Source organism: Ascaphus truei, chromosome 8 (assembly GCF_040206685.1).
Source record: "Ascaphus truei isolate aAscTru1 chromosome 8, aAscTru1.hap1, whole genome shotgun sequence".
NCBI lineage: Eukaryota > Metazoa > Chordata > Amphibia > Anura > Ascaphidae > Ascaphus > Ascaphus truei.
In genome coordinates this window covers 84,171,257-84,304,036 of record NC_134490.1, presented here as the reverse complement: position 1 = coordinate 84,304,036, position 132,780 = coordinate 84,171,257, and the positions used below count along the sequence as shown (strand labels likewise).

At 43.9% G+C, this 132,780-nt stretch overlaps 2 protein-coding genes across 3 annotated transcripts; one reads left to right on the top strand and one right to left on the bottom strand.

Moving 5' to 3' along the window:
- The first annotated feature begins 11,714 nt into the window (after positions 1-11,714).
- STAMBPL1 (STAM binding protein like 1) lies at positions 11,715-75,352 on the top strand. 2 transcript variants are annotated; one of them, XM_075612889.1, is made up of 11 exons: positions 11,715-12,156; positions 53,099-53,182; positions 55,388-55,605; positions 55,695-55,770; positions 57,814-57,909; positions 58,749-59,106; positions 61,127-61,251; positions 63,793-63,930; positions 66,664-66,776; positions 70,619-70,718; positions 75,026-75,352. In XM_075612889.1, exons 2-11 carry the CDS (start codon positions 53,153-53,155, stop codon positions 75,080-75,082), a joined length of 1,311 nt encoding a protein of 436 aa, XP_075469004.1. In that variant the 5' UTR covers positions 11,715-12,156; positions 53,099-53,152; the 3' UTR covers positions 75,083-75,352. The 2 variants fall into 2 exon arrangements, with proteins under 2 accessions (XP_075469004.1, XP_075469005.1); XM_075612890.1 differs by lacking the exon at positions 11,715-12,156 and adding an exon at positions 46,031-46,189.
- Positions 75,353-90,243: 14,891 nt separating this feature from the next.
- On the bottom strand, positions 90,244-99,674 carry ACTA2 (actin alpha 2, smooth muscle). The gene is made up of 9 exons (XM_075612888.1): positions 99,520-99,674; positions 97,202-97,367; positions 95,287-95,415; positions 93,873-93,983; positions 93,341-93,425; positions 93,074-93,235; positions 92,272-92,463; positions 91,409-91,590; positions 90,244-90,566 (listed from the first exon to the last, which is right to left on the bottom strand). Exons 2-9 carry the CDS (start codon positions 97,328-97,330, stop codon positions 90,423-90,425), a joined length of 1,134 nt encoding a protein of 377 aa, XP_075469003.1. The 5' UTR covers positions 97,331-97,367; positions 99,520-99,674; the 3' UTR covers positions 90,244-90,422.
- Between the last annotated feature and the right edge of the window lie 33,106 nt (positions 99,675-132,780).

Sequence of the window (132,780 nt, the reverse complement as noted above, 5' to 3'; positions counted from 1 at the left end):
TCACGCAATCCCCCGGCATGTCATTTAAATGCCTTCGGGAAGAGCGCGGGGCTTCTGCAACCACTGCGACCCCCCCCACCCCCCTGGAAAATCTTGCGCCCCCAGTTTGCACACCCCTGCCTTAAGGGATGCCCGGGAAAACCAAGGGCTCTGAGAAATCCCTGTTGAAAAACACTGGTTTACAAGGTGTTGTGGCAGTTCTAGAATTAGAACAGTCAGAGTTTGCACAACAGTGGCTCGAAGTCTCAGGGTCGAAATTTATCCTCAAAGTTGGACCAAAGCGTCAATCATGTTTTAAATAATCTCCTTTTCAAGACTACGTGAGCGCAGCGTTTTCTGTGCACTGTATACGCTGCCTGTCCACGCGTTGGCTTTTCTTGCTAGCTGCCACGGCTGGTGTTTACACTTTTATATTGTGAGTGCTCCTTTTCTCTGCTTCAATCTTCGCTGTATCATTTCCGGGTGTGTGCCTCAGTTTGTGACGAAATGAGGGATTTATGTAGGACGAGGAGCTCAGGGCAGAGTTACATTGGCATTATGGTACAGGGTATATGTATTCGAAAATGTGCGGTTTGTCTTTTTTTGAAGGTTTTGGTTTTCGGTCACCTTAAATGTGGCGTAAGTGGCGGTTTTCGAGCAGAATACAAGCGCAGCACGCGCCAAATACTACAATAGTAGAAATACTCGTAATAAATATCTCGCATGAGACATAGAAGGCGAATTTAACACATGTGGCAGTACACAACTGCTAAATACATACACCTCGTTGTGTTTTACCTTTGTGCTGCAAGAGAGACCAACAAAACAGGCTCTTCTGGAAGCAAAGACATTCAAGCAGTTTGCCAAGCTGAGGTTGTACTGTACAGTATACTGTTTGTTTGCTTACTGCACACACAGATAACATATTCCAGGTTAGGAATGAGGTATGACATTATTTTAGGACAGGGGTGGTTAACTCCAGTTCCCCAGAGCCACCAACAGGTCAGGTTTTAAGGATATCCCTGCTTCAGCACAGTTTGTTGACTGAGCCACTGATTGAGCCACCTGTGCTGAAGCAGGGATATCTTTAAAACCTGGCCTGTTGGTGGCTCTGGAGGACTGGAGTTGGCCTTCTCTGGTGTCATGATAATGTCACGAGGTATTATGTATTTTAATCCATCCGGTCGAAGTTTTCTTGTTACTGCACCTGGGCAACAAAGAAAAACTTGAGCAAATGGATTAAAATACCTAATACCTCGTGACATTATCATGACACCTGGTTTAGGACATACAGTGCTCCATGACAGTTTGCTTACTGCTTGCTACCTGTGACAGGTAAGCAAAAATAAATGACTAAAACACGGATTCAGAACTAAGAAAAATGAGTGTCTTCAAAAATACAAACAAAAGCATTACAAAAAAAAGGATGATTCCAGTCAATTAGTAATCTTGCATACAAATACATGTGTTTAAAATCCTGTTACATCATCACACCATTTACTAATTATTTCAGATTATTTAATTAATCATGGACATTGTATTGACATTACAGTATGTTCAGATTACATGTAAATCAATTACAGGATATAGAATTCCATGCGAAGTAGTCCATTTTAGCAGCTCATGTTTGATGTTTAATGGGCGTATTAAGCAGACAATCAATGAATCTGAAACACATTAAATTCATCAGATGTTCTTAATGAAGGATGGGAGCTTGGAAAAAATCGTTGGGAAGAAAACCAGAAATCAAGTGCATCTACTATTCATAAAACAGTGCACCGTGGTACTCAGTATGCTGCGAAACCATAATGTATTAAACAGAGGTCTCAAAGTGGTGGTGAACAACAGGAAATAGTGTACTGAAAAATAAAGGCAACAGTTGCACACAAAGCACCAATCCCGCATACTCGATTTTACTTTGTGCGGAATTGGAACCAGGGGATCCTTCAGAGCTGAACTATGCTCCGGAAACCCCCAGCTTGCGAGAAATGTACATTATTGTTCAGTGTTTTTACATAAATTATACCAGTAAATAAAAAAGGTCAATTTCTCAGGAACATGGGGTTCCTTGAGCTTAGAATAATGCTGTTCTGCTACGGAGGACCCCCAGTTTGTATTCTGTTCAACAATTTAAAAAGTTGGGTAATTGCTTCTGTAACATGGTAAGTCCCTTCTACCTGTCTCTCCTACCTGTCACGTCAGTCCTCAGCAGTGATAGGTTAATCTGTGGGCTTCGACCCCCTCTCTTACTCTTCTTATGAGTGACAGAAGTGAGGTGGTGACTCATGGCCTGTGTGCAGCCTATCTGGTATCGGTACAGGCCATGAGCCCACCCCTTCTGGTTCCTCATGAGAGGAGTGCCCAATTTAATCAGTCCTGCTCTGGAGGAGGAAGAGCAGTAGGGCTTTTAGTCTCTCCCATCAGGGATGAGCGGGCCCACCTCCAGTCCTAAGGGGCTGGGGGAACATCTGATCTAACAGAAGAGACCCTGTATTCTCTGGGGTTACACACAATCTAGATGTCTGGAGTCATGTAAGCCCTGCACCTCTGTAATGCCATCTATGCAGTGAATGCTCTAATAAAACCTGTTCGAGTTTTACACCTGCCTGGATCTGAGTCAGTAGCAGGGTGTATGAGAGATGTGCTTCAGGGGGATTGCCCCCATTCTACATGGAGACCACCAAAGCTGGAGGCGCTGAATCACAGATGAAGAACCAAGATGACACCAAAAGCCTGCCCTAATCTCCATACCTCTGCAGATCAGCTCTCCTGACCCTAACAGGTATGCGCACAACACAAAGGTAGCAGAAGCTGTGTATCTCCCACTGGGGGGGTGGAGGGGTATGGGGGAAACAGTGCTGCACTTCTATAATAAGGAGATTGTAGATGTAGCCAGGGTCCCCCTGTCTCCCGGTTCCTTTCCCCCTTACTTGTGTGTTGCTGGGTGCAAGCGCGCCGCTGGGGGCTCCCGATGGCGTCGGAGGCAAGGCGCCGCAATCTTTATTCTGTCTGCACGTGCGTGGAGGCTCGCACATGCGCAGATGCGATGCTATGGCCATTACAGGGAGTGAGAAGTGGCAGGAGCGGTGCTCCATAGTCGGGGACATCCCCCAGTTTGCACATGCGCAGTTAGCAGTGGTGGCGGCCATTACAGTTCGCGCACGCGGTCGTAATGTTAAAGAGCTCTGCAAAGGACTACAACACCCAGCAGCCTCTGGGGATTGCCCTATGATCCCTGTCACATGCAGCCAGACAGCCAATAGGGCTTGCAGCTTCGCCTGCTGGAGAAAGATACAATGTTGCACACAGACCATGCGAGTCAGTTGGTGATGGGATTAGGTAGGGGAAGGTGTGTGTAGGGAGCAGTGCTCCTACACTAGGCCAGGTTACCCCCTAGGCCCCAGCTAGATCCAACTCCCCTTCAGTTTGTGGCTGCTCTAGGGAAGGCCCTAAGGTACTGTAGGGACTTTGCCCTGTTAGCAGTCAGCTTAGTCAGGGACACAGCTGCCGTGCTGCGTGCTCTGACAAGAAGGGTCAGTGTGAAGGGTCAGTGTCCAAGGAGTCACACTCTGCAGCTGCAGAGATAAAAGACTTTCCAAAGGTGGATCACTCCATGCGGGAGCCACCCACCGCCAGGCAGAGTTTCAGGACGTCGCAGAGGAGATCGCAGAGCGGCGGATCCTTTGTGAAATTTCTGCAGCCCCAGGTGCTGGAGCACTGAGGTAGGTATCGTATTTTACATGCACCAACATACCGGTACATCAGGCGCTGATCCCGCCTATAGGTTTGGGTCTCTTAGTGTACTCGTGGTACTCTGGGTACACGGTGTTGAGGGAGAAATAAGGTGTGGGGGTTAAGGCACTGTGAGAAGGAGGATAGTAGTGCTTAGTAGTGTTACAGGGTGACACTGTTATTATTGCTGATGTATGTGGATTGTGTTATGTTCTATTCTTCATATAGTAAACTGTTATACTTATACTCCTGTGTATGTGGTTACTATATGTGGGTCCTGTGTAGGGGACATTCTACACTCCTAGAATCCTACACAGGTGGAGGCGCTGTATGTAAGATCATTCCAGAGGATTCACCCCAGGCTCTCACTGGTGGAGGCTTAGGCAGCACACACACCTGGTAACATACATATAGGTTACCCCTCACATGCACTCTATCTGCGATTGGGGTTGAGGGAATATGCGTTACATATATAACCTTTATGGTGGGATTCTGAGCTGTGCACATCCCCTATAACCGTCAGAGAGCAAACTCTGTAACTACGCCAGTGAACACAGGTGAAAATCAACATGTTTCACCTGGATTTCTGTATTAAGTTAATTTGAGATGGGCCAATTACTACCATTGGCTTAAAGAAAATAAATATGAAATGTTTGTCTCTTGCTATTTCCTGAAACTGGGGCTCTCAGTTAAGCAGTACCATGCCTATCTTTGCACCGGAGGACCCATTTTAGGAGTAGGTAAGCGCTCTATGCCTTCCTCCACCGCAACAGTGAAAGCAAACCCGTGTACTGTAGGTCAGGGGTGGCCAACTCCAGAACACAAGGGCCACCAACAGGCCAGGTTTTCAGGATATCCTTGCTTCAGCACAGGTGGCTCAATCAGTGGCTCAGTTGAAGGTCGATACCTATACCTCCAGGCTGATGCCATGCTGTCTGTCAGGATGTGCTCACCACAAACGAGACGGGACCGCGGTGCTGAGGTGGGAAAGATTATTACGCCACCCACAGCCACGAGGGCACGTCTTGATTGAAGAGTGGTCTGGGATTCCGGGATCGGGGTCGGAGAGGTATGGATAGTAGAGGGTGCGGTAGCCAAGTCCGGGGTTAGAGAGAGAGACGTTATCATTTACCGTAAGCCAGAATCGGAATGCCAGAGAGGGAGAGTCGTGATGCCGTATGCCGAGTTTGGAATGCCAGAGGTGCAGGAAGACGTAGCAGAAGCCGGTCCGGTACACAAGGAATCTGTGAAACAGAACTAGGGAGGCAGAGAGTGATGAGAACAACTGGTTCTATGCTCAGCCGACGAGTTAATGAATCTGGAGGGTATATGTAGGTACTGCTGCGGCACAGTTTATTCGAGCATTTGCCCGTTCTGTGCCGCAGCAGTAGCCTGGCGCGCGCCCGAGAGTGACGGGCGCGCGCCGAAGCAGCGGAAGAGCGCCCTCCGATCGGGGCGCTCTCCCTACCGCTGCCGGGTCCGCCGGGTCCCCCGGAACCCCCTGCCGCTGTCCCGCGATCGCGGGACACCAGGGCTCCCTCGGGGAGCCCCTGGACGCGCGTGCAGGGGGCGCACGCTCCCGAAGACGCGTGACCGCGCGTCTATGACGCGCGGCACGCCGAGGGGCGGCCACTAGCAAGCCGGGAAATCTCCCGGCTTGCGGATCTGGCCGCAGTGTAATAAACTGTGTCGCCAGTGTATGAGGAACCAATAGCCGAGTAGCAAGGTGGGGGTGTGTGAATGGGCCAGGCTGAGACAGGGATAGGTCTAGATGAGTTCCTGGAGGAGGAGCTATAAATCCTAGAAGCATTGGTGAATTGTATTGTGGCATTGAAAAAAGGTACTGCGTCTTTAAAAGGTTGGTGCGCCCCTGTGTGGCCGCGCCTCCATGTGGCAGCGTCTGTAGCTGCGTGCGCGGACCCACGCCCTGAACCGAGGGCAGAAGAGGAGACTTGACGTGCGCGCGCGTGCATAGGAGGACCGGAGCTCGGCGCCTTGGGGAAGGAGTCCATGCGAGCCGCGGGAGGCCCAGGCAGAGCCGCGGGTGAGTAAGGAGCACGCCGTGCGCGGCGTGACTCCTGCATCCTTACACTGTCAAAGACAAAGGTCATTACACTGCTCATATTACTCGACCTCTCTGCAGCATTTGACACCGTGGAACACCCTCTTCTCCTTCACATTCTCCATACTCTTGGTATTCATAACAAAGCTCTATCCTGGATCTCATCCTACCTCTCCCATCGTACTTTCAGTGTCTCTTCTGCTAATACCTCCTCCTCCTCTATTGATCTCTCTGTGGGGGTACCCCAGGGCTCTGTCCTGGGACCTCTTCTCTTTTCTCTGTACACACTCTCTCTAGATGGCCTGATCACACCTCCTTGGGTTCAAATATCATATATATGCTTATGACACACAAATTTACTTTTCAACACCTGACCTTACACCTGATGTACAGACCAAAGTTTATTTATGTCTCTCCGCTATATCATCTTGGATGACCCTCCGCCGACTTAAACTTAATGTGTCAAAAACGGAGCTCCTCCCAAATCTGGCCCTTCTACTGTACCTCCTTCCATATTGCTGTTGGAAGCACTATCACACACCCAGTAGCACAAGCACGCTGCCTAGGGGTCACACGACTCCTCTCTCACATTCTCCTCTCACATTCAAAAGTTAGCTAAATCCTGACGTTTTTTCCTTCGCAGTATTACAAAGATACGCCCTTTCCTCTGTTGCTCGACTGCTAAAACTTTGACTCAGGCCCTCATTCTCTCCCGTCTTGATTACTGTAACCTCCTGCTGTCCGGCCATCCTGCCTCTCACCTGTCTCCCCTACAATCTATCCTAAATGCTGCTTCCAGAATCACTACTCTTTCCTAAATCTGTCTTGGCGTCTCCCATGCTGAAATCCCTCTCCTGGCATTCATATCAAATCCCGCATCTCTCAGTCAATTCTCCTCCTCACTTTTAAAGCTTTACACTCATCTACTCCTCCTTACATCTCAGCCCTAATTACTCACTATTGTAATGCATATGCTCACCACAAACCAGGTCCGGACCGTGGGGCTGAGGTGGGGATGTGAAAACACAGACCTTAGACCACGAAGCCGCTTCCGTGTTGCGTAGCCCGTAGTCGTGGGTAGCCGGTCAGGGTTGGAGAAGGCAGGGTAATCCGTAGACAAGCCAGGGTCAGGGTAGGCGGCATAGGAGCGATTCTCGGGTCGTCATCAGGAAATCTGAAGCGAAGTCGCTTCAGCGTAGATAGCAAGAAACGTTGAGCGAAGCTGCTTCAGCATAAAGGGGCTTTTGCAAGGAGGGAACAGGAAGAGAGAGGGAGCAAAGGCCACGGGAAACCAGGGGTACAGACACGCCACAGGAAACACTGAGGACATCAGCGTAGCTGCTTCAGCGCGGCGGAGGCGAAGTCTGCCAGGAACAAGGTGAGTAGCACTGGGGCCACAGTGCAGGAAGGCCTTGGGAAGCAGGAGGTTTGAAGGAAGAGACTAGGCACAAGGAAGCCAAGTCAGGCCAAACAGAGGTGCTTGTGGCAAGCACAGTTACTGAGAGAGTTTCAAAGTCTATGTTCAGCAACTTCCTGGGGGGGAGGGCAGCAGTTAAATAGCACAGGCAGCCTGCAGAGTAACACCAAGAGCAGGTGATTCTTGATTGCAGGGTCAGGGAGGGTTTGTCTGGAAACTCTATAGCTCTGTAAGGATGAGTACCAGCCAAACCCAGGAGCCGATTCCTTACAGCTACACACCATCCCGACTCTTGCGTTCTGCTCAAGGATGTCTCCTATCTATCCTTTTGTATCTAAAGCCCTCTCCCGCCTTAAACTTTCTCACTGACTGCCCCACACCTCTGAATGCCCTTCCCTCAATGTCCGACTAGCACCCTCTCTATCCACCTTTTAAGACCCACCTTTAAACAAACCTCCTTAACAAAGCATGTGAGTAGCACCGTGGCTCATACTATACATTTCATACATCAACCTTAGCCCCCTGCAGACGCACTTATCAGAACACCCCCTACTGTCTCTGTATGTTTTTCCTACTTACCAATTAGATTGTAAGCTCTTCAGGGCAGGGACTCCTTTTCCTAAATGTCACTTTTATGTGTTTTTTGTATTTGTTATTAATATGATTATCACTGCTGTGAAGCGCTATGTACATGAATGGCGCTATATAAATAAAGATATACATACAGTTAGGTCCGGAAATAATTGGACACTGACACAATTTTCATAATTTTGGCTCTGTACGCCCCCACAATGGATTTGAAATGAAACAACCGAGATGCAATAGAAGTGCAGACTTTCAGCTTTAATTCAAGGGGTTGAACAAAAATATTGTATTAAACGTTTAGGAATTGCAACCATTTTCATACACAGAAGATATCCTTATATCAGGGGCTCAAATGTAATTGGACAAATTAACACAATCATAAATACATTTTTCATTTTTAATACTTTGTCGAGAATCCTTTGCAGGCAATGACTGATTGAAGTCTGGAACGCATGGACATCACCAAACGCTGGGTTTCCTCCTTTGTGATGCTTTTCCAGGCCTTTACTGCAGCTGTCTTCAGTTGTTGTTTGTTCGTGGGTCTTTCTGCCTTAAGTTTTGTCTTCCGCAAGTGAAATGCATGCTCGATCAGGTTGAGATCAGCTGATTGACTCGGCCATTGCAGAATACTTCACTTCTTTGCCTTAAACTCCTGGGTTGCTTTCGCAGTATTTTTTGGGTCATTGTCCATCTGTAAAGTGAAGCGCCGTCCAATCAACTTTGCTGAATTTGGCTGAATCTGAGCAGACAATATATCCCTATACACTTCAGAATTCATCCGGCTGCTTCTGTCTTCTGTCACATCATCAATAAACACTAATGACCCAGTGTCATTGTAAGCCATGCATGGCCATGCCATCACACTGCCTCCACCGTGTTTTACAGATGATGTGGTATGCTTCGGATCATGAGCCGTTCCAAGCCTTCTCCATACTTTTTTCTTCCCATCGTTCTGGTACAGGTTGATCTTAGTTTCATCTGTCCAAAGAATGCTGTTCCAGAACTGGGCTGGCTTTTTTAGATATTGTTTGGTAAAGTCTAATCTGGCCTTTCTATTCTTGAGGCTTATGAATGGTTTGCACCTTGGGGTGAACCCTCTGTATTTGCTCTCGTGAAGTCTTCTCTTTATGGTAGACTTGGATAATGATATGCCTACCTCCTGAGAGTGTTCTTCACTTTGCTGGATATTGTGGAGGGGTTTTTCTTTACCATCGAAAGGATCCTATGATCATCCACCACTGTTGTCTTCCGTGGACGTCCAGGTCTTTTTGTGTTGCAGAGCTCACCAGTGCGTTCTTTTTTTCTCAGAATGTACCAAACTGTTGATTTGGCCGCTCCTAATGTTCCTGCTATCTCTCTGATGGGTTGTCTTTTTTTTGCAGCCTAAGGATGCCCTGTTTCACTTGCATTGAGAGCTCCTTTGACCGCATGTTGTGGGTTCACATTAACAGCTTCCAAATGCGAATGCCACACCTGGAATCAACTCCAGACCTTTTACCTGCTTAATTGATGATGAAATAACGAAGGAATAGCCCACACCTGTCCATGAAACAGCTTTTGAGTCAATTGTCCAATTACTTTTGGTCCCTTGAAAAAGAGGGGGCTACATATTAAAGAGATGTAATTCCTAAACCCTTCCTCCAATTTGGATTTGAATCCCCTCAAATTAAAGCTGATAGACTGCACTTTAAGCCCATGTTCATTATTTAACTGTAACTTGAATTTATTTTGGTACACAGCCGAAACAACAAAACTTGTATCAGTGTCCAAGTATTTCCGGACCTAACTGTACATACAACCTATACTTCCTGACCCATACCTGCAGGCCGATACCTCCTTCTCCTTTATTAGTTCAATTATTTTTCACTTTTAGGTTTAAGGCTCAAAGGCCCACTAGTTTATACTTTACCCAGGTCATGCCAGTGCCTTAAATTATATTCCAGATATGTTTGCTAAAAAAATGTTAGAAAGATTGTGTAACAGCTTCCCCGCCCCCACAAGGGAGATTTCGTAGCTACCGGGTGTGCTCTGGTGCTGTTTAGCTCACCTGTGATCTTCCAGGAGGTCTGAGGGCTTCGCATGATGGAATTGGGACCAGCAACAGGGCAGGGCATTCACATGATGGAATACCAGCAACAGGGCAGGTTTTCCCCTGGTGCAGCACCTCCATCCTACTGCTGCGACACACTTTATTCGAGCAAATACCCAGTATGTACCTGGCAGATACCTGGAATGCGCCGCTCCTCACCTCTGACAAGCCCTGTTGCGTTTGCTTTCCCAGCCATGGTTCATGCCTGGCTGACGGGCGGCTGATCTGTTAAATGATAATGATTAGGATTTAATAGGCTGCAATGCTTTGCGTGTCTACCAGATGGCATAAATTCATGAATTGTAATGCAGTATATATATATATATACTGTGCAGTATTGCAGCCAGCGGGAATAAAATGCTTCAATCCCTGGCTGGAAAATAACGCAATGCACTCGGGCAGAAAACAGTCACAAACCTCAATACACCCGGGTATACCCGAATTCGTGGGACTAGCCGAGCTCGAATAAAGTGTGTCGCCAGTGTATGAGGGTCCTGGCAGAAACAGGATAGATCCCCACATGTACATACTTCCCCAGTAACAGGCTCACACCATCAACTGTACAACTGGGTCTTTATTGATGGTACTCTGCAATCCTTCGCCACAGTCCCTGGAGGAGACCCAAGGGGCTTAAGGCCACAAGAGCCCCTACTTAGCTCCCTTACCCCATAATGGGGTAAGGGAAATCAACTCCCACTCCACTGAGGGAGGGAAGAACCCACACAATTTGGTGGAGTGCCAGCTTTTATACCCGGGGGAGGGGCTTGTAACCCTGCCCCATAACAGGGCAGGTCCAGGTACTGACAGGCATCACACCATCTGCATGTGACCCAGTCAGTACCCTCCCCAGGTATGACGCTCTAAACTGCAGGTAGGCCTGCACCTGGAAATTATAACATTGTAGCTATCTAGGCTGCAACTGCAAGCTAGGCCCTGTGCAGGAGTTTAACCCAACACTGCCTGTTCCTATCAGGACTTAGTGTTGAGGCCAGTGGAAAGGCTATAGCCAGGGGCAGTTGGCTACAATGGCAATTAACTTCAGAAGTGGTGAACTTCATGTTGCTTTTTAGCTTGCGCTTCTCAACTTGCTGATTGTTTTTGACGCAACCATAAATCATAGTTTTGCAGGTACATTTAAGGCCTCGTTCAGGCAGAAGTTGGAGGGCGGACGTTCGCGAGGGCGGGCGGCAGTCTGCTGGGCGATGTGTGTTCATCCTCCCCAGCAGACTTTTTCAGGAGTTGAGGAGGCGGGGAGGGGGCGGGGCTACAGACCTGAGGTTAGGGATCCAAGTTGCAGTCTTGAAATCATTCTCAAGAATGATTTCATTGGCTGCCGAGGTCCCAGTGAAGCTGCTGCAGCTTCAAAAAACGAATTGGTTTGTTTATTGAAACTGTCGCCAGCGTCAACTCCGTACTTCGGAGACAGGGCAGCTGCTACCCTGACAACCAGCATTCAAATTGAATACTTTGTTTCTCACGGCAGCACGCACGGCAGCACGCCCTCCCTCCGAAGCCAGCACCCTGAACGAGGCCTAACACTTCTGCCCCCAACTTGTGCGTTTATATAGGTTAAATTGATGTTGTATATTTAGCAGAGCAGTGTATCTAATTTCCGTCCCATAACCACAGTAACACAATATGAACTGTTTACCCAGTGAAATTAGCCAGACAAAAAAATCCTAGAAGTGCATAGACCCTATGGTAATTAATAAGAAAGCTGCAACTAATAGGAAACAGTCTGAGTGAATGACTTCGCCTGCTTCTGATTATTAAAGCCATGTGAGGTCAGTACTGGGCTGCAATAGGCAGATGCAGACATCTTGCTTCCTGAAGGGGCGTGAGCTTCACTTCCCTTGCAGGCAGCAATCCACCGACCAAGGTTGTCTGATTCATTCAACTGTGAGCTCTACGTACAGGCTAGATCGAGTTTATCTGCGATCCCAATTACTCAGCAGGGTCGCGTTTCTGTGTTTGCAACTAGGCTAGCAGTCACCACCCCACTCCTGGCCGTGCAATCAATGCAGCCCCTTCTCATTTATTGGGACTTCCACATAAAAAGCATTGATCTGATCTGCTAAGGCAAATTATAAAGGAACTGGAAAAGGGAAACGACCACAGATCGGCCGGCGGGAAATCTGTGTGACACCCAGGCTGTGTCCTGCTGTCATTTGATTGTTTTCTGACAGAACGAGCCAGGAGCTGCAGCTGTTTCCAGCAAAACCCACAGAGCTCAGCTACTAATGAGCAGCAAAGGAGCACCTAGGAGAGGCTGCACCAGGGACTGCGCTGCTAGTAAGTAACTGCTCTATTATGCACAGCCTGTATGTCTACTTTTATTTATATAGTGCCAACAGTGTACTCTGCGCTTTACATTGCAATAGAAGATAAATAAATGACAAACCATGGGAATCGGGGCAACAGGTAACTGACAACATAAAGGAGACCCTGCTGCGGAGATTACAGGATTCTCTCGCATTCATTCTTTCTATTTAGGCCAATGATGGGGATTTGCATATTTGCAATGTTCAAATTATCTGAGTTAATGGCTTTGTAGAGTTCTATTGAAATGTAATTCTCGGCTATTTGGCTCTTTCACTGGTGTAATCTCACATACCTGGCCCGCCCCCCCCCATATTGCCCCCCCCCCTATTGCCCCCCCCCCTATTGCCCCCCCCCCTATTGCCCCCCCCCCTATTGCCCCCCCCCCTATTGCCCCCCCCCCTATTGCCCCCCCCCTATTGCCCCCCCCTATTGCCCCCCCCCTATTGCCCCCCCCCTATTGCCCCCCCCCCTATTGCCCCCCCCCCTATTGCTCACCCCCCCTATTGCTCACCCCCCCCCTATTGCTCACCCTCCCCTATTGCTCACCCTCCCCTATTGCTCACCCCTCCCCTATTGCTCACCCCCCCCTATTGCTCACCCCCCCCTATTGCTCACCCCCCCCTATTGCTCACCCCCCCCTATTGCTCACCCCCCCCCTATTGCTCACCCCCCCCTATTGCTCACCCCCCCCTATTGCTCACCCCCCCCTATTGCTCACCCCCCCCTATTGCTCACCCCCCCCTATTGCTCACCCCCCCCTATTGCTCACCCCCCCCTATTGCTCACCCCCCCCCTATTGCTCACCCCCCCTATTGCTCACCCCCCCTATTGCTCACCCCCCCCTATTGCTCACTCCCCCCCTATTGCTCACCCCCCCCCTATTGCTCACCCCCCCCCCCCTATTGCTCACCCCCCCCCCCCTATTGCTCACCCCCCCCCCCTATTGCTCACCCCCCCCCCCCCTATTGCTCACCCCCCCCCCTATTGCTCACCCCCCCCCCTATTGCTCACCCCCCCCCCTATTGCTCACCCCCCCTATTGCTCACCCCCCCCTATTGCTCACCCCCCCCTATTGCTCTCCCCCCCCCTATTGCTCTCCCCCCCCCTCCTATTGCTCTCCCCCCCCCCTATTGCTCACCCCCCCCCTATTGCTCACCCCCCCCCCTATTGCTCACCCCCCCCCCCCCCACCTATTGCTCACATTAGATGAGCAGTGAAGCGTTACTCCCCTTGCTTGGTAAGATTCAGGCTCCATTCATTTTAGCAAGGGGAAGTCTCACAGCAAATTGAATACAAGCCAATGAGTAAGACTCACATTGACTTTGCCGATCTGATGTGTTTTCCATAGACTGTAAGCTCTGGGGCCGGGTGTCCCTTGCTTTAGCCTTCTTTGTCATTTACCTGTTGCACTGATTGCTACTGTTTGTATTCATCTCCTATTGTAATGTTGTAAAGTGCTACGTACATGGCTGGTGCTATATAAATACAATTATACATACAGATTCTGTCTTCCCATTCAGACTGTGACTAGAAACAGACTGCTGAATTAAACACACGTGCTAAATTAATTCACTCACTTTAGCTGGGGAAATGAATGGAAACTGCATGCGTGTGTCAATCTCTTTGCTCTGGGTTAGCCGTGTGACACAACTGACCATCTGGTTATGGTCACCTGTAATTCCAGATACTTGTCTATTGTGGTGCAGTTTCTCAATGGAAGATGCATTAAAGCAGGGGTGGCCTACTCCAGTCCTCAAGGGCCACCAACAGGCCAGGTTTTCAGGATGCCATTGCGTCAGCACAGGTGGCTCAGTCAACAATTGAGCCACTGATTGAGCCAGCTGTGCTGAAGCAGGGATATCCTGAAAACCTGGCCTGTTGGTAGCCCTTGTGGAGTTGGCACCCCTGCATCAAAGCCTATATACAGTCAGGTTATCTTAGGTACAGTAAATACGTAGGACATGTTCTTCACCTTGTAAAAGACACACCATAGATGTGACCCATTGTGGGAAGGTTTTATAGGGTAGTTAGGGTTTACAACAGGACAGTGTGCAGGCTATTTGTACTACTTGTCAGTCTGTCGCTGGAGGAAAAGCCATCTATTGTTATTGGCAACAAATGCTGACTTTGTGTAATCAGCAGTGAGAAGTTATCCCATAACAAGACTCAGACATGTTGTTACATGATGAAGGGAAGACATACTAATGTGTCCAGTTACTTTCTCTATACAAGTTTACAACTTCCTTAACCCTTTGCTGACAGAAGGGCCTTTGTTGACAGTGAAGGAGCTAATGCCTCAATACACAGCGTAAGAACGTTTACTTATCTACGTGTAATTGCGTTCTGTAAATGGCTCTTTTTGAGGTAAGATGCCCTTTGGCATAAGAGAACCATTTTGTTTGTAGTCTCCATTTTATTTTTGTTTTGTTTTTGTTTTGTTTTTGTTTTTTCACAAGTGGAATGTTTTCAACCAATAACGATCCAAACCTCGTTCCCAATTGTCTAAGCAGATTTTGCTTCTAATCAGAAACCATTTTATTAAGTCCAACTTTCCAATGTTACTCCATTCTAATTTACAAATGTACAAAACACCGTGCATTGATTGCACCATATTTGCCATTTATCCACAGACATCCAGTACTTGAAATCACAAGTACACCTATCTTTCCTGGAACAAAATCACATGTATATGTTTATAAATAGTTTTTAATTGCGCTTCATGATTCTTGCGCCGTCTCTTCCTTCCTATTGCTCACTTCTCTTATGACGGATTCGGCTATAATTAATGTTGGTTTATTCTTATTCATTCTAATTTTTGTTGACAATAGCTCATCAGAAATATTCCCAGGTAAGATAAAGCACATCTGCATTAAGGGCCTAATTCCTGCTGCACAACTCAATAACCCACCTAAAAATGTGACTCGTATGTAGAGACATTTGTTTTTCATTTAAAATGCATGTAACTGTAATGTATAAATACATTTGATAAATCCAGTCATGTTTTGTTGATACTCGTATTGCAGTTTAAAATCAGCTGAACGGATTCACATTGTTTGATTCGCTTCAGTCGGTGTTTTGATGCATTGGATGATGAAACATTTGGATTTGTAAGGCATTCATTCTTGCTCGGGGGCGGGTGACTCCAGTCCTCAAGGGCCACCAACAGGTCAGGTTTTCAGGATCCCTCTGCTTCAGCACAGGTGGCCCAGTCTTTGACTTCGAAGACCGAGCCAGTGATTGAGCCACTTGTGCTGAAGCAGGGATTTCCTGGAAACCTGACCTGTTGGTGGCCCTTGAGGACTGGAGTTGCCCGCCCCTATCCATTGATAATGGTTGCTTCGTACTGGGGAGCGAGGAGACGTAATTAGGAAATGATAACGGAGGGTTAGAACCACGACTCTTATATCCGGGCTCGTTACGTGACCTTACATTAAACAGGACTGGAAGATCTGCTCCCTGAGTTAACATGGTGTCCTCAAAGCTAATTATATGTAAAATCAACGTCCGAACTACATCTCATTAATATAGGCTTAATATCACCTTATTGTAACATAACGCTGCAATATCTTCCCAGTAAGGTGATGTTACGCCCGTCTTGGTGTTACTCCCACCCAGACACTGAAATAGGGCTTTACTGAGGAGGGGGAACATGCGACGGAAATAACGCCATGTTATATAAAGCGGCAGACTGCGCTGATCGCCATTTTTATTTTCTATTTGTTTTTAATCTTTTTAAGAGATCTCTTCCTGCTCTTTCCAAACCTGCTTTTTATTTATTTGTTTGATCTGATTCTTTGTTCCTGAGATAAGAGTTTGAAATATGAAATGAAGATCCCCCCAGAGCCAATGGAAGTTTAAATGTCATTTCCATGGTAGCCTCAAAAGCTAAAAAAATGAAGACAATCATGACTAGAGAACCACTAAAAAATAAAAAGGAGCAGTGCATGGTCAGGGGGCAAAGTACAAACATTGTGCGTTAAACTCATTTAGGCCGTGATTATACCAAAAAACGCCTGCGGTATCGCGTGGCACGACTCAAAAACAAATAGCTGAAATTCAATTAAAGTAAACATAACGCACGCTACCTGGAGCTGCGGGGCGGCAGCCTGGAGAGGAGACATGAGAAGTTGTTTTTGGTAGGCGGCGGCCCCGTCACGTGAGCGGTTCAGCCAATGAGGGAGAACCGCTCACGGCCACGCCTCCCTGTCTCCTCTGCTTGTTCAGATGCTGCTGGGCGACAGCGGGAGGATGATGTCACCGGATCGCGCTGTCGCCCAGCGGCCTCTGGTATCGTAGCCATAGGCTTCTGTTGGGTGGGGGCAGCTTCTGGGGGATTGCTGCTTGATAACTCCTCATTTGCATGGCATTATCAGTAACGTTTGTTATAGTTGTAACCCCCTTTGTGATATAAGCAACACCCTCGCACTGCCCCCGTCGGGTTCCTCTCCATTGTGCCATGGACATGTGACTGATAAGATCAGCCAGTAAGAGAGGCTGTGGAAGAGGTGGGACTAAAGAGAGAGGAGCCTGTAAGAGGGGTTGGCAGGGCACGTGTGAAGGAGATCTGCACGAGCCTGGAGTCTTAATCGAGTGTGACCCAGGGGCTAGTCTGTGACCTTGACTGGAGGGAGAGCAGTACAGCGTGCAGAGAGGCCCTGTAGAACGTTCCCTGGATGTTGCATGGAGTAGCGAGCGCTGTCGGAGGGCACCCTTAATGGTTGCATCTAAAAGTGGTACCGAAGTATTTTCCGAAGTACAGGCCTGCTACACTTTGTTGCATTAAAGAGCTCCAAAGGTGTTCCGGCACCATCACATAGGCCTACATACCCATGATTAGGTGGCCGCATCCTCACTGACTGACACCCAGCCACGCAGCATTTATGGGTAATGTTATAATATGCTTGTAGTGATCCTTTGTTAAAGTTCGTAAGGATTCTATAGTATCTTTAATTGCTATATAAAACCGGTTATATCACAAATGCCACTGTAGTTTCCTGTTATGTGGCATATCAACCAGCAATAGAGGACTCGGGCCCCCACCTCACCAACCGTTATCAGTCTGGGGACTAGAGATAAGAGGGGGTTACATAGTTAACACAATTCTCTTTATGGGAGAAACTCTATTTTATTGTCCTTTTTTAAGATGTTGTTAGTCTTAACATGACGACTTGGGCACAGTATATTTAACACACCACAAGTGGTGTTGCCAAGGAAATAGCATGGTAATTAAAACCATTTATTACGTGAGAATCCAATCCATAAGACACAAGTTGATGTAGCACACATACTACCTGACTTTACTACTGCTAGTAGCTAAAGCAGACCGGCTGTATGTGATTGAGTAAATCTGACCTATATTTTTTACAAGTAAAGAATAATGGACAGGGGTCACCGAAGCGCAATCTGCGCTATATTGTGCCCGAATTGGCGATTATCTGCCATCGACTTTACCGGCAGTTATCCCAATCCGCAATAGCGTGGATTGCGCCTTGATGACTCCCAACTAATGAAGGGTATTACACAATCAAAACAATTATTTTTTTTTTTTAAGTAGTATTGCTGTAAACTGCTGTACCTTATCCAGATGTTATTTGGGCACGATATGGACTGAACTACAAAATCATCTTACACCTGAGTTCAATATTGTCCTCAATGTATTGTACCTTATGCACTACAATGCACGCTAACAGCTTTGAGATTGATGGGATTTTTTTTCATGCGTAATGGGGTTATTCCCTAACTAAGTTTCCCTGTTAGGTTACCGCTTAACCCTCTCACGTCCCCCTTTCCTCCCCCAACCACTGCCTCAATGATGGCTGTTTTTATAACCATATGCTACTAACCCACTGACCTGCGGGGCTTAAGTAGTATATTGTACAGTAGTTTGGAAGCTACATTATATAAAAGGCCCTGTCGAGTATCACTACATTTAAATAATGTAATGTATGTATATCTTTATATAGCACCATCCTTCGTACATAGCGCTTTACAGCAGTTATAAAAGTGTCCTAATAGGAACAAGCGCTTCATGCATAAAAGTAGACATTGGGAAAAAGAGTCCCTGCCCCAAAGCGCTTACCATCCAGGTGGTCTTTAATGGTCTTAAAGGGTACAATAAAGTCCCAGTCTTTAACGTTAGAATTATTGCATTAACCCTTTGGGCGCTCAGGGATGTTGCCCCATGTCGTAGTAGCTACGTCCAAAAATCCTGCTCATATTGCTATGGCAGTTCTGGATTGATGGTGGACAAAGGGGGGATAAACCCCCCACCCCCCTCAGTGGTGACGGAAGCGATCACGTGACCAAATCCTAAAAGCGGTCACGTGATCAGACTGCCGGAGGGGGCCGTGGCACTCTGACCTCTCCGGCACTCGGAGGGTTACACTGGACCTCGCCAGCGATGTAGGACATGTCTTTGAACGCGCCCCCTAGTCTTCAGCTGATGCTTTTTGTGAGATAGCAGAAGTGAGCGGGTACTTAAGGTTTTTGGAAAGACACCAGATTATTTTGCAGGGTAATAGAGATGGATAAGAGAAATGGCGTGGAGCTGTCACTATCATTTGCCTGATCAGGTGAAAGGGCCTTATTCTGTTTCTACTGAGGCAGCTGTTCAGGTCATTTTCACCTGAATGTCCCAAACTGCTGCTTCTGTGGTATAAAATGACACCCCATAAATTAGTCACTTCTATAATGCCCTAAGAAGAGCAGCTCAGAAACAGTGCAATGCCCACACACAATGAATGGATATAATACTTCTCTCATACTCAGTTCTTATCTAAAACAGAAGTTCGAATATATTTTGTAGTCATGGTTTGTTACTAAATGATTTAACATATCCTGTGTCCAAGCGTTCACTGGAGACTGCACATCGGTCATTTTGTCATTGCAGCTTCTGGAATCTGTTCACAACAATTCAGTGACTCGGGCAGGACACCGTTCTAATTTTTTTTTTTTTCAACTTTGTTTTTATTAGTTTTTTGTGCATACAGACAATAGAATACAGGATATTGTTAAATGATTCAGGTATACACCAAACTTACTAGGACAACTTACGAAGAACGGACGTACTTTGGGGGGACCACAGGACAAGACAAAGACAGACCCACAACATTTAGGGAAAAAGAGAAAGGGACGGGTTGGCGGGGGGGGGGGGGGGAGGGGGGTAGGTATGGGGGAACGGCGTAGAAGAATCGTTTTCCACATGTTTCTCAGGCGTCCTGCACTACCACTGCGGTTGCTCTGCTCCTATCCACTTCTCGTGGGGCTCTGATTCCGGCTCACATCTGTTTCTCGGCGTCCCTCGTATCGCGATAACGCTATATCCCTGGGGGAGCCCTACTGTCAGATCGTCCGTCCCAGCTCCCGGCCCTCCATCCAAGGAGAACTCACCTATATCTATTAGAGCCAAATTGTGGCATCATTCATCCCCGGGATATCCGTCTGGGCCAACCACAATGACCAGACCTTTTCGAATTTATCGGCCGAATCGTTAACCAAACTCGTTAACTTCTCCATTTTGCAAATGAACCAAATTCTGTTTCTGATTTTATCAATAGAAGGAATCGCATTCTGATTCCACAGTGCTGCGGTCTCGCATCTCATAGCGGTAGCAAAATGTGCTATCAGCTTGTTACCCGATCTAGATACCTCATTTGTGGGTTTACCTAATAAAAATAGCCATGGGTCCAGCTGAATTCTGAGCCCCAAGAAGATCCTCTGCAGCCAATCTCGGATCTGGGTCCAGACCGGCACTATTTTCGGGCAAGACCACAGCATGTGTACCAAATCCCCTTGTTCCCCGCACTGCCTGGGGCAGAGCGGGGAAGAACCCCGAATGAATTTTGCTAATCTAACTGGGGTGAGATACCAACGTAATAATACCTTATATGAGTTCTCCTTCAATGTCGTGCATATGGAGCTAGAAGCTGCGGCTTTGAACACCGCAGCCCAGTCCTCGTCCTCTAGTTGGCCCTGAAGATCCTCCTCCCATTGTACCATGAAACGGGGTTTGACTGTCCTGTCCGAGTCAGTATTTACCACCTCTCTGTATAAGGCAGAGATCAGTCCCCGCGTGTCCGCCCCGCGCACGCAGAGCTTTTCGAAATTAGTCAACGGTGGTCTCACCGGGTGGTCGTTATAAAATGCCCGAACCTGGCGGTACCTCATAAAATCAGTGTTAGGTATGTCCGTTTCCGACTGTAATAGTTCAAAGGATTTGATCTTGCCTTTAACCTCCAGGTCCTTCAATCGACTAATCCCCAATTTCCGCCACAGCGGGAAACTTTTGTCTGCCAGCCCAGGAGCAAAGTCCGGGTTGCCATATAGAGGTGCCATCAGGGTGTGTTTGGAGGTTATAGAGCGATTACCTTTAGAAGCCTCCCAGACTGAGAGTGAGTTGAGCACAGAGGTCAGCGGAATGAGTATATCCTTCACCCGTGTCCTCGGGTACCAGATCAGATCCCTGAGCTCAAGCGGGGCGCACACCTCTCTCTCCAATGCCACCCACCTCCTGAGCCCCGGGTCACTATGCCACTGCAAGATTTGGCACAATTGTGCCGCTTTGTAGTAGGATATAACGCTCGGAACCGCCAGACCACCAGCTTCCTTAGCTTTCTGCATCATTTTAACTTTTATCCGTGGTTTTTTACCATTCCAAATAAATTGAGAGATTGCTTTTTGGAGCCCTGTAATGTCTGCTCTAACCACGGCAATTGGAAGAGTTTGGAACAGATATAAAATACGGGGAAGGATATTCATTTTGACACTATAGATCCTCCCCAGCCACGAAATACCATATGCCTTCCAATCCTGTAGCTCTTTTTTAAGAGTCCTCAGCAGTTTGGGATAGTTTGCCGAATATAAGGAGCTTGTGTTTTTTGTGATATGCACTCCTAAGTATTTCATGGAGGAAGGGCACCATTTAAACTCAAAATTGAGTTCTATTAGCTTCTCCATTTCCCTTGGCATATGTAGGCTTAGGGCCTCTGATTTAGATTTATTAATTTTAAAGCCGGAGATCTGGGCAAAACGCTCTAGAAGCTCAAACAGATTGGGCAGCGAGATGAGCGGCTTGGTAAGGGTTAGAATAATATCATCCGCGTACAGGGCCACTTTGTGCTCCTGCGAGTGGATCTGCACTCCGGAGATATTAGCGCTATTCCGAATTTGTGCTGCGAGTGGTTCGATGCATAAGGCGAAAAGCAGGGGCGAAAGCGGACATCCCTGTCTCGTACCACTCTTAATTGGAAATAGTTCTGAGGGGAATCCCTGATGGACCACCCTGGCTGATGGTGCTGTGTACAGCGCCTTGACAGCCTGTTGGAATATGCTTCCAAACCCAAATGCCCCAAGCGTGGACTCCAAGTATGGCTAATCAATCCTGTCAAAGGCCTTTTCCGCATCTAAGCTTAGGGCTATACTCCGAATCTCGTTGGCTCCTACAAAGTCTATTATATCCACAATTCTTCTAGTGTTATCGGCCGCTTGTCTACTTCTAATGAAGCCAACTTGATCCGGGTGGATGAGCCCTGGCAGGATTACATTTAATCTGTTGGCCAGTAATTTAGAGTAGATTTTTACATCTGTGTTAATTAATGATATTGGCCGGTAACTTTGGCAGCTAGTGGGATCTTTATCCTCTTTATGAATTACCGAGATCGACGCCTGGAGCATCTGTCCCGGAAAGGGCTCTCCCGCTAATACTCCATTAAACAGTTGGAGCATGTGTGGAGCTAGAACTCCGATAAATTTTTTATAGTACAGGTTGGAGAACCCATCCGGGCCTGGGGCCTTTGATGCTTTTAAGTTTTTTACTACCGCCTCTAATTCTTCCCTTGTAAAGTCGCGTTGTAGGGCCTCTTGCTCCCTTCTGTTCACTTGTGGCAAGGCTGCGTCCGCCAGGAATTTCTGAAGATTACTTCTCGTCCTAGCGTTGTGAACCACCTTCTCCCCATTATATAGCTGTGCGTAAAATTTCGCAAACTCCCCTACTATGACTTTTGGGTTTGAGGAACTCTGGCCTCCTACTGTCTTAATAGACTGAATATTAAAATTTGGTTTCCGATTACGGAGTCTGGTGGCTAGCATAGTGTCCGGTTTGTTAGCTTTCTCATAGAACTTCCTCTGCGTCCAACTCATGTCTTTCTCAGCCCTGGAGGTAAGGAGGAGGTTTAGCTCAATCCTAACATCCTTCAACTCCTTCAGAGTATCATCTCTACCTGTCCGGTTATGTAGCATAGAGAGCTCATGTAACCTGTGATAAAGCTGGGATAATTTGGCCTCCTTTTTCTTTTTCTTAGTTGCAGCTATGCCGATTAATACCCCCCGAATCGTGGCTTTGTGAGCCTCCCACAACAGCGAGTGGGAATCCACACTGCCACTATTTATCCGAAAGTAATCAGAGATTTCGGATTTAACTTTTTTCTGTATATCCGGGATTTTAATTATCGATTCGTTTAGCTTCCAGTTTGCTCCTGGTCTGGCATCACCAATTTGATTGCATCTAAGCTCTATTGATGCATGATCCGACCATGTAATATCATGTATGCTTGTATCGGAAATTTGTGGAACCATTCTGCTCGACACAAAGAAGTGGTCAATCCTACTGTAGCTGTCATGGGGGTGGGAGTAAAAGGAGTAACTGCGGTCCCCCTGGTGCTGCTCTCTCCAGATATCCACTAGGCCAACTTGTTTTAGACCTTTTAATAATGAGATATTCCTCACTCTCTTCAAGGATTTCTGGGATGTGGATCTATCTACACTGGGGTTCATGACTGTGTTAAAGTCGCCACCTAGAACTATATGTCCCTCCGCCCACACCTGTAGTTTCTGGAAGAATGTATTGTAGAAGTCTGGTTGTCCTTCACTCGGCGCATATATACATGCCAACGTTATTCTGATCTGCTTAAGGAGGCCGATCAGTACTAAGTACCTCCCCTTAGGGTCCCTCTTAATCTTTTCCACCTGGAAGGGGGTGTTATTCTGAATCAATATAGCTACTCCTTTCTTTTTTTCCCCCCCTGATGCTAGGAAGAACTTTCGGAAGTGAGAGTCTAGAAATTTTGGGTTATTGCGCGAACTAAAGTGAGTCTCCTGGAGGAAGACCACGTCGGCCCTTCGCCTCTTAAACTCTGCAAAAGCTACTCGTCGCTTACGTGGACTGTTGAGCCCTTTGGCGTTTTGCGAAACAAAGATTACCTCCATGTTATGGAGCCGTGTCTGTGTGGTGCAAGTCTATGAGCAAATCTGATCTTACCCAGATCCCTGGGCATTTTCTGTACTTGATATTCGAGGTGCAGACGCCGGGAGCGCAGATTCAGTCTACCGCTGGATGGGACTAGGGAGGGAAAGGGATAAGACATGAGGGAGGGATACATATAAGTAACACATATAAACAACACAAGAACCGTATTGGTCCTAATAGACCTCGGGTTCATTGCCCGGTGGAGATCTTTTCTCCCTGGACCCCCCTCCCCCCTGGTCCATCTCCGTGGCTCCGGCAGCCGGCCACGGACCACCGGGTCTTTGCCCGGTGAGTGGGACACGTCCCACCTCCTGGGACTGACGCACATACCTGCAGGCAGGGTGGTGGTTACTCCCCCCCCCCGCCGGCAGTTATGTTTAGTCCAAAACCTAACATCTAGCTTCGCAGCTACCTATACTACTAAACCTAATTAACCAAAGCTTAAGCTTTAACTACCTTGGGCGCTTCTCATAACCTCCTACTTCTCCTCTAGCTCTAGGTCTGTAACCCCTACTCTAATTGGGCCCTTCCGCCGCTGTCTCCTTTCCTTCCCCTAGCTACTCCCCTGAGCTCTTTGGCTCGGACGGCCTCTCTCCTCTCTCTACTCTCTGGCGTCATATCTATGGGAAAACTGCAGCATGCTTTTGATATTTGTTTTATGCTCCCTGCTCCCTACGCTCGTTCACTGCTCCTGCGTGCCTCATCTCCGCTGTGTGCCCGCTGTTCTTTCTGTTCCCTCACTTACCCCCCCCCCTCACACTGTCCAGGAATGCCCCCCCCCTCGTGCGGCCAGGCATCCTCCTTCTGCACCGCTATCAGGGTTCTATCCCGCAGTGTTCAGCATACTCATATGTCGCTCCCCGGCGGCGGAATTCGCGCGCCCCCGCCCGGGACGACCGATTCACTTCCGGGTTGTCGCCATTTCTGTGACGTCATATTGCCGCCTTCCGGATCCTCAAGCAGCGTCCCTCCCGCGGTTCTCGCGAGAGCGAACCCCTCGACGTCACGTGTGTGGGCGGGTTGTGCGCAGTCAGAGGCGGATCTCCTCGGAGAGAAGGCTGGATCAGGGGAGGCTCCTCGGGCGGTCCTAAGCAGCGGAGCAGACCCTCCCGCCAAAACCCCCGCCGCCATGGGAGAACTCGCGCCTTGCAGTCCTCCTTCACCTCAGGTAGGCAGAGAGGCGCCATTTTGGGGGCACACGTGTTGGAGCAATCGCCTTAGGGCGCACCGAGGCTGAACAACCCGACGACTCAGGCACCTCAGGGGTCTTTCGGCGGGAAGGGCGCCCGGCAGAGTTGAAGGGTAAAAACGTCTTTAATCCGCGCAACAGGCGCAACAACAGTTCACGATCTGTGATTCAGCCCTTGTTTATGGGCTTTGTCCTTTCCCCCCATCTTTGTTTGGTCTCTTCTCTGCTGTAGGAGAGTGTCTCCCTGGTGGGGAATCTGCTCTCTTCCCCTGCTGGTCTCCCTCCGCCCCATTGCCCAGTTGCCCCCGCACTCCCAGCTTTTTTAAGAAGGCTGCACCTTCCGAGGGGTGCTTTAGAACATGCGGTCTGCCATTCTTGATGGCCACGAGGGCGAATGGAAATGCCCACCTGTATCTAACCTCGCTGTCCCTTAGAGCCTTAGTGATTGGTCCTACCGCTCTCCGTCGGGCCAAGGTAAGGGGTGATAGATCCTGAAAAACCATAAGGGTGATCCCCTCGAAGGTGATATGCGGGGTGGCACGGGCGATTCTGCTCACCTCCTCCTTGATGGAGAAATAGTGGAGCCGGAGTATCACATCCCTAGGGGGGTTTGATGGCAGGGGTCTGAAGCGTAGAGCTCTATGGCATCTATCCATTCTGAGGTCTGACTCAGGATTGCCCGGTAGGATCGAGGCCATCCAGCGGGACAGCAGGGCCTCTGGATCCAGGATCTCCTCCGGGATCCCCCGGACTCTTAAGTTGTTTCTCCTATCCCTATTTTCTGCATCCTCTTGTCGGGCCTCCAACTCTGTAACTCTCTGCTCTAAAGCCTGCACTCGGGAGTTTGTTTCTTTATGGGTTTTTGAGCTGACATCCATGCGCTCCTCAAGCTCGTTAGTTCTTGTCCCTATTTGCATAAGGTCTTGCCTGAGTCCCTCCACCTCTCCTCTGAAGAAGGATTTTAAGTCTGTCAGTAAGCGGGATATTTCTTTCTTGATGACTTTAGACTGCTCCGCTGCAGCCCTTGAGCCCTCCGCATCCTGGGCTGAGTCTGAGTCGGAGACCGCCGAAAGCTCTGCAGTCCCTGTCTTGCTTTGCCCTGTGAAGTAGGCCCTGACATCCGATTTGCGTTGGGTCTTCTGTCGTGTTGCAGCCATCCTTGTTTGGGGCTTTTCTGCCGATCCGGGGCGGGTTCAGACGTCTGTAGCGCAGTTTTTATTTTTAATATTGCCGGTTTTGCTATTGTTTATTTGCTATAAAGTGCCGGCGGCTGGTGGAGCTGTGTGACTATACAACCATCACCAGCCAGCCGCGCATGCGCATCATCCGACACCGTTCTAATTTATTAAGAACATGGCACACACAAAACGCTCCTTCTGGATCCTGGGCAAGTCTGCACATCAAAAGGGAATCCTAAAGTGATTCTGGCAAAACGCTCCCTCTGGATCCTGGGCAAGTCTACACACACAAAAGTAGCAAATACAAATACCTATTTACCTACAGTAATACTATTTTTTTGGGCAAACGGGCTACTGCATCAAACGTTAAAGTATGTCACTAAGGGACTTATTCTATATCTGCAGAAGTGTTGAATCTGAAACAGCAGGAATTTCAACATAAATTCCCCACTTTGGCAGATATAGCAAAAGCTATTTGTATTTGCTGTTTATAGTGTGTGGTTACTGAGAAATCAACGCAAATATTTTGAGGCCATAACCATTTTTCACGACTATGTTTACAAAGACTCGTGGGCTATTCTCATAGCTCCGCAGTTGTCTGTGCCAAACCACCCTGTTTGCCATATTCAGAAGTAGCAGAATGAAATGTGAGAAAAAAACCTATTCTCTAAGCATCTTCTAAACCACTTCTATAAAAAGTGACAACCCGCCCGGTGTAACAGCCGAAACTCCCGGACTGTACGTGCTTTAGAGGCGGAGTGACCTGAGCTGGTGCTAACTCCATCCCCTTATGGGTTTTGCTCTCTCAGCCAAAGCCATATTTCAGGCTCTGGATGTAACCCGCGATACCAATCTCGCCACCCTTGAGGTGGTGTGACAAAAAGAAATGCTAATTTTTAGATGCGGTTTGCATAATGGAGCTACGAGAACTGCAGTTTAAAAGAAAAATAAATAAATACGTGCGAGTTGGAGGCTTATTTCACAAACCGATCGGATTGCCGGAGTGAAACTGCTTCTAAAAAAGCCTGTTAGACACGTATTGGACGTGAGAAGAGCTGGCAGAATAGCAATGCATGCTAATCCGCTTCTTAAGGGCACGTTAGAAGCGGTTTGTCACACTTTGGAGCTACGAGAATAGGCCCCACAAACATTAGGAGAATAAAACCTTAAACGTTTTACATCCAAATAAGCAGTAGTACAAGTCATTGTCTAAAACGTTACAGAGGCTCCACACTCCCCCAATGTAGAACAGGACAGGTCATTTACTTAGGTTTATTTATAAACTGGTAACCGCACATTGCACATTGCACATTGCCCTGCTCAGCACCTTTTAGCTGCAGAATTAATTGGAGCTGAACCAGCAGAAACAGAAATCTCTCTTCATTTTTCAAGTATCCGTTTCCGTTCATAACAATTATTATGGGGAAAAACCTTTCCTCCCAATATAAACTGATCACAGAAAGTAGCTCCCAACACCACCATGTTACCATCTCATTGCAAAGCTAAAGACAGTATTATGGCCCATACTTATCCAGTGTCCTGCCAGGAGGCACCGCACAGCAGGGGCTCTCTGCTCCAGCGCTAAGGCTCCCTCCAACAGGTCTGGTTTTCAGGATATCCCTGCTTTCGACTGAGCCACTGATTGAGCCACCTGTGCTGAAGCAGGGATATCCTTACAGCCTGACCTGTTGGGGGGGAGGGGGTTCTTGAGGACTGGAGTTGAGCAGCCCTGCCTTACACCCATTGACCTATTCATTCAGCTATAAGGTGTCTCCCAGCACTGGAAGTTGTTTTCTGGCAAACGACTGCTTTGTAAATACTGTATGTCCCTAAGTGATATTTACGTTGTTGTTTGTGGCACCTGACATTGACCCAGGAGAAGTTACACAAGGCTGACGTCTGTCACAGCCCTTCATTTGTGTACCTCTTTCCATGTAATAACTGTTGCCAGCACTAATCCGTTTCCACTCTTCTAGAACAGGTGGAAGCTGGAAATCTGCCCACAGGTTCACAGAACAATGCTGCAAGGTCAGACTATACTCTGACAACACCACGCTAGTTTTACTGTATCCACTGACAGCACTCCTCCACAAATGCATATATCTGTATCTATTTCTTTTATCTCCCCATCTCTTGTGTGTGCTACAATTATTATGCTTTCTGTAAATTAAAATGCCTTGGTAACAGTTACATCAACAAGGATCCTAAAAACAAAACCTTCAAAGTGTTTTTAAATGGGCTTTATACTTTAACTCTTCTCACTTGTAGTTTTTATGATGCACTTTATACTATCAATCATTTCTACCTGAAATGTAAAATAATCCTTTTACTTTTCTCCTGTGCTTAGATTGTTGGTAAAAACTATTTTTGGAATGACATTTCCTGAGTAATGTTTATATTTCATATATACACTCTGTTAATGACCAGCTGACTTTTCTCTGTGTTTATCAACATTTTTGCATTGGAGGTCCTATTTTGTGGCATGTCCCAGCGCCCCCAGAGCAGAAAGCTTACATCTGTATAAAAAGGGGTTGTCCCTATTAAATTGTGCGTGAAGAACACAAGCAACATTTTGAGATCCGTTTCTGTTGCTGTAGCTGCCTTTTCTGCATTCTCACTTTTAATGGGGTAGCGGCCAAATACATACTGTTGTACATGAGCCTCTGAGATCCTATGGGCATGTTTTGAAGGTATCAAAATATTTGCTCTTAAAATAATCCAGAATTCTCCTATGTAGTACTTAATACTGCATAGTACGTATCTTACAAGTAGATTGTTGCACTGTATGGAGAAGTTGGATTGAGGGGAAACTGCTGGTGCCTTGTGCTAATTCATATTATTTACATCTTATATTATTATTGTTTATTTGTAAGGTGCCAACATATTCCACAGCGCGGTACAACGGGGGTGCTGGTTTGTGCAAAGTGCACTGTACCATTTGCTGCTCTGCACCTGTGTGTATCTGTAACGTCGTTTTCACTTTATTAACGTTAGTGCCAGAGGGTTCTGCATTATGAGTAAAATATAAATAATTCAAAGTAACAGGTGGCTTGCAGAGATGTTTGTAAGAGGCTACAGGAAATAATGAAGTTAAGAATGCTAGAATTTTCTCTTCCTCTTTTTGGTCCTATTTTTATATATGGTATTGCACCCCTGTGCGGACTTTATTTTACATGTATTTTTTTGTGGTCCAATATACGTACTACACATTTTTGTTTGTTTTATATAAATCCAGACAGCAATTGTCCATTTATTATACTTCTATCTAGAATGCCAGAGGGCTATGGGCAGGGGAGCCAGGTAGTCTGTCAATGCGAACATCATTTTGTTTTTTGTTTTTAATAGCTCATTTTTTAAATGTGACAGCCACCACCGACACTCCTCTCTGATCTACAGACCATGAAATAACAGTACGTACTTATAAATTAATGCAAAATGAATTTTGGAGCCTGACACCCACATGGATAGCGTCTGTAATTTCTGTTCATTTTAGGTGACCTGGACAGCACTATCTATCCTATATAGGGATAGTGATGAACTCTCACTATTTCCTAGATTTGTAACCTCCATCCACTGCAGGAAGAAGGTTGCCAGCCTGTCTTCTCCATGCTCCAACAAGTCTCCTAATGTTATCTTCCAATTTAACTTTTGGTCATTATCTTGTTTTTTTGATATCCCTTGGAATCTGAGAACCACCTTTTGTCCAACAATGGTATTTTCTTCCTCCGATATATCCGGCACACTGATATTGTAATTTCTTCACCTTTGTTGTGACGATGTCACTGACTTCTGAAACCATTCATTCTTTTCACTATGTCTTCGAGTAATATCCTGCATAGATCTCCTCATACTACTTTTTCTGAAGCTACTAAACTATATTCACGTTTCGTTTTTAATCCAAGTTTCACATCCATAAGTGAGCTCAGGCAGAATACACTAACCAAACACTTTCCTCTTAAGGCACCCTTGAAAGGGTCCCTTGAAAGATGTCTTTTTTTCGATCCCACTACATTCTCCTATTCATCTCATACAAAAGGTTCCCATCCGTTGATATTTGGTGGCCAGGGTAGACATCGTTTTCAACTTCTGGTTCTATTCCACTTATTTTGATCTTTGTAGGGTTTACATTTTTATTTTGACATTTATTGAACATGAAGATTTTGGTCTTGCTGAGGTTCATATGGAAGTCCACCTTACTTCAGCAATTTCTCTGATTTGTGACACAAGTAATCACAGTTAATTTTGTGTCTGTTTTCTTCCCAATTCAATGTGTTGCTATGGAAAGCTTTTGTGAAATGGTCTCTTCCCGTTTATTGATCCATCGTCTTGTTCGATTTGAGGTGATTTTGCTTCTCAATTATGTTGCTGCCTCATCTTTAAACCTTTGTTCCATTCAATAGTCTTCTTCACCATATCGGTTACATTTTCTTATCTTCAGTTATACAGTAGAGCCCCACTCATTCGCGGGTTCCAGGCCGCCGCCGGAAAGCGAAAATCGCAGAAAACGGAACATAGCATTTGCTATGTCTACTGGCGATTTTCTGTCTCTCCTACTCCTTCTGCGCATGCGCAGACTCGGCTGTCCCCCTTCTGTGCAGACTCGACCGCCCCCCCCTTTCTGGGGGGACGGCCGCATGCGCAGAAATGGCAGCCCCCCTTCTCGGTACCGCCATATTGCCACGGGGCGGGGCCCTACTGTACAGTAGTCTTGTGGATTGTCTTGCACAGTTCTGGATATCCCGAAACAATTCTTGCATTTTGAGATTACGTTATTCCTTGTAGTTTCCTCATTAACTGCTTTGTCTAATCTAATGTTCTATTATGCTGTTTGTTTGGTGATCCCTTTAGCTTTTTTTTCTGTGCTTTCAACTACAATCTTTGTACCTTTTCAGGTAGGCTAAAGAGATTTTATAGCTCTAATTGAAATTGTTATTTTTTTACATTATTTATTGTTGATTGTTTGTCTTTTCTAATGCGCTTTCTTCTCTTTGCATTAAGAGGTAATTTGCATTGAACCAAACCGTGATCACATCCTGTCAAAACTGTTAAGGGCGGTAGAATTCTCAATCGTGTTTCTTGTTCGCCAGGATATAGTCTATTTCATTCTTCCATTAGGCCCACTCCATGTCCATTTTCTCTTTGGATTCTTCTTGAAGAATTGACTAATGATGTGGAAATGTTCAGTCTACCAATCTGTCTCTGTGTTCATTCCTGTTGCCGTAACCATTCTTGTGAAATGGTGCTTTGGCTTTCTGCTGTGAACTAATCTATGTATTATCACACACTGACATATTCCGTCGCGTGGTACAATAGGATTGGAGTACGTGAAACAATAAAACAATAACCTTTAAAATAGTTACAGTGGGTAACAGTGCCCTGCCATGTGGACCTTACAATCTATAAGGAAGGGTAAGTGGAAACATGGGGTACCGGGGGATGAGCAGGTTGGTGCATTTCAAATTTCAACAGAGCAGCCAACACCCTTTGGCTGCCCTTCGACTGCTGCCTTTGGTGCGACATCTCAAACAAATCCCGAGGTAACGTGATATCAGCTGAACAGCAAACAAACGCTCCCAGCAAAGGGGGAGGGGAAGGTGACTAACTCCAGGGTTTTCAAGCTGTCTGTCCTCTCCATGACGTTAACCCTGTCCACACTGGCTTAGTGAACAGGAGCAGCAGTTTTGTTGGGGAGCAGTGTTGTAACTATATACATTTTTGGTCACCTGCAAACATTATATATTTAAATTTCTCTTTTTTTTTTTTCTTAAGATCATGTTTTTTGTCCTCAAATGTCCTTTTAATTCTTGTTTGTTTGGATATCTAACTAAAAGAAAACACAAACAGATGTCCATAAAGGGAGTGCAGTTCTACTACTGTACCTTGTTCACCATCGCATTGAGTACACAATTGTTTTCTTCAGTCTTCTTTGTTTTTGTCTTGCTGAAGGGCTGAAATAAAAATCCTTTAAAAAAATGTTATGGTAAAGAAACAAAAGAGTATTGCAAAAATGCTCTTATTTACAAATACTCCGTACCCGGAGGTACTTTTTGTTACTTCGATCATGTGAAACATTTTGAACCAAAATCATGATTTTATGCAGAACAAATGGTGAAGATCTTGTTAGAGCCCCAAAAGTTGAAAACTAGCAAGATATTGGGTACTGCATTAGAATAAAGAGAGGTTGCAGTCACTATACAGTGTGTTGTTTCCGAAGATGTAACTTTTTAAAGCGGTTGGTTGCTTTTTAAAAAAAACTATTTTTGACCAGGGATAATTTTTATTTTATTTTGTCCCCAGCTCCTGTTTCCCAAAATACTTGGTTTTAGCTACTTGTGCTCTCACCTCTCCTCTCTCCAAAATGAACACCAATAGGACCCTGCAACGGATAATATTGCGGCTTCCTATTGGATGGCCGCAGATGCCATCTGTGAAAATCCAGGAAGTGAGCAATGAAAACTGTAAGGATCTCAGGTTCAGAATCTGTGAACACAAGTGTTTGTGTACTACGGGGGGGGGGGGGGGGGGATTACATTTTGTGTATTGAGGAGAGGGCGGTTTCATGATATCATGAGATATTATGTATTTTGGTCAATCTGGTGCTTCGGGGGTTAATGAGCTACAGTTTGAAGTTAAAATACAATATTTGGGGTTTCTGACTTGTCATGAATCTGTGGGAGCTTCAAAAGGGTTTGATTGAAGTTGGGTGCTAAAAGTACAAAGAGAGGGTTTATGGTATTTTATCACATTTTGCAGGCCTAGTGGTAAAAACGGATCTTTTCTAGAGATCAGGACATATGTTCTGCCAGACAGGGACTCTGACATAAACAAACGTTTTTTCAAAGCATTCTCTGGAAGAGGTTTATGGATTGCCAGGGGGTGGGACTCTCCTGTGCCATTCCAAGATATGAAACATGGAATCAGGGACTTGACGACAGCGATGCTGACGTGTACAATTTTGATATTTGCATTTGTGATGAGCGCAAGGGCTCCAGATATGGGAGGTCTGGCAGGTACTGGGGAACAGATATTCATCGGTCGCTAGGTTTAGGGGTAAGGCGGTCATGTTTAGTTTTGTCACGATTGCCATGAGCGCCTGAATGTATTCATGTGACTCATGTGGGTGTAAGTATTAGTTAAGGAAAGTTATAAGCACGTATCTACTGAATGTCTAGTTTAAACATCATTTTGTAGGAGGTTTATTACTCTGTCCTAAAACTGTCAATCTCACAGCTGAGGTACGACGGGGGCGGGTTTATGTTGTATCAACACAGAGAGAGAATCCATTTAAGTAATAGCAATGTATTAGAAAAAGCAAATTTCACCAAAGGTGTATTTGGGACCAATACGTGATATCTCATCTTCTTGCGCCAGTGACCTCTCTGGGAGAAAACCTATGACATTTGGGTAATGTATAGGGATTTCTATTTTATGCTTTATCCTTTTTATCTTGCGAAACTTTTCTGCATTTATTGGAACTGTATGTTCTTGTAACCCTTTTTTCTGTAATCTAAGCATTGTTTTTATATATATATATAAAAAATATATTTATATATATAAAAACAATGCTTAGATTACAGAAAAAAGGGTTACAAGAACATACAGTTCCAATAAATGCAGAAAAGTTTCGCAAGATAAAAAGGATAAAGCATAAAATAGAAATCCCTATACATTACCCAAATGTCATAGGTTTTCTCCCAGAGAGGTCACTGGCGCAAGAAGATGAGATATCACGTATTGGTCCCAAATACACCTTTGGTGAAATTTGCTTTTTCTAATACATTGCTATTACTTAAATGGATTCTCTCTCTGTGTTGATACAACATAAACCCGCCCCCGTCGTACCTCAGCTGTGAGATTGACAGTTTTAGGACAGAGTAATAAATATATATTTATTTATATATATATTAAAACATTTAATAAGTAATGCTTTGGTGTTCTGAATGAACTGTTGTGCGCTCTGGAGAGCATATTTACAATTTCGGACACATTTTGTTACAACGGATTTTTTGTGTGTTAAAGACCTGGGACCCTGGCAAATATTAGTTTGACATCTTATTTGCAGTTCCTGGGTGGTGGAAGTGTATAGATATGATTGCAATTGAGTAAGGGGTTAATATTAACTCATTGGAGGTAACTTTTGCGGAGGAGAAAGGTGAGTTGGCTAGAGTATCCGTGTGTATTAACCCCGATAGCAAATGTAAGTCACGTGCTCACTGGTGTGCTGTTTGTGACGGGTGGTATATTGGGACGGATTTAGGGGAGATGTTACTCATTTGAGGGACCTTTGTGAAGGTGAAGAGGGGGGGCAGCATGCGAGCGGAGTATTAACCCTTGTTCTGTATGCAGGTCATGTGCTCTCAGGTGGGCTGTACGTGACAGGCGGTATTATGTATTAGGGAGAGGGGGGTATTATGTGTATGAGGCGAGGGCGGTATTATGTGTATTGAGAGGGCGGTATTATGTGTGTAACACTGTTTCTCCCCCCCCCCCTATACCTTTAGGCTGCAGGAGTACTGAGTCGTCTGCTTAGGTGCTAATAGGACAGGACAGGCTTAGGTATATCTCTGTGTTCTTCTTCTCTTGGTGTTTCAGCACCTCCCACCTGTGATGGAACCCAGGGTGTATGGGTGTTGGCCCCCATCACGGCACTCCTTACCCCTCCTGCCCAGGAACTGACACAGAGGTATAGTTGAACAGAATTTATTGTGGTGTATACTTGCAGCAGTTCTTCATAGCAGCATGGTCTCTCTGAAGTCCCAGGACATCTAGATGGTGCTGCCCCGGTAGTGTGGGGCCTTGAGTCTTGATGTTCTCTAGGTCTCTTGGACCTAGAGTGGGCCAGCTCATCCTCGCAATGGGAGAGGCTGACAGCCCTTCCTCTCTCATTGGGGAGCAAAGGCAGACTCCTCTGCTCTTTGATGCTCCTCCTAGGAAAGCTCTGGAAGGGGCAGGCTCATGGACTGTACCCACCTCTAATGGACTGTACACAGGCCATGAGTCACCACCTCTCTTCCTTCACTTTCTAGAATAGCAGAAGGGGGGTCACTGGCCCATAGATTAATCTGCTACTGCCTGTAACTTAACAGGACTTACATAGCAGATATTGTATGTGGGTAAAGAAAGGTATTATGGGACATACCCTGTTATATGTGTATGAGGAGAGGGCGGTATTATGTGTATGAGGAGAGGGCAGTATTACAGTATGTGTATGAGGAGAAGGTGGCATTATGTGTATGAGGAGAGGGCAGTATTACAGTATGTGTATGAGGAGAAGGTGGCATTATGTGTATTGGGCAGAGGGCAGTATTATGTGTATTGGGGAGAGGGGGTATTATGTATAAGGAGAAGGCGGTATTATGTGTATTGAGGAGAGGGGTATTATATGTATAAGGATAGGACGGTATTATGTGTATTGAGGAGAGGGGTGTATTGAGGAGAGGGGCTATTATGTGTATTGAGGAGAGGGCAAGACAAATTTCGTGGCGGCAAAAAGGTATTGGCCTGAGGGCGGCAAAATTGTAAATCCGCCATTGGTGACTAAACTCTGTTCTCAAGGGCCACCAACAGGTCAGGTTTTAAGCACTGGTGGCTCAGTGATTTTGATTGAGCCGCATGTGCTGTAGCAGGGATATCCTTAAAGCCTGACCTTGTGGCCCTTGAGGCCTGGAGTTGACCACCGCTGGCATAAACTATTAATTTATATTGTAGTGGTCTGTCTTACTTACTAACAATAAAGGTTTTTTTTTTTTTGTGTGTGTGGATGACCATGGCCATTTTAATTTCACTGGGATGCAAATGTTCATTGAATGGTATCCCCATAATGTAATTACGGAATATAAAGAGTGGTATTGCTAAATACAGCAACAAAAAAAGGTCACAAAGGTAAAAAAAACACAAAAAAAACAGTAAAGTGGATGCCAGCTATTAAAAAATATATATATTGGATTATTTGGCATTCCTTGATTATGTCAAATGTAAGAAACTTGTTACCAGGTGTTCGTACAGCTGGTGTAGATTGTTGGTCAGGGAAGCTTATTGTATTGTATTGTACGTCTTTATTTATATAGCGCCATTAATGTACATAGCGCTTCACAGTAGTAATACATGTGGTAATCATATAAATAACAGATAATATAAATAACAGATCATAGGAATAAGTGCTTCAGACATAAAAGTAACATTTCGGAAGAGGAGTCCCTGCCCCGAGGAGCTTACAGTCTAATTGGTAGGTAGGGAGAACGTACAGAGACAGTAGGAGGGAGTTCTGGTAAGTGCATCTGCAGGGGGCCAAGCTATATGTATCATGTGTTCAGAATATCCACAGTGCTATTCATATGCTTCTTTAAGCAAGTGTGTCTTAAATAGTAAATTCAAACCGCGCTCTTGCTTCCTAGCAGGATCTTGAAATAGATCAACTCTTCCCTCTTGCAGCTGATGTGATGTGGAGGCGCCCCTCCTCCACCGATACCGTCGTAGGATGGCTCCAAGCGTCAGGTGTCAATGAAAAAATAAACACAAAAGCGCACCAAGGGTCAAGATTTAATAAAACAATGTAGTAAAATAACAAGTAAAAACTTGCATATAAGGATATATAAGTCCAGTAGAGCAGTGCATAGGCAACATTCCAGGTGGAATCCTAGGCGCAGGGGGTAGGTGCTGAGGCTTACAGATCAGTCCCGCGCGCTGGGGCTGGCTTGCTCGGCACCACGTTGTTGTCACTTCCGGGTTGCGGCTTCTCGCAGGACCCGTGTTTAGTAGCCCACCACGATCGCCGGTCCTCCAGCATAAAACTCACTCAGGCAAAACGAAAGAGTCTCTAGCTGTTTGTGGGAGTGCTGGAGCTTGTTCCACCAATTGACTGTGTACCAATAGCACTGTGTGAACTCCGCAACGCGTTTCACACGATACAGTGCTTCATCAGGCAGTGTTTAGGACACCTACATGGGGGCCTTTTATACAGTCACTCCGAGGTCCTAATTAAATAATTAATTATTCAATATACGTAGCATGCACTGTGAGTGCAGTGCAGCAGCTAGATTGGGAAAGTGTGTTAATTCATCTAGTAATAATGGTGTAGATATAGCATTTGAATATGTCAATATATATATGTATAGAAATGGAAAATTAGGGCTGAGATGTAAGGAGGGGCAGAAAGTGTAAAGCTTTAAAAGTGAGGAGGAGAATGGAGTGTGAGATGCGGGATTTGATCGGAAGCCAGGAGAGGGATTTCATGAGGGGAGATGCTGAGACAGATCTAGGGAAGAGTAGAGTGATTCTGGCAGCAGCGTTTAGGATAGATTGTAGGGGAAACAGGTGAGAGGCAGGAAGGCCGGACAGCAGGAGGTTACAGTAATCAAGACGGGAGTGAATGAGGGCCTGAGTCAGAGTTTTAGCAGTCGAGCAACAGAGGAAAGGGCGTATCTTTGTTATATTGCGGAGGAAAAAGCGACAGGTTTTAGATTTGTTTTCAATGTGAGGGGCGAATGTGAGAGGACCCCCTAGGCAGCGTGCTTGGGCTACTGGGTGAATGATCGTAGTACCAACAGTAATGTGGAAGGAGGTAGTAGCGCCAGGTTTGGGAGGAAGTCTGAGGAGCTCTGTTTTAGCCATGTTGAGTTTAAGGCGGCGGAGGGCCATCCAGGATGATATAGCAGAGAGACATTCAGAAACTTTGGTTTGTACAGCAGGTGTAAGGTCGGGTGTTGAAAAGTACATTTGTGTGTCGTCAGCATAGAGGTGATATTTAAACCCAAAAGATGTTATTAGGTCACCTAGAGAGAGTGTGTACAGAGAAAAGAGAAGAGGTCCCAGGACAGAGCCCTGGGGTACCCCCACAGAGAGATCAATAGAGGAGGAGGTGTTAGCAGAAGAGACACAAAGTACGATGGGAGAGGTAGGATGAGATCCAGGATAGAGCTTTGTTCCGAATACCAAGAGTATGGAGAATGTGAAGGAGAAGAGGGTGGTCCACGGTGTCAAATGCTGCAGAGAGGTCGAGTAATATGAGCAGAGTGTAATGACCTCTGTCTTTGGCAGCATGGAGGTCGTCAGTTATTTTAGTGAGGGCTGTTTCAGTCGAGTGAGCAGTGCGGAAGCCAGATTGTAGAGGGTCTAGGAGAGAATACGTGTTGAGAAAATGGAGCAAGCGAGAGAATACAAGACATTCAAGGAGTTTAGAGGCAAAAGGCAGGAGGGAGACAGGTCGATAGTTGGAAAGACAGGTAGGGTCAAGCGTGCTGTTTTTGAGTAATGGTATGACTGTTGCATGTTTGAAGGAGGATGGAAAGGTTCCAGAGCAGAGGGAGGAGTTAAAAATGTGTTATTCTGCCTTAGACTTGTTTTTGACGCGCAGAAAATAGCTTCAAAACTTGTCCCATCTCGTTATAATTTCTTTTTAATATGTGCATCTGGACGTTATCACTATTGGAACCACTAACATTACTAACTGGTGTGCATGGGGCACAACTTGAAAATGCCTCTTTCTTCCATGTTTTAGCTCCTAAATTGCCTTGATCAAGATGTTTCCCTTGCAGTCCTGCTTCCCAGGCAAGGCAAGGACCCAAGGCAATGCTGTATCATCCCCATGTCTGTGGCAAATGATGATTTCGTTTGCCAGGGCTCTGGGAGCAATGAGTCAGGCCATATCTGTACATAGACCTATTGTTCTGCACTGGCTGATGTTGCTCAAAGCCTTTGTGATTTGAGGGACCGTCCTGCCGAGGACAAAGTGAACTAAGGACAGTAGCATGTTTATTAGAATAAATGTCGCTGATTTGACACAAGCTTTTCTCTGTGCATTGTTTGCCAAGTAATTATAAAGCGATCATTCGTCAAACAGATAAACATATGACGCTGTGCGCGTGCGTGCGCTTTTCACAAGATATAAATAAATTGACCAGATGTATTAAAGCCTCAATCTGCATGGATTGCCATTTACAATTTGTTTTGGCATTTCATTGTTTTCCGGCCTTACTTTTCCAACGCTGTTCAGGGGATATAGGCGGCTAAAATATTAAGAGTCCAGGAGGTTAAAATGGAGCTCACCCCAAAGCCCAGTGCCGTCTATATTTACCTCATGCCAGAGATGAAGAAAATCATGATTTGTAAAGAGCAGGACCTGATAAAGGGGAAATATACTAACATGAAACGCTTTAGGCCCCTGGGAAGGATTGCTGCGAGTTGATTAGGGAAGCCAAACACAGTGATTTAGCTTGTTCTTAAAAACCTCTGACCCTATTCATTGAATTGCTCCTTTTAAACAATTTAGCCATTTGCACTGCCATAGAAAGATGCAATGCACACCCCCTCAGCAATGAGCCATTTCAAAACATGCTCATTTTATTTGCTTTAAAAAAATAATAATAACCTTTATATACAGGAAGATCAGAAAGTAGTCATGTTTTGGGTTGCAGCCATTATGATGATTTTGAGCTGAGAGTAATTCCTGATGAGTACAAATGGCTAATGCGTTTAGAAAATATATAGGTTCGTTATTTTTATTTCCTAGTATTTGTTAGCAGTAACAGTAGTGAGGGCAAGGGAAAAATGTAATATTTACTGTAGAAGCTATAAAGATGTAGTACTTCAGATACAAAGACTATAGGTTCTACAATTAATATATAGATTAGATATAAAAAAAATTCTTGCCAAATACTACAGATCTTAATACTATACTTAATAATCTATAATACTACAGATCTTATATTTATTATACAGTATTATGGTAAAACTATACATGAACCCGTTCTTTTCCTCACAAGTCTTTGAGAGAAGCAGGAAAACCCCCATTGTTGGTACAAATTAAGAGGCTTGGGAACCTGCAGTTAACGCGCCACGAGAAACTGCCAGTAAGAGCCCACTACATCCCCTCCCATTCAAATAACGACAGACACTTTAAGTGGGGAAAAACAAGGCCGCAGCTTTTTTTTAATTTTTAACCTGAGATGTATGAACTCTTTTTCACCCCCTGCCAGGCAGTCCAAACCTAGTTCAGAGCCCAACCGCCTCACTGTGGCTTTTGACTCCCGCTGCTACGCATAAAAGGGGTAACAGTTATTCCACCTGCCCCAATGAGGGCGCCATTATATCCGGTATCATATACCTCTTCCGTCTGGCAGGCAAACTACCCGCCTACTGCTGTGAAAATACCCATAACAAAACACATATTGGTATTATCCCCCATGTTGCTGTTTTTGTTTTAAACCCCTCTCCCCACCCCAAAAAAACCCCATAATATTTTTAACCTAACGTGGGAAGGATGGCCACACAGATCTGCCTGCTCTGGTGGGCCGTGTGGGAAGGAACACGTCTGTGGGGCCGACTGTAAGGCTGTAATATTATGATTGTGGTGGTTGATATGAACTGAAAATATCTAAAACAGAAGGAACTACCATATTTGTTATGATTTGCAGAAGCAATTTCTTTAGTAACGGCTCAGTAGATTTCATTGGCATGACACATGACTCTATAAATCATAACTACTAAAACCCACAAAATTACCTGTTACACAGAGATAATTCTCTATTTTTTCATTACCCGATCTTGGCTCAAATAAATAAGTGATCACTTTTCAGCGCCGGAATGTCCTTGGCAACAAAGTGTAGCAGGGCGGTGTAGTGAAGTTATCATACGGTTCTGACGGTACAGGGACAAATCGGCCTGGAAAGGGCCTTGGGGTGGTCTTTGAGTGGTCTTCCCCGGCTTTATTTATTACAGTTGCTCAGGCAGCTGCTGTGTGTGTAATTTTCATACATACAAATATATTTGTATCAATTTACATTACAGTTTCTTGTGGCCCCTTTGGGAAAAAAAAGGTCGTGTGTACTGAACACGCGCATTTTAAGTGAAACTTCTTTGTCTCTGGTCACTGTTTTGTCACAGAAGTTGTATTTGTGATGGTGATTATTTTTAATTAAAATTGAAAACAATGTCAGTGGGAAAACGCAAAGAAATTTGACTTGGCACACGGGTGCTCGGCACACTTGTATTTTTAAAAAAAAATCTATTTGCACTTATATAGTTATTAACTGGGTGTGTGTGTGTGTGTGACTGCCTCTGGGTGTGTGTGTGTGACTGCCTCTGGGTGTGTGTGTGTGACTGCCTCTGGGTGTGTGTGTGTGTGTGTGTGTGTGACTGCCTCTGGGTGTGTGTGTGTGTGACTGCCTCTGGGTGTGTGTGTGTGACTGCCTCTGGGTGTGTGTGTGTGTGACTGCCTCTGGGTGTGTGTGTGTGACTGCCTCTGGGTGTGTGTGTGTGTGTGTGTGTGACTGCCTCTGGGTGTGTGTGTGACTACTTCTGGGTGCCTCTTGTCTCCAGTCGCCACTGCGCATGTGCTCCGGACTCTGGTCGCCACTGCGTATGTGCGGCGAGACCCGGCAATGTTTTTAACCTCGGTGTGGCCTGAACTAGTGGTTTTGTGCGCATGCGCCAGCACTATGTGCGCACGCCCATTTGGCGCGTCACGTCACCCGCGTTATGGATTTTCATTACAAGGTAAGGATTTTTCCCCATGAAAACCCTGTAGGCGCCAGCAAAGAAGTTTCACTTCAAAACTAGATGAAGAGCACCGCAGTAGAGGAAGTCGAAGAGATGCGTCATTCGGGGCTGCCGTAAAGAGCTTTTGAGGGCCTGCTTTGGTGATGGTTAACTCCCCCCCCCCCCCCACCAGGCTCATATCCACAAAAGGGTGCTAAGCTTTAGAACGCAGTTACCTCCCATTTACCTGCGTGCTAATGCTTTGCATCCTATTGTGGATGTGGGCCGTAGAGCTATTAAATGCATAAGGTCATTAGCAGTTGTTGACGTGGCTGAAAGAATGTAATGGTTGTGTGCCTGACAAACTGGATCTACATATTTTATTGGTGCAAAGGTCTGCATTGTATTTTATTTTTTTTTATAGCAAAATGTATGTTGTAAAATAGGAAAGGACAGAAGAGCTCAAATAAAAGAAATCCCTTTGACTAAATACAAAGTAGCATTGTCAGTTTGTGAAAATAAAAACGTAGTGGTTTCCATACCCCACAGTATCATCACACTTTGAACACTGGTCATTAGACAAATAAGATCAACAAATCTCTAAAATCCTTTAAAAGAGCATTACTTTCCAAATCCTGTGCTTTTTTATTATGTATAAATCAGCTGTGTAGTATTAGATTAACCTTACTGCAGTATTTCCCAATCTTTATTCTCGTTTTAATGTATCACCCTTCCTTGGGTTGCTATAGCAACCATTCAGAAAAGCACTAAACATACCCCACAGTAACACATTCTTTGAAACATTATGTAGGTCATCTCTGCTGGATAAATGTCTTATTTCGACTCTATCAAACACTCGGACCTCCCTGTTGAGATGGACACTTGCACTACATTAGACATTGGGAGACAGACTTGGACAAGACTCTTGACCCACAGGACTGGGAAGACATACAGTATGGGGAGTAACGGCCTTAGTATCCATCAGCTCAGCCATGAACGAGAACAGCTATAAAGTACTCTACTGATGGTTCATGACCCCTGACAGACTCAACAAGATGTACAACCAGATTTTCCCAGACCTTTTTGGCGATTTGACTAGAGGGGCACAATGGTGCACATGTAGTGGAGCTGCTCCGTTGTCTCCTGTTTACGGCAGAAGGTCTTCCAGTTGAACAACAGGGATTTGGGTCCATTGGTTGAGATTAGCCCATGGACGGCGTCAGTAGACCGGTCCAGAATACATCATATGTAATAGCTTACCTCAAGGACACCATGAATACAACCCCCTCCCCTATCACTGCTTTGTTTTTGTACCCTAGTCCCGTCCCAATATTTCTTTCCCCCCCTCTTCTTTTTTTTTTTTTTTTTTTTTTAATTTCTGTACCCCTTTTTCCCTTAAAATAATAAAATAAAGTTTAAAAAAATTAAAAAGTACAGCAGTTCTTCTTTTGAAATAGTCCGACATACTAGGTGCCCGGGGGAAACAGGATCTTCACCGGTTACGGAAGAACAGATCGATCGGCATCTTAGTTAATTACATTGCCATAACGGTATAGAACTGCTGCATTTACATAAGGCAGCACAAAGTATGTGCATTTTGCTTTTATTTTTCTACACTGTGAATGATACGGTTTGTGTAAATACTCGGAAAAAGATACATTAAAGCAAAATTAATAGCTTGTCATGAAAAGAAATCTTTCTTAATTATTTAAGACTATAAACGTACCCTATGTATAAATCTAAAAATGTAGCATTTCACACTGTCAAATATCTAAACATGGCAATATAAAGGGTCACATGACCCCAGTTGCACAAATGTCTTTAAATGTGCTTTTTAAAATATTTTCGCAGAAATAAATAGAAATGTTAAATCCAACAAAGAAAGATGGATTTTAAGCCAGAAATGCTGTGTATTGAGTCTTTACAGTGATATTAGATCTAATAAATTGTAGTGTGGGGATAATATTACTGACTTTAAATTGGCACCCCCCCTGGGACAAATAAACTAAGGACAGTGGTATGTTTTAATAGGTAAAATGAAGTTCATCAATGGTGGAAAAATCACAGGCGTCTCAAAAAATTCATAACTGGTGCTTGAGTTGACTAACCTGTCAATTACCGCTGCGACCATCAACCGTGAAACCTAACCTGCTTTAAGTGAACTAGGATATTTGGCAAAGTTGTACTCCGACATATAGGTGATCAAATAATTGCCTATTGGGTGCTTTTAATAGTTGGAAACTTAATTTCTGCAACCTTTTGGCTGCGGTGTTTCACCTTCACTAACCGGGTAGGCTCGTCTCCTACACAATGTGGGCTAATTATCTGAGACTCCTCAGACCCAGCTGAGTTCTACAGGAGTCTGTAAATCGATGTGAGGGTTAGACCCCCAACTACTCTATTTTACATATTGTTTCCCCCTAGGAACGCTGACACCTTTTTTCCTTCCCTTCTTTTAATTTGGTGTTTCTATGAATTATTATTAACATCAATTTATTGATGCCTATGGTTACTATTTGCCTCTGACATAGCTAGTCACTGTATGCCTGTCTTCGTTGATGTAGTCACTGTAACAACCATCTAGTTAAACACACCCTTAGCACGATCTAGAATTAGGATTATCCCAATCCATATTTAAAACCAGAGACATAACATAAAACACAGACAAAGCTCAGTGCACATCCAGAAAAACTTATATACGGTACAGTGCCTAAATATACATGTATAAATAACTAATAAATAAAATGGTCTTTTAGTTTAACATTTTGGCCAAATTGTTGTAAGCCCTTGAGCCAAACTTCACGGCAGACCACGTTCAAGGGTCCCTACACTAATATAAATTCTTAATAACCTGTGCATTGCCAGGAAGAATGATTTATAATAAATCTGTCAATATGAGTTGCAAAAGTTCTAAGTCTGATTGAAGCTTTTATTAACCTGTACATTACCAGGAAAAGCACTCTGTAATAGATTTGTCACAATCACACTGCATGCAGGCAAGTTCCCCTGACAGAAATGGTTAAAAGCTCACTCCATGGCATCTCCAACTATCAGGGGAACTTGCCTGCATGCAGTGTGATTGTGACAAATCTATTACAGAGTGCTTTTCCTGGTAATGTACAGGTTAATAAAAGCTTCAATCAGACTTAGAACTTTTGCAACTCATATTGACAGATTTATTATAAATCATTCTTCCTGGCAATGCGCAGGTTATTAAGAATCTATATTAGTGTAGGGACCCTTGAACGTGGTCTGCCGTGAAGTTTGGCTCAAGGGCTTACAACAATTTGGCCAAAATGTTAAACTAAAAGACCATTTTATTTATTAGTTATTTATACATGTATATTTAGGCACTGTACCGTATATAAGTTTTTCTGGATGTGCACTGAGCTTTGTCTGTGTTTTATGTTATGTCTCTGGTTTTAAATATAAATTGCCATGCTCAGTAGCACTCCTCTGTGAAACTTATATGCTTATATATATGTTGTGGGTATTTTGGGGGTTCAATTTGAGCTTGTAGGTGTTCTGTATGTTTTATAATTCTTGTGCAGCTAGTCTTGGCTGTTTTGGAGGGTGGCAACCTCCTATCCAATTGAAGCTCACTCCCTCCCACATTTAAATGGTTAAAAGCTCACTCCATGGCATCTCCAACTATCAGGGGAACTTGCCTGCATGCAATGTGATTGTGACAAATCTATTACAGAGTGCTTTTCCTGGTAATGTACAGGTTAATAAAAGCTTCAATCAGACTTAGAACTTTTGCAACTCATATTGACAGATTTATTATAAATCATTCTTCCTGGCAATGCACAGGTTATTAAGAATTTATATTAGTGTAGGGACCCTTGAACGTGGTCTGCCGTGAAGTTTGGCTCAAGGGCTTACAACAATTTGGCCAAAATGTTAAACTAAAAGACCATTTTATTTATTAGTTATTTATACATGTATATTTAGGCACTGTACCGTATATAAGTTTTTCTGGATGTGCACTGAGCTTTGTCTGTGTTTTATGTTATGTCTCTGGTTTTAAATATAAATTGCCATGCTCAGTAGCACTCCTCTGTGAAACTTATATGCTTATATATATGTTGTGGGTATTTTGGGGGTTCAATTTGAGCTTGTAGGTGTTCTGTATGTTTTATCCCAATCCACACAAGTAACATTATTTGTCAACGAACTAGACACAGAACATCGATGATGTAAGTGATGACTAGATGATGTGTACGCACTTTGTCACTAATCCTTTTCTTGGTTTGGTATTTACTCATAAATCGGGTCCTTTTTCATGGTGTGTATACTGACTTATTGGGACTCTAGCTTGATCTTTGCATACAGAATTTTACGGTGCCTCTGTGACACAGTTCTGCTCCGCTATATGCATTTAATCTAAAGAGGACTAGAAACCAATCAATACATGTATCGATCTAATAATTTTGCTACTGTACATGGCTTTAATTGTGTGTGTATATGTATGTAGCCCCTTCCTTGGAGTACTACTCGTTTCTGTGAAGGGGTTACTGGCCTTAACTCGGTTTACTTTGTGGGCTCACTCAGGTTACTCCCCTCACTTCCTCACCGTGTGATGTCAATGTTAGGGCATATATTGTATAGCTGCCCTTTATGTTCTAGAAACAGGTTCTTTAGAGTTCTGACTGGGGTCCTCGCTGTGAGTCCTGTAAATAGGTTTGTGTGTTTAGTAATATGTATTAAAATGTGTCCTGTTATCCTTTTTGATTTCTAGTTACAATAGTAACATGCCCCTTCTAAGATGGCGCCTGTTAAAGAAACGGGCAACCCAAGTTTGTGGACGAAAGATGCCAACTGTCCTGTCTCATAGGTTTATCGCTACAGCAGCCTGACAGCCCCTCTCCTCTGCCTGTACAGCATCCCTCACTCACCTTGAACCAGCCCATCTAGCGGGTTTGTATTCTAGTCTACCCATAAACGGTTTCCAATGGGCCACTAAACTATACACCTTCCCGGAATAGGGGCAAGACCTACCAAGGGACTAGGTCCAGAGTAATATTTGCCACAAGTTTAATGTAAAAGTGCAGCGTACGTCAATACTTGTAAATTGTTTTAGGTGGCTGTCAATAAAGCACCTTTTTGTTTTATAAAAATTCCTAGCGCCCACCTTTTTCCTATCCTTTAAATCGCACCAAACCTGCACCTACCCAGCACCCTGCTATAACCTGTCCTGATGTCACACCACCGCGGAGTACTCGGAGGCTCCGGTTCCAGCCTCACCGGTACGCACCACACCAGCACTACCTGGTGGTAGCCGGATGATCTCACTTAGGGTGGGGGAACAGGTGCTACATACACATTGAACTCCAGGTGGCCAGGTAGTAATACACGGCTACATAGGACCCTGCACTTGCAAAAGCCAGGCCCTGTAAAATTGTGTCTCAGGGTGTCACAGCTTTACTAAGCTTTACTTCATACAAACTCAGGATGGCTCTTAAGTTTGTAATATTTTTGTCCACCCCTTGGCTTATTGCCAACTTAAATTTGAGGTATTTTTAAACATTTCGATTGTATATATAAACCCTCAGAGCGTTTGTTTACAGTCTTTAATCCGTGTATTTTTGGTAGCGAGACTGTGTTGTCAATCCGCAAGCAGCATGTCAATTGTTGTTTTGGTTGCAAAGTAATTATGAGTATACTAGAAAAACATATATTACTCTTGGCTCCAATAAGCCGTATCTGAACTTAACTCTACGTTAGCTGCCACTGACAGGAAGTAAACGCGGGATCGAGGTCAGACACCCCTTCTTGCAGTCTTGTAAATCTCCTTGTGCTGTGACCTTTCTAATGACCCTTACAGTGATTTTTGTTCTGTCTAATATGTTTACGAGCATATTCTGGTTATTTGTCCCAAAACATTATTCTCGTTTTCTGTGAGCTGTAACATTTTTTTGTCTACTACTTCCCTCTTTGTTTTGTAGATTTGTAGATATTGGTTCTGTGGAAACTGAATGTTCTTTTTTCTGTACTACCATATGAAATCTAAAACATGTTACGTACAGTATGAACTTTCATAAACATCCGTCCGACAATGAGATCCATGTGGTTTCAAAAGCACACATACAACATCTATGCCCATGTTATGTTACAATAAATACTGTCTCGGCCTTCAAAGAATCCTGCATTTCTGCCCATACTCGTGTTTTTTTTTATTTTTATAGGGAGACACAGACTATTAATATTAAACAGGGCTCTGGTAGGAACATTTGTAATGCTATGCAGATAAAACGGATTGATTTTTCCTCTGCAAAACAGGTCAAGTCACATTTCAGAGCTCTCCATTTATATTGTAATTGAGCGTTTTTATCATTCATCGTTTTATTCATCAGATAGCATTGGCGGCAGCAGTGCTGCAATAGTGTTTTCTGCACAGTTCCTACTAGTCACGGGCAGAAAATGCTGTGTAACCCTCCCTGCCCAGCTTCTAGAGAGATGACATCGGGGTGTATTATACAGTTACCCCGCATGGGGTTACCCTGACTCTGTGCTGGATTCAGGCGGTCGGGCGATGAGGTAGCAAGGTTATAGAAAAATGGGCACCAGGAAATGTTGTAGTACAAGTTATTTATTCGTGTCCCCATGGACAGGAACCGCTCATACACACATTAATAACGCTGTGCTGTATTTTATAACAGACATACATGAATAAGGTTCGTCCATCAGTCCCAATCTCAACACTGCAATGAAGGTACTTTGACTGACTTTGTTGCTCTGAGTACATTCCTTTAAGGGATCCTAACGTAACTGTTACTGTCCCTATATACAACATAATAAACGGGGGGGGGGGAGGGTCCTGGTCTGTACTATTACTATAGAAACATTACTGATCTACTTCCCCCGAGGCTCCTCTCCTCATGGCCTCCTGCAACTTAACCTTCTAGAATAGTCCCTTCTCCTTAAATACCCCTGAGTGACGCAACCCAGGGTGGGGCTCAGCATACAATAGCCATGTTAGTAACCCTTTAGGAGGGGGGGTTACATATGGAACATTTCAAGGGTTACAATTCGGTTTCACGAAGCCTCAGTAGGTTAATAATATAGGCTGCCAAATTAGCAATCTCTCAGTGACATATTGCCAGGCAGTGAGCAAGACATAGTGTGTGTGTGTGTGTGTGTGTGTGTGTGTGTGTGTGTGTGTGTGTGTGTGTGTGTGTGTGTACCCTATTTATAGTCTCAGCATTAAGCAAATTTAGTGATTATTGGAGAAGCGTACAAATTAGCATATTAAATGACATTGCAATGCCCTTTGACTTCATGTTTGGTGAATCGCTTGCGAGCTTTGGCTCGGCCGCTGCTGTCTTCGCGACTCAAAGGACAAATTTTGTGTGATTTGTGATCCCGTGAAAGTCGAACATCTCTAGTTCTTACGCTTCTCGGCCTTTTGGCTAAGATCAAGTGTAGTGTCTGTCCTGTGAAGGATGGCACTAGTTGCATCACTTGGTCTGGTTATGGGCTGAGAAGGCGGATATGTAGCCCGGGCTATTTTTATCACGGCACCCCAGGAGTGGTTAACCTGGTGGAGTCAAGTGTTGCCACACGCACTTCGACTTTTGCACGGATAAGATTTGCACACCCCTACATTTTCTGCACTGGCACCCCTTATTGCCTTCCGCTGAGGGGTTCGCCACTATTTTTTTTACCCGCCAGGCTTCCGGATCTGGTGTGCACTTGTGCACACTTTTTTTGTTGTTTCGTTTGAGCACTTCCTGCACTGCATCACACAGCGCACTGGAGCACTCGCACCATGGATTGTGTTTTTTTATTTTTGGGTTATCAGTCACCTAATTTTCTTCGGAGAATGCAAGACTGTGTGCTGGTCGGTGGTCGCCATTCCCTCGGGAGAAGACTGCGGGGGGGCGAGTAGGTGTGAGCCGAAAGCCCTAAAGACTTGGACCCTCCTGCGGCGTCTGCTGCACTATGAGGGAACAGGATGGACGTCGGATTCTTCGGATGACGACGTCGGTGTAACATCAGGACTTTTCCTGGCCCTTGTGGCTGAAGAGGACTGACCATGTCATGGACTTGCAGCTCTCCGGAGCCTATAGTCACAAGTTTTGCGCACCTGGTCTCACTTGACCATGAGCACGGTTTTTAGAGGTGAAATCACTTTTTCACCACCCGGGCTACAAAAAAAAAAAAAAAATAATCTCTAGTTCTTTCAACTTTTCCCTTGAGGGTGAAATGGCCTAGCAGTAACAATCCCAGTCCCAAGATGATCTTTAGTCACTAAATCCTTGGGTGCTCCGTTAGGACTTCATGCAGGGGAAGTGGAACATGGAATGAAAGAAAAGAGATATTTAGTGCAACACAGCTATATAAATGCAAACTGGCTGTCACAAGGAGACAAGACAAACAGACACAACTAGACAAACAACATTAAAGCAAAGCTAATGATAAAAGTTAATTTATTATAACTAAAAATATATATGGTAGGACAAGTTGCTGATGTGCCGCTCCGGTGGGTTAAGATCTAGATAACACTCACAGGACGGCAGATGTAAAATCGCATTAGACCAATGTGAGCTGGTATCCACGTGTAGGGGGTTCGCGGGGTGTTCAGGATGCCGTGCACTCCTTCCGTTTCTCCTTGCTGGCAATGACCAGAAATGACGCGTAGTCAGTGATTTACTATGCTAATTGGTGCATCCTCATGATTGCCCTGATTGACAGACCAATCGGAGCCAAGTTGAGGATATATATACCTGGCCTCACTGCCATCACTTCATATCCCCTGAGGAAGTGTGTTTAGATACACGAAACGTGTAGGGCTATTTTATTTCGATTTTGGACACAATTGCTGAGTAGAATTACAAGCAGTACAATCGCTGAGTGCCTTGGTTGAGCGACAGAGGGGCAAAGAGGTGCGGATTGCCGTTTTCCTGAGGCTTCACTGGAGATTGCCAGTCTTTGACGTCACATCCGGCGACACCATTTCCGGTTTCGGCACGACGGAGACGTCATTTCCGGTCATTGCCAGCAAGGAGAAACGGAAGGAGTGCACGGCATCCTGAACACCCCGCGAACCCCCTACACGTGGATACCAGCTCACATTGGTCTAATGCGATTTTACATCTGCCGTCCTGTGAGTGTTATCTAGATCTTAACCCACCGGAGCGGCACATCAGCAACTTGTCCTACCATATATATTTTTAGTTATAATAAATTAACTTTTATCATTAGCTTTGCTTTAATGTTGTTTGTCTAGTTGTGTCTGTTTGTCTTGTCCCCCTGTGTCAGCCAGTTTGCATTTATATGTCTGTGTAATCTGTATAGCTGTGTTGCACTAAATATCTCTTTTCTTTCATTCCATGTTCCACTTTCCCTGCATGAAGTCCTAACGGATCACCCAAGGATTTAGTAACTATAGATCATCTTGGGACTGGGACTATTTCAACTGGACTTCCATCTATTTGGACTCAGTAGGCGCCGGTATCTCTTTTTGTTTATGCTGTGTTTTCTGATTGTACCATCAGTTTTCCACCAGGCTGCCTTTCTACCAATAGGGCTCCCCCTCATAGCAGGGTTCATTGTCTTTATTCCCATTAGCGCTTTTTTGCATCACCTTTTTTTTTCCTAGCAGTAACAATACTACCCTCAAAGTGGGCATACTCCCATTGACAACCAGGAATAGGAAGTGACGTGCCTGCAGCTCAAAGTTATAGTAGCCGTAACTGATCTGGAGAAATTCAGATTTGTTGTACAGTAGGTACCTTTTTAGTGGACCAACATTCGAGATCTTCATAGATTAAATAAGTGTACCGTACATTTGAAACTTCCCAGGTTTCTTCTTGAAGTGTACGTCTAAATAAGAAACCTATGCAGTTTTGAAAGCTCTGTACTAAAATCTACCACCTTTTTTATATTTGTAACCCCCTACTAAAGGGTTAATAGAACGTTGGAGTGTATCGGGCCCCACCCTATGTTGCCATGATGTCACGGGGGAGTATTTTGGATAGAGGGAAGGTTCCAGGCCGACAAGAGGAGATCCAAGTAAATATCCATATAGAGAAAGGCGCACAGCAAAAAGAGAGAGTGGGTCACAGCTACTAAAAAATAACCTTTATTGGTCCATAAAAGAGAGAGGGAGGTACAAAAAACCCTCTTTACATGTTTCGTGCACCAAGCACTTCCTCAACAAGAGGAGAGCTAGGGATGGTCATCATTATACAATAGTACCGTCTGATGTAAATAACGCATGTGTAACAGGCTCTATAGTCTCCCCGCTTGTGCACAGCTTCAGCACAGGTAGGGAGCCGGTATTGCTGTTCAGGACGTGCTGACAGGCGCATGCGTGAGATGCCGTTTTCCTATTGGGCGATATGTACTTACTCGCGAGTGTACTTAAAGTGAGTGTCCTTAAACCGGGGTATGCCTGTACTTGCCATTGACGTGAGTGGCTGTTGGTGTGGAATTGGGCTCTGATACCCTTTATCGCGGTAGTTGCCAATCTTTTTTTTACATTGTGCCCCCCCTGCTAGAGAATATTTTTTTCAGTCAACCGCTTATAATTATTGCCTAGTGTGCTTATCGAACTAATACATACCGATATCTAGTCTGTATAGTGTCCTGTGCTCCTGGTGAACACATGCTTTAATAGGGCCCCAAACAACATCTTAATTGCAGCGGGAGCTTCCAATGTTACGCCCCACAATGCCTTTGCCGCTGTGGATATGAAGCATTGTGTAGAGCGACTTTGGAAGCTCCTGTTGTAATTAACTATACCACCCACGCCAAGGTGCAGTTTGGGGGCCTTACTAAATGCACAGTCCCCACACAGGCTCAGAAACACGCTACACTGCCTGGGATCCACTGTTATTTCTCCTTTTTTAAGCAACCCATTGGCATTCCCTGACCCCAATTTTGGGAATCGGTTCTTCACCTGTTTATTGAATCTCTTTCATTGTTTCCTTTGATCTTTAGGTTAGGAGAGCATTATGAATCTATCCACTTACAGTAAATGTTATACATTCCCCCCTGTTTGAAATATTATTGGTATTCCAACTGCATATCTGGAAGTCTCTGGACAGTTTTTGGCGTTAGATGTACAGTACATACCACGAACCTGTGCATTTTTAGTCCTGTGAATACTCTGCTGCTGGTTTTTGTATTACCCACAGTAAAGGGGTCAGTGGCTAAAGCATAGATTCTGAAACCAGGAGTCCACTAGAGATGAACTGAGCTACTTGAATCTGTGTGACTTGCCTAGTTAACATAATATTGTGTGTGTGTGTGTGTGTGTGTGTGTGTGTATATTCTCAACCCCGTTATAACGCGATCCGTTACAACGCGAATCCGCTTATAACGCGATGTAAGCGTGGCTCCCAATTTTCATATTTATGAATACACGATTATTGGTATCTTAAATACTTTATTGTACAACGCATACAATTGTACATTATTTCGAATGCGATCCGCTTATAATGCGATGTGATTCTTTGGACCCCAAGCACAGCGTTATAAGGGGGTTGAGCTGTATAATATATAAATTTTTTTTTTTATTTTATTTTTTATTTTTTATTAAACCTTTTATGGCCTCATCTGGCATAATGAAGAAGAAGAAAAAAAACAAAAGATGAAATAAAATCATATTTATAAGTGCAGAAAAGGACTAAGAATTGGAATTTGGATACATGTTTTGACTCATTACATTTCCTATAAATCAAGATCATGCTTGGGGTCATTAAAGCCTTTACAATTTAGAGTGCATTCATATCGACCTATGACTCATACATAGAAGCTGACGTTACTTGATACGTTGGAGATGGTATTGATTTTTCTTTATTTTTCCCCCTTTTGTTCCAGATGGAAGGATTGTGAAGCTATTACCAGCCCCTTCCTGTGAAATCTGAAGACAGCATGGAGCAGTCGTTCTCCGTCTCCTCTTTGGTAAAGCATCTTTTTGTATATTATTATTATTATTATTATTATTTATGTCTTTATTTATATAGCGCCATTAATGTACATAGCCTTTAGAAGCAGTAATACACGTGACAATCATATAGATAACAAATAATATAAATAACACCACAAAGGGGAGAAGTGCTTCAGACAACGGTACCATTTAGGAAAAGGAGATTATCATTCTTATTCGAATTATTGTTTATTTATAAAGCGTCAACATATTCCGCAGCAGGGGTACAGAGATTTGACCATTATATAAACGGTTACATACAAACATGCACAAACCAGTGCAAAGCGGTAATGAGGGCCGGACGATTGACGCGGCGGTGGGTCCCATTCGAAAGCGGGGAACCCGTGGGTGGGTTTACGGCAGCGCTGGGGACAGTGATTCCTGCTTCATCTGTGTGCGGTCTTTAGAATTTCCGAGATAAATGAGTACTCCAGTATTAGGTGATACATTTTCTTTATTTGGAGTAATAATTGATAGAAGACAAGCTTACGAGAGTTCTCTCTCTTCCTCGGGTCAGCAATACTGATTTACACATATTCCAGGAGTTTAACACAGATGTAAAAAAAAAAAACCAAGATAACCATCTAAGGCACAAGATGTGGAGAATTCATGGTAAATAAAGAGACAGGGCAATAAATGCATGAAAGGGACAGCGAGTGCAGAGTTCTTCGGTGTAATGTCAATTGTGGGTTTTTGACCCTGTCCATTTGGAATGGGGTTCCTTCTCTTACATTGTAATCAGAAGTAGATGTCGCTGTTGAGCTGTTTCGATTTGTTATCAGTTTGGTCCGTTGTTTTTCGTGCGGTATCTTTGATCCATTGATTGCCCTATTGACCATGAATTCTTCACATCTTCTGTCTTGGATTATCTTGTGTTTTTTTTAATTTATTTTTTTACATCTCTGTTAAACTCTGGGAATATGTGTAAATTGGTATTTAACCTGAGGAAGAGAGAGAACTCTCGGAATCTTGTCTAATACTTTTTCTTTATTTGGACTAACAATTGACAGAACTGAATACTGAAGTAGTCATTTACTCTGCACTTTTGCAACTGGACTAACACGGCTATTTCTACTTAATTCAAGATAAAATAAGATGTTTCATATGCAACACTTTTGATGCGCTTTTAAAGCTGTTATGATACAACGGAAAATATATATTTTTAAATGGGGCTAATGCTCAGTACGCATCCTGACCCATTGAGCGCAATTATAGTGAAATACAGGTTTCTGCAGAAAGTCAGATGACCGTTAATTGAATTTTGTAGGCGTTTGAATTGTAGGTTTTTGGCATTTCTTGCAGAGTTTTAACAAAAATCCTCTGCACATACAGTAGTGAGGTAGTTTTTATATGCTGTGTGTGTGGGGGGGGGGGGGGGGAAGAAACACATATAAAACCGCACAAACTGTAGATTTGTTCATGAACTGTGGGGAAAACAATTGTTGCACCACTTGGGCAAAAAAAAAAAAAAACAGCATTTTATTTAGCCAAGTGAGATTTTTCTGCAGCTTTATCCACAGTAAAACAAATAAATCTGCATAAATGGCTCATTTCGCCCAGCTCTAACCAAAGGGTAAGCCACGGATTTAGCACTATTTAGTTAATCAGGGCCAACATTGATTCATTTGAATAGTGATCTATTCACAGCCCCTTAATGTCATTCATCATGAAAAAAATCAATGTGAAAAGAAAATGTATGTGTATACCATGTGTTTATAGTGCCGCCTATTTATAGCAAGCAACCATGTTTTAATGCGAACTGCATTTCCTTGTCCAAAATGAGGAAATAATCGTTTCTAGATAGGATTTTGGCTATGGTCCGTTCTTAATACAGGCCTAGTGAAGGAGAATTTGGAATTGTGTTCCAGGAGTCCAAGCAGAAGGACGAGTTTCAATGTACTTTTAGCGTGTCAGATACTTCCATCAGTGATACCATTATCATGACAGACCTCACATGTGAAATAAGGTGTTTTTTTTGTTGATGGTTTTTTTTTGTTTTAACCATTCTGTAGTGGCTTAAAATAATTATTGCATTGCAGGTCAGACATGCAACAAAGTAGTGTAGGTAAATGGATTTAATCCTTGGTAGAAGTCTATGAAGACCTAGACATACTAGGCAGTAATATTTATGATGCTTCTTGATGTCAAGCGATCATTAATATTCCGCTGTTTCTTTGCAGAAGAAGCTAACGGCTATGCCAGACCACACAGATGTGTCCCTCAACCCAGAGGAGCGAGTGCGGGCCCTAAGCAAACTGGGCTGCAACATCACAATCAATGATGACATCACTCCCAGACGTTACTTCCGGTCCGGCGTGGAGATGGAGCGCATGGCCGATGTATATTTGGATGAAGGAAACCTTGAAAATGCCTTTGTTCTCTACAACAAGTTTATTACGTAAGAACGCCTTGTGTCCCATCCCAGCCATGTAATGCATTTAAGCAAATACGTAGATCTCGCTAAAAATAATAATCCGTCTCTTGCAGGTTGTTTGTTGAGAAACTGCCAGGCCACCGAGACTACCAGCAATGTGAAATCCCAGAAAAGCAGGATATTTTGAAGGTAGTATAATGATTTTAACTAATATTTCAAAACTTTTTTCCCCACAGACCTCGGGCTAAAGCATCATAATAGCTGAATGAAAAGCTCCCAAATGCTGGAAAATCTGCACGGGTACATATGTTCTACTTGGATTACCCCAAACAATGTAACTTTCTTTGTAAAATATGTTCATTAAAATCAGTTCATACATATGCTGGCAGTTGTGGAATAAGCAGCAAGTGATCCAGCAACAAACCATTTCATTCTTAATCTCCTAGGAATAGCAACAATAGAAAAATGAAACCCTATAATGAGAGCACTCTAAACAGATATGTACACTGATAACACCAGAGGAATCTAATGAATTGATGAATTATTTAAAATAATCTTTATTGGGAGATACCTCAAAATTAAAATATTGCAGGTAAGTGAACCTATGCCTCCTCTGAGGCTTGCCTAATCTAAAGTGCGAATTTAAAATGGAGTGGGTATAGACTGGGGTGTGAAGCCCCAATGTAACCTATAAGTAGGACTATAAAGCCACCACGTATGGATGCAAATTCACATCTAAATAAGTGTAGCTAAACACCAGACTCTGAATGATTAATGAGTAACCTATACAGAGAAATGAAAGGATCTACTGTCATAGAAAGTCTCAGTAATAGCTGCACTGTGGGGGTACAATGCCTGTGGCCAAATACATAAATGAATATCAATATGTAACACTTATATCAACTCTGGCCTCCCACCTAGCAGGTAGTGAAGTATAGTGTGAACACTTTAGTGCACACTTCAATAAACGCCTAGATCCTTGTTAAATGAACATATATACTGGAGCGTTAATATCACTCATAGTGTAAACATTTGTTGTAGTTGACCTCATATAGTATCACACAGATGATGAAACATTGTAGCTCCTGTGCAATTTAACCCTCATGTAAGCACATATTTCAGTCTCAGAGCTATATAGCTGGACAAAATGACAGACTCAATGTCTGACAAATTGTCTCTTAGTTAGTAGCCAATATAGTAAATACATCCAGATAAAAGCTTTTGAGTGCTGCATTAACTTGGTAGTTAACAGAGAATATATGACTGGAATAGGATGCTATCCTGTATCCGGGCTGGGTTATACGTATTGCATTTTGATTGGCAAGACAAAGATTGCTCTTGCAATAATTTTTTTGATGTTAAGCACTAATGCGACTATTACAGTATATACCGTTTTACCACCTTTTAGGGGCACATTTATCAAGTTATCGCCCCCATCCCGGCGTTCACTCCTATTTGGCTGTAATGGGACGTCACTCTGAAATGGGTGCGATAACCGGTACCGCACGTGATAAATGTGCCTTATTCTATATTTAAGTCAAAATACTGGAAGAACAGAACAGTGACCGACCATTAATGCCCCGGCTGGAGGAGCTGATCCCTTAACCGCGACTGTTATTAATGACCAGGGTATGCCCTGTGCTAAGGAAATGAATTACTACCCTACTGTAACATATATTTTGTTTTAATTATTTCTATTGTAATGTCTTAGCCAGCATTAATTTAATGTTCTGGACATTGATAGGCCATTCATTCCCACCATTTAGACCAGGGCATTGTACTTGAGCGCTGAAGCAGGGATATCCTTATAACCTGACCTGTTGGTGGCCTTGAGGACTGGAGTTGGCCACTCCTGATTTAGACCAAGCAGAACGTTTTTATAGCCTATAATTAGAGGGGGGGGAGGGGGACGGGGGGTTGCATTTTTGCGGCATAATGTCTGCTCCATATATATCAATAAACTCACGTTTCAATCAATAGGATTTTTTTCTTTGATCTGTTTTTCACTTTGTTTTGCCCCAGCGTTGCACTACGTTTGCCAAGATACGTAGTCCCCAATGTTTTAAACATGCAACAGGGCGTCCGTACGTGCTCACCGCTTTTTAGTTGGAAAATGCGACAGACGTTCTGTGGTGTTAGAAGTTCTGTGGCGTTAGCCCAACTGTAAATGAAGTCCATAAAACTGCACCTAAATAAATGTATTTAAACAAACTTTTTGTTTTTTTCTTCAAGAAATTGAAGGATGTTGCATTTCCAAGAACGGATGACTTAAAAAAGGATCTTTTAAAGAAATACAGTCTGGAATACCAAGAACACATGCAAGGCATAGTAAGTAGTAATCAGTGGTTTATAAAGCGTATTTGTGTATATTTAGTTGCTGTACTAACTGCTGTGCTCACTGTTTTTCAGTCCAATTTTTTTAAAAATAAATAATGTACCATTACTGGAAAATATAAGTAATTGTCAATTTTAAACATGGCGAGCGCATTCATCTGAAATTAAATTTACGGGGTTCAGCTCTGGAGACCCCCTGCTTCAACCCTATATAAAAAATAAATGAAAACCTCTCAATTTGCCTCCTTCGTTACCTCTTACCTGTTTCTTCTCAATAAAGATGATTATGACAGAAATATTATTACGGCACCCGTTTTAATTATTATTATCTATTGACCATGTTTCCTCATCCTTATGACCATTATCCCATTGGAAAAACGCCTGTGGGCAAATACCTTCTGAAAGTTCTTACTCATTAGCACAGCATCATTGCCTTTAGGGGATGGTGATGCTTTGTAGATTTTAGCTACTTACTGTTCAGTTTTCTCTGAGAAGGAATTCTGTAATGTTTAAAGATAAATAATCAGATATATTTAGAATGTTGGGCTACGTGCATAGTGTCGGCGACGATGACGTCAGGCTGCAATCGCTGTAAAAATAAAAATTGAGATGACTTCCAGCGACCGCGCCGTCGCGTCACTCTTACTATCGGCGCACGAGAAGGCAGCAAAGCATTTGTTGTGATGCGACATCGCCGGCTCTATAAGCGCAGTCTTATGCAGCCTTAACCTTTTAGGTGGCTGGTTCTAGTGCGAACACAGCAATAAATGAAATGGCTTTTTTTTTTGCCTTTTCTTTCACAAACAATCCTCACGCCATTATTCTGTACTCAGAACAAAATGAAAGCGGAGGGCCGCAAAAAACTGGAGCAGCAACAGCTTGTAGAAGCGGAGAAAAAGCGCGTGGCACAGATCCGACGGCAGCAGGTGGAAACGGAGCAATTCAGTTACTTTGAGGACCAACTCCGGAAGCAGGCCGTGGCCCGAGGTCACGTGAACAATAAAGAGAGCTTTAAGGTGTCAGAGCAGATCGATGGCAGCATGTCGTCTTGTATCTCCACTCCGAAAACCAACTCTTCGGGCACCGTGTTCTCGGGAGAGACTGTGAAGAATGATGCAGCCATGTATGCCGGACAGTCTCCCCCAGTAAACCGGGCCTTGAAGCCAGCAGCTACTCTAAGTGCTGTGCAAAGTAAGTGTTTGCCAAGTAAGAATAACGTCTCTTCTTTGGTACATTGCTTAGAAGCCGGTTGATTTGAGAAATCAGAAATTGACCAATAAGGACATTTTGCAGGTAGTTGTAGGTAACATCCACTGATCGGAGGCCTGATTGGTGGATGTGTTATGATTGTGATGCTCAGAAGAACTCAGAGAGCCAATTTAAGATGGGCCAACCTGTTATTTGTGAATTTATAATGGAGCTCTTAAAAATTAATCATACACTAATTTATTTAGAAAGCATTGCAAGTCTTAGTAATTGTAAGAAGTGTTAAGGTTCATACAGTATTGAGGCATCTGATGGATACTTGTGGCCCTCGCCAATATAATTGTATGTTCCAGGCGGTCATAGTATGACCACGATGGGCCCCCCTGTGACCCTTGCACACCCGATTACCCATACTGCTTATCTAAAGCATGTGTTTTATGTACTGTTTTCTGCCCCCGTCCTGGCTGGGGGTTCATTCTATGTGTAGTGGTTAATGTGTTTGCCTCATACAAGGTTGTGGGTTTGATTCCATCTTCAGCCACTTAGCCTTACTCTCTGTGACCTTGGGGAATTTCATGTTTTGACTGTAAGCACCAAAACAATAAGTTGTTGGGTGTTGTGTGCAGGGTCTCGCACTAGGAGACCTAATTAAGAATAAAGTACTCTTATTATTTCAGTATGGTTTCTTTGAGATGCCCGATTCCTTCTTTCACTTTGTCGCCTCCTCAGCATGTATATTTTGTTAGCTAGCTTCTAAAGTGGCTATCCATTTACTGTAGAAATGGTGGTGTTACAGATACCAGCGACTGTGTGCTAACAAAGAATCAATTTCTCAGCCCCCCCCCCCAAAAGTAAACCTGTTTATGAAGGGCAATGGCCCCCTTAACCCAGCTGCTGAGCCCATTTTAATTATTAACCACTTTCAATATAGCCTATTAGCATTTGATGCAGTTGGTGCAAATGGTAGGCAATTTAATTCTCTACTCTAGAGTTTAAAATGACATTTATACCAGACTGTAGGAGACAAGTGCAGAGGTACGACCAAGGAGACGTAGATTGGGGAAAACAAACATTGGCTTTTATTTAGCCCGTAGCTTCAAAACATTAAAACTTTAAGACAGCATACAAATAAAACAAAACGGCCTATCCCTTTTTAAGGGCTGACTCCTACTTCACAGTCCCTATCTGCAGGACTGGGGGGGCTAGGCCTCTTGCCAATCTCTGACCCCCAAAGTCGAAAGAGGTACCTGTGATCGGGATGCTCTTTCCCGCAGGTCAGGGTCTGGGTTGGTGTTCTGAGGGTGATCCCTCTGGCAGATTCTAGGATCCACTGCGCCCTGGACCAGAGGATCTGATTCTCCGGGATCTCTCTCTGGCATCACACACTCCTCCAGTACTAGAGAGATCCCCTATAGTTTACACAAGAGGCTTTTCTACCTGACTAAGTCAGGTGGAGACTGGCTAATTTTCTGTAGCTGCAATTAACCCTCTCCCTGCTGGAAACATCAGCCAAATGCAGGCTTTCTATTTGAAGTCCTTTTAGACGGGGGATAAAGCCCTGTCACACTGACACATAAGGAGATAAATTGATTTGCCCTCAGTCGTGCGGATTAGCAAAGGTGACCAAACCATGACATGCTATTTCTAATGCTAGATGTCTACTCTTCCTTCCCTTGGCATTGCAGTCCATATTTACTAAGCACGATTTCTCTTCCAGCGTTGAAAATTGTCCTATGGAATAACACTGCTTGGCAAATAAGGGCTTTTATGTCCATACAAGTAAATCTCACACAGGCATTTGGGCATATGCCCAAGAACAGGCATTTGGCACCATGTGGTTACGTGGTAAATTGTGTTGTGTGTACATGTTATACCCGTTTCAAGACTGACATTTACTGTAACATACAGGTTTCCCGTTAAGCTTTTTTGCAATCATTCTCTCTGTGACTTTTCTGATTAATAGCTGGGGGCTCTTTTCATTGTGTGTATTTCCATATCGATTTAGATGAAATTGTGGAAGGGCTTCGACTTGTTGTCCTGCCCAGGGACCTGTCGCATAAATTTTTACAGCTGGCCGATGCAAACACGGCCAGAGGAATAGAGACCTGTGGCATTCTCTGTGGCATACTGGTAAGTCTGAACATTTATTCATTTTGTTTGTTTTTAGGGAAGAGAATTTTCATGAGTATTGTGAGCAAAATTGTTGCTATAGAACTTGTTGATGCTTTTTGTGAAATGTAAGTACTATTGGCACGGAACAACGATTGTAAATATTGTCAGTGGGAAACTGTGTAATTCACATAGAGGTGCAATCTCCGATTCTGTATTTTAAGACACAAATATTGTCTTAGATTGAACAATAATAACGTAGAAATTTATGGCACATTAAGGTCATGTGGCCCGTATGATCTGGAAATATGTCTAATTATAGGCTTTACTTCAGATCTCTTCCAAGCATTTTTCTATTTCTCAGATACATCAGGACAGTTAGAGACAACCCCTGCGGCACTTACAAGAAAAAGTTATTCATTTATTTAATTTAAAAATAAATAAATAATAATTTATTTGTTGCCGCCTTTTATTAAAAGCGAATGACCTAAGCTGCCGATTTGATTAGTTCTCCTGTATTTAAATAGCAAAGATCCTACTTCCCAGGGTTCACTAAATGGCCGCCTTTCACTTTCAATCAATCCTTCAGTCAGTGCAACTCAGCAGCTACAATGTATTCTTATATTACTAAGGTAACATTATCTATTGTTACAGTTTGCATCTCAAACCGCCAGAAATATTGGCACCAAATTATCACAAACAGGAAAGTGTTACAAAGATCTTGCACTGCTAGAGAGGTGTGTTTAAAACCTGCTACAGAAATCACAGGATCCTCATTATATTAAAACTCATTACAAATGGCGTTGAATTAAAAAAATTAAATATAGTAAGTATTTATCTAATACTACAGAGCTGATTTATTAACAAAAACCATACACGTAGGATATTGCGTTGATTGCACCTTGAAAGTAAAAGAAAACCTTTTATGCTACAGTATTTCTAGTCATCTGTTACTTTTCTCTTTTATGTTGTATGTATGTACAGTATGTATGTATGTATGTATAATTCTGGACAGAAACCTCTTCACTCCTGCAGAATATTTTTAATAATACGTTTCTTGTGTGTTCCACTGAACCTGGAATTTTTGGAGCATTTTTAAGGCTCCGGCTTATTGAGATCTTGAATCAAGCTCATTTCAACAGATTGATTATATGATGTGAGTACGGGGTAGTGGCAAGGCCGGCACAGTGCCGTGCTTCAGAGTCCAGCTTGATTGTAGGCCTTGTGTGTGTATATATAACCAGTATCCAAAGCATATAGAAAGTCCTTATGGCTGATGTCAGCTGTGAAATTGCACATCTGACGATGTAGTCCGTAATTGGTGCAAAATCTGAATATGTTCCAGTATCATAAGTGGTTGTGAGTAAGGCTCATGAAATAATACATAAATGCTCAAGCACCTAATGTGCGTACACATAACATCCACATGAATACGCCTACTGCGGGTTAATGGGAAATCGCCGGCACCTGGTTGACGCCGATTGCTCCGCATCTCCAGGTCAGGAACAACCCGCCCTCCGATAATAGTATATAGAGGGACCAGTACTCCATTAAAGACAGTAACGAAATAAAGTTCAAAGTAACTCCCATTTGAAGCCACCTGGAACTCAATGGGCGTGCTCCCAGCATACGGATGAGAGGGAAACGGAAGTTGTCTGAGCGCGGTGCACAGCAATCAAACGAGAAAAGCCGGGCTATGCGCTTGAAATTGTATTTATTTGGCCAATGCCATGAAGTAAAAAGAGAACGCAGCCCCTCTAACGCGTTTCGCACCCGCTCCGCCAAGTTTTTTTTTTTTTTTTTTTCCTGATTATAAGGCCGCTGAGTTATTTTTCCACAGCACCAGCAAACCATTAACTGACCAGCATTCCTGAACTGTAGCAGTTTAGTTAATCTGAAAGATCTTGCATATATTGTCTGCCGGCGCCTGCAATCTGTGTCACACAGTATGTAAGGAATGTGACCCTCCATCTCCTACATTTTAAGGGTGATTTGTAAAACCACTTTATGCCAGCGCATCTCTGGGGCAGGTTGTTTTGACACAACAAGGTGGGAACTTGTGTTATCAAAATAAATATATGTGTATGTCAGTGGTTTTCAACCGGGGTCCGCGGAACCCCGGGGTTCCAGAAGCACCCCTCAGGGGTTCCGCGGCCGCCAGAGAGGGAGAGCCGGGACAACTCTCCCACCTGTCCCAGAACCAGCGGCACCCCAAACAGCAATGGCCTGGCGGCTCCTGAGCTACGCAGCAGCAGCCGGCAGCTCGCTGCTCTTCTTTCTGCCTGCTCTGGTCAGTGTGCGCTCTCGCAGAGAGGGAGAGGGGGGAGAGGAGGGGGAACACAGTCCAAGTGCTTCACTCCTTAACTATGTAGTATACACGCGCATACATGCTATACGTGTGTGTGTGTGTGTGTGTATCGCTCTGTTTAACAACTATTTAGCACTCCTATAAGGTAGGAAAATAAAGGTGCAAAGTACAGAACCTTGAAACAAAACACCTAATCTTAAAATAGTCAATTAACTTTTTATCTCTGACTTATTTTGCTTGCATTACTTTTGCAGACGCATGATGAATTCACCATCACCCACGTAATAGTGCCAAAGCAGTCTGCGGGACCAGACTACTGTGACATGGAGAATGTAGAAGAATTATTCAATGTACAGGATCAACACGATCTTCTAACTTTGGGCTGGATTCATGTATGTGAGCAGCGACGTTCACTTGCTTTAGCTTTTCTTCCCAGCTTATAATAGTTTTTAAGTGATGTTGACGAGGTACTGTCCCACTTTTAATGGATTTGCAATAAATTGAGAGCACTCTGTTCTGTAACTCCTCCGCCATTTGAGATGATCAGTTTAAGGCAGAAATTTCATGTTCCCCTTTTTTACTTATTTGCATATGTAAAGCGTGTGATGTATAATTCTACACTCTTACCTAAACTGGCAATCGTTTGGTGCTCCTGTTATAAATCTGTCAAAATCCTGATTGTGTGCCTAACGAAATGGCCGCCTTCTAACTTTACACATTATTGTTACAGCTTTCAGAGTAATAGACAGTCTGCTGTTTGGAATATAACAACAGATCTGTTTGTGATACTTTGTTGCCAAAAGGCAGAGCTCAAAAAGGTGTGTCTGAGACCCTGTGTCAAATCACTAGGTAGATATCACTTTCAAAATGGTTGCTAAGCAGCTAAAGGATGATTAGTACATTACAAAAATCATTAAAAATGGCATTAGGAGTTAAAAAAAAAAAATATGCAGACCGTATTATCTAATAGTATGGAACGGATTTAATGAAAAAACACGGTATTTTTCACATTTTGCTGCTTTAATGGCTTTTTAAATAGAATACTAAAAGGCTAACCCTAGCAAATACCATGCAACCCGCACGCAGCTTTTATTGTGGGTCTTGTCAGGCTAATACTATACATGTTACTGATTTCAAAGCCGCCGTGATCAGGGTTGATGTTTATATTAAGTACTTCACACCCGTGGGCTTTTCTAACTACAGCAATGCCCCGGGGGGGTATTAGTGGGACAGCATGCAGTTCTCTGCATGTACTGAAGCTGATCGCTTGTATGGCTCTGTTAGGCCTGTTATATACAGGATGCGGCCGTGCGTTCCTATGAGAACGCGCGTGCACGTGCAGCATGCTTTTCCTGTATATAGTGTCGGGAGCTGCAGGTAGTGTGTGTGTGTGTGTGTGTGTGTGTGTGCGCACGCACATGGGTTGTGTGAGTGAATGTAAGTACTAGATAGATTTTTTTTTTTTAAAGAAAATAAAACTTTAATAAATATTTTTTTTTTTAACTTCTACACACACACACACACACACACACACACACACACACACACACACACACACACACACACACACACACACACACACACACACACACACACACACACACACACACCCGTATATACACACACACACACACACCCGTATAAACACACACACACACACACACACACCCGTATAAACACACACACACACACACACACACACACACACACACCCGTATAAACACACACACACACACACACACACACCCATATAAACACACACACACACACACATCCATATAAACACACACACACACACACACACACACATCCATATAAACACACACACACACACACACACACACATCCATATACACACACACACACACACACACACACACACACACACACATAAACACACACACACACACACATCCATATAAACACACACACACACATCCATATAAACACACACACACACACACATCCATATAAACACACACACACACACACATCCATATAAACACACACACATCCATATAAACACACACACACACACACATCCATATAAACACACACACATCCATATAAACACACACACATCCATATAAACACACACACACACACACACACACACACACATCCATATAAACACACACACACACACACACACACACACACACACACACACACACACACACACACACACACACACACACACACACACACACACATCCATATACACACACACACACACACACACACATCCATATACACACACACACACACACACACACATCCATATACACACACACACACACACACACACATCCATATACACACACACACACACACACACATCCATATACACACACACACACACACACATCCATATAAACACACACACACACACACACACACGCACACATCCATATAAACACACACACACACACGCACACATCCATATAAACACACACACGCACACACACACACACATCCATATAAACACACACTTACATTTGAGCGCAGGTAGCGGCGCGAAAAGATGAATTTCTTCATCTTCGCCGCTGCCTGTCGGCTCCTCTCTCCCTGCCGTGCGCGCGGCCCTTCTATAGAAAGGCTGACTAACGTCAGCCAACTAAAAATCCGCGCGCTCGGCGCTATATAATGTGCCTTAGAGATACCACATTTCTGTAAGGGGTCAATCAGGAGGATACATTTCGGGGTAATTAGTATTGTCCGAATTGGCTGTTTAGCTCTGGGGGAGCAGTGGCAGTGCTCTCAATAGAAGAGATGGGGCATCATCTGTCATTCAGACAGTGGGGTGATGGATCCCAGACCATGTGTAATGAAAGAGGACAGGAATTCTGCAAACAAGGGGTTATGGAAAACTCCAAAAATGTATCACTCGGGGCGGTGATCTACAATAAAGCTTGTGGTTCTGATGACGGAAAAGTCATTTTCGAGTTAGACTGCACTTCATTAAAATGGCATGTTTCTAAAGGCAACAGTACGACTATATATTAAATGTGTATCGCTGTTGTAAAGCTGCTTCTTTAAGTAGAAGTGCTGGCTTTTATTGAGCAGTTGTGCTACTCTGGGTTTGCATGTTCACTGCTGAAAAATCCCAACCTTTTCTTTTGCAGACGCATCCAACTCAGACTGCGTTCTTATCCAGCGTTGATCTTCACACTCACTGCTCCTACCAGCTCATGCTACCAGAAGCTATTGCTATTGTTTGTTCACCAAAACACAATGAGTACGTTTTCCTTTTTGTTTGCTTGGCGACACATTTCCCTGCATTGTACCTGATTGTGCTAGGGGGATATCACATTTTCAAAAATGGGGCAGAGATTGAATTGCCTTAGAAATAGTAAGGGACACCATGGGGTCACTATTTCTGTAAAAACAGGGCAACATTGGAGCAAAAACGGCACTGATGATTCCCATGGAAGCTGTGGGATTTTTTCCTTTAATCTTTAAGGTGCATTTGTTTGCAGCCGGAAGACTTTGATAATTGTAAGCTCTTCGGGGCAGGGACCCCATTTCCTAATTGATTTTGTCTGAAGTGCTTATTTGGATTATGTTATATTATTATGTCACGTGTATTACTCCTGTGAAGCACTATTTACATGGATGGCGCTATATAAAGACATACATGCATAAATAGGCCCAAAGATATTTTTGACCTCATTTTAGAATAGTGGTACAAACAGTCTTTTTTACAAAATGGATGCCTTTGAATTGTTTTTATTTATAAAGTAGTGGTACTCTCTTTCCTTGGGCCATCACACATGGGCCACATTATACCTTTGTTGCACCACGCCTGCTTTGTGCGTTGCTTTGCTCTGGCAGGAAGGGGGTTAACGTGTGCTGCCTCGTTTCCTGCACGCTTACAGTATGTTGCTGAAACAGCCTGCAAGGGGCTCAGTCACAGACCTACAGTAACTGCCAGCAACAACTCCGGAAGAACGGCTACATTTACGTGTTGTAGATAGGTGCCACTGCAGAAATAGAAATTTGAGGAACTTCATCATGTAAATGCTAGCATTATCTTATGGCTAATAGTGCCAGGCAGGACTAAATGTAACTAATGACGGTGATTATCCATTAAATATAAAAGTTGCGGTTCCTCACAAAAATGCCCCATCTTGGCAGTGAGCTCAGTGTGGCGTCCTTTAAAGGTGATGTCCAATTAAATAAAAGAAAAGTAGATTTTTTTTTTAAGATCCATGGCAATCTCTGCTGTTTTGTTCTCCTTGCTCCAACCCACTGGGCATCATAATGCTGTTTTTCTCCAGACTACAAAGAGACTAATAAAACTAAATGTTAAATCCTGAGGTTCTCGGATAATATTCTTCCAAATCAAATTGTGCTACAAAGTTTACATAGTTACATAGTAGATGAGGTTGAAAAAAGACATACGTCCATCAAGTTCAACCTATGCTAAATTTAGAAGACATATACTTTAACCTATATCCGTATTTACAATATATTGATCCAGAGGAGGGCAGACAAAAAACTCCAGTGTCATCCAATGATACCATCCAATGATACCATCCAATGATACCATCCAATGATATGTCATAAGGGGAAAAATACATTCCTTCCCGACTCCAAATATTGGCAATCAGATTACTTCCTGGATCAACATCCTCCCCATGTTTACTTATTTGGTATATCCCTGTATACCTTTCCTTTCTAAAAAGATGTTCAACTTTTTTTGAACAATTCTATTGTATCTGCCATCAGTCTCCATGCTTAATGAATTACACATTTTAACTTCCCTTACTGTAAGGAACCCTTTCCTTTGTTGCTGATAATCTCCTTTCACCAGCAGCCATGTTCATTTCGGATTTGGGGTTCTTTGTAGGAATTAAACAGTTTAAAAATCAGTAAGTAGTGAAAGAACGATAACGGAAAAGGCTCTTCTTTACAGTCTGCTGAAGAGATCTTTAACAAATAAACGTAAAAGGCTTAGTGCATAATACAGGTGCGGGTGTCCTTTGTGCGAACTGGACAAGATATTTTTTTCCAGCGCTTTTTCCCTGAGGAACCCAACACAACAGACAGGGTGGTAGTATTATACTAAGGAAAAGAAAAAGTAGCGCCAACCAATTAACCAGGATTCTACGTAGTCTAAAACAATAAATCCAATCCAATAAATAAATATAAAATTGTAAAAATGTATAGTGTAATTAATGTCCCGCTGCTAGAGTCCAAGGAGGTAATTCCAGTTCCTCCAGAAACAGCTTGCAAAAAAGAAAAAAAGTCCTCCCGCGAGTATATTAAAATGTACACATGTGACTAAATCACACTGGGGAATAAAGATGAATCCCTCCACAGCATCCAGTATAGCGTCCTAAAAAAGTAGAGAAAAAAAGGACATGGCATAATAAAATGTAATAACTAGAGATGGATTAAAATAAGATGCACTCACAAACGGCTAATTCACATGGGTATTTGTGACTAGCTTTCCAGTGTAGTATCTGTCAGCTCTGGTCCAGCTCTCCCACGTCTGTCCCTCCGCTTCTGGTCATGTGGTGTCCGACTCGGCCACTCTGTAACCCACGTCAATCTGTGCTTGGCGCTGGTTCTCCTGGCTCGTGCACAGCCCGGTTGGAGCCCTGTGACACTGTCATTGACGAAGCTGTGAGCGAAACCCGTTTGATGAATTTTGAACACTGCAAGCCACCATAATTTCCAGGGACTGCATCGTCCGATCGACTACACACCCTGACTAACATCTGTGCGCATGCGCAAACCGAGAGCATCGGAGGGCTCCAACCGGGCTGTGCACGAGCCAGGAGAACCAGCACAGATTGAAGTGGGTTACAGAGTGGCCGAGTCGGACACCACACAACCAAAAACGGAGGGACAGACATGGGAGAGCTGGACCAGAGCTGACAGATACTACACTGGAATGCTAGTCACAAATACCCATGTGAATTAGCCGTTTGTGAGTGCATCTTATTTTAATCCATCTATAGTTATTACATTTTATTATGCCGTGTCCTTTTTTCCTCTACTTTTTTAAGACGTCGTTCAGGATGCTGGGGAGGGATTCATCTTTATTCCCCAGTGTGATTTAGTCACGTGTGTACATTTTAATATATAGTATATGGTATATACTGTATATATTTAACAATACCTGTATTATGCCATTGTTTTTATTTTATTCTTTCTTTCCCTATCTTACACGTCTGGGATGATGACTTGAGTCTACGCGCTGAAGGACTTTTTTTTTTTCTTTTTCTTGTGGTAGTATTACACTGTCCCTAAAAACACCACACCCACACCATGAGAACAGTCCCAGCCAATCAGGTCGATGTTTGTTATGCAATGTCAGCGATCTGTCTCGCCGTGTCAGCAAGCAAACCAAGTCCAATAGATGTCGCTGTTGACCATGGCATTATCCCCCATTATTTATCTGTTCTATTAACATATCAGTTCACATGAGTATTACCCACAGAATACACATTTCTTACACATTGAAACTTGATCTTTAGGACATGCTTAAATGCCTTTAACATATCACATTCCCTGTTCTGCACCCTACTGTACCAGATAGTGCTCAGACTTTGGGATAGTGTAAATAATGGTGACAACCTAATTATTGGGGTGGATCAAAAATGACTGACTAACCCCCCTATTTGTAGGTAGGCCCTATTTGTTTGTTTTATAAAAGGGAATTTTACATTTCAGAATAATTTGGTTGTAACTTACATATTGCAACAGCAGTTTGGTTATCATGGTCTAAATAAGATGCAAAAAGTTTTATTTGCACTATATAGCTGTTTATAGTATTTTATGGATCAGGCATCAGTGCAAATAGGAGTATGTACATAAACTACTATAGTAAAATACTTGGCTCACTGTGGCTTATTATTCCATGTTCTGTCAATGTTCAGGTAAGCTATATGCATCCGGCATGAGACTATTTTGCACTTTTAAAAATGTGAACTATAATGCTAGACTAAATTTGGTTTTCATAGGGAACAGAACAAGTGCTATTAAATATAGAAATTCCCTTACCTTTTTGCCAATGTTCCACAATGTTATTTGGTTATAAATACACCTTGCTTTTGCCTTGCTGTTTAGCACTGGGATATTCAGACTTACTAATGCCGGCATGCTGGAAGTGTCGGTGTGTAAAAAGAAAGGATTTCATCCACACAGCAAAGACCCAAGGCAATTTAATGTAAGTGACCACATCTGTAGTTATTTAATGAACAGTCACAAATGAATATACTGTAGTTCATGTTCTTGTAGTACCTGATAAAAAAAAAAGGTTATACTTTTTAAAATAACACTATCTAATCTTGTCATAAGCACGTACTGTGCTGCCTGCGATCTCTCATCTCTCTAGTTTGGTTACCCCATGTGAAAGTATTCTCCATTGCAGCACCTTGTCTGGGGAACTCCCTTTTAACTTATTTCCCAGGCACACACTCGCCGCTCTTCAACACTCAACTAACAATCTGCCTCTTTAAGGAAGCTTTCTACCAGTTTTTACCCCCCCCCTCCCCCACCCTGCCTTAACACAGAAATACGTACTGTAATATGCTCATTATCTTACTTTTACTCGTACTTGTTTGTATACATACACACAGAGGGGAGAGAGAAGCCCTCCGGTGGTCTTTCAAAAGTAGAAAATGTATTAGTGTTATCAACGTTTCGGTCCGCTTGTGAACCTTGGTCAAGATAAAGTGCAGTAGTAAGTGCATTATATATATATATACCCTCCAAAATAAGCCTATGTCTCAAAGCTGCAGTAATAAGGCCGTAAAGTGACATATTGCAATAAAGCTGTGAGGTAAACAAAAGGAGCACCGTAGTTACCATAAAACATAATAAAATACATACAGTACATGGATCTGTTCTGTAGTTGTATGTCTGTATATGTTTCCTGCTTTATCTCTAACCTCTTTTGGCCTTCACAAGTGGACCACTACCTAGACCTGGTTTCACAAAAACACTTTTCTCTCATTTCTCCATTTCACCCCTTCCTCTCTCTGACCAGCATCTTTTTTTTTTCATTTTCTCTCTCACTTCTCCCCTTCTCCACCTCCATCTACCCCTCGTTTCTGCAGATACCTGCGCTCTATTAACCTACCAGCTTTTGATTCCACTTTGCAATCCTCCCTCTCCTCGCTTCACTCCAGACCCTGACATCCTGGTCATCAACAACAACTCTGCCCTCCTCCTTTTGATCTACATGCCCCTCTTTTTTTTTTCTTTGCCGCTTTTACCCTTCTAACCCCAGACCCTGGATAAATTGCCACGCGTTCATGCTGCGTTCCTGCACTCTTTCCTGCACTTATTCCTCTGGAGGAAATCTCATACTCTCGCAGACTTCCTTCACTGCAAATTTATGCTATCCTATTTCAACTCTGCCCTCTCCCAGGCTAAACAAAGCTACTTTTCTTCACTAATCAACACACACAAGTCTAACCCGCGCAGACTAATCTGTCTTTGATTCTCTACTGAGACCATCATCTGCTACCTCTTTCCCCCCTCCTTTTCACCTCAGGATTTGCTGACTCTTTCAAGAAAAAGGTGGAATCCATATGTCAAGAAATCCTCTCTGTATCGTACTCCCATCCTACACCTCTTCCTAACTCTCCTGCCTTCCTCGACTGTTTCCCCCCCCCCCCCCCGCTGTCACAGAGGAGGATTTATCGCTGCTGATCTCTGTGACGGGAGCTTTGTGACAGGCTATAAATAATACACCACCAAATATAACTGGGTTGAACTGGACGAGGCTTAGATATGATAAAGTATAATTTATTCCTTGATAAAGGTGAACACACGAGATATACAAACAGACAAAATATGACACTTACTTAAAGGTTTGGACAAGAAAAGCCATCAGGATACAGGATGGGCCATTTCTTCCATAATTCAGGTTCAGATGAAGACATCACAGCAATACATGAAGATCATACATGAAGACATTTGAGTAAGGGCTGACTCTGGTTTAAATACCATTTCAAACCCATCTCTTAACCCTAGATGCCGAGTTGGCTAGAAAAAATCTCTTTGAAGCAGATTTTGGCTTCCATTGTAAGTGTGAAGTATCATACTTAAAAACACTCAGTTCCTTGGTTCCTGCCCCCAGTATAAACAATTAGGGCAGTTACCTTTTGATCACTGGCCTATGCTAATTCTTGGAGGATGCTCTCCCTGCCCTATTAGCATAGCAGATGGGGGTCTGCATTTTCAGAGCCCATCCAAAATTCCATATACACTGTAAATAACTTCATAACTTCAGTTCAGTAGTACTTACTGGCACGCAAGTCATATTAATACATTCCGTCACGTATGACGCTCCCAATGAGACTAAATATTACCGTGTAATACTAAAATTAAGAGAGATATTAATATCTGTCTCTTAGGACCGGCTAAACATCAGGTGTCTGTAATCCTTATGTGCGAATCAGTCCCACGAATACACATATGTAGCTTTTAGCACGTTCAGCCGAGGACATCTCATAATATTCTTATATTTAATAAGGTCACTCATTCTGTAGCCCCACTCCTAAATCAGGGGTGTCGGGCAGGATACTATGGTTTGTAAGTGTGAGTTATAACACTCACAAACCACTCCAGCTTCCTGCAAACAGGTAGAGTGGCTGAGCCTTTGATCAGGGGTTTGCTTCCTAAACATTTGGTAGCTCTACTGACCATTTGCATTTAGTAGGCAGGCATCTTTGAGGGTAACTTAAACAAAGGGCTATAATCACTATTCAACTATTAACCCTTGCCCTCCCGGATGGATCCCAGTGTTTGTGTGGTGCAGACACGGGAACAGAAACAATACATTTTTACAGGAGAATAAACATTTGGATACTGAAGCAAGGTAAAAAACACATTGCTAGACCTCAGTCCAGTTAACCCCTTGCTTCCCAGGTGAGAGCAGAGGGGGGCCAAATGGGATGTAACCCCTTTAATCCCGGGCCAAATCCCCTCTCGACAATCTCCTCTCCTCCTATCACTTACCCTCTTGAACCCATTCCCTCCCATCTCCTAAAACCTCTTCTTCCAACTCCAATCCCTACTCTCACACATTTTCAACTCCTCCCTCTACTCTGGTACCTTTCCCTTCTTCAAACATACAACAGTTATACCAGTGCTCAAAAATAGCATGCTTGACCCTACCCGTCTCTAACTAAATTCCTGTCTCCCTCCTTACAGCAGGTTCATAGCCACAGGGATCAAGAAACCAGTTACAGAACATTAGGGTCTCCTTGTTATCCGTCCCTCCCCTCCCCTGGTGCCCCTTACTATAGGGATCTACGCCGGCTCAACAATAGTTGGTGGGACACTTACTAGTACCTACCAGCAGACACCACCCAACTGCTGATTTCCTATGCTAATATTTTTTATAATCGGGCGCTGCAGGGACCAGAAGAAACGTATACGCTTATAACACTACAACAAATTAGATGTAGTCACACAAGGACATTACACTGCAAAAATAAAATCAGTTTTTATAATGCCCTTGTGTAACTACATCTAATTTTTTGAGTGTTATCAACGTATACGTTTCTTCTTGTTGAAATTGTACCACATGCTCAAGCAGAACTCCATTTTGTGTTTGACACACCGTGAGCCCCACGTGCACTTCTATTTTTATATATGTGTATTTATATAATGTGCGTATTATATTAATGCATTTTTGTATATTTTTGCCAGAACATACATACATACATACATACATACATACATGCATGCATGCATGCATGCATACATACACACATACATACATACATACATACATACTGCTGCGGCCAAGTTTATTCGAGCATTTGCCCGTTCTTGGCCGCAGCAGTAGCCTGGTGCGCGCCCGAGTGTGACGGGCGCGCGCCGAAGCAGCGGAAGAGCGCCCTCCGATCGGGGCGCTCTCCCTACCGCTGCCGGGTCCGCCGGGTCCCCCGGAACCCCCTGCCGCTGTCCCGCGATCGCGGGACACCAGGGCTCCCTTGGGGAGCCCCTGGACGTGCGTGCAGGGGGCGCACGCTCCCGAAGACGCGTGACCGCGCGTCTATGACGCGCGGCACGCCGAGGGGCGGCCACTAGCAAGCCGGGAAATCTCCCGGCTTGCGGTACCGACCACACTGCAATAAAGTGTGTCGGTACTGTACATACAAAATTAAGTATACTTGGTGCTCACTGTTATATTTCTGATAATGGCACCTTGTTGCTGGTGCTTACATAGTAAATGCAAGTCCTTTGTCGCCCTAGTTCATAAATAATGGAAGGTCTGTCACACTCAGTTTAGCAATTATTAGAGTCTAATAGACATTATTTTATTGTACAGAGAAAAGAACGCACATTTCGGGGGGAAATCCCTTCATCTCTGCACCTGACCAAGGGATCTTCCCTGACGTGTGTGTGTGTGTGTGTGTGTGTGTGTGTGTGTGTGTGTGGTCTCTTGCATTGATGAGGTTGAGCATGGTTCAATACACAATGCACTTAAAATACCACTTTGTTTTTCTACTCCAGACTTGCAGACACGTGATTGTGAAAGATGCAAAAATTGCCGTGCTGGACCTGCGGTGATAGTGACCTCGACGCACTGCAGACAATCCCGCAGACAGATGGATTACAAAGTGGCTGTCACTTTTCTTAAACCATTTCCAAGAATAACAAGTGAATTTTTCTAATTTATACATTTTAAATGTGATAGTTTCATATTTATTGCTCCTGCACATTTTGAAGTTTTTGATTTCTGTGATATCACCGGCCATTTAATGCAAACCTGTACCATCTTGTGTATGTACATAAGGATCAAAGGAGGCCTGGGATTAAAAGAAAGCTTCAAGTACAAAATCTGGCGTCCTTCTTCTAAAGTAGTAGTTTACATTATATTTAATGTTGGGTTACAGGGGGGGGGGGGTACATCTCTAGGATTAATTGAGGGCAGCAGGCACAATAGCTTGCCACTGTATATATCGATATTGTGTTGTCATGCTTGTTATGTTCTCAGTTATACTGAAACACTTCATTACTTCCAAGCACACTTGGAATTAGCACACAGGTAAGTATGAAACAAACGTATTAATTTAACATAACACAGTGTTTTAGTGAGTTGCCTCAGAAGTTGCATAGAGCTGTCTGCCTGTAACGGCAGGTTAGAACTCCTCCTTCCAAGATGGCTGCCATGTGTCCTCTTTACCTCAGGCATTCTCTTAAAGGTACATACTTGGGTTGTACTTTTTAAGACTCTTATAAAAAGCATTTTAATAGGGTTGTTTCATTCAAAGACCTTTTCATTCAACAGTACTATACCACCAGCTCAGTTTCCATGTCCCATTTTACTCTCACCAGATTCCTCTAGCCCCATGTTGGCTCTACCATTCCTTTTCTTTCCCCAGCACCCCCCTCTTTCTCTTTGCCAGAGGAAAGCAGACAGAGAAGCATCAGTGCGAAGAGCATTTGCAGATGTCCCTTCTTGCAGGCTGCAACCTTGAGAAAGAAACCCTTTCTTGTCAAAGCAGTCATCTCTGTACACTTCTAAACTGCTGGTCTCGCTCCATCTTCAGTATATTGCTGTTTTCCCTTCTTGACATACTGAAAAGATAGTGTCCTATTTTCCAGAAGACATGTCTAAGTGGTACTCTGCCATGTGACCTTTCTGCTATTGAAAGAATGGGCCATAAGGTGTTTTCTCGTGCCGGAGTAGTGGCATTTAGTAAATATGGGCCTGAGTCCCTGGACTAATATGGGTTTTAGGAATAGCCATAGTTATTACAGTAGCAACACTATCTTTGCTGAAAGAAATAAAAGGGTTATGGCCTCATCTGAAAATCCGAATAGTGACACTGAGTTCATTACGTGACTAGACTTGGCAGGAGGGGGTAATTGAGGTTATGCATCTCGCTCGGCTGGCTGTGGTCTCAGAGTGGTGTGGCGGTTATAATTTAACCTTGTTTGTAGTTTATACCAATTCAATTATTTCCTGCAGCTTGCTTATCACCTGCTTCCTGCCTGTGATCCTTCATCTGGAAAATCAAAATGAAAACTGTTCAAGCAAATCCAGTTAATGAGGAGGGTAATTTTATGAGTATTATATAGAATACATGTTTGGTGCCTGCCTGTTACAAAATAGGTTTTAAAAATTACTTTGATATTCATAAAAATATAACATTCTTGGCAAAGCATGGGGAAAAATAGTAATTACACAATTCCATATTTTGAAGAAAGACTTCTGTTTTTTTTTTATTATGCATATTGATTTATAGCTGTCAGGTTTCAGTGGCCCTTATAAACTGTAAGTGGGATAATAGGGATAATAGATCAAAAATTGACATCTTCATGAGCATAATCTGGTCAGACTCCATTGAATCCTATGCGATCGTTGACCCTAACGCGAAGTGAGATAATCTTACAATATATGAGACTTATAAAACACAAGAGCTCTGCCAAAGGGATAAAAGGGGGGCAACTAGGGTGAGGTAACTGAATGAAACATAAAATATATACAGGCCTGACCCTCACAGACGGGGCAGAGCCTAGGAACCCAATTATATGCCCTCTGCTAGAATCAGATATACATATATCTGCCTATGATAAATTGAATGAGACTATCAGTGGTATACTGCTGATTTGCAACAATTGTTTATACTTTGTAATAACTGTATATGTGTATGGCTAAGATGTATCTATATCAGGGGAACATTGTTTCATTTGTAACCAACATTGGTTGTAGTCCTTGCATAAGTCTGGTATTACATAACAGTATATCTGATTCTAGCAGAGGACATATAATTGGGTTCCTAGGCTCTGCCCCGTCTGTGAGGGTCAGGCCTGTATCTACAGTATTTTGTGTTTCCATAAATGAGACTGGCTGCAAATTAATAATATTAAGGGTAAATTATAATTTACCCTTGGAATAATGTTCCTGTCTGTCACTCAGCACACAATGTTGTATTTGTAATATATATCCCTATAATCTCTTTAACATCGCAGCTGGTAAAATGATTGGCCTTACATTTATTACATTTATTGGAAACAAAGAACAGTTCCGGATCTCCAATTGGGCTAAAATATACTGGTGACATTTTAACATTTAGAACCCAAGTCTGTGTGACAAAGGAGCCATTTGGTTGCATCTTTTGATCAAAACACGATTCAAGCTGCCGACCTCGTCATGGCAAACTATGTTTAGCAGCTACCTACACTGAATATGTGCTATTTCTTATTGTCATATGGACTAAACTTTGTATATGAAAGTGCCCTGAAGGGGTTAAATAAATGAAGACTATGTTTATTTGTGATTTAGTGCAGTTAGAAGATGGCCAAAGAGCATTGTATTCTCCTTCCAAGCCTTCCAAGAAAAAGGCAGCACACCATAGCCAAAGCCCGTAACAAAGTTCCCTCATTATAAAGGTGAACGGTGGGTACACAAAGACCCTAGTGTGAGATATTAATACTTACACATCTGATCAGATGTGTAAATATTAATATCTCACTTTTGGGTTCTAAATGTAAAAATGTCACTAGTGGTTGTTTTTTGTTTAATTGGAATAAGGGCTGCATCGCTAGAAACGCATTTTTCAATATTAATAACACTGTGATGGCTGATAACATCTTATTATGGAGAGGAACACATGACATAGCCAAAAGCTTGGAAAACCACTTGTGTGTCTGACATACAACAAAAATGCTGCATGTATTACTTATTCTAGCCCTTCATTATTTATAGTTCTAATGAATATTTCGGAGATCTAAGATTCTGCCAATGCAGTTCTGAGTCAGAAAATAATGACTTGGCTCTTATTTCTCTAAGAATGTAATTCACAAATATTTGGTACCCCGTATTGGTCATTCAACTGATGCAGTGAGGGCTACTGCACAGTTTTGAATAACCCGCTTATACAGTCTTTAAATCCAACCCCTTCGAGAAGACCATGAAATGTTAAATTCTCATATTTAGAGCTTTTATATCAACACTGGAAATCGATTCCAAGATATGTTGGAACATGTTACACGTGTCTATGTAAATACTGTGTGTGTCCATTCACGGTTAAGAATCAGATTGTTGTATAAAAGAAAATACTGGAGATACATAGAGATTGTGTGTGTGTGTGTGTGTGTGTGTGTGTGTGTGTGTATTTACAGAAGTACTGATTTATATTCTGACTCGGACAACTCTAGAGCTGGCCTAGCCCGCATGGGTGGCTACAGCTATTGACCGGGGGGTGCGGCCCCCCCCAGCTAGGCTGTTGGTCGCGTGCGCGATCGGGCAGGCAGTTGGGGCAGTTAGTTTTTCAAATAGAGCCAAGGAACAAGCAACTGTCACTTGTTCCTTGGCGTTTCAACGGTTTGGACACTCTCCTCTCTTCTCCTGTGTTTAGTAGGTTTTAAGTGGTTTTGATTTGGGCCCCCCTCCCGGGGTGAGGGATTTTCCCTTCCCTCCTCGTGGTGAGGGACCCTCCGGCTCCCCCCCATGTGTTTTTGCCGGTTTTGCCGGTGCCGGGGGGGGGAGGGGGGGATTGCAAGAAGGCTGTTGTTTTTGTCCTGCGTGGGACCTCCCTTCCTTCCTCGTGTTGAGGGACCCTCCGCCCCCCCCCCCCCGTGTGTTTTTGCCGGTTGTGCCGGTGCTCGGGGGGGGGGGGGGGGGGATTGCGGGAAGGATAGGTTTTTTGTCCTGCCTTTTGTTTTCATGCGTTTTCTATTGGTGGCAGCGGCGGGGGGAGGAGGGAGAATGACGAGGAGAGTGACTCCTACCTGGGGCTGTTGCGCGAAGAAGGCGCACCGGCTTGGAGGAGGAGGTTTGCGAGTTCGCCGTTTGCGAGCCCTGTTCCTGTCCTCCTATTATGGCCGCTTGAGTGGCTGGGGGGGGGGGAAGAGAGGCTCGCCCAGCCCACGCTTAGCCGTGCGGTTGGGCTAATGGCAAGGGAACATGAGTGTCATGTGGTTCCGCCTCCTGACGATGATCAGGGGGTGGGGGTTTTTTGGGGGGGGGCTGGGGGCAAGGCTGTTGTTACGGCTGGGGGAGGGGGCTGTTGGTGGTTTGGCTGGAATGGTGGGCTTTTGCCCCCCCCCATCCTCCCTCCTCCTTGGGGAGATATTGGCCCTCTTCCTTCCCCCCCTTTTTTCTTTTCCACTCTTTTAAACAGTGGGAGGTGGTCAGGTGGGGCTGTCCATTTAAAAAAAAAAAAAAAAAATATAATAATAATGAAATAAATAAATAAAAATGTATATTAAAAAAAAAAAAAAAAAAAGGTTTAAAAAAAAAAAAAAAAAAAAAAAAGCCTTTTGAGGTTGGTCTTGGTTGTGGTTAATGGAAGACAATGCTAAGGTTTTTGATGTCATGGGTGACACCATACCTAAAAAAAAATAAAAAAAAAATGACAGCAATGGTTGGTTGGATGTTAGCGCTAATGGATGGAGGTGGGGGGTGTTAAGGTGCTAAAGATATAAGCATTAATGCGGGAATTTTATGTTATTACAGCTTTAGAGCGGTTTCTAAGTCTATTCAAGTGAACTGGTTTTCGTGAAGATCGGCCAGGCAAGAGTTCAAGAGTAGTTTGCTGGCAGGATTTAGGTGGTGGAATTAAACCAGTGTTTGACGAGCCATTGGATAAAATTACAGCGTTAGTAGCGATGTCCTTTCAGGTCAGCACCATGCAGCTTTTGGCGGAGGCGCACAACCATGAGTAAGGATGGTTTCAAAAACAGATGTGTGCACTAGTGCTGAAAGCTGGGAGTGATCAAGGAAGTTTGGGCAGTCGTGAAAACGCGAGAGGACAGGGCGGTTCCCATGCTACCTGCGCTGAGGCGTGGCCATCATCAAGTGATGAAGGGGGTCCTAGTTACGGAGCACGGGAGGCGTTGGTGGTGCAGAAGGGTATGTCATGGCGGAGTTTTTGGAAATCACAGCCTATTTGGTTGAAGGCTGGGTGACTTTTGGGAGGAGCCTGGGTGATGGGTCCCCATATGAACAGGTGTGGGACATTGGGTCCCTGGAAAAAACAGGGGTGGGACATGGGTTTCCACGAAAACAGGTGTGGGACATGGGTCCCCACGAAAACAGGTGTGGGACATGGGCCCCTGGAAAAAACAGGGGTGGGACATGGGTCCCCACAAAAACAGGGGTGGGACATGGGCCCCTGGAAAAAACAGGGGTGGGACATGGGTCCCCACAAAAACAGGTGTGGGACATGGGCCCCTGGAAAAAACAGGTGTGGGACATGGGTCCCTACAAAAACAAGTGTTGGACATGGGTCCCCACGAAAACAGGTGTGGGACATGGGTCCCTACAAAAACAAGTGTTGGACATGGGTCCCCACGAAAACAGGTGTGGGACATGGGCCCCTGGAAAAAACAGGGGTGGGACATGGGTCCCCACAAAAACAGGTGTGGGACATGGGTCCCCACAAAAACAGGTGTGGGACATGGGTCCCCACAAAAACAGGGGTGGGACATGGGCCCCTGGAAAAACAGGTGTGGGACATGGGTCCCCACAAAAACAGGTGTGGGACATGGGCCCCTGGAAAAAACAGGGGTGGGACATGGGTCTCCACAAAAACAGGTGTGGGACATGGGTCCCCACAAAAACAGGTGTGGGACATGGGCCCCTGGAAAAACAGGGGTGGGACATGGGTCCCTGAAAAAAAAAAAAAAAAAAAAAACAAGGGTGGGACATGGGTCCCTGGAAAAACAGGGGTGGGACATGGGTCCCAACCTTAAAAAAAAACAAAAAAAAAAAAAAACAAGAGCATGGATGGAGGCGAGCAGTAGGTGGCTAAGTGTTCCCTTTCTCCCCTAAAAAAAAAAAAAAAAAGAGGGGGATTTTGGGAGGGGGCCGACATGCTCGCCATAGCCGGTTACTGGTGAAAGGAAGGCTGGAAAAGGATGGTTGGTAATAAAAAATAAAAAAATAAATAAATTAAAAAAAAAAAAAAAAAAAAAAAAGGTTGGGGGGTTTGGTCCCAGCCTAGAAGAGAACGTAGGTAAAGGATTGGTCCTTTTAAAAAAAAAAAAAAAAAAAAAAAAAAAATAAGAGTTTATTCAGGAATGAAGGTTAGCTTAATTGGGGGTTTAATATTTGCTTCCTCATTTACAGGTAAATCTGGAACGGCCGGGACGCGGTCGACCTCGCTTCGTGGCGCTGGTACGTCGTCCACGGCTCGCAAGCGGTCCGGGCCTCGGGTTGAGCTTGCTGTCAGAGGCTTAGAGGACAAGAGTCTTGGGGCAGGTCCCGACAGGCGGTTCAAAACACCGCCGGGGACTGGGGCATCGAAGGGTAAGCGAAAAAGAGTTGCTTGTTTGGGAAATAAGAGTGTTACCTTGCCGGGCATTGTTAGCTCCCCTGGGCCACAGGTGTTGGAGTTGGGGTTAGCGGGCGATGCTGAGGCAAGAATGATTAGTGCGGTGGTTAAGGGCGTTCAGTTAGCTATATTGCCGATGACAACGTTATTATCCACTAAGCAAGCAGTGGAGGCATGCAAGTCAAGTGAGCGGCAGGGGGGGTCAGATTCAGTGCTTGACGGGGGGAGCAACCGTGGAACAGTTGGTGGAGAGTTGGCTCAGGTGTCTTTGGGTGTGGAGAGGATGTGGAAAAGCGTCTTTTTCCTCGCACGTTCAGTAATTGGTCGCAGGCATTTGGGATTTTGGCGGGCGTTGCGGGGGAAAAGGATCCGCATTTATGCTCGGCGCTTTTTAAGTATTCAGGATACGATTAGAAAAGCGTTTCAGAAACACGGGGGGTCGTCCTTTCGTGGGTCAAATAGCCTCAAAGGGGTCTGGCGGGAGCATTTTCAGGTGCGCACATCAGGGAGAGGGCGTGCAGGTGGGAAGCAGTCGGGGGTATGTTGGCGTTACAACGAGTCAAGATGCAATTTTGAGAATTGTAGATTCTAACATACTTGCACTGGGTGCGGGGGTCAGCATCCCAAATCAAAGTGCTTTAAGAAAGATAGTAAGGGTTTCAAGGGAGCAGGACAGCAGGCTGTTCAGGAAGGCGGGAACGCCAGTTTCAGCAGAGGCAATGGCGCCTTGGCTGGAAAAATACCCCAATAGATGGGCAGCTAGCTTATTACGAGAGGGGTTTAAGGAAAGATTCAGGATCCCCTTTGAGTATCAGGAGGGATCGGGGGGCGAGAGGAATTTGAAGACGGTCAGGTTGAATGGGGATGTGGCAAAAGAAAAAATTGATAAAGAGATTGAGTAGGGCAGAATGGCGGGTCCTTTCCTTTCCTGGCCCCTGAAAAATCTTAGGGTGTCACCATTGGGAGTGGTTCCGAAAAAGGAGGCGGGGGCTTTCAGGTTAATTCAACATCTGTCTTACCCGAAAGGGTCGTCAGTTAATGATGGGATAGATAGGGACTTATGCTCCGTAAGCTACGCCACTTTTGATCAAGCGGCGGCTTTGGTGGGAAGGATGGGGCAGGGGGCATTGATGGCGAAGGGAGACGTTAAGTCAGCTTTCAGACTCTTGCCGGTACATCCAGATTGTTTTCATTTATTGGGCTGTATGTTGGAAGGGCGTTATTTTGTTGACCTTTGTTTACCTATGGGTTGTGCATTGTCTTGTTTTTATTTTGAAACATTCAGCACATTTTTGGAGTGGGTGGTCCGCAAAAGGGTGCAGGCAGCAGGGATCATACATTATTTGGATGATTTCCTTTTCGTTGGTCCGCAGGGGTCTGATTTGTGCGCAAGGTGGCTTTTTCATTTTTCAGCCATGGCGCGCGAATTTGGGGTTCCTTTGGCGAATGAAAAAACAGTGGCACCCACGACCACTCTCAGTTTTCTGGGCATAGTAATTGATTCAGTGAACAGGGAATATAGGTTACCTCCTGAGAAGTTAGTTGTTTTGGAGAGTATGATAAAGGATTTCATGCTTCTTAGGAAGGCCTCATTAAGACAGTTTCAGGTTTTGATGGGCCATTTGGTGTTTGCAGCTCGCATTATGCCTGTGGGAAGGGTGTTTTCCAGGCGCTTGTCAGCAGCTACAGCGGGGGTAAGGCGTCCCAACCATTTCATTCGGGTCACAACAGATATTCGGAAGGATTTGGCGGTGTGGCAAGAATTCTTACAGAGTTACAACGGAAGGACGTTGTGGAGGGGGCGTCCAGCGCGGAACGATGAGCTGCAGCTATTTACGGATGCGGCTGGGTCAGTAGGGTTTGGTGCATATTTTAATGGAGCTTGGTGTGCGGAGGAATGGCCAGAGCATTGGCGAGGGACTCAGCTTATCAGGAATCTGACATTTTTGGAACTTTTCCCTTTACTAGTGGCTGTACATCTTTGGGGGGACAAGTTTGCTAACAGGGAGGTGACGTTTTGGTCCGACAACTTGGGTGTGGTGGAGGCTGTGAATAATTTTGGTTCACGGTCCCCACCAGTGTTGGTTCTGTTGAGGCATTTTGTGTTACGGTGTTTACAGCTTAATATAGGTTTCAAGGCTAGGCATGTTCCTGGGGTGGAGAACAACATTGCTGATGCATTATCACGTTTGCAGATGGAGCTGTTTCGGAGGTTGGCACCGGGGGCGGAGACCCAGGGCGAACGGTGCCCAGCAGTCTTGTGGGATCTGGTAACGGAGGTGTGATTGATTTAATCAAGGCGTCTCTCGCCCCGGGTACGTGGGGTGCTTATGTGGCTGCTTGGCGAGAATTTCGGGAGGCGGAAAGGTTGGCTGGAGAAAAGATCTTGGAGGTAGACATTTTGCTGGGTCACATGATGAGTTTGAGGGAAAAGGGTTTAGCTGGTGGATCCATAGGGAGAAAGATGGCGGGTATATCGTTCTTCCTTAGGCTGAATGGTAGGGTTGATGTGTCCAAGTGTTTTGTGGTAAGGAAGGTGCTAGCAGGCATGGTTAAAGGGATAACTAGCAGGGATGGCAGAAGACCAGTGACGCCGGTAATTTTGGAAGGTTTGTTGCGGGCCACAGATGTGGTATGCTCTTCCAGTTTTGAGGCAGTACTTTTTAAGGTCACATTCATCATAGCATTTTTTGCAGCTCTGCGAGCAGGTGAATTGGTTTGTGTATCCAAGAAAGGAGGGGGTGGCTTGCAGCGGGCTGACGTAAGTTTAGGAGAAGGTTTGGTGAGGTTGCTGGTACAGAGGTCTAAAACGGATCAGAAAGGAAATGGAGCGTGGATCTTGTTGAAGGGCTTGCCTGGAAGTGTGGTGTGCCCAGCAAAAGCGTTGGACGATTATTTGGCCATTAGGCCAGAACAAGGGGGTCCACTGTTAGTGCACCAGAACGGGGGGGCATTGTCTAGGTTTCAATATTTGCGGGTCTTTCGGATGTGTCTCAAGCAGCAAGGGTTAGAAGGGGGGCAGTATGGAACGCATTCTTTTCGCATTGGGGCAGCGACGGAAGCAGCACGCGTTGGGCTCGCGGTAGCAAAGATACGGAGGATTGGGCGCTGGAAGTCAGACAGTTACCGGACATACATCAGGCCGGATTTGGTAGGGGAGAATGTTGCGCTAGATTAAACACTTTGCCGTTGTTTTTCTTTTTTCCCACCATGTTTTTGCCTCCTCAGATTTCGTGGTAATTTGGATCGTGGGAGATTCAATGGTACACTGGGCGGGGAAGAGGGCGAATTGGCGCCCCTACGGAAAGAATTTAGGGTTGAGTATGGAGCAGGTGGAGATAACGTGGTGGGGGATGAGAGGGATGCGGTGGGGACGGCTTTTTCCGCTGTTAATTTCTAGGGCCAGGGGTAGGAGGGCACCGGATATCATCATTATTCATGTTGGGGGTAATGATGTGGCAAAATTGCGGTCGATTGATTTATTTCAGCAGATTAAGCAAGATTTGGCGCGCATGTTAACGTTTTGGCCAGGGGTGCAATTAGTTTGGTCCGAGATAATATGCAGGTTGGTTTGGAAAGGTGCGCGTATCCCGGGGAGAGTTAACAAGACGAGGAAGAGGTTAAACAGGAAGGTGGGGAATTTCGTGGTTCAATGTGGGGGTTGGGTCATTCGTCACCCGCAGTTTAGTTTTAAATTGGGTGGATGGTTTAGGGAAGATGGGGTACAGTTGTCGGATGTCGGGGTGGACATGTTTAATAATGAGTTACAGGAAGGTTTGGAAGAGGTCATAAGGGGTATGGCGGTACGGGTCTGATTTAAGGGGGTTAAACAGGCCCGTTGGGGGGGGTAGGTGCATGTCCCCCAGAAGTGGCTCGGGGCTGGTTATCGGGGGGTTTTGAAGCGAGGGGGCAGGTCACCGGGACGTACTTCCGGGTGCCCCCTTTGCGTTGCACAGCTCTGAGCATTCTGGCGCGGACAGGTGGTACGCTATCCCCATTGGTGTTAATAAATAAGCCGCGGCCTTTTACCTCCATATATGTGTCCTCTTGTTATTTGTATGTCTTTATGTAGAGGGTTTTTATGAGAGGGGGGGGGAAGCTCGCGCCTCCTTGGTCAAATAATTCTATCAACTGAATTCTTCTTAACATATTACTGTAGGTACTTTAGAAAATGTACAGTATGTGTCTTTCCTCACTTGGGTACAGTATATTTTCCAGACTGACAGTTAAGGCACTATTGCAGTATTTGCCCTGTATTGCTTTGGTATTGGCATGACGGGTGACTTTTTTTTAAACTGCTGCATTGGAGTCACATCACGATAGCACCTGTGTAGGTTAGCTGTTTTACAATGATACATTATTCGTTTCTGAAAAGTACAGTATACTCGGTGACTATAACGTATAAAGAGATTTAGGTCTTCCAGTAATAGCACAAAGGATTTAAGCGACTTTCATCAGGGTGTCCAACTACTGGCTACAACATGGAAGGACAAGAACCCTTAGAACAGGTTGCCACGTCAGACTCCAAGATGACATATTGTTTTTTTATTATAAGACTGTAAAACTATTATTTTTAGAACAGCGGTACGCACACTGGGGGGCGCGGGAGATTTGTCTGGCTGTTGCAGAGGCCCCGCGCTCTTCCCCCAGGCATTTAAATTAATGCCGGGGGATCGCGCGAGGCCCCTGCAACAGGAAACTTACCTGGAATCAGACGCGTCTCCATGGCAACACAGTGTCAAATGACGCTGCAGCATCATGTGACGTCGCTGGCGTCAAATGATGCAGTGGGTCACGTGACACAGGCGCGTCATTTGACGCCTCTAGAAGGTAGGAGAGGGTGCGCAAGACCGTGGGAGGCCTGGCAAAGGGGCGCCGCTTTAACAGTTTGCGCTCCCCTGATTTAGAATATGTGTCACTGTGCTCTAAACTGCTTACTATGCCTGCGTTGGCAAGTGATGCAGCCAGTGGTTATATGAAGTAGCAGAAGCGTATTGATTTAAATGTTGTTGTAATGGTTTGTGTATCTCATTTTCTTGCCACCATCGCTGCACCCTGTTTAACTCCTTTAAACTGAGGTAACCCCTTTCTGCTAAGGAAAAGTAAAATGTAGGCTTTCCGGAAAAAAAAGATATTTGATGTCAACATTAAGATTATTCTGTGACTTGTCATATTTAACAGTAAACAAAAGCCCCAATGCACATCCAGTGTGACATTTAGTTCATTACTATGTTTTTCTTCTCCTACATATGGGTCAGTTAGGTCAATCATTTTGAAGCCTGCAATGAAGTCCAGGTCAGCAGGTCCTACGCTACCAATTTCATGCTGTCTTTTGTATTCCTTCCACTCCTTTCTCACTTTCCCGGTAGCACTCCAATTGACACAAAGTAATATATATATGTGTGTGTGTGTATGTAACCCCCTTTTTTGGGAGTTGGTATGTTCCACTAACGGGTTAACAGTATGATCAACTACAGTATAACTAGTTCTCATCACAGGCGGGCGTTACCGGGCAGAGAACTCTAGCCACGCCCGTATTCTAGAAAGTATTGGACCTGTCCCATAAAGTAAGGGATTAGCGCCCCTCCCACGGTAGGCATGGGAACAGGTGATGTCATCAGGGCGTATAAGTGGGAGGGGGAATAACTCTGCCCTCAGACCCCTGGAGGAGAGACAGTGGAGGGGCCTCACCTGTATATACTGTGGCAATGTAAATATATCGCTGCCCTTTTCTTTTCTTTATAGATACGGAAGCAACCTTTGACGTTAGACTCCTTAGAGTATTTATTTATACAATGTTTTACCAGGAAGTAATACATTTAGAGTTACCTCTTGTTTTCAAGTATGTCCTGGGCACAGAGTATGGAAGCATAGAAGTACGGGCTCCCAGAGGGGAGGCCTGTGTCTCCTAGGGATGGCCCAACCGGTAGCCCTGAGACCTGATAGAGCAGCAGTCAGAAGCCTGTAGGCATATCCCTGTGGTGAGCATCCCCAAGGGAATGAGGTAGGACTGTACCAGTGAACCATGACACCCCCCTCACCCCCCAGCGAGGAAGCATAGCAGATGGGCAGAGTAATACAGAGTGCAAGTGACCAGTCACCTCCAAAAGAAATATACAGGGTGGCCAAAAGGGATCCTGAAAAGAACTGTTATAAAGTACCTCAGAGAGTTACCATTCTTGTATGTTCATGCAACTGGTCAAGGGATATGTCTCTTCAGGGATGCAGTAATGCACCTGGAGAAGAAGTTGTAACTAAAGAATTATAAATAAAGCCTGTACTTTTCGTAACTACAAAGTTCCTGGTGCCCATCTTTACCATCTGCATAAATGTCCAGCCTGTTCGAATCAGCACCCCTGACAAATACAATACTCACTGAGCAGCCAATTGTACCTACAGTATATTTGTGTACCCTCCCTAGGAGCCAGGCAGGGAGGGTTGCATACATATATATGTAACACAGTTTCCCCCCCTCTCTGGAAGATGTACCTCTGGTTACTGCTGTTGTGGTGCGTGCCATACCTGTGAGAGTCCAGGAGAGCTGAGTGTTCTGCGATGTAGTGGGGAATAGGACAGGCGTTTAATGATCTTGATGTTCATCTCATGGTGTCAGCACCTCCAGCTCCAGGATTCCTAGAGACAGTCCCCACCAGAGCAGACTTCTCCCACACCCCTGCCCAATAAACTGAAAACTCAGGCAGGGGGTATATAAAACAAAAGGGCTATATTCGCAGTCACTGTAGATGGTATACACAGTGGATGCAGGGGTCACAGAGGATTCCAGGCCTCTGGATGGTGCTCGGCTCTGTGATATTCTTGAGGCCTCTGATCTTTCAGGACCCAGTCAGCCCAGGAGGACTGACTGGCCTGCTCACTCCCAGCCGGGAGGAGCTTGACTCCTTGCTTCCTCACCCCAGGAGGGAGGAAGCTGGACTAACTACAATTTGGCACTTCCTCTCTGATGCACCAGAAGGGGAGGGCACAAGGTCTGTACCACTATTAGCTGTACACAGACCCTTGCGGCTCCACCTCTTCTGTCTGAGAGTCAGCATGAGGGGGGTGGCAATGCCCCAGGATTACCTGCCACAGCCTGTAGCTACTGGGGCTTACATGACAGGAAGCAGAGAGGCAATCTGGGCCAGCCATGTTACATATAATACTAGCGGAATTACCCGGGGGGGGGGGTGTTATTCAAAGTAGGGCAAGTTCAAGCTAATTCTTGAAGCTCTGGCAGCACAACTGTGTGACCCCTACATTCCCCAACAAACATATTTTGGACCATGCTCTTGGCCTCCCTCACCCCCCTCTCCCTATAACAACCACCCCTCTCCTCCTTGCTCATTGTCCTGGGATGCCAGTCTCCATCCACAATTTCTCTAAGCAAGTCGGCCACTGGCTGTTGTACCTGGTAGGCTATATATCTGGCATGTGACCTCTTATACAGCTAAACCTTTATATGGAAACATACTAAGATATATATATATATATATATATAAAAATAAATATAAATATATATATATATATATACACCTGTGACTTTCCTTTTGATCCTATTAGATAGCATGCCAAGTTTGGTGGCTCTAGGATTAAGAGTGTGGATTTGTATAGCCGGACAAACAAACATGCAGATTGTGCATCTGGGTTTTGAGCTTGGTAAGATTGTGTGTGTCCTATTTGTTATATATAAATCCCAATAACTGAATCTTATTGACAGTTTGCATTAGTAGCTGTGGCATAATACTGTATCTATTGTATATCTCCAAATGTTTGTCTGTGTGTCATTATGCACACCCAAACTATAAGACCTTGAACAGCCACACTAGGACGGATTACTTAATGTATCAAAGTAAGGCGACGTGTCATGGTTCGGATCCTCTCAAACACTCCAAAGGTTCCATGTGGAACCACAGCTACTGTATATGTTGGAAAGCTGTGTCAGTTCGTTATGTATTTGGACACCGCTTAAGATATTGTAACCACATTTTGCATGATGGTTTCTGAGATCAAGGAGCAGGTTTTATGTTTGTTTGGAGACAATCATTTTTTTTAGTTCTATGAGTTATTACAATTTTTTTAAGCAAGTCAGCCACTGGGTGTTATACCAGGTACGCTATATATCTGGCACGTGACCTTATAATGTGAGTTGGATAGCTATGAAGTTTACACAGAAAGCAGACGAAGAAAGACAGAAAGTCAGTTGGCACGTGAGGAGAAAGTAAGAAGGCTGCAGAGGGGAGAGAGATGGAAAGAATTGAGGACATCATAAGGTAATTAAAAGAAAGTGATGGGAGGGAGAGAAATGGGGAAGGGGGGGGCTGTGGTTGGTTTCTTGGCATTCCTGAGCAACACTGGGTACTTTCAGTTAGTGTGTGTGTGTGTGTGTGTATGTGTATAGCCCACAAGGGGGAGCTCTAAGCCAGCATGTTTTATGAAATAAACAACGTGTTACTGGTAGCATAATTAAGCTTTAATTAAAACAAAAAAAAAAAAATACCTTATATCCAATCCGAACCTAAGACATATTTTGGAATGAAACGGTGGGCATGTACTTAATTTGTAAGTAAACTCACAGTTATATGTTGGAATTGAAAATAATATATAAAAGGAAAGGAAGTTTTTGTTTTTTAAAAGCATTTGCGGTGAACAATGGATGGGCCGGCTTCATCGTATTCTGGTTTGCTGATCCACATCTGCTGGAAGGTAGACAGAGAAGCAAGGATAGATCCACCAATCCAGACAGAGTACTTGCGTTCGGGAGGAGCGATGATCTAGTTAAATGGGACAATGGAAATCGGTGAGAAAAGTACCGTCAACAATCTTTTTCTTCTTCTGCAGCTTGCTTTGCCTACTTATTCTACATGTAAATACTTTCTTTTTAAAAACTGAAGAAAATCTTTAGCTGATAATATAAGAAACAAAATGTCATTTTGGATACTGATTAAAGCTTGAGAAAATGATGTACATGTAACTCAGATGTGTGAGACAGTGTGTGGAAAGAGACACTAACAGGGCTATAGCAAAACAAAAGTGCTTTAAACAATAACTGTTTAAATGTGATTAGAATGAGCTCTTCCTTGGCTTTCTGTCATTGCAGCAGGCCGCCTCGGGTCGGGTTGTTCTCCACCTCTTATGGACGCCACTGACTATGGGCACTGAACTTGAATATTGTTCTTGGGATCTAGCACTCATTGCAACAACAGACTTCTTGAATATATTATTTGTTACTTTCACGTGTTGTGTACATAACACTGCCCGTAGAAATGTTTAACATGTAGTGTAAAAGAGTCGCCTCAAAGAATCACTTACACATTATGGCTCATATTTAACGTGCTGCGCTGATTCCTTCCCTGTGTTGTAGAAGATATCAGACCCATTAATTTGAGTGGAGCTGAAATCTTCTTGAGCACAGGGAAGCAGTTTCACCGCATATTGAATAAGAGCCTATGGATGGTATTGTTTTTGAAGCGGATAAACTTGTTCTGATGTTGTTTTGGGCTGTGTAAGATTTTCAAGAGTATCAACTTGTATATGGAATATATAATAGCTTTAAATGTATGTACCTTTTATCTGTGTTTATATGGATGCTATATAGAACTACGATAACATTTACCTTAATTTTCATTGTGCTGGGGGCCAAAGCGGTAATTTCCTTTTGCATTCTATCAGCAATGCCGGGGTACATGGTGGTACCTCCAGACAGTACGTTGTTGGCATAGAGATCCTTTCTGATATCAATGTCACATTTCATGATGCTGTTGTAAGTTGTTTCATGGATACCAGCAGATTCCATTCCTGTATAATACAAATGATTTAGGGCTCGAAGATTCGAGTGCATAATAATGGTTGTGAATATCAGCTTCGTTATAGAACAAAGTTTGTCTTGTTTTTTGATGACTCCGCTTTCTCAGTTCAATGCACAGTGTATGGCTCATCTATCTGATTTGTCCCAAAAGCTTTCCTTTTTCTTAATTATTTAGCAGAAAAAAAAAGGTGAGGAAAAGTCTTGTGGCTAGAAAGCTCACATGCAACCGCATCTATACTCCAAGAAAAAGTATTGCAGCATTTACATTATCCAGTGTGCTGTAAGAACAATATAGCTACTAGAACTCTGCTGTATTCACTGATGGAGTGGCCAAGTAAAGAAACGCGTTGGGAGTGAATGGCAAGACGCTTCTTAGAACTCTGCTGTACTTCTGTCAAATTAATATTTTGACATCTATTAATAATAATTGGCAGATAAAGCACAAAACTACAGGTAGTTAATAGCAGTGAATTACTATTCATGCAGAGGAAGAGCATGTCCCAATAAAACACATTATTCTGATTTATTAAACCTGCATTACTGTATGTACACTGTCATTTAGCTTGCATGGACAACCCAACTAAACTTATTTGGCTTGGTTATGATGGTTTTAAACTGCAGAAGGTGTATTATTGTAGCTACTGTCGTAACATGGCAGTACATGAACCCACCAATGAAGGATGGCTGGAAGAGAGTCTCAGGGCAGCGGAAACGCTCATTGCCGATGGTAATGACCTGACCGTCCGGAAGTTCATAGCTCTTTTCAAGAGACGAGGAAGAGGCAGCAGTAGACATTTCATTTTCAAAGTCCAGGGCCACGTAGCACAGCTTCTCCTTGATGTCACGGACAATTTCACGCTCGGCTGTTTGCGAGAAACAAAAGAAACGTCATTTTGGAGCTGCATTAAATGTAATAAGGATGCAATATCTGATACACTACCACACACCAAATGCAATGTTTATCAATATAATATACCATTCCCTTGAGGCTTCATTAAAATATCCATATATGTAATGTTTACATTGGAATTATATTGACAGTTTGGAGCTTGTTGGAGTTCATCTGTCACTTGTGGCTTTATATAAAAGGCATTTTTCATCTCGATCACTTTTATATAATAGGTTGTACAAAAGTAACTTCTCTCTCAACTGGAATTGGCCAATTTTCTCTGAAAAACAAAATATTTGCATAGGGCGGTGTTGGTAGAAATGAGACTTATGCTATTCGTGTTGGCATCTTGTGACCTTGGGCAAGTCGCCATACCCCCCTGTCCCTCAGGCACCTAACATACAGTAGGTTGTGAGCTCGTCAGGGCACAGACGGTGCCTGGAAAATGATTTGTTCTGTGAGTTATATTGTAATTGTAAAGCACTCTTAAGTGCCATGGGAGAGGGATACTATATGAAGTAGTTATTATTTCTAACAGCAGTCCGAACGTCTTAAGAGCAATAACAAAACTATATCCATCTTACCAGTAGTTACAAAGGAATAGCCGCGTTCAGTCAAGATCTTCATGAGGTAGTCTGTTAGGTCACGGCCAGCCAGGTCAAGACGCATGATGGCATGAGGGAGGGCGTAGCCTTCATAGATTGGTACATTGTGGGTGACACCATCACCAGAGTCTAGTACGATACCTTTTGAAGAAATATTAAAAGCATTATTAGATCCACATTTCCTTTAAAGGGATGTGTTGCAACTTCTGCAGTAGTAAAAACTAGTAGGCCCTGAAATGTACTTACCAGTAGTCCGGCCAGAAGCATAGAGGGATAGCACCGCCTGAATAGCGACATACATTGCTGGTACATTGAAGGTCTCAAACATTATCTGAAATGCAACAGTACAATGCCATCCATGTTACAGGTCACTTTCTTCTGCATTAGACACTTCTTTGGTAAAACTCAGCATATGGAGTAGCATTGAATTCATAGAATAGTATTTTAGTAGCAGAGATATTAAGGAAGCATTGCTTTAACAAATTGCACTCATTAAAACAATATTTAAAAAATATTCTAACTCTATATGGTCACTATCCCATCACTACATTTGTATTAACATTTGCTACAAGCAATAAATATTTATTGGCTAAACTGTAATATTTATGGTTGAGAAAATAGGCCTGGCAGATTATAAACATTAAAGTGCTGAAAACCTTTATGTTTTTTTTAACATGATTTTGAAACACTATTCCAATATTAGTTATCTGTGGTATCCGTGCAGGAACAGTGAAGTTCAATAGCAAGTCTGTGGAATGTGCATGTGTAACTTTATTACCTGGGTCATTTTTTCTCGGTTGGCTTTGGGATTCAGTGGGGCCTCGGTAAGAAGGGTTGGGTGTTCCTCAGGCGCCACACGCAGTTCATTGTAGAAACTGTGGTGCCAGATCTGACAAGAAACCACGCAATTACCAACAGCCTAAAATGTTGTTCTGTTCAATCCCAGAGTCATTTTATTTGCCAACTGATTGTAGCAACGAGAATGTATTCAGAACACGAAGACGTGTCCATGGATAACGTAAACACATGATCATGCTAGCTTCAATATTTATTTGGAGCGGGAGATACTATAAAATCCCTAAATATAATTTGGGTCAGCATGGTCACTATTCCACTTCACACTCCTTACTTTTTAACTTGGCTCAGCTCTGCTAAAATAAAAAATAAAAAACCATGACAAATGTTTTTGACAATGTTTCCTGGATTATGAATAACTGCCCAGGTAACCCAGTAACTCCGAGATAACAACAGTATAAGGCTGTGTCTCCTAAGCGCGGTCACCGCCGCATAACCAACACGTTGCATATTAATTTTCCTGATTTGCTAAATTTGTACCCCATAGAGATGACGTTAACATTTCTCGGGCATAACGATAGTATTAAGGCTGAAGTCACGAGGTGTTAACTTTTATTCTCCAACCTCTTTTGAGATATCGTATATGGGTTGTTTTTTTGCCTCACTTTATTTTACCGGATGGTAATCCAAATTCTATGTCATTCCCAATATTGTAATCACTGAAATGCTCAGCTATTTTGATCTGCCCTCTTCTCAGCCCCCAAAACGTACAGCTGTAAAGGGCTACAATTATTACCCTTGCAACTAATAGCTACAACCAGTTACTCCTCTTGTAAAAATGTTGTTATGTTTAATTGTGGATGGTGGATTCTGCTGCATTTTATGTACAGTTTATCATTTCTACATGTACAATATAATGGGAGAATTACTTTCAAATGTTTTATGCCTGTAGACTAGTAGTTTGAAAACCTCCTCCGGGCCCTGAGCCAGACTTGGTTTGTCTTTATTTCAATTAGTAGCCGATTCATATCTAGGGGCATTCCCCTGTGTGCAGAGGCATAGGGTTTCCCTAAACCCAGGTGTGGCCAGTGGAAAGATTTGAGAACCTGCCTTAGATCTTTCACACACACTGTATTGAGCATTAACTTTGTTACTTAACATTGAACTTAATGCTTTAAAAGGTACTTGTGCACTCATTGTTAATGTTGCAGCAGCCAGAGTGAAAACAACTTTCTACCTTTCACATAGCTAAAATATGAATATAGAAAGTGGCTATTTTCAGATTGTATGGGTAAGCTATACAAAAGATTAACTAGATACCGTATACTCATGTTATATTGGTAAGCTACAGGAAAGGTAAAAACGATCTATATTCATATTGTATTTGTAAGCTTTACCTTCTCCATATCATCCCAGTTCGTGATGATGCCATGCTCAATGGGGTATTTTAGTGTCAGGATACCTCTCTTGCTTTGAGCTTCATCACCGACGTAACTGTCTTTCTGACCCATACCAACCATCACACCCTAGTTAAAAGAAATACAACAACAATCTTTATTAGTTGGCTAGCATGTTATGTAAATCCTGCTCTGTATGTTCATACTTTGCGGATGGTATATCAAAGTTTCCACGGTGCGTCATACCATTATGGATCATGATGTGATGATGTGATGATGATATGTGATTATATACATATAACTGGTGCACAAATAGTGCATCATAATTGCATCAAACAGTATAAACATATACTTGATGTATGCATACATCAGTTTTGCAGCATGGGGACTTTGATACATAACCTCTTGTTGAGAAAGGAAGATAAACCCTTTCTGAATCCAGAGTGCATAGGAATAACTCCCATATATTACTGACATTAATATAGGTAAATTGCTGGAATGTAGTTAGAAATGGTCATTTCCAATGCTTAACCCCCTTGGTACAGAATGGGTGACAATAGCAAAAACTGGAGGCAGTGCCGGATTAAGACTTCACGAGGCCCTAAAATATGATAAAGATGACGCCCCTATATATATTTAAAATAAATAAATACATTTAAAAAAAAATAACAAATATATATATATATATTTTGTGGGTGGGGTAACTACCGCTAACAACTAAGCTGTTGTGAGTACTCCTCCCAATTGAAAGGTGGTGTCAGAGTCCGTTCCTAGACCTTAAACAAGACAGGGACTGTGGATATGAGGTCGAAGGAAAGAACTAACTAAAACATTATGATGTGCTGGGAAATTTTGTTGACACTGCTGTCAGTCTTTTCTTTACATGACATACTGTAGGTTGCTTTTAATGTACATTCAACTTTTGTTAGTAAAGATTCAATTGGATTTTATACTTGTTACATAGTAGATGAGGTTGAAAAAAGACATATGTCCATCAAGTTCAACCTATGCTAAATTTAGACTACAGTTACTGTACCTATCCTATATTTGTATTTACAGTATCTTGATCCAGAGGAAGGCAAACAAAAACAATGCAGTGAAACATAACCCAATGATGTCTCATAAGGGGAACAATACATTCCTTTCTGGCTCCAAATAATGACAAGCAGATTTCTCCCTAGATCAACATCCTTCCAATGTTTACTTATTTGGTATATCCCATAATACCGTTTTGTTTCTAAAAAGATGTCCAACATTTTTTTTGAAGATAACTATTGTATCCGCCATCATGGTCTCCATGGGTAATGAATTCCATATTTGACATTTGAACTGCCCTTATTGATAAGTAAGGACAAGTAATAATGTCTTATGCATCTTAAGCACACAGTACTGCTATAGTAATTCTTCTCTTTTGTATTGGTTCTTATACGAAAAACATGTAATTATTTATTAGCATTAGTTTATTATTTAATATTATATAGTGGGTTGATGATGTAAAAGTGAACAGTATGTCACGCCCCACTATTACGAATCTTTAAACACCTGATTAACACAATTAATTTATAGTGAAATCATACATATCGTATACCAGTTAGTCGATGTGTGGATAATTTTCCAATAATTTAAATCAACATCCCTGAAATGCGAAGCCATTTTTAGTGGACTGTTAGCCAGGAAGCCATAAAGAAAGTAACTGAATGCAAATTATTAATAGAAATATAATATCTCATTTTATTTCAGAATGACTTGCAATCAAATTATTTGAACAAGAATAATGTAAATGATCTCCATTAGTTCTGGGTTAGTGCACTGATTCTGTTAAAAGTAACCATGATATACGAGTATGGTTCAAAACACTGGTTCTTCTACAAGGGACCATTATACAGGATTACGTTTGTAGGGGGCTTTTTGTTACCTGATGCCTAGGACGACCCACGATGGAAGGGAAAACGGCTCTCGGAGCATCATCCCCAGCGAAGCCAGCCTTACAAAGTCCGGAACCATTGTCGCACACCAGTGCAGTAGTGTCCTCTTCGTCACACATCTTTCTTTTATTTCAGCTTGCTCGAACCCAAAAATATCTAGATAGGAAAGAGACATCGAATATCCTGAATGCCTTTTCTAGATATAAAACAGATCTAGAAGACACAGTCTGGACCATTTATGGGAACGGGCTGTAAGGTGTCTCCTGGCATAGAACCACTTAGTAAATATGGCCTTAATGTTCTTAATCACTTTCTAATTAATTGTGATAAAGTGCATCTATGCTATTTATAGGTACTGCAAATGTTGGTACTAATGTATCTTAAAATGGATAATAGAAGTGATTAAGAATCACGCACCTTATTAACATTTTGATTTAAAGAGGGAAAGATAAAGTCAAATTGTTCCATGTCCATTTGGTTTTGTTACACAGACTTTATTCTACATCAATATAATAGGACAAGGACTGACTTTCGTGCAGCTAGTCTAGTGAAGGGGAACCTAAGCTCATGAGGGATATCCGTGTATCACTGCATTATCTAACCTAGGGATAGAAGCATTTCAGTAGAGCAGACCATTACCGCCAATCTCACATTTTATACACCTGCAAGGTGCCCACGCCCTCCACTGCAGTGGTACCTCCTCGTAGTCAGATATACATCACATACATGTTAATAATTCACCTTATTAGATATGTTGCCAGATATTTTTACCAATGTTATTTACATACATTAACACAGCCAAGGAGCTCAAATATCATTCTTTTGGAAATGGCTAAATATGAAATTATTACTTAGGGTAAAACCTAGAGTAAAATAATTATTAATCCACCATAGATTCACTGCAGATTAAACAATACCCAAAGATATTACATAATACATGTATGTGAATTTGTTATATATATATATATATACATATACATACAATTAGAAAAATGCTGTTGCAGTAACTCACTGTTATGCGTCTAAAACACAATATAAGTAATCACAAAATGTCACTTTCCATCCATCCTTTTATCGGTTCCTTATGTGTATTCTGCTATATTTAGTAAAAAAAAAAAAAAAAGTAATAATGTGAAATAGTTTTTTCGCTCTAAAGCATAAAATAATGTTGTTGAACGTTGTTCTTAATTGTACTTGGTGTTTCATTGCTATTTACTGTCCGTGCTTTTGCTGTTATCCAACTATGAATGAAGTGCCTGGCTCAGAACAAACAATTTCCTAATTAGGAAATAGTCTGTCAAATGTCTGTTTTTGGAATAGAATTCCAGGTCAGGGCTTTCCTTCAAACACCAATTCCAGCTAATGCCGAGCCAAAAATGACTGCTGGGGAGGGGCAGAGAGAGAAGGGGGGGGAGAGAGAGAGGGGGAGAGAAAGATAGAGAAGGGAGGGGGAGAGAGAGAGCTAGAGCTATAATTTACATAGCTAGATCACAGAAAAACCATATTTAGTAATAGATCACCAAACATACTGATACCCCAATCAGAAAGATACTACTGCTCAGTGCTTCAGCTACAGTACCACCTGAGCCACTGTCTCTTACAACATAGGCCTGTAATAGCAATTCCCAGACCACCACAACATTGGAGCTTGAGATAAACACCCATTCCGTTCCCCAGACCTCCCTTGCTTTCCCCAGCGCTTAGCTCTCCTGCATTCTGTAACACTAGTTTGTGCCGACGCACACAGCATGTCAAGTGAAATATAACAACACTGAACCACGTATTCAAACAAACGTTCCAACCTTGCTTTATTGGGTTTCTAAAACTTTAAACATCTTCTTTCAATTTTACTATAGAGGTTGGAAATCTGTACGCTGAGAAAATGTTTCCAAAGTACAAAATAATCGTCATACATGCAGCTCACATTAACATACCGGCAGCATAACGTTATAGGGTTGTTGTTTAAATGAACCCTTTCACTGCCAGGATATATAAAAAAAACCTGTCAAATTATTGCTTTGTCTTGAATGCTCCCTCTGGCATAAAAAGGTGTTAAAACAAAATCCTCTAACTATGTAAACATATTATTCATCATCTCTTGATAAGAGCACAATTATGTGTGGGTACAAATGTAGACTTTTTTTTTTTTCTGGGTGTTAAGATGAGAATTACTTTTATAAGTTGTGAAACACAATAACCAGTTCAGCTAAGCTACTTGTGCTAATGCTATACATTGAATCAGAGCAGACACACACAGTGCTGTAACAGGTACATATGTTAGTCCCCCTAATGATGGAGCATCACTTACCCTGACTGCTTTGCTGGGGTTAGCTGCTCCGGGATGGTGCACTGGGAATCTGGAAGCTGTTTGGCTATATAGCCTCTTGGCCTGTTCTCCTCCCACTAGCTTCCCAAACAAGGAGTACAGACAGACTTCAACCCTATCTCTCACTGTAACACAACCATATAGGGACCTCGACACAAAAACCTCTAATCTGGGTGGATAAGGGCCCTGGGTCTCTTCCATTGCATTCCATTATAGTACTCCAGAAACAGGAGGAGGTTTCTGCTGTGGAATATAAACAAATTAAAAATTCGGGGCAGCTGCTAAAATACACTGACATACTGTACTCTTGACAGTCGGCCCTTGGCATAGAATAAACATACACCAAAAGAAGGCAGATGCTTCTGATATAATGATAAATGTCCCTTTTTCCAAGGTAAATTGTGCAGTGGCAATCTAGGGGTTAATGGAGGAATGTATTTTCCTAAGAGGGTGGGACAAAAAGATTCCAGTACCAGAACATTTGTTTTACCATAGCGGTGGGAGTGTTAACAGTTAACTAATAAGGATAACACATTGGAAAAGGTCAATTTGAATACAGATTATGGGCCTCATGCAGAGAGCATAGAATTTTAAAAATGGCGAATTTCATAAAAAGTAGCTTTTTTGGAGAGTTTTATTCTCCATATGCAGAAAAGTGCGAATTCTGCTATGTTTAACATGGATGCGTGTGGCGAGTTTAAATTGGCGAGATGCGCGCTTCAGAAACGTGTAAAAACAAATTCGCGCCTTTTTTTTCCCCTTTACTATAGGCGGCGAGCGCCATCTTGCCATATTTTCGTGGCGCGGCAAAAATGCGAGAATCGCGCCTTTTTTTGGCACGAACAGCCGCTACTTGCCGTTCGCACCTCTCTGCATTCGGAGAGTTTTAAAAATGGCGCGATGGAGGTTCTCGCCAGCCGCGAGGCGAGTTTTAAACATAGAAATAAAAAAATGGCGCGTTTTTCGCAACTCGCCATTTTATGCCGTTTTCTGAAGGAAATTGAACAAAAAATGGCGAGTTTTGAAATAACGATGCTCTCTGCATGAGGCCCTATGTTTTGTAACATGAAAAACTAGCCATGTACTGAATGGGATAAATACACATTAGCACAGATTTAACAGTAAAAATAATATCTGACAATGCTGACAATGGTCTTCTGACAACTTTTTGAAATGCAGTTAACTCCTGTGGTGCCAGATTGGCATACAATGCATTGCACATAGCCCCTCTGGGAGCAAAGGGGTTAAACTGTACATGCTGTATATAAAAAATGTCACAAATAGAGTGCTGAGACCAGAGTGTGTGCAAAACCCATGGGACTCGCTTATTAATTGAATTAAACTTACCGAGCAAGAAGATGATGGTTTAGCATACTGATAGGGGCATATGTTGTCTTAAATGGTTAAAGAAAACCTCACTATTGCACATAATCACACTACAGTAGGTGTTTAACATGCATCAAATATAACTTATTCCTTATTTATTGAATGGACCCTGCAGTAGGTATGATATGCTGTATACACTTACTCTCACTGAATGTTCAATTGTAAATCTCTGTTCCGTAGAGCTTGCAATCTAATCTCAACACCCCCGTTAACAGTGAGATAAGGTTACTTACCCAAGATCACAAAAATCTGACAATTGGATTCAAGACAGGTTCACCAACATCACATGTTGTAACAATACTTCCTAGTGGTCTCCTAGACAATGATGGAGATGATTAGATTTTGGGGCAAGGTTTCTTGATTTACACTATTTACATGTATGGTGCTAATTCACTAAAACATAATAGCTGTGTTGTGAGCAGTAGCCTGGTTGAAGTGACTGGGTATTTAGCATACAGTAGAATTTGTCATTTTCCAGTCCCCAAAAAAACCCCCACGCCTGAGTCTGAGTTGGCGAGTGATTCGCCGGCCAATAGCCTCAGCCAATGTGCATTGCAATTTTGCCCAATTCTCTAAAACCATGATTTGCTTAATTCTGAGACTGTAAATAGGGTGCACACACCATTTGCTTGTGCATTTGGAAGGGAGCTCAGGGTGGGACAGGGGGTGTTCTACAAACCGTAGATCAGGGGTGACCAACTCCAGTCCTCAAGGGCCACAAATGACCCCCCCCCCCAGCAGCCTTCTAGTACGAAATGAAGGAAAACAGAAAGGCAAGTCTTGCCAAAACTATCATCTTCCTCATCACTAGAAATCTAGATTATGTTGGCAACACTAGAAGTGGCTTACAGTGAGTAGCCATGTATGCCAAACTAAGCACACATGTTGGAAAACCCAATGTGAGGAAGGAGGAGAACCTCTGGGTATGCAAGGGCACCAGCAAAACTACCTGCGAGGGAAGAGTTAAGCAGTTACTGAGCCAGAGTCTGATACAACCTCCTATTCCTTAGCATAATGTGCAACTGCATGGGCAGGGACTGAGGGGAGAAAGATGGATACTAAGGCTCCTCCTCTTCTTTTTCAAGACTCTGAGGATATGGAGGAAAGAGGACTGGCTGAGGCATTGAGGCAAACATACAGACGATAGACGATGATGCCCAAAAGACACATGCAGGTGTGAGAAGTGACTGAGTCGGATGGTGATGTGATTCTTGGTGCAACAACAACTGTTAGTGTTTTTGGTAGAAGAATCAGTGAAGAAGGCGATTGATGATCTCAGTGATAGTATTCATTCACTCTGTGAGCAGCAGGCATCCATGGTATTGGCCACCACCTCAACTATTAGCTCTAGTGTTCCTCTAAGTACAATGAAAAGCAAAAGTGACTGACTCGCCTATACATTCTATATTTGAAAGTATAAAATGATCAAAGCTCAGAACAGCTTCTTCTAAAATGCATTAAGGGCAGCAGCAGGTACATCAAGGTCTTTAAGCCAGGGCAGCTCCTCTCCTTGTGTTTCTTTAATTCAGAGTACCCTGATTCATGTCCCCTGCTTTGTACATGTACTCAGCTTCTTAGTTAACTGTGTCTTAGTAGTTTGTTTGGAAAAAAACGGAGCACAACCAACAAGCCAGGAAAAAAAGTGTTCAAGGGGTAACTCCCATAAAAATCAGTTTAATTGCTTACATGGATACTGTAGCCAATGGATAAAAAAACGCACCTATGCGTTTCGAGCCGTGGCTCTTTATCAATGGACCCATAGTATACTGCTGAAAAGTTTCTATTGAGTGCGCAGGGAGTGTGAGCACCATCCTACACTGGACTCTGCTGTTAACTGTGTCTTAGACCAGTGTGAAGAAGTACACTAAATATTATCAGCACCTCCAAAAGTCGGTGCCGATATAGCTGCTCCTATACAGCTTGTAATAATGCCTCTGTCACCTGCCGTAGTATAACAACATGCCACGTTACAGGCTCAAAGCAAAGATACCCACTCAGTGGAATGTAATCATGTACATGTTGGAGTAGCTCTATGAGCAGCACAAAGCCGTGAATGATTGCATCGCGGAAAACTCCAAGCTCATAGAGGGGGCATACTTGTTGCCCAACTAGTAGCATCTGATGGGGGAGCTGTGTGGGCTACTATGGCTGTTTGAGGAGGCTGCAGTTTAGGCCAGCAGTGACAATGCCATCATCAAACAAGTCACCCCACTTATATTACTACTATATATGACCTGTGTTTGCATGCAGCATGAGTGTGAGAGTGTTACATTGTTGGAGCTGGTGGATGCCATAATTGAGTGCCTCAAATGGCCCCTTCTGGACCCTTTTCTAGACCCTCACTTCAAGGAACAAATAAAAGATTTTGTGCTTCGGGAGAAGGAGACCGTAGCATAGGATAAACATGTTTCTATAGTGGAAGCATTGATGGAGGAGGAAAGGCAGAGGAGGAAAGTGAAGGGTTATGGTCAGCATCTACGGCAGATGGTGACCAATGCTCAAATACATCAATTATTCAGAGCACAACCATCACTGGGTAGTAGTATGCATAGTAATACTCCTGATAGTAATGGCAGACACAATTACATCTACATTGGGTGTTACCCCAATATCAAGGCAAGGCATGGGGGAAGGGTGTGATGGTGGTACTGGTGGTTGTGTTGTAAACAGTAGTAGCTGAGGTAGTTCCCTGTGGGACATGTTGCCACATTATAGATTGGTGCATGTGAGGCTGCAAACAGAAGGGAAGGTGCGCGTAAGGGCGGCTAACATGGGGGAGGCATACATGAATTACACAATTTATCTCTGACCCTGCAAATTACTGGGTGGAAAAAAATGAAATGTGGCCTGAACTGGCACACATAGCATTGGCATGCCTCAGCTGTTCACTAGCGAGCGTGCTATCTGATCAGGTGTTCAGCATCCATTATAACCGATCATACAGTAGCACCAATCTGTCTAGTAGCAGTATGGGAAGGCTTACATTCATTAAAACAAATTAACGTCTCATTTATGTTGGTCTCCATGTCACCATATTCTGAGGAGGAAGCCGTACCAGTTCACCCATGGCAGATAACACCACCACAATTAGTACTAATGTCCACCATCATTTTACTTTATCTTTGTACCATTTTGTGGGAGCCCAAACAAGCAAGAGCACACACAGCTTTACCAGCCCCAAATATTCCATCTAGGTTTGCACAGTACTTGGCTTGTTGAGGGTATGTCCTAACTGTTCCATCTGACATTCAAGGGTAGGAAGGAGGGCCCAAGGACATACAGTAGTCTTTTTCTTTTCATTTTTACCCTGTGACAAGAAACGCTTTTAAAGAACAGTGTGTGATTACTGCGATACTACTGTAGGAGGGTTTAGTGCGCGAGAGAAATTTAGTTAGAATGGAGAGTCTGACTAAGATACCGCAAGCTAAGCTGCCTCTTGCATATTGCCACCATGTACTAAAGTACACCACCCCGACTGCCATTATCATAATCAACACAGGGCCAGTAGCTAATTTGGCAGTGGCATAATTTCATATTTTAGTCCTACAATGGCTCTATGAGTAGCACAAAGCTGTAAATAACTACGTCATGGATATAGAATTCCAAACTCCTTAAGATGTTGTTGCCCAACCAGTGATATCTGATGGGGGAGCTGTGTTTGAGGAGGCCTCTGGTCAGGTCAACATTGACAATACTGGCATCAGTCAAGTCATCCCATTTTAATTTCTCCCACTACTACTTAATAGGAAGGAACTTTTGTTTGCACGCAGCGTGAGTATGAGGCGAATAATAATAATAATGCTAAATTGGCGAGTCTAGTGGTGTATGCTATGCTCAAGTAAGATCGATGAGGGTTTTACCAACAGCCAGTGGCCACCCCCTTGTACCTACCACCACCAGTGTCCATTACGCAATACCACCAGTAGTACCACCTGAGACTTGCTGGCCAATGTATAACAACATAACTGACATACTATGAGGAATGGGGATGAAAACTTGGTTGAACCGAGAACTGATACTGAAAAACCACATGCCAGTGACCCTAGCTGAGCTCAGATGATGACCAGTGCCACTGTCCCACCTGTACTAGTAGCAACCACAAAGACCAGTGTCTTTCCATCTCGCAGGCCCTACACACCACTACACACCACCACTAAGGCTTGCAGGCAAAGATTTTGCAAATGGGTCTACCCAATAATATATACTCTAAGGGCTCAGGGCAGGATGGACTAATGATGAGAGAGAATTCTGGAGGAACTCTGTGCCTCTCCTACATTTGCCGTGTCGCTCATACACTGTGGGATGATAATGTCACGGATGCTCACTACAACCTGGACTAGACCACGGGGTCGAGGTGGGGATGTATATATACTTCCGCTCTACAACCACGGCGCCAGGTCCGGATAGCAGAGTCAGGGATGTGTAGTCGGGTCAAGGTAGGAGAGTCTAGGTAGTTCAGAGTACTTGCCGTGGTCCGGGGTTGGAGAGAGGAGAATAGTAGTAGTCCGTAAGCCATGGTCGTGGAGTGGAGAGAGCAGAATAGTCATCGTCTGTAAGCCGTGGTGTGGAGAGAGCAGCAGTACAATAACGCGCCGAAGTCCAGGGATGTAGAAGAGACAGGTCAAGTACAGGCAGGGGTCACAACGGAGATCAAGACAGGTTCAGACACAGGCAAAACTCAGGCTGCAATGAGCACAGTGCATAGACAAGGGTCTATGCTCAGCAACAAGACAGAGAACTGGGTGGATATAAATAGAGAGATGAACCAATGGAGAGGAGGCAGGGGGAGTATACTAGCAATAGGTAGAGAACTGATAGGCTGTAATTACCTTAGATGCAGGTGTAGTATAGCTGAGCATGGTCCCGTCCCTGATTCTATCCTTCCGTGCACTCGGCGGGGCGCGCGACGCGTGGTGGGATCGCGGCGGGCGCACAGTCAAGGCTCCGCTCTTGACTGCAGTGGCCGGCAGGGTCGTCCATCCCGCGGACGTGTGCGCGCCAACGGGAGTCCGACCACTCCTCCAGAGGATCGGGTAGGCACATCACGCGCGACCTGATAGATAACGTGGCCTTCCAGTAGGGCGTCTCATCCCCCAGCCATTCTCGCCCCCACTGACTGTTTTATTACTGTATAGGTGCTCTAGTCTAAACAATGCCCAAAGGTTAACCTTCAATGGACTCGTACTGTTCTCACTCCAAGTCTCTGCTGTGATGTTGGCTGTATTGGTGGTGGTGATGATGAATGTTCAACGGCACTGGTTAAGGAGGAGAACAACTGTCTAAGTGGCCCTAGGCCTATGGCTCCTTACAGTTCTGGTGGTGGCGGATGCAGGAATATTGGTGGTGGTGACTCTAGAGCTTGTCTAATAGTAGACTGGTAACGGTAACGTTTCTAGATCTCCCTATGATGATGGCACCTGTGGCTGTGCAGGGCAGTGGTCCCCAGGTGGGCCCCTCCCGCTAGGAATGTTGGCACTACATATAGTCCCGTGGACCTTTCCTGACCTATGCACAGTTCCCTGGGGAAGCAAACTGAAATATGTCCAGACCTAGGATGACGAGCCCTCTTCTTATGGTGGTAGAAGTGATTTCTTCCAGACATTGTGTCTTTTCTCCCATCATAATCCTCCTCCTCCTCATCACCACCAATAGAAAAATGAGAATTAGGAACACTACTCCCCTCAGTAGTGGCCTGACCTTAACCCTCCTCCTCAACTTCCCCCTGTCCGTGCCTTTTTCCTCCTCAACTGGCACAATATTGGAGGCAGCAGCAAGAATGCCACCAGTTCCTGGATGCAGAGGCATTTCCAGCATAGACGTTTTGGGCTGAAAATTCCCATAGACTTCTATAGGTTTTCTTTTTGCCCGAAAATAGCACGAACATCCACTTCGACATACAGTATATAGAAGTTACCCATAAGTATTAACTCACACTAACTTTCACACAGTCTAACGCTGACATCCAATCAGTGTCGCTCTCTCTCTCGCTACTCTTGCCCTCCTGCTTCTGCAGACGACATCAACACCCAAGACTCAAAAGCAAGTGCAGCAGGTCACATTACCCGTTATATCCTTCCAGCTACTGTACTGTACATGATGTGATGGTACTAGTGTGTACATATGGAGGAAAAACATTTTATTTACAACCTCACACTACCCTCTTTTTTTACTATTGAAATATTATGTGTTTATTTTGGGGTGCCTCTTTCCCTTTCTACATTTTAAATACACACACATGCACACACAATAATAATACTTGCCTGTGGGATAACCTTGCACAAAATGTGTACAAGTTTTCCGTGCTAAATGATGAACAAGTGCATATAACTATAGTAATAATGCAATCAAAAACAAATGAATTACATATATAACTACAATGTGAAATCTTAACGTGAGGGTACAAGGGAAATATAAATGATAATATATAGTAGCCATGGCTGGGTGTGGCTACAGTATTATTCTACCCTGTACTGACATATCAGTCCTGGTACCAGCAGGCAGTGTTGGGATCAATCATGGGTTTTTTCCACTCCCTCGAGTGACAGGGGAGCAGTTGGGGTCAGGTCTGTCTGGGTTCAGACCTGGTACCCTCCCCCTGCTGTGCTTAAGGGTGTTGCATCCTAAAATATAGTTAGTTGGTCTCTACCATTGAGAGAGACAAGGTATCACACCCAGGCTGTTGTGCACTGGCAGGCCCAGGTTAACTTCCCTTCGGGGGAGTGAGTGATAACCTATACCCCTGGTCCTGCTAGAGGACCAGGGAAGACCTAGGACTGCTGCGGGGGCCCTTGACCCGTAGTGCAGGTCCAGGGACCATCTGAAATTTGTGACCAGAGCTGTGACTGCATTGGGCAGAGCCACCAAGTGACTGCGCTGGGAGCAGAGAAAAATAAAACTGTTCCTATTATAATACCTCCTGCCTGGTGTATAATCTTTCTGGGGGGAGAGAAGTCTGTTCTACTGTGGGAAATTACCTTCATACATCTGGAGCCTATAGCAGATGGAGGCACTGATTACCATGGAGTAAATGTCGGGTATGTACCCCAGAATCCTGTTCTGCAGTCCCCACAACCATCGGCGGACACCTCAGCCTCTTGTGACCCTACAGGTAGCATGCACCATACACCTGGTAACAGGGGAATCTCCCACAGGGCGGGGGAACAACTGTTACAAGAATATAACACACGGCCAATAGGAGAAATGAAAAGGTCCAAATCCAACATTCCGTTTTAATCGATAAGCAAAAGAATTCTTGCTAAAGTTAAAAAGCAATATTTGAACTACATTTTTTTGTTGAAAAAAAAAAATGTAGAAGACACAGGACAGCTTTCCACAGGATTAACTACTTTGAGAAGTGAAGGTATTGTTACATTTTAAAGCCACTTGACCACTGCTTGTATTGGCTGAGAAGTAACCCTACTTGAAGAAGCAGAACAGGTTGCACTGCGTATATATATATATACACACACACATACATACAGTGTATATATATATATATATATATATATATATATATATATATATATATTTTTTTTTTTTTAATTACACGTTTGGAACTGGGGATCTTTGTAGCTGAACTGTGTTAATTTCAGATCTGGGGACCCCCTGCTTCAAGAGATGTTTACCTTCATAGGCTTTAGGCCCTGCGCCTTCAGGGGGCCCGTGCTCCCTCCTATCCCATCTCTTGTCGGCGCTGGGATCCAACTTCCAACCAGATGAGAGGGGAGAGCTGGAGGCTGGGGGAGGGTGCTGGGGAGTCTCTGGGGCTCACCCCAAGGTGCGTTATATGTGTGTGTGTATGAGGGTGTCTAGGGGGGGTCTTACCTTCTCCGGAGTGGCAGCATCTCCACCCCCCCTCTGCAGTGTTGCATTGTCATGGCGACCTAACTTCACATGACGACTCGTTGCCATGAGAACGAGATGTCACATACCGCCATGACGTAGCGACGCTACCTGGAGGAGGGGACCCGTTGCCAGCATACTGCCTTCGGCCCCACAAGAGGTAAGGCCGGCCCTGTTTAAATGTCTCAGTTACGCTGGCCAATTGGAAGCTGCAACTGATGACATCACAGCTTCCTATTGGCCTGCGTGACACTGGACATTTAAAGTCACTATTATGTTAGGCACACAAGTTCCCTGGATGCAGAGAGATACCGGCACTGCTACGGAGGTCAGTATCTCTGGAAGCAAGGGGTCACCGGAGCTGAAATTAATACAGTTCAGCTCTGGAGACCCCCTGCTTCAATTTACAGTTGCTATATGCTATACTGTGGAGGGTTTTTGTCACTTTTTTTACCCACCATAACCTTAATAAATATATATATATATATATATATATATATATATATATATACATTTTCTGCCTGTTCTGCTGCGTTCACTCCCATTCACAAAATGACTATATTTTTATATTAAGTAGAAGTAGCTGTGTTAGTCCGGTTGCGAGAGTGCAGAGTAAATGAGTGCTTCAGTATTAGCTTTTTATAGTGTTATAGTAAATTGAGGAACAATAAAAGCTATTAACTTGCATTCTGTGAGCAGATAAAATGTAATCCTGTAGAGCAGATGTGACTCATCTTCAGAAAGCAGAGAGCACTGAGAAAAGAGCTGAGTGTTTCTGAGCGTATTCTCTCTGGGACTGGGGTGTGGCGCTTTGTAACAACTGCTGGGGATTTCAGTGATCCAAAAGTACCCAACAGCAGACACAGTTTCATATCCAAGTGATATATTATGTTTGTTCCTAAAGAGAATTCTGCAATAGAAAATTCAATGGGACTACAAATAGTGATGCAAAATCAATCTGCATGTGATAAATGAAGTTATGTCAGATACACTAATATATGAGAGAGAGAGAGAGAGAGAGAGAGAGAGAGAGAGAGAGAGAGAGAGAGAATACAGTAGGTGGACACGGAGACCCAATTACATTTGAAATTTCAATGTGTAAAATGTATGCCATCTGTGATACTTAGTAAATAGGCCTCCGAGTGTTTTAGGGCAAGGCCACCTTCGGCCCAGTGCCTTTTCTCCCTCCTTTCCCTCCTCCTGTCGGCGCCGGGATCCAACTTCCGCCTGACCGGATAGGGGGAGCTGGAGGAGGGAGCGCGGGGTTCCTGGACCGGCAGGACTGCTTCTCACCAAGAGGTGTGTGTGTCCGGAGCGAGCTGCCTCCTGTAGTGTCCCGTTGCAATGGTGACGTAATGATGCTATCGGAGGAGGGCCGCTCTTCAAGGTAAGTCGCCTTAACTTTTTTCACTGGGGGTCCCCGCTGTCAGCGTGCCGCCTTGTGCCCAGCAAGCCCCAAGGCCGACCCTTTACAGATACAGATGTAGCAAGGGTTATTGCACATGCTCACAAAGCAGAATATTACGGTGTAACAGAATATCTCAGATTTTCCATTGATTTCAATGGCAGTGATAACACAGAATACTACACCATTCTGCAATAAACCCTGCTACATAGTATACACAGTATAGCTGTATTATGCAGCATTGTTACTTTTCACTAGAAACTAACTGGGGAGGAGAGTCTCAGTATATCAATACCATTAAAGCACAAATTCACTTGAGAAATCTATGAGTTTAGTTCCTATGTTATTAGTATTTTGCACCCTTAGCATGTCCTGATCAAAAATAAAATACATTCGTCTTAAAATGTATGATTTTCTTAATTTCTAGCTTCTGAGGTTGCCATGGTAACGTTTACACTGCACTGGGCTCTGGGGAGAACTCCATTTTAACCTCCCCGCGAGACGTAATATTTCAAAAGCCTATATCTTCTGAACAGCACCTTAGATTTAAAAAAATAAAAACTGTATAAAATGAAATGCAAAAAAGTGGTGATTAGCGGAGACGTCAAAGTGAGTGGGCCCACTTTATCTTCGGAGCCACAGCACACATGGAGGGTGCCTACAAATTAAATGCGCACTGCTGAATACGCAACAGAAATACTGTACTGTATATAAGGAAAAAATCATTTACACTATATTATTTATATTCTATATCTTCCCATGCACCGTATAAAGGAACATTTTAAAAGAACAGTAAAATGTGGAATAATTCTTGAGAGAGTCTTTACGACGAAACCCTGAAGCTGCTGGACTGATATGCAACACATTGTAGGAGCAAACGTGATACACAGCAGTTATGGGCATAGAAGTAGGTCGTCTGAATGACACTTTCAAAGGGAGTGTACATTTGCATCTCACCATCAATGTACATAAAAGGAAATGATCTGATATGGTACTGAGACCTCTCTCTGCCTGGCCCCTTAGTGCTCACTGTTTGATGCTGCAATGCACTGGCTGTTAGCTGCTGTAAAAGGAGATCTGATGATGATAGGCAGTGTACAATGAGCCTATGCTTAGTATGCCCAAGCCAGATGTATGGCATTATACAGGACGTTCTGAACAATTACAGCTAATAGACCTTTAAACTACATTTGAAATCACACAAGTCACGAAGCTGTAAGAAACACAATTGCACAGCAATTACTGTGTATATTAAGAACTTGTTAGAACGGCCACCCAAGCTGGCTGGGTTTTTCCGTTCCAGTTTTTACATTTGTTTACATAGGATTGAAGCAGGGGGTCTCTGAAGCTGAACCCCGTTAATTTCAGCTCCGGGGACCCCTTGCTCCCGGAGATACCTCTGTAGGGGGTGGCAGTAGCCGCTCCGGCTCACTAGCCGAGGTTCACATAATGGCCGCTTTTCAAAGCTCCCGCGTCCTGCGGGCCAATAGGAAGCCGTGATGTCATCCGGTGCGGCTTCCTCAGGACCCATGTGCCGGGGGACTTTTAAACTTGCAGGAGATACTGGCATCCCCTTCGGAAGTACATATCTCTGGATCTAGGGGGTCCCCGCAGCTGAAATGAATGGGGTTCAGCTCCAGAACCCCCCAGCTTAAATGCTGTGTTAAAAAAAATAAAAAATAAATCTCACTTGGATTGCTGCTTTAAGTTTTACTCATTTCTAAGACTATCAAAAAGCACATGCAGGGGATCACGGGCTGAATTGCCATTGGAGGCAGTGGCACTGTGATTGCAGAAAAGCACAATCCTGTCACACAGACAAAACTCACTGAGCGTAATTATGACATGGAAATGTTATTTACTAAACACAAAGATTACCATTAGTTCTGAAGTGCAAACTATACAAACGCGTTTATTATGCAGCTTTAATGTTGCCTTCAGTGTTGTTATTCAGATGTTGAAATAACCAATGAATCCTATATCTGTGACCTTTTTCTTTATCAGAGAACAGTCTGAACATTGCGTTTGTGTTATGGAAACCTAACATAGCAAGCGTGCAACATTACCAAATAAACCAGGCACTTTAAAAATACACAACATGGGAACCAGTTAGCTGACAGTTTCTACACTTTTGCAAGTGCTGAAAGTAGATTTTTCTGAGACGTCCAAGGTAAATAATAAACTTTGTTACCCAGCCAAATTCCTGGACAAACTTCTGAAATAAAGATTTGAAAGAAAACTGGAGCTTGGGGAAAACAGGTGAAATGCAAGAATGTTGCAAAGATTTGTATGTTGCTTTACTTTGGCCACTGCAAGTGCAGGATTAGCTGTTTTTTTCAGAATAGAAAGTCATATGTTACTGTATTAGAACCAAATCAGACTGGTGCACGCAGGTAAAAGGATCTCCCCAAATCCTCAGAAATGGCAGAATAGAAGAAATACCCACAGCACTCTGTACAAAAAACTGGCACACACGTGATAATCAAAAAAAGTGCTCTTATTCTCCATCATGAACAAACACCAAGAAATCTTTTATACATACACTTACCACCTGAGATCTGTTTTCAAAAGAATGTTCGTGGTCCCAAGGCTCACCACAGTATCCGGCCGCTCCTCCTTCTCTTACCGTGCACCACAAAACTGGAACAATCTACCGGAGACTCTCACATCCACCACCAGTCTAAGTTTTTTCAAATCTAAGGCTGTCTCACATTTTAATCTGGTCTGTAACTGTTACATACGCCCATAATATATATTAGCTTTAACTGTGCATGCAATGTCTTGTATATAATGTATACCCTGTTCATTTATGTAACTGTATTTGTAACCATGTATTATTTGTCAGCATAACTCTGTGCCCAGGACATACTTGGAAACGAGAGGTAACTCTCAATGTTTTATATTACCTTGTAAAACATTTTATAAATAAATAAATAAACATGAACAGGGTAATGATGAAAACCAGTGGCCCCCCATTCCCACACTACTGATCAGGGGCGTATCTACACTACTGCAAAACCCTGCAGGGGCTGACACTTAGTCAGGCGCAACTTCTGGCACCAACCGGGTCACGGGTACACGGCAATAGGGGGGGAGGGTCACTTGGCAACAAGGAGGTAGAGCTCAACCTCCGTGTTGGGTTGCTGGGGCCTTGGCGTGCTGCAGGGCCCTCCCTGCCCCCCTCCTGTTGCCGTGTACCCATGTCAAGGCCAGACTACAAATCAGGCCCAACGTCTGTATCGGCCTGCGTGGCCCCAACGTTGGCGGGACCCAGGGCCCCCGACCCTGTCCCACATTGCCCACAAGGCAAGGTAAGAGGGGAGGGATTGAGTGAAAGAGAGGGGGATTGAGTGTCAGAGGAATTGGGAATTGAGTGTGAGAGGAAGGGGGAATTGAGTAAGAGAGGAAGAGGAGGGGTGAAGAGTGAGTTGGAGCAGGGGTGCGCAAACTGAGGGGTCCGGGGGGGGGGGTGTCCTTCAGCCCTATTGAGGTTACCAGGTACATCATGGCAACAATGACAATTGAGCAGTGGGCCCGATGGAAACCCCTCCACTTCCGGTAACATCATGCGGGCTGCAAGCACAGTCCTGTGATCACTCCTGAAACGATGCTTAACACCGCCTTTGGGGAGCAAAGATTTTTACTTACAGCTCAGCCATATGAGGACAATTATAATACTTAGAGGTTATAGTGGGTAAAACAAAGTGGTGAACACCCTTCACAGTACATGGAATAGCATCGATGGATAAAATAGACAGGAAGCTAAAGAGTGACTCTCAGATCCTTATTCTATATCTGTTAAATCAACCATTCTGGCCATATGTCGCCCTATGTGGACTTTCGGTCAAAAACTGAATGGCCCCTTCAGCAGATATAGAATTAGCTCCCCAGTCTGCTCATTTGCATGTGGTTATCTAGACTCTAGAATCCTTATCTGCAGTATAACAACTTGTAGCAGATGCGTGCAGAGGTGAAGACAAAAGACTTGCTTAAATAAATGTAGCTTTTTATTTTGCCAAAGTGCATCAACAACAAAAAATATAGGCTTTTCCTCAGCCAAGAAGCTGTAGAGAAATGCAGAGCACAGCGAAGAGAGACCAAAAATTGGACAGAAATCAAATGAGTAAAAAATCCAGGGCAACTCTTATTCTGAGATCAATTTATTACAAGCTCAGGCAAGATGGTAAGACTTAGGCACGAAACGCGTCGTGCGGTTTATCTAACCTTACCATCTTGCCTGAGCCTGTAATAAATTGATCTCAGAATAAGAGTTTCCCTGGATTTTTTACACATTTGGTTTTTGTCCGATTTTTGGTCTTTCTTTGCTTTGCTCTGCATTTCTCTAGAGCTTCTGGATCCTCTTCTGCGGATTGCACGCCCTGGATGCCTTGGATTACTGCAAACAGACAGGTAACAGACTTCATTGTCATTTTTACCTTGTCAATATATGAACTGTATACTGCCACACTTGATTGGGAATATTCTTCTGTGTTGTTCTTTGTGGGTGGTCAAGTGGACACCCCTAGACACGGACCCTTTCTTGTGCTATACTACACATATTGCATTCTGGACATCCCCTTAAACATCCAGGACATTTAGAAAATTCATGTGAAATAATAAGAAAAAAAGATTTTTTCAAATAGAGCCACATGTGATTGTTTGAGCACCATTTTTCCATACTACAACTTTTCCTCAGCCAAGGTACAGCAAAAGACATGACAACATAAAGTATAGGGCTATCCTAGGCCAAACATCAGCTTTCCCAGCGTCTGAAAGTCCATAAACATCTATAGGCGTCTATATACTGTACAGTGTTGAGAAAAAGTTTGTGAACCCCTTAGGATTTTCACATATTTCAAACCTAAAATGTTATTAGATCTTAATAGCAATTTCTTACAAAACCCTCTGGCAGACAATTATTTAACCCCTTTGATGCTTGAGGCTACCAATGGATTGCAAAGGAACACCTTCAGGCACTACAGTGGTTAACATATAACATAATACCTTACAAATAAGTAGACATGAGCGAAACACTCCAAATCCATTTCCCAGAATAGATTTGCAGAGGAACCTTCCTCTTTGATAAAGCGCTTACACCGTGTGACACATGTTAGAGGATTTGCAGAGGAACGTTACTCTGTGATAAAGCACTTACAGTACACCGTGTGAAACATGTTAGAGGATTTGCAGTACTACAACTGTATGGATGTTACCCAATAAACATATTTTTTGGTCACCACGACCAGCGTTGCTCTATTGCTGTGCACCGGCTTATTCCATTTGGATCTTCCTTCTTACCATATGTCTTGTGCCTGGGTGCACGCCCTGCAGGAGTCACCACTTAGTCTGTGGATCATGGAGGACTGAATCAACGTTTGTATCGTTATTCCTAAATTAGTATTTCTTCAACCATTAGTGCTGTTTGAGATGCCAGTTGATCACATTACATGTGCATACTCTTAATGTTTTGTGGTTTAAGTGACGTCGGTAGCCCCGCTGTTGCGGAACGCCCGTGATCGCCTCCCATTTCCTCATAGAGTTCAGTTACAATATACAGGTGCGCGGACGAGTATTCTAACACTTGCCTTAAACTTGCCTTGGAAAATCTGGGGCTATCACCAGCAAGATCCAGGTACATGCTGGGTACATGCTGGGTACATGCTGGGTACATGCTGGGTACATGCTGGGTACATGCTGGGTACATGCTGGGTACATGCTGGGTACATACTGGGTACATGCTGGGTACATGCTGGGTACATACTGGGTACATACTGGGTACAAGCTGGGTACATGCTGGGTACATGCTGGGTACATGCTGGGTACATGCTGCAACCTTTCAGTGACATTTCTGCAGAGACTAAAGGGCGATCGGATTAACTCAGCAGGGGTCCCTGGCAGTTTGAATGGGACTGCCAGGGACCCCCAATGTTAATCCGATGGGCCATTAGTTTGTCTGCAGAAATGTTGCAGCATGAACCCAGCATGTTTTCAGCATGTACCCAGTATGTTCCTGGGTCTTGTTGGTGATTGCCCCAGATTGTTTTTTTAAAGTTATGGTGGGTGAAAAAGGCGACAGAAAACCTCCACCGTTAGCATATAGCCAATAAGGAATATCACTTGTGAGCACATTCACATGTCTTAGACAGGTCTGCAACCCTGCCTTTCAACCATTATCACCTCGCATACAGTGCTCCCACTGCAGCAAGGGATTATGGGAAATGGCATGCAAATGAGTACACAATATGTCACCTTTCGCCTGGAATATCCATTCACATGGAGCCCATTTAAGCTGATGCATCGCCGTTCACACAGCTTTTAAGCACAGCATGGGACTAGCAAAGCAAGTACAAACCACTCACAGACATGATTCAACCTTGATGGGTATCATCAGTGTGAGGTTGGTTAATACTTGCTTTGAAATATTTCTAGGCTGGGTAGGTTTACTATATCACATTTTAAGTTATGTTGGGTGAAAAATGCAACAAAACCTACACCGTTAGCATATAGCCAATATATATGTATGTATATGTATGTATATTATGTATATGTATATATATATATATACATATATATATGTATATATGTATGTATATATATATATATATGTATATGTATATGTATATGTGATACCATCACTGTCCTCTAGGTGCTGGAAAAGGGCAGCTATGGGCCTTTCCAGCATACACAAAGTTAAGTTCACTTGAATAAGCAACCCTCAGGTGCAACTAGTAAGCCTGTCTGAATGAACTGAACAAGGAAGTGTTTAAAGTAGATACAGAGAGACACTGCTGGAAGTGACACACACAGAGAGAGAGAGAGAGAGAGAGACTGTTTTCCCCAGAGAAGGGGGAGATAGAAAATGCTGCACAGCTACGGAAGCTGGTACAGAGGACCTACAGAGGAGTTTCTCTGGGCTCAACGTGGGGCTGAGTTCTCCTTGGAAGAAAGGAGGTGAGACCGTGCTGAAGCGGCGACGTCTGCTCCAAAGGACTGACAGATAAGCAAAAACACGTTATTGTTGTATGTTGTATGTTGTGTTACATTATGGCATATGCAAGGGCATATTTTGGCTTGGGAACCAGCTTAGCGGGCCATTCAGTTAGCAAGGGCTAAAGCCACGGTGTAGTTAGTTTTCCCTAAAGGGAATAGGTGTTATTTTTATGTGTTGTTTTGATTTAAAGTGATGGTGTTAGCATATGATTTAATCCCTGTAAATAAACCCCACGTAAGAGAAGTACAACGTTTCCTGCCTTTATCTGGGACTAAAAGATGACACTAATCCATATAGGCAATATATTAAATTTTATCGTCGCTATATTGATGACTTACTCTTGATTTGGTGTGGGGATTCACAGACACTTTTTTCTTTTTTTGAATATCTAAACTCTAACGACTATAATCTTAAATTTACATATACATTTCACGATAATCACATTAATTATTTCGATTTACATTTATATGTTGACACTAATCTTCATATACAAACAGACATATACAGGAAGGAAAATTCCCACAACTCCCTACTTAGAGCTAATAGTGCACACCCTAGACCACTGTTAAATGGTATCCCTAAAAGTCAGTTCTTACGACTTAGGAGGATTTGCTCTACTGAGGAATCGTTCAATATACAAGCAGAACAACTTAGAATGAGATTTAAAGCTCGTGGATACAGTGACGGTGATCTAGAGTGTGCACTGAAATATGTCAAACAGATCAAAAGAGCAGACCTTTTGGATAGACAAAAAACTAAGAATTTCAGCTTTCATAGATCAACTGAACAAACATTCAAGACACGTCAAGATAAAGAGATACCTCTCCTTATCACTACCTATTCCAAACAAGCTGAACATATAAGATTTATTTTAAATAAACATTGGGAGGTTCTCTGATTAGATAGAGATTTGGACATTTTCACTAAATTCAATCCTAAGGTAGTATATAAGAAAGCTAAGACCCTAGGAAACTATCTTTCACCTAGCATGTATAGACCTAAAGAAATAAAAAACACCAAAATCCCTAATGGTTTTTACAGGTGTGGTTCCTGCAATTTTTGCAGATACGCTTTTCCTATCAAATCTTTGAGAAATGTGCATACTGGCCAAAAATATAAGATTAATTCTTTTTTGACCTGCAACACGAATTATGTCATATATATCTTAAGATGTGAATGTGGGTGCAGCTACATTGGAAGAACCATTAGACCCTTAAAAATAAGGATAAGCGAACATATTAGAACTATTAAAAATAAAAATGACAAATTCCCAGTTGCCCGACATTTTATCAATTGTCCAAAAGGATCAATGGACACTTTCTCATTCAGTGCTATTGAACACATACGCAGTCATCCTAGAGGAGGAGATAGGGAATCCCTCCTCAATTGCCGTGAGATGCACTGGATTTATAACCTTGGGACACTAGCTCCCAAGAGTATGAACATTGATTGGGAACTAAAACATTTATTGAAATGATCATTATGCTTTATAATCATTATATGTATCCTTCATTATTATTATTTTACATGCTTTATTCTGTATATAGTGATCATTAAGTTATCATTCACAATCATTGTGATACGTTTTGGTTCCCAATCTTTGGTTTGATTTATTATCCACCATTACTATGCATTTCTCTGTTACATTGTTCAAGATATGTCAATATAGATATAAATGTGTAGATACTTTTGAATAAGGATTATTTAATGAAATCTATTCTAGTTACATTATCTTAAATGAATACATATCTACTTCATATATATTCTTATTTATGCATCCTCATCCTCGCCATATCATTCCATACTGTTACTTGATTTTAACCTATTTTAGTTGTTCTTGTAGTATTATTTAACGCATGTCTGTTTCTCTTCTTGTGTGTGTCTCTCAGTAGCACACAGACTCTGTGCAGGCTGATGTACACTACCCCCCAGCTCGAGCAAATACCATATTAGATCTTACATCCTATTGGATCTTGTTACGAGCCAATCAGATTGTAACACTGTGATTTCACGCCACCGAATACATATGTCACGCATCAGCTGGAGGCGGGGGGACTCCTATATCAGCTGCTACAGATGCGTTCTGTAAATATCCTCTTTGACAAAGGGCGACGGCTCGAAACGCGTTAGAGATTTTACCTATCCCATACCATGATGTCTACCATGGAGTAAAGGATTTTTAACCCTCTGATTTACCGGTGTCTAGCCCCCATCATTCACTGCTGTGCTCCGTTTTTCTCCCCTGTGGAATCTCTCCTAAAAGATGCTACAACATGGTGTGGGCATCACAATTGGTGGAGTTTATTGCGGGCAGTCCAAAAGGCAATGAGCAGCGGAAACTGTGGGTTTGAAAATAAATGCAAGGATTTAAAATGGCCACCCAACTGAAGTGAAGAGGAAGCTAAGTCTGTCCCACTGTGTATGACCAGTTGTGCTTACAGAGTGTGTGAAGTGGGGATGCAATAGCACACAGAGGTCAGTAGATGAAGATATGTTAAGGTGCTGAACCCAAGCAGAAAAACCAAAAAACTTTCTGAAGAAAGTGAAAATTGCAGCTGGCAATTGCGGAGTGTAAAGTCTGCCCTGTCGGGTATGAAAGGATTGCTGTGCTGTGTAAAGATATCGCCATGAGCAACTGCTGAGTGTAAAGTCTTCCCTGTCGGGTATGAAGAATTGAGGAAATTGCGCCTCCAATAGGTCAAGGTGAAGAATACACCTGCAGGTAGAAAATGGAAGATACAATGTGCTATATGTGTAATATACCTGGCTACACAAAACAATGTCCTTTCAGGAATGGGTACCCCGGCGTGGTTCCGCAAAAGGAACTGAACCAGAAATGTTTATGGTGTGAAAAGCTGGACCACACCAAAGACTGTCCCTTCACGCTGGATGAGGATGACAATGATGATGATGACTCCTATGGGGTCCCACGAAAAGGACAGTCTCCATTTTCAGCAGAAGCTCCAGAACATTTTTACCCCGTGTATTCAGGAAGGCGTGGGTCAGAAAAGACCAGAGATGAGCTACAGCCCAGAGCGTTTGGCGCAATAGTCATGGGAATGACGACCAGCCTAGAGATGACAAAGGTTACTGCTACTGCCATATACAGAGAGTCGATCGAATCAGAGAAAACAAGTACTGACAGGAAACTACACTATGAAATGTCCCAGAAAGATGTGCAAAACTTCATCACAGAGTTACAGTAGAAGTTTCTCAGGAAGAGGCTTGCGCGCTCAAAGCAGAGCTGAACTCTTACGTCATGAGGTCTACGCTCTCAGCACAGAGATCTGTGAATTGAAGGATGCTGAGGAAGAGAACCTGATTAGTTTAGAGACGGTAAAAAGAGCAAATACAAGTCTGAGACAGAAAAAGCCAGACTTGACTGACCAGATCAGTGAAGGTGATAAGAAGCTTCACCAAGCAGAAAAAGTGAAGAAGCAATTGATGCAGGAAAAGTTAGAAGTGCAGGAAGAAACACAGAATGTAGAGAGGGTGCAACGTGTCTCCCTGGAGCAGCACACACATGCAGCGCACTTATGACAGAGCCAGCTGCAAGAGCTACGTTCAAGTCTGCAAGTGACCAAGGAGAAACAGGCGGATGCAGAGGAGATGCAGCAAGTTCTAAAGGAAGCAAGTGTCCGGGCTTCTCACAAAGTACAAGTGCTACAGGAATGGCTGAATACCCAGGGTGTCCCCATAGAGCAGTATGAGGAGCTGAAGGCCACGCTGCATGCCACCAGAGCATCGCTGGAGACGGAGCTTAGATGCCAGGTGACTCTGTATGAGAGGGAGCGGGAAAACGTCCAGAAATTATAGAAAGAGATGGAGAAGCAGAGGGGCTGCTCCATCCCCATGAGTCAGTACGCCAAGGAGAAAGAGGCCTGGAAAACAAAAGCAGCAGCGTTCCTAGCGACAAAACCTGCAGAGCTCCACGGTATGATGAAGGATACATGGAGGCAAACTCAGAGCAACCACATTGAAGAGATGGAGGCGCTAAGAGGAGAATTGCAAGATGTTTTCAAGAGACAGTAGTTTCTTGCTGAAGCACTAAACTTGCTGCAAGCCAGAAATGAAGAAAAGGAAACAGATTTAAATCTTGCTCTGAGTCAGCTAGGAGATGTGGATTCGCGACTCAACTTCAAAGAAGTTGAACTGGCAGCTGCCTTCAGTCGGAAAAGAAGTATAGAAGGACAGCTTCAAGACCTGAGGAAGGACCTGAAGTCTGAGCATGCTGGCCACAAAATGGCAGAGAAACAAAAGCGTGACCTAGGCGAGGAGCTCGAGGCTCTGAAGACTGAGTGGGACTCTACGTTGTACTCTATCACTGCCCAGCAGGAGGTTTCTAATATGAAAAAGACCTTTAAGAAGAGCTCCATGGAAAAGGTAACAGTAGAGTTAAAACAGAGTGAGGCTCTCCGGAACAGTAATACGCAAGTGTCTCCACTACAGGACAAGGCATTGGCCGTGCCCACATGTCTGGATATTACGGAAACCAAGGTCCATGAAGACAAGGGTACAGTAGTAGTTGGGAACACTACCCCAATTTAAAATGAGATTGTAAAGTCTGAACCATCGGCGCAAGCATTAACTAAGCCTTCACCTATCCTGCAGGCAGCAACCAAAGATATTAAGGAGACTCTGAACACATGAGGAAAAAGATGGAGGTGCATCTTCACAAACTGCAGGCCTAGAAGGACTAGTAATTGCCCCGAAGGAAAAAAAAAGTCTTCAACTAGAAGGCAAGGAAAAGAAGAGATTGATGTCTGACGTCTCTGACAAAGAGGCTGGTGCACGGGCCGTATCACAGGACAATGTAACGCTTGGGGGAGGGATATGTGAGACCATCACTGTCCTCTAGGTGCTGGAAACGGACAGCTATGGGCCTTTCCGGTATACAAAGGGTTAAGTTCACCTGAATAAACCACCCTCAGGTGCAGCTAATCAGTCTGGTCTAAATGAAGTGAACAAAGTAGATACAGAGAGACACTGCTGGAAGTGACACAGAGAGAGAGGGTGAGAGAGAGAGGGTGAGAGAGAGGGTGAGAGAGAGGGTGAGAGAGAGGGTGAGAGAGAGGATGAGAGAGAGAGAGAGAGAGAGAGAGAGACTATTTTCCCCAGAGAAGGGGAGAGATAGAATGTGCTCCACAGCTGCGGAAGCTGGGACAGAGGACCTACAGAGGCGTTTCTCTGGGCTCAACGTGGGGCTGAGTTCCCCTGAGAAGAAAGGAAGAGAGAAGGTGCTGAAGCGGCAACGTCTGCTCCAAAGGACTGATAAGCAAAAACCCTTTATTGTTGTATGCAGAGACTGTGTTACACTATGGTATATGCCAGGGCATGTTTTGTCTTGGGAACCAGCTTATCTGGCCATCCAGTTAGCAAGGGCTAAAGCTACGGTGAAGTTAGTTTTCTCTAAAGTGAATAGATTGTTATTTGTATGTGTTGTTTTGATTTAAAAGGACGGTGGGCCTGTTAGCATATGATTTAAGCCCTGTAAATAAACCCCACGTAAGAGAAGTACGACGTTTCCTGCCTTTATCTGGGACTAAAAGATGCTACAACGTGGTGTGGGCATCACAATATATATATATATATATATGTGTATATGTGTGTGTGTGTATGTGTGTGTGTGTGTATATATATATATATATGAAAAAACAAAAAGAAAACAGGCACACTCCTAGTGTAAAAAAGGGGGGGGGGGGTGAGGCGCTTCTAATAGAGGTGCAGTGATAGACCTTAAATGGTGCTTGATAAATAAAGTGAATAATAAATGTAAAACAGTAAACTTCGCAGCTTAACCCTTGAGGAGAAGATCCAATTCCTCCTTTTGTTGACTGCAGAAAGAAACTTGTGGGAAGCGCAGATGTCACCGTATGTGGAAAGAAATATATAATATATAGTGTAATACGTTCTACAGGAAAAAACAGCTTCAAAAATCACAAGTGGGGACTCACAATTTCTCAATCAAATACCAGCAGTGTGTATGTATGGAAGACTTGCTTGACATGAAGCACCAGGCTTCAGCAGGACAAACCCTCAATAAAAGAGATGACACTCTTAGTGCAACATTGCATGTTCACTCATATATATTGATAAAGCAATAAATATTGCACTCACATTTTGCACTATGTGCATAGACACATAAAATTATAGATGCGCAGCTTCAGTGTATGCCGTCTGCCCCACTCCCGAGGTCGTGTCGCGTCACTTACGGTTTGGCCCGTCGCGTCACTTCCGGTTTGTGATCGATCGCAGAATTGATCCACACGGGTTCAGGGGGGTTCAGGGTACACTTCTGGACTGCTTCTGTTCACTCAACGTGTTTCGCTTGTCTCCAAGCTTCGTGACGAAACGGAAGCCTTTACAGATTATAAAATGACTCCTTCACTGCATGCGGTAGTCCAAAGGGGGTGCCTTGATATTCTGTGTACCAGATTAGGTGAACACCATGTGTCCCACAAAGAATCTTCCTCTGGCTGCACACACACCTCCCTGCATTGGTTCCGGTTCATACAGCAAGCCGCAGCATGGATCCGTGGCAATAACCCACCCACCGCCGCCTGGAAACCAAGTACTCATTCTCTCTGTGCAACGTGCAATAAAAACAGCTGCTACTTTCGTCACTCCAGAAAACGCCCTACGCGTTTCGTCACTAATGACTTTGTCAGGGGATAATCCTATTGGTCAGCTAGCTACCCCTTTATACCCATTCTAAAGACTTACGTAGCCAATACAGGTTAGGGGCGGCAGTATATGCAAATTACAAATTGAAATTAACCCTTTTAGTTGCTGGACAATATTACTATTTGTAAGTAAGAGCCATACCATAATATGCAGATTTAAACAAACAGCAAATAAAAAGAGCATCACAGGAGAGTGATCCACAAATAGATTTACAACAATAGTTATACAACAATTGTTATACAATGATAATTAACTGATAGTTTTTACACCTTATGCTATCAACATTTTATATATATATATATATATATATATATATATATATATATATATATATATATATATAAAACCATAATACTGAGTTAAGTTATGGTGAGTAAAAAAAGTGACAAATACCCTCCACAGGAAAGCAAATATGCAAATATAGCTGTATGCTCATCTGCATGTCTTAGGCAGGTCTGCAACCCCGCCTTTCCCCATTATCACCCAGCATACAGCACTTCCACTGCAGCAAGGGATTCTGCCTTGTCGTGGCTCGCAAGCTTACAACGCTTTGGCCAATGGGTTAAACTAAATGACCTATTTTTCAAGAGAATATATAAGTATTTTACTGTGTATTTTTGTCATGTTGGATGTAGCATTGGGCTTCTCTGTCGTCTGTTGTATTCCTTAATAATACCAATATATAAATCCTAATGATAATAATGGTGATAGTTATAATAATAAGAAAAATATATTAATAAAAATATAATATGTGTCAATATGGGCCAGAGACAACACAAAAGGATAAACATATACCGATAATGAATATAAAAGGCACTACTCGAAAGGGGATAGGGCAAACGCCATCCAAACCAGACCTCTAGAGTAGCCTCTTAATAGACTAGAAGCAGAAACTAGACAACAGTACTGACATCAATACAATCATTTAGACCATTGGGATGTAATGTCCCTAGGACATACATCCAATATATCTCACGCAAGCATAACCTTTTAAATCTATCGCCTCCTAAAAGAGACGATGATATGGACTCAATGCCCATAATAGATAGACTACGAAAAGGGTCCTTATCATGTGTGGCGCTGTAGTGACGTGACTGACTATGCATATTAAAACCTCGTATCACATTCCTCCTATGTTCGAGGAATCTGGTGCTCAATGCCCTAGATGTACGCCCAATATAATGTAGGCCGCATCGGCAAGATACGAGGTGTCAACCCCTGACCTTAATTGGTTAGATTTGTTGCCAGACAGCCTTGCCTCGTATATATGAGGTAATTCTGTGTTTTTCGAATATTTAAAACACATATCACGATTTTGATTAATTAGTATGAGTGCTTTTTGCATCAAACCCTTTCTTTCACAAGATACGAGGTACACACCAAATGTACTTAATCAATGTAATCATTGACACCATATGTTGTGCCATTTGTAAAAGTTGTAAATTGATCTAACTTTTTAATGTGTCTGCACGTGATGCAGCGACTTCTGCCACATGAGAAGTTGCCCTTGCCTTTCGAATTCTTTGTATTCAAAGTAGCAGTATTCAGTTATGTGGTATGACCTTTGAGCCTACTAGGGGCCGGGTTCAGGATTGGAGAGTTGTGGATCGTCAGAGTGCGTAGCCAAGTTCGGGGTTGGAGAGTAGCGGATTGTCGGGGTACATAGCCAGGTTCAGGATTGGAGAATATCGGATCGTTGGAGTATTTAGCCAAGGTAGGATTGGAGGATGCTCGTTCAAAGCCGGATCAGGAGAGGAGGAGAGGTGCGGAATCCAAGAGACAAGCAGGGTTAGGCAACAAGAGGTTAATCAGCAAGGCAAGGTCACAGGAGCTAGAATGCAGCAAGGCACGGCGTCACGCTAGACTATGCTCAGCAAAGACTGAATGCAGCAGGAAGGTATATAAAGGAGGAGCCTCCAATAGCCAGCCAGGGTGCACGGGGGCGTGCCCTAGGATGCAGCCTAATCAGAGATGGGGGCGGAACCGATCGCACGCCGAACCGCGTGTGTCACGGAGATCAGAGAGCGAAGCCTGCGTCATGCGTCACTCCCACGCTGGTCCTGGACATCTCTACAGCGAATGGGGGCGGGACCGGTTGCGCGCCGACCCGTGCACGTCACGGAGGTCAGGGGGCGGAGCCCGAGGCACGAGTCCCTCCCACGCCGGTCCTGTCCATCACCAGAGCGGAGGTGGGGTTTGGAACGCGCTTCAGCGGGGAGGCTGGACGAATGCACCCGTCGTGCATCAGAGTGGGGGACGGAGACAGAATCCACGGATGGGGAATCAGACCGCGCAAGATCCGCGCGCGCGTAGTGGGACCACGAGACCGCGCATCCTGAGTGTCCGTCACGGAAGGTTTGTTGCGGTGAGGAGACGGTCTGCGACCGCCAGGATGGCGAATTCTCACCGACCTATTGTTAGACCCAGAATATATAAGCAGTCTATACTACCAACATTTAAAAAAAGTCTTTTTTTAGTCCTTGCTGAAATCTGACACAGCATTTAAAAAACAAACAAGTAGCTTTGGCTTGGCCCTCAGATCACTGAATATATCCATCCACTGGCAGAAGCGGGAAACTTATTGCAAAGTTCAGACGGCTAATTATCTTTTTAATATTTATTGTTATGCTTGCTGCTTATAACCTTGTGTTATTTTCAGGTCCCTTAGGTATTTTTCATTGCCAGTATGCTGGTAAAGCTTTGTATGCAAACCAAACTCCACGCTACTAACACCCCCTAACATCCACGCTATCTAACTCCCCCTAACATCCACGCTATCTAACTCCCCCTAACATCCACGCTATCTAACTCCCCCTAACATCCACGCTATCTAACTCCCCCTAACATCCACGCTATCTAACACGCCCTAACATCCACGCTATCTAACACCCCCTAACATCCACGCTATCTAACTCCCCCTAACATTAACGCTATCTAACACCCCCTAACATCCACGCTATCTAACACCCCCTAACATCCACGCTATCTAACACCCCCTAACATCCACGCAATCTAACACCCCCTAACATCCACGCTGTCTAACACCCCCTAACATCCACGCTATCTAACACCCCCTAACAGCCACGCTATCTAACACCCCCTAACATCCATGCTATCTAACACCCCCTAACAGCCACGCTATCTAACACCCCCTAACATCCACGCTATCAAACACCCCCTAACATCCACGCTATCTAACACCCCCTAACATCCACGCTATCTAACACCCCCTAACATCCACGCAATCTAACACCCCCTAACATCCACGCTATCTAACACCCCTAACATCCACGCTGTCTAACACCCCCTAACATCCACTCTATCTAACACCCCCTAACATCCACGCTATCTAACACACCCTAACATTCACGCTATCTAACACCCCCTAACATCCACGTTATCTAACACCCCCTAACAGCCACGCTATCTAACTCCCCCTAACATCCACGCTATCTAACACCCCCTAACATCCACGCTATCTAATACCCCCTAACATCCACGCTATCTAACACCCCCTAACATCCACGCTATCTAACACCCCCTAACATCCACGCTATCTAACACGCCCTAACATCCACGCTATCCAACACGCCCTAACATCCACGCTATCTACAGTAACACCCCCTAACAGCCACGCTATCTAACACGCCCTAACATCCACGCTATCTAACACCCCCTAACATCCACGTTATCTAACACCCCCTAACAGCCACGCTATCTAACACGCCCTAACATCCACGCTATCTAACACCCCCTAACATCCACGAAATCTAACACCCCCTAACATCCACGCTATCAACACCCCCTAACATCCACGCTATCTAACACCCCCTAACATCCACGCTATCTAACACCCCCTAACATCCACGCTATCTAACACCCCCTAACATCCACGCTATCTAACACCCCCTAACATCCACGCTATCTAACACCCCCTAACATCCACGCTATCTAACACCCCCTAACATCCACGCTATCTAACACCCCCTAACATCCACGCTATCCAACACCCCCTAACATCCACGCTATCTAACACCCCCTAATATCCACGCTATCTTTCACCCCCTAACATCCACGCTATCTTTCACCCCCTAACATCCACGCTATCTAGCACCCCCTAACATCCACGCTATCTAGCACCCCCTAACATCCACGCTATCTAACACGCCCTAACATCCACGCTATCTAACACCCCCTAACATCCACGCTATCTAACACCCCCTAACATCCACGCTATCTAACACCCCCTAACATCCACGCTATCTAACACCCCTAACATCCACGCTATCTAACTTCCCCTAACATCCACGCTATCTAACACCCCCTAACATCCACGCTATCTAACACCCCTAACAACCACACTATTTAACTCCCCCTAACATCCACGCTATCTAACACCCCCTAACATCCACGCTATCTAACACCCCCTAACATCCACGCTATCTAACACCCCCTAACATCCACGCTATCTTTCACCCCCTAACATCCACGCTATCTTTCACCCCCTAACATCCACGCTATCTAACACCCCCTAACATCCACGCTATCTAACACCCCTAACATCCACGCTATCTAACTCCCCCTAACATCCACGCTATCTAACACCCCCTAACATCCACGCTATCTAACACCCCCTAACATCCACGCTATCTAACTCCCCCTAACATCCACGCTATCTAACACCCCCTAACATCCACGCTATCTAACTCCCCCTAACATCCACGCTATCTAACACCCCCTAACAGCCACGCTATCTAACACCCCTAACAGCCACGCTATCTAACACCCCCTAACATCCACGCTATCTAACACCCCCTAACATCCACGCTATCTTTCACCCCCTAACATCCACGCTATCTTTCACCCCCTAACATCCACGCTATCTAACACCCCCTAACATCCACGCTGTCTAACACCCCCTAACATCCACGCTATCTAACACCCCTAACATCCACGCTATCTAACACCCCCTAACATCCACGCTATCTAACACCCCCTAACATCCACGCTATCTAACTCCCCCTAGCATCCACGCTATCTAACACCCCCTAAAATCCACGCTATCTAACACCCCCTAACATCCACGCTATCTAACACCCCCTAACATCCACGCTATCTAACACCCCCTAACATCCACGCTATCTAACTCCCCCTAACATCCACGCTATCTTTCACCCCCTAACATCCACGCTATCTAACTCCCCCTAACAGCCACGCTATCTAACACGCCCTAACATCCACGCTATCTAACTCCCCCTAACAGCCATGCTATCTAACACCCCCTAACAGCCACGCTATCTAACACCCCCTAACATCCATGCTATCTAACACCCCATAACAGCCACGCTATCTAACACCCCCTAACATCCACGCTATCTAACTCCCCCTAACATCCACTCTATCTAACACCCCTAACATCCACGCTATCTAACTCCCCCTAACATCCACTCTATCTAACACCCCTAACAGCCACGCTATCTAACACGCCCTAACATCCACGCTATCTAACACCCCCTAACATTAACGCTATCTAACACCCCCTAACATCCACGCTATCTAACACCCCCTAACATCCACGCTATCTAACACCCCCTAACATCCACGCAATCTAACACCCCCTAACATCCACGCTGTCTAACACCCCCTAACATCCACGCTATCTAACACCCCCTAACAGCCACGCTATCTAACACCCCCTAACATCCATGCTATCTAACACCCCCTAACAGCCACGCTATCTAACACCCCCTAACATCCACGCTATCAAACACCCCCTAACATCCACGCTATCTAACACCCCCTAACATCCACGCTATCTAACACCCCCTAACATCCACGCAATCTAACACCCCCTAACATCCACGCTATCTAACACCCCTAACATCCACGCTGTCTAACACCCCCTAACATCCACTCTATCTAACACCCCCTAACATCCACGCTATCTAACACACCCTAACATTCACGCTATCTAACACCCCCTAACATCCACGTTATCTAACACCCCCTAACAGCCACGCTATCTAACTCCCCCTAACATCCACGCTATCTAACACCCCCTAACATCCACGCTATCTAATACCCCCTAACATCCACGCTATCTAACACCCCCTAACATCCACGCTATCTAACACCCCCTAACATCCACGCTATCTAACACGCCCTAACATCCACGCTATCCAACACGCCCTAACATCCACGCTATCTACAGTAACACCCCCTAACAGCCACGCTATCTAACACGCCCTAACATCCACGCTATCTAACACCCCCTAACATCCACGTTATCTAACACCCCCTAACAGCCACGCTATCTAACACGCCCTAACATCCACGCTATCTAACACCCCCTAACATCCACGAAATCTAACACCCCCTAACATCCACGCTATCAACACCCCCTAACATCCACGCTATCTAACACCCCCTAACATCCACGCTATCTAACACCCCCTAACATCCACGCTATCTAACACCCCCTAACATCCACGCTATCTAACACCCCCTAACATCCACGCTATCTAACACCCCCTAACATCCACGCTATCTAACACCCCCTAACATCCACGCTATCTAACACCCCCTAACATCCACGCTATCCAACACCCCCTAACATCCACGCTATCTAACACCCCCTAATATCCACGCTATCTTTCACCCCCTAACATCCACGCTATCTTTCACCCCCTAACATCCACGCTATCTAGCACCCCCTAACATCCACGCTATCTAGCACCCCCTAACATCCACGCTATCTAACACGCCCTAACATCCACGCTATCTAACACCCCCTAACATCCACGCTATCTAACACCCCCTAACATCCACGCTATCTAACACCCCCTAACATCCACGCTATCTAACACCCCTAACATCCACGCTATCTAACTTCCCCTAACATCCACGCTATCTAACACCCCCTAACATCCACGCTATCTAACACCCCTAACAACCACACTATTTAACTCCCCCTAACATCCACGCTATCTAACACCCCCTAACATCCACGCTATCTAACACCCCCTAACATCCACGCTATCTAACACCCCCTAACATCCACGCTATCTTTCACCCCCTAACATCCACGCTATCTTTCACCCCCTAACATCCACGCTATCTAACACCCCCTAACATCCACGCTATCTAACACCCCTAACATCCACGCTATCTAACTCCCCCTAACATCCACGCTATCTAACACCCCCTAACATCCACGCTATCTAACACCCCCTAACATCCACGCTATCTAACTCCCCCTAACATCCACGCTATCTAACACCCCCTAACATCCATGCTATCTAACTCCCCCTAACATCCACGCTATCTAACACCCCCTAACAGCCACGCTATCTAACACCCCTAACAGCCACGCTATCTAACACCCCCTAACATCCACGCTATCTAACACCCCCTAACATCCACGCTATCTTTCACCCCCTAACATCCACGCTATCTTTCACCCCCTAACATCCACGCTATCTAACACCCCCTAACATCCACGCTGTCTAACACCCCCTAACATCCACGCTATCTAACACCCCTAACATCCACGCTATCTAACACCCCCTAACATCCACGCTATCTAACACCCCCTAACATCCACGCTATCTAACTCCCCCTAGCATCCACGCTATCTAACACCCCCTAAAATCCACGCTATCTAACACCCCCTAACATCCACGCTATCTAACACCCCCTAACATCCACGCTATCTAACACCCCCTAACATCCACGCTATCTAACTCCCCCTAACATCCACGCTATCTTTCACCCCCTAACATCCACGCTATCTAACACCCCCTAACATCCACGCTATCTAACACCCCCTAACATCCACGCTATCTAACACCCCCTAACATCCACGCTATCTAACACCCCCTAACATCCACGCTATCTAACACCCCTAACATCCACGCTATCTAACACCCCCTAACATCCACGCTATCTAACACCCCCTAACATCCACGCTATCTAACACCCCCTAACATCCACGCTATCTAACACCCCCTAACATCCACGCTATCTAACACCCCTAACATCCACGCTATCTAACACCCCCTAACATCCACGCTATCTAACACCCCCTAACATCCACGCTATCTAACACCCCTAACATCCACGCTATCTAACACCCCCTAACATCCACGCTATCTAACACCCCCTAACATCCACGCTATCTAACACCCCCTAACATCCACGCAATCTAACACCCCCTAACATCCACGCTATCTAACACCCCCTAACATCCACGCTATCTAACACCCCTAACATCCACGCTATCTAACACCCCCTAACATCCACGCTATCTAACACCCCTTAACAGCCACGCTATCTAACACCCCCTAACATCCACGCAATCTAACACCCCCTAACATCCACGCTATCTAACACCCCCTAACATCCACGCAATCTAACACCCCCTAACATCCACGCTATCCAACACCCCCTAACATCCACTCTATCTAACACCCCCTAACAGCCACGCTATCTAACACCCCCTAACATCCACGCTATCTAACACGCCCTAAGATCCACGCTATCTAACACCCCCTAAGATCAACGCTATCTAACACCCCTAACATCCACGCTATCTAACACCCCCTAACATCCACGCTATCTAACACCCCATAACATCCACGCTATCTAACACCCCTAACATCCACGCTATCTAACACCCCTAACATCCACGCTATCTAACACCCCTAACATCCACGCTATCTAACACCCCCTAACAGCCACGCTATCTAACACCCCTAACATCCACGCTATCTAACACCCCTAACAGCCACGCTATCTAACACCCCCTAACATCCACCCCCCAAACCTTAATGGGACCAGCTGTGCAGCTGGACCATACTCCATCCCACAATGAGCAGCTTGTTTCAACATTATCACCTACTGTATTCCCTCTAGAATGTAAGCTCTCAGGAGCAGG

Bases quoted from the DNA above. Each gene is read 5' to 3' on its own strand.
- STAMBPL1 (XM_075612889.1), top strand. From the start codon at position 53,153: ATGGAGCAGTCGTTCTCCGTCTCCTCTTTG. The intron at 53,183-55,387 runs GTAAAGCATCTT...GTTTCTTTGCAG, and splicing joins CGTTCTCCGTCTCCTCTTTG to AAGAAGCTAACGGCTATGCC. The intron at 55,771-57,813 runs GTAGTATAATGA...TTTTTCTTCAAG, and splicing joins AAAAGCAGGATATTTTGAAG to AAATTGAAGGATGTTGCATT.
- ACTA2 (XM_075612888.1), bottom strand. From the start codon at position 97,330: ATGTGTGACGAAGAGGACACTACTGCACTGGTGTGCGACAATGGTTCC. The intron at 93,236-93,340 runs GTAAGTACATTT...TTTCTTCAAAAG, and splicing joins TGCTTCTGGCCGGACTACTG to GTATCGTACTAGACTCTGGT. The intron at 90,567-91,408 runs GTAAATGTTATC...CCATTTAACTAG, and splicing joins CCAGCACAATGAAAATTAAG to ATCATCGCTCCTCCCGAACG.